The sequence below is a fragment of the Phocoena sinus genome, chromosome 12, assembly GCF_008692025.1.
Source record: "Phocoena sinus isolate mPhoSin1 chromosome 12, mPhoSin1.pri, whole genome shotgun sequence".
Taxonomy (NCBI): Eukaryota; Metazoa; Chordata; class Mammalia; order Artiodactyla; family Phocoenidae; genus Phocoena; species Phocoena sinus.
Window position 1 is genome coordinate 79,170,698 of NC_045774.1, and position 144,179 is coordinate 79,314,876.

General features: G+C 40.5%; 1 protein-coding gene across 5 annotated transcripts; it reads left to right on the plus strand.

Moving 5' to 3' along the window:
- Positions 1 to 1,812: 1,812 nt before the first annotated feature.
- Positions 1,813 to 115,879, plus strand: COL12A1 (collagen type XII alpha 1 chain). 5 transcript variants are annotated; one of them, XM_032650698.1, is made up of 66 exons: positions 1,860 to 2,211; positions 5,405 to 5,512; positions 12,651 to 12,767; positions 14,584 to 14,727; positions 15,159 to 15,218; positions 17,145 to 17,408; positions 17,583 to 17,747; positions 18,387 to 18,560; positions 20,313 to 20,603; positions 21,013 to 21,615; positions 22,779 to 23,051; positions 26,088 to 26,360; positions 27,986 to 28,258; positions 36,811 to 37,083; positions 42,047 to 42,313; positions 42,779 to 42,971; positions 43,562 to 43,683; positions 45,466 to 45,615; positions 45,697 to 45,816; positions 45,915 to 46,079; positions 46,654 to 46,800; positions 49,040 to 49,179; positions 49,694 to 49,823; positions 51,515 to 51,657; positions 51,970 to 52,099; positions 53,932 to 54,068; positions 55,162 to 55,291; positions 57,848 to 57,987; positions 58,241 to 58,373; positions 58,473 to 58,499; positions 59,197 to 59,339; positions 61,685 to 61,814; positions 62,428 to 62,567; positions 63,006 to 63,135; positions 64,345 to 64,487; positions 65,592 to 65,721; positions 66,357 to 66,499; positions 68,183 to 68,312; positions 70,076 to 70,195; positions 71,301 to 71,447; positions 72,674 to 72,790; positions 72,941 to 73,087; positions 73,619 to 73,693; positions 78,153 to 78,292; positions 80,183 to 80,306; positions 80,477 to 80,620; positions 82,374 to 82,538; positions 84,768 to 84,806; positions 84,904 to 85,042; positions 88,242 to 88,384; positions 88,692 to 88,801; positions 92,875 to 93,024; positions 94,440 to 94,517; positions 95,798 to 95,884; positions 97,405 to 97,458; positions 98,475 to 98,570; positions 99,771 to 99,824; positions 100,190 to 100,243; positions 104,625 to 104,678; positions 106,001 to 106,072; positions 109,479 to 109,514; positions 109,623 to 109,689; positions 110,209 to 110,397; positions 111,343 to 111,411; positions 112,398 to 112,568; positions 114,817 to 115,879. In XM_032650698.1, the coding sequence occupies exons 2-66, from the start codon at positions 5,440 to 5,442 to the stop codon at positions 114,990 to 114,992; spliced, it is 9,363 nt and encodes a 3,120-aa protein (XP_032506589.1). In that variant the 5' UTR covers positions 1,860 to 2,211; positions 5,405 to 5,439; the 3' UTR covers positions 114,993 to 115,879. The 5 variants fall into 5 exon arrangements, with proteins under 5 accessions (XP_032506590.1, XP_032506589.1, XP_032506592.1 ...); XM_032650701.1 differs by having other exon boundaries at positions 113,600 to 115,877; XM_032650699.1 differs by having other exon boundaries at positions 1,813 to 5,512; positions 114,817 to 115,877.
- Positions 115,880 to 144,179: the final 28,300 nt, after the last annotated feature.

Consider the following 144,179-nt stretch of genomic DNA (forward strand, 5'->3'; position numbering starts at 1 on the left):
ACACACACACACGCCCACCTGGGCGAAATGCAAACTCCAGCCAGCTTGGGCTGACGTGCAAGCAGTTTTCCTTTTCTAGACGGGAGTGTGGATTTCCCTGGGGAGTCCGTATTTCCCAGGGGAGTCCGTGGCGGTTCCAGGCCGCGGCGCAGCACTGCTGGGTGCCCGGTAGGCGGCTGCCGGGACTTGTTTGCTCCACGCTCTGTCCCCGAGGCTGCCACCCGCCTACGTGCGTCTGTGAGAGGGGAGTGGAGTGAGATTGCAGGTGAAGGGCTGCTACCCCGGTGATCACCGCACGCTGGGGTGCGCCCGTCGTGTTATTCACGCCCGGGGCGTCGGGGGGTGAGTTTGAAGGGGAAAAGGCCTCTGCACCGTGCGTGTGTGGGCTCTTTGTGTGAGCTCCCAGCTAGACTTCGAGTGGGCCGTGTGTACTCGGGGAATGTGCAGAGGTGGCGATTCCCATTTTCCTCCATTCTCTCCCTCCAGTCTTCTCCCAGGCTTCCTTCGGCTTTCGCTGGAGCAGCCTGTGCGTGGGGCGGAGTGCAGGGGACCGTCGGCCCTGCAAGTTCTTGTCATCATTCTAAAGGCAAGTTCGTAGGCTATCGCGCCTGGTGAAGGGAAGGCCAGGTTAGCAGATGTCAGACCAAATAGGGAAAAGAAGTTTACACTGGCCACACGACCTCCTCCTGTGTTGCGGGCGGTGAATTCCAGGGAGGCCGCTCCTGCGTTCCCCTCCGGCCCCCTCCTCCATCCCCAGCAGCTTAAACTTGTGGGAGTAACCCCTGGGCTCCAAGAGGCCCAAAGGTGCTGGACTTGTGCTGAGCGCACAGACGTGTGTAAAGCGGTTTTCTGATGCCACAGTGTAGGATCCCCGCGCTTCCTCCGGTGCGTCAAGTACGATTTGGCAACCCTCAGGGCCAGGCTCCGCTCTCCGGGCCAAGAGGTGGAGCAGAGCGAGGAGGGGCGGCAAGACCTCGAGAAGGTGCTGGCAGAACGTCAGCCCCGCGTTTGGCCTCCAGCTCCCAGCAGTGCGGGGCGGGGGTGGGGGAAACTGACTCCCCTTAGTTGCCCTGACCCCGGGGCGTTTGAAGGGCAGAGCTTTCCTTCCGAAGCCTCGACTCGCGACCAAGTTTTGCTCTGGCCCAAGTGAGAAATTTCTACGGTGGATGTAACTCCTGAGCGGCTTCTAATTTTGAGGATCCCTAGGTTTCCTAGCGTTCCTTGCCCTCTCTCTTGGCTCCAGTTAAGCTTCCCAGCTCCGTCCCGAAGCCCCGGGGGAGAAAGACAGGACTGGGAAAGCCATCCCCTCTCTGAGCCCCTCGCAGGCGACCATCCGGGTTTCCAATCGCCGGAGATTGAAAAAGACAGAAGGCGTGCCGCGTGCGCAGACAGTTAGTTAATGGAAACCCTGTAAATCGGTTTTAAGTGCACCCAGGACGGAAGGGGAGGAAGGTGTAGGTGGTGATGATGGGGGATGGGGCTATGATGGGGTGGGGTGAGCCGCATCCTCGCAGTTCTGAAAACGAGAGCCGCTTACTTCCCTCCCATCGTTCTTAATTTAGAAAAATAAATTTATTAAAATCGCACGGATAGGGAAACCCGAGCTCCCCAGCCCGCCCCAAGCGGAGGAGTGAGCGGATTCCCTTGGCAGTGAACCCGGCTGCGGCTGTCCCCCTCCCCGCTTCCTCCTCCCCCTTCCCTGCCCCCCTCCCTCCTCCCCGGCGGGGCACTGCTACTACGGCGATCGCCACCTCACGCAGAAGGAATGCTCGAAGTATGCACACGTTCCCAAAAGTAGACCTCCTTCACCGCCGGAGGAGCATACATCACCCCGTGGCAGCCGTCCACCTTCTCAGGCGTTTCGTAACCGAGTAAACTGAGAGCTGGGAACAGCCCTCTATTAAGTAGCCCGCGGCGCGGAGCCTCTTCCCACTCGACGAAGGCGAGCCGCCCCAGACGCGTCCGCGCGCCGGCAGCTGCGGTCCCGGGCCGTCTCCGCCTGCCCTGCGGCGCCCGCCTCTCCGCCCGGGATCCTCCTTCTCTTACAAGTTCGCCCCGGTGGCCCTGCCGCTGCCCACCTCCGGGCAGCGGCCAGGTGCGCCCGGAGCGCAGCGCCGATTGCCGGGGCGCGCGGGGGCCACACCGAGGGCCGGCTTCTACGACGCCGGGAAGCCGCTATCGCCGCCGCTATCTCGGTCACCACCGCCTCAGGTCGGTCCGGCTTCCGGCCCCGTCACCTCGTCCCTTCCAAAGAAAACTAGGGAAACTTGCTTCTAGCCTCTCCCTTGCTCGGTTCTAAGCCACTAAGGAGCCCGAGCGGGGACCGTTTGGACTTGTGCCTGAGATCTGCCGGGTATTCTGAGCTTTTTGTGATTCGTCTGAGTCATTGAGGGGGAAAGAATTGTAGGTTTTCTGAAGAGCTGATGCAGGGAGGCTGTGCGCGCGTAAAGCACCCCGTTCGATGTGCCAGAGTGTGGAGGGATTTCGTCTATAGATGCTTCGTTGAAATTGACGCAGGGCGCGCCGGTCCCGGGGCCGCCAGTCCCTCAGGGCCTCGCGGCTGCCGCGGTGCCGCACGCCCGCAGGGAAGGTGTTTTAGCGATGCACGGCGCGGAATTCTTTGGAGGGCCGGCGGAGGGCTCTGCCCCTCGTCGAGGCTGCGTCGGTGTGTGTGGCATCCAGAGACAGACTCCCGGGCGAGTGATCTGGCTCCTTTCTCTGCTTTTCAAAGCATCCCACATGGTGGGTCAGCTCAGCTCTCGGGGGACTCAGCTTTGGCCGACTTTATCTAGCTGCTGGAGACAGCTCCCTCCCCCGACCTCTCCCCCTCAGTGCATAAGTGGACGCCCTACTCAGGGTCGTGGAACCCCTGGGGGAGTTTCCATCCCATATCCAAAGAGGGTAGGGATCAGAGAGTTATTTACGGAGCGGAGACTGTAGCCAGGCAGCAGAAGAGGTACAGCAAAGGAGGCACCCGTAGGGTCCTTACGGGGCTTTCTGGGACCCCTTTCCCCCCAACTCACCCCGGATTATGTGGCCTTCTGAAGTGTGCTGGAACGCTGGGGAGGCACGGGGCAAGAAAGGAAATGAGCGCTAAACTCGGTCCTTGGGTAACGAATGTCAAGGTTGCTGTGGGTGATGCGCAGGGGATCTGGAGGCACCCCGCGGGGTAGGGGTGAGGGTGTCATTTCCTTTTTTAACTTGACAAGGGAGTTAAAGGAATTGGCCTTTTCCAGCGGAGAAGGGGGAGGGGACGAGTTGGCAAGAGGAGATGAATCCCGTAAGTCTCCTACCGCTTTCCCCACCCCCGCAATTGACTTGTATTCATACATGAGGGTGAAGTGAGGGAATCCTCGCTGCCACGTAGGGGCGGCCGCTTTCAGATTTTATGTCTGAGAGTGCTCAGTGAAGTGCTGCTAAACATTCATATAAATATTTTGGCTAAAAGGAGATAAAACTTTTTTTTTTTTTTAACATATGGGTGGAATGCCTGGCAGGCTGGCCGAACTGATTCTATGTTCAGATAACCCCGAGGCATGATTCCTTGTGCCGCTGAGTCAGGTAGCCGATAGGTGGCGCTCTAGACCCAGGCAATAGCCCTTCCACTACTCAGGTTTTTGTAGCTAGTGAAGAGGTTTAAAAAAAAAAAAAAAAAAGCAGCACACGGTTTTTCGCTGGGTCGACTGTTAGCCTTTAACTTTTCTCGAGCATGACTGCCAACTGAGTTGGAAATTATTATAGCAAAGTTAAGGCCAGATGACGGGACAATGGGCCAGTCTCACCTCTTGCTTTTCACTGATGTAGAAAAGGGTTAGAAATGTCAAACAGTTGTTAATTAGGAAGAAAGAAATTGCTAGAGTTCTTGGATCCCCAGAGCAGCGACAAAAGTTTGGCTTCATAAAAATGAGCTCTGGGCAATTTGGCACACCAGTTCATCAGACATTTAAAATGCAATTTACACTCAGGTCCAGGAAAGCTGCCCTAATACATTGTGCCAATAATTTGGAAAGACGCGGTTGGAGGTTGTCAGTTTCTTTTCTCAAAGAGGGCTCGACCTGTGGCTCATTTTTGGATTCCCAAGCATGACTTCTTTTTTCACTAGGCCTGGTGTGTTGTCTTACAATCATTTATGTACCTCAGAATCAATTCTCTTTTTATGTTTTGCTTCTGGAAGGCCCCCCCGCCCCCACTTTTAAGTTCGTTGCTAGTAGCTTTTGTCTCTGAATTGGACCTTAGAATATTTTGGAAGATTTCCTTCTACTGACGTGGGTTAGGCACCTACTGTGTGCTGGGAACCACAAAAGACGAATAAGACTATTTGTCTTTAAAGAATTAATAACCTAGTTACAGAATCGGGAAAAATCAGTGTAGAATGTATTCTCCTCCTGAGCGTTTAAGCCTGTAATCTTCTGGAATAAATGAACAGTTAAATGAGAAGATTAATTATTACTGAGAGTTTTATTAAAAAATGTCCTGGGAGGGGCTTCCCTGGTGGCACAGTGGTTGAGAGTCCGCCTGCCGATGCAGGGGACACGGGTTCGTGCCCCGGTCCGGGAAGATCCCACATGCCGCGGAGCGGCTGGGCCCGTGAGCCGTGGCCGCTGAGCCTGCGCGTCCGGAGCCTGTGCTCCGCAACGGGAGAGGCCACAACAGTGAGAGGCCCGCGTACCGCAAAAAAAAAAAAAAAAAAAAAAAAAAAAAAAAAGTCCTGGGAAAACAGGAAAGAGTGCTTTGTCTCTTCTATTGCCTTTCCCTTTTTACGATGTATTTTAGAGTTGTTTTTTTCCCCTCATCTTGAGTAAAAGATTTATCAGCTGTGAAGATAACATAGCTAGCAGGGGGTCAGGTTTCTCTTGGTCTGCACATATTTCTGTATAATCCATGTCAGACCTTCAAGAGCTGCGTATTTGTAGGCAGAACAAAATGAAGAAAAAAGAGAGTAAAAGAGGTTTATTATACTTTTCCAAATTACCCCGAGACCACTAAAGTACCGTTACCTAAAGAGTTCAGCAGCTAGGAAAAAACGGCTGGTCAAATAAAACCCCCAGCTGGAAGAGGCATTTGGTTGAGTCAGGGAAAAGATGACCTCTGAATTAGCCATCACCCAGGGGGACGGAGTTATGTGGGGCGTGGTAAGGCCTTCACCCCGGATGTTAAAAAGGGCCAGCCTCCAGGAAAACAGGACCCTCTTTAAACTTGAACTCCCTCTTAGTGCCCGTGGTTAAACTGCTACAGATGAACTTGACTTACACTGCTTCACAATAGGCCCATTATATGCTGGTCTGGGCCTTAGGTTATTGAGGCAGATCTGGTCGGGTCCTGGCCCGGGTCCAGGCTTCAGTTCTAACCTGGCGCCCGGCCTGCCCGGACCCGGTTCTGACGCCGTCACTGCTTCCTCCCGCAGATCCCTTCATGCGGCTTTGAGCCCCGAGGCCGAGCATGCGGACCAGGCTTCCCCCAGTGCTCGCCGCCCTGGGCGCGGCCCTGCTCCTGTCTTCCATTGAGGCAGAAGGTAAAAGGCTCTTCCCTCCTTCTCCCCCGTGACCATGCAGAACTCTAGAAAGGAAAGAAGCAGATCTTTCTTGTCTCTGTTGCTTGCTGTGTTTCTCCCTGCGCTTCGTGTGTTCTCCCGGAGTTTCTCTCCTTCGGAGAAACGCCCCCTTCTCTGAGGTCTGTCCATTTCCCAGCTCTCAGGTCTCGCTCTTTCGTATTCTGCTTAAGCCGTCCCGTACAGTGCTGTGTGCCCTCCTTGCTCTGGTCTCTGCGGTGTGCTGTCCACACTGCCACCGACACGGCCGCCTTCCGAGAGGACCAGCCGTCCGGGAGGGGGCGACGGCTGCACCCAGCTCTGCGGGACGAACACCTCCGGGGGGGGGGGGTACCCAGGAGCCCCGGAGCGCGGGCGCGCTCGCTTGTGCGCGTGGCTGGTTAGCACCTGGCTCGGGACTGCGACCTCGGTGACAGCACACAATAAAAGACTCCAACAGAGCCGGCTCTGCGCGTCTGTGTGTTTTGTGGGGAGTTCAGTCGGCTAGGCGGGCGGTGCAGGCAAATGAGGTAGCAGCCCAACCGCCCAGGGGACTGGCGGGCCAGCAGAGATCCGGGACGCGGGGTGTGTTCTCGCGGCCCGAGGTCGCCGCTGTCTCTGTTTGGTTCGCTGGGCTACGAGACCCGTGGCCCAAGCCCAGGCCCAGCCCCACGCGAACAGGTTGGGTCTGGGCCAAGGTTCTCAAGCTAGGAAGCTAGCGGGCGCCTGGCAAGCCGGGCACCACCTACCCCTCCCTCCTTCCCTCAGCTTCAGACCTGAGTGCGGAGTCGGTCAGAGGTTCGGAGATGGGTCTCAGGGCCTCAGGGTCTGCAAAACGGCTCAGTACGCTCCAGCCTTGGAAAACGAAGGACTTCTGCTAGAGTTTTAACCTTGTTTTAGGCTTGCTGCGGTGTGCACTTGATGCCTTCCTTTCTCAGCATTCGCGGAACAAGCCCTTTCTGTATATTGACCCAAGAGGGGCTTCTGTGTCCTCTCAGTTATCGTTGGAGACCTGATAAACTAGATTTATTGTTCTGCAAGGTAAATGGGGTAATACCATAAAAGGCATCTTAAGAAATGTATACTTTTTCCAATGCAGAAATGCCCCCGATGAAATTAAGGGAGGAGAGCAATACTTCTGTGTGGGTCAGTGTGGAAGGGGGGTAGGGCGGGGGGCTTGTGTTTCTTAGAGGCTGTGGGGAAGGAGAGCTGTTTTATGACCACACTGAGATTTTCAAAAACTTTCTATTGTGTTTGATTCTCGAGTTTGAGACTGCAGGTACAAAAGACCAAGATTGGGCAAAGCAGAGAGTCTTCAAAATGTACGGCTTGTTCAGAAAAGTGAGGGAAACTTGCTGGCTCTTCTTATCTGATTAATATATGAATGTAGAGGCTTTTCAGAGTGGCCTCTGTGAAGTAATATTCAGATGAGATGGCCTTTAATGTTCCTTTCTATGTCGTTGTTAGGAAGGAATTTCACTTGAGGAACTTCTGGAAGCCCTACTAAAGATATTTTTAGATAATTCACTAAAGTGGCATATTTATTGCTCATTAAGAAAATAGTTATTTGAAAATCAGAAAGGGTTGAGAAGTCTTAGGACAAGAATTGAGTTGGAAATGATGTAAATGGAAAAAAATCAGTTCTGAATTGGATAATGGCTGGTTAGCAAAGTGCAGTTGAAAAGAACATTTTACTGTCTACATTACTGATTGTTTCCGTATTTCTCATAATTTATCTTTTAGATTTGTATTTATTTCCACATTATACAGCTCTTTCTTTTGCTTTCTTAAGCTGTTTCTCTTCTTGTCTCTCACCCACTTAGTCCAGCATTTAATAATGATCCTTTTGTAAGATCTGTTATTTGGAGAGGGCCTTATTCTAGTTTGGCACTGTCAAATAGAAATACATTGCAAGCCACAGATGCAAGCCACATATGTAACTTAAAATCTTCTGGTTATGACATTAAAAAAGGAAAAAGAAGAAGGAGAAATTAATCTTTATAACATATTTCACTCAACCTAATATATCCATAATATTACCATTTTAACATGTAATCAATATAAAAATTATTAGTAAGATATTTTGCATTCTTTGTAGCTAAGTCTGAAATTGGGTATGTATGTTATGCTTGCAGCGCATTTCATCTGGACTGGCCACATTTCAAGCGCTTGATAGCCACGTGTGGTTTGTGGCTCCAGTACTGGACAGCAAACCTCGGGTGTTAATTGCTAAGTGGCCCCAGGAGCCTGGGAAGGGCTAACAAAGTTTGTGGCCAAGGCCTTTCTGGGGACAATGGGCTGCAAACAGAATTTCTCTGAAGTATTTCTGATGGCACATTTCACAAATTCAACTGGCAGCCCTGCTTCTTGATATGTTATTTTGATCTTAGTTCAAAAGTAGCCATTGTGGAGGGTGGGAGGGAGATGCAAGAGGGAGGAGATATGGGGAAATATGTACATGTATAGCTGATTCACTTTGTCATACAGCAGAAACTAACACACCATTGTAAAGCAATTATACTCCAATAAAGATGTTTTTTAAAAAAAGGGTACATTAAAAAAAAAAAAGTAGCCATTGCTACTTTTCTTTCCCTTTTGCAACTCATACTTGTACTCTTGTATTCATACTATTTTCCAGTCAGTTTCTACTTACTTTTTTTTATATGTTGAAAGCTCAATACCTTTAATTAAAAGGTTTTGGCGTTCACTTTTTGCATTGCTCCCTTTTTATAGGGGTACCACCTTTGTCATGTTGTTTTCTTCTACCTACTTACACAAGGAACTTTATTTTTCATAATACAGTATTTGTTCCATAGAAATAAGAGTGAAAGTGATTTTTTTTGCTTTTAATATTTGTAATTTTTAGCTACAGCATAGACTTTATTAACCTTATAACCTGGCCAGTGCTCTGTAAGATCTAGAATGTGTAACTTATTTTTGGTTCCTGTATCATATAGTATGTAAATTGCCATTTAGAAAATTTAACGCTTTGCATTTAAAGATTAATGGCCAGTGTTCCCTGAGAATTAGACACCTTTCTAGTTAATCTAGAATTTGAGATGGACATATGTTTTGTAAAAAATAGAGTTGTAATTTTAGTAAGTCTGATTTGTAGTTCATAATATATAATGAACGACTGGATATTTTTAATTCATGAGTGAGTTGAAGTCTTAAGCTTTAATTATCTTACGTCTAGGTTAAGAGGCTAATTAATGTATATTTCTATAATCCTGTGTCTAACTTATGTTCTAACAGAAATTTCAAACTCGACAGGAACTTATAGATCATCTATTCTAATCCTCTCATTTTCCAAATGAGAAAATGAGGACCAGAGAAGCTGAATAACTCAGTCAACTAACCTGATTGCCTAGGGACAAGGCATAGACAAGACCCAGGTCTTCTAGTCCCGGTTTCGTGCTAGTTTGTCCACACTGTGCTGCTTTCTTGCTTGAAAACGGGTTGACCCAGTCAGTCTCATGAAAGGATGCATTTTGTAACCTGTACAGAATAATTTATCACTTGTCTAAAAATATTAACTTTTCAACTGCTTATTTTTGGTATCTTATAAACACAGACGAAATGAGTATCTGTATCATGGCAGAGATCATTAAATTTATACTAGCTTTGGATGGAAAATTTAAACTAATGCGTACTGAATATAGTAAAACCACACTTTGTGCACTTCTCAAGGTTTCTGCCATTAAGGTAGTACCCTTCTCAGTGTTGCCATCGCAAAGATTAGACTAAAGGTCTTACTAGTTCATCAAGATGATATTTTAGTAGTGTGTTCTCAGTTTTCCTTTACCTTTAATACATTTTATACACTTGCCAAACCTTACTAGACTAATCTCCTCCCACCTGTCCGTCCATCTATCCATCCATCCATCCATCCATCCACCTCTGGGTAAACTTTTATGTCTTCCTCTTGGGTGCCATAATTAAAAGCAATGTTTTGTAAAAAAATTATATATCAAGGTAGATACTTTGGTTTCAAAATTGCTTGAACAAGTTGTAAAGTTAATATACCAAATTCTATCTGTATCTGAATTGGAGATGTCTGAATAGCACATATTGGTTGTTGACCAGGCATCAAATAAAGGTTTTTTATAGAGTAGAGAAATACTTATGTATATTTTAATAGGCAAATACGTATCAATATTGGTTTCTAAAGTTAATCTTTCACTCAAATATTTCTTATTTTTTACATTTAAGCAAGTATGGTAGGAAGCTGTATGCTCTGGAGTCAGACTATGGGATCAAAGTTTTCCTGCCTATTAGCTGTGTTAACCCTTGCGAATTTCACTGACTCACCGTTAATCAGGGATAATTAGGCCACTCTTCTGGGTGATCATGAGAAAAGAAGGAGACAATATAGAAAGTGACTAGCTCTCTGCCTGTCACAGAAGAGACACTCAGCAAATGCTAGCTATAATTATTCCTAAAAAGTCCTAAATCCTGCCAATTTATCTAAGGAAGATATCAGCAGAATGCAGCTTTCATAGCATAGCTTTTTGATAACAAAAAGCATTATTCATAAATATGAACTTAAACTGCTAGTGTTATGAATACTTAAAATTTTAGTTTCTTCACTGTCAGTATTCAGTTTTATGAATATATATGATTGCTATCTTATTTATTTATAATTTTACTTCTATTTGTCTTTGTTCAGATTCTTCTTCTACACAGCTATGACTCTTTACAATCATAATCCCTATGTAGATAGTTCATCCTAGAAATATTCTGGCATCTGCATAGACGCTGCTTGTAACAATGCAAGGGCGGTTGTGAATTATTTTTATATAAAATAAAAGATTTTCAAAGTTAATGAAGATACATTTCGCATTGATTCAAGTTGACAGGGGTCCACACTCACACCTGCTTTATTATCTCTTTTCATGAGACAAACAAGCAAAATATATAAACAGAATGGCAAGCCTAAAAGGTTTTACAAGAGATAAAAGTGGCAAGAAGAAAAGTGGAAAGGGCTCTCTGTTGTACACAAGCTGGTCGACCATTCTTTCCTACTTTTGATCCCCAAGTACCACATCTGAGTTTCTATAAACACCTTAAAATCCTCTGAAATGTTAAAGACTTTTCCCAACAGTCAATTTTTCAGTTTTTCTGGAATCCTGGTCATTTGGAAATCAACAAGGTGGGCGGCTGCTGCCCCTCAGCAGCTTTAACCTAATGTCTGCTGCTTCAGGTCAATTTCCTTGCAAGGTTGGTGGTACTGTTTTTCCATGTACTGATTTTTTTTAAAAGCATGCTCAGGCCAGTTGCGTCTGCCTTTGCATTAAATTTGTCCTGAGCCATTGCTACTGGAACAATATTTTATAATGATATTCTTAATACCTATTGTCCTATTAACATCTGTTGCATGCTTGTTATACTAAGTGATGACTGCCAGTAAACCTCGCAAAACGGTTACAGACGGCAGAATGTTGAGTAATTAAACTATGCATGTAGATTAATAGTCTAATCTCACTGCCTGTGTATGGATAGTAAGAAAATAACATTCATTCCATTACTAGCGTATCCAATAAGAATAAAAAGCCATCTCCTACAGTTGGAAGCAGCAGTTCATTAAAGCAAACGTTTGCTTAATTTGTATAATTTCCATTAAAATGTGCTATTAATATTACATAAATACCTAACCCCAGTTCAATTCTATGACTCGTGTCTCAAAGCTACTGCTATAGTTCAATTGACCTTTAGGAAAACCTAAAAGGAGACTGTAATCTCTCAAAAGAGAGACAAAAATTCTGACTCACCAGGAATACTTTCAATCTGAAACACTTTAAGAAGAGTATGGCGGAAAGTCATCTTATTGTGTGGACCTGCTTCAAGAGTAATACTTTTTAATGCATCGACCATGCACTGACAGTGAGTCAGTACAATGCTGCATGATGAGGCATGAACACTGCAGAGAGAATATCATTATAAAATATTTCTGGAATGTCTTTGTGTAACGACTATTGTACATGGAGGCTTTCGTTCATTGTGGGAAACTAAAAACAAGTCAACATTTCATTGACACATGCATGATGCTGTACAGTTTTGTATGTAAACTATTGCTTTCTGTACTTTTCGATTATTCCTGTCATTGACTTCTCCAAGATTTATGCGCAGTCGTGTCTTCAGATGGCTGATCCTTCCTCACTATTTTCTTTAAGTTCTGTAAATAAATGTCCATAAATATATATTGATGTTGTCTTTTCATAATTAACCATTGTTTTGTAAAGGACCATACTGGCATTTTAATTTAAAATGCCACTTCTAGTATGGAGTATACCTGCTGCAAAGGAAAATAACAGTGTTGGTTTACACCTTGCAAACGTACCGCAAATTGGTGTAAACAGGCAGAATGTTTGTTAGTTTTATAAACATCTGTATATCACTCTTTATATACTTATAACTGATTGACACCCCTTATTACTATTTTTGAACATTGGTCTATATGAATACAAATATACATTTAAATGTATATTTCCTCGTGAGACATAACAGTGCTAAATTTCCCATGATTCCTCCTTTTTATTAAAATACATTTTTCATCTCTGCCACAGATTGAGAATTATCAAACAAAAATTAATAACAAGGCAATGATGCAGAGAATGAACCAAAATATCATCGATCCTTTTCCACATCATGGAAAAAATGTATTATGTCAGTGTTCTCACTTAACCTCTGTGGTCGTAAGCAGGTCGTGATTTGGCATGCTTATTCAAAGTGCACTCAGCATGTATCGAAAGTTCCTTAATTGTTATGTGAATTGTTTGCACACGTGGTTATTATATGTGATTTCATTGTACCTGTATGTACTTGTATCCAAATATGTTTCTATTACGCTTGATTTTGCTGGCCATTCTTGGATGACCGAGCAACTCAAGAATCCAAAGTGTTTTGTGCTGTCTTCCGTAATATGTATACTCTCTGATGTTTTGTCACATCTTGTCAGCTTTTAATTTTATTCTCGTCCAACAAGATATCTTTTATATTTGTTGGAAACAAATTTATGCAAAGACAATTTTAGTAAGCTTTGCTCAATACAATTCTTTATTAATTAAATTGACCGTTTTGTGACATTGGAAAATGTAACTGATATCAACTCTCTCTCTTGCAGTTGACCCACCTTCAGACTTGAATTTTAAAATTATAGATGAAAATACTGTTCATATGTCATGGGCAAGACCACCTGATCCGATTGTGGGTTTCAAAATAACAGTGGACTCCACAACGGGTAAGTTTTGTGATGATGGGATTTTAGGACAGAGACATCAAAGGGGATATAATCTGATCTTTTCCCCTCCTTCCATTTCATTATGAGGAAGCCAGGATTTAGAAAACCTGAGGGGTTCACCTAATGTCGCCAAGATATTTGGTGGACTCAGATCTCCAGATTTCCAGCCCAGGACCCGTTATTATATTTTTATAGTGTTAGCTTTATTGACTTGGTTTGCTGTGCTAAGCTGTTGTTACTAAAAATAGACTCCCCCCCATCAGAATATTGCTGGTAATCTTTGCTTTTATCAAATAGAATGATCATTTCTTGACATTTTTCTTGAATCACTTAATCTGTCCAACACTTCAAGTGACAAGTGATGAAGTGAGTTGTTACACCTTGCCCAGCGTCCTGCACACTTCAGTACTCAGGACACAGATTCTGGGATGGTGGTGAGCTGCCATGATGGAAGACAACGATTTACTAGATAGATTCTGTAGATCCTAAGGCTAAGCGTCTTTGAAAGAAGAAAACTTGTTTTGCTTGTTCTCAAAAGTTTTCTTTAGTATTCGTGATGTCGCCCAGGTGTGGAGAATCCATCTCTGTTGATTAACTTTTATTTCTAACGTGGAATGGGAAAATAACCAGTTTTACTAGCACTGGCCAAGTGGTAGGAAGAGGTCTGTTTTGGCTGACAGAAGCGGTAGATGATGTCAACATGACTTAGCACCAGAGATGTGTTTACATACTTGTGGCCTTTAAAAAATACCACTGATTTTGAATGCTGGTTTATCAGGAAATTGGGAAGCTGTATTTTTCTCCCACATGATCCGAGAACTTAAAAAGCGATCAAGAATTTACTTTTTATTCCTTGAATATTTTCTTCCCAAATATATTTGCCGTTAACTATTTCATTTATTCCAAAGCAGAAAAACAGTTGAAAAGAGTTCATGTGGTTTCCAGATGTTGGCGATGACTGACTCCTATACCTTAAAAACCTAGCAGAGCCCTGGTGTCTTGTTTTCCCATGGGGGCCCTGGTGGGTTCTGCAATGCGCCACATGTAAACCTGGAGCATTTCTCAGGGTTCTTTTACATTCGTTACCTTTTTCGATTATTTATGTTTTGATGAAAATTTAATATGTTTAAGAATTTTAAAAGTCACTTAGTCCCTAAGAACTACTGTGTTTCCTGATTGAATTGAACCTTGTCATAATCTAGAAGGAAGTACATAATTGTCAGTATATAAGGAAACGCTCAGTACACTGTGCCTTGAAATGTTTGATGCCTAGTTAAGTCAATTCAGAGGACCATGGTTACCCATTAGTGTATGCTCCCATCCCCCGCTGGAGTACGGAGGATGCACTTCTGTAGAAGAGGATGCTGTTTCCCAGTAGATGTTCCTTTTAACCTATGGGGTTTGTTGTCTTTGAGTTGATTTTCAGCCCTTCTTTTTCTTTCAGTGCTCTCCTCCAATGCATCATTTAAAATTAAATTATTTTCTGCTTTATCTCTAACTTATAAAAAAATTTGTTGTCTACCATTAATATTCAAAAATAATGAGAGATTTTTGTTTGATATTCTGGTGTCTCTTTAATCTAGAGGAATACTTGAGTCCACAAACAAATATGGGATATGACTGTAACACGTAAAGGCAATGCCAGTCCATTTACTGAATTTCTAGAATTCAAAATGTTTGTTTTGGAAGGCAGTAAAGAATAATGTTTGGGTATTCTAAAAAAATGTGTATTTTGAATTTGCAGATTTTGAGTATGCGTTATGTTATATGTGAAAACAGTTTTGTTGCATTGATGTTTTTCTTTCTATATTTTCAGACGGACCCACTAAAGAATTTACCCTTGCAGCTAGTACCACTGAAACTTTATTAACAGAGCTTATACCTGAAATAGAGTATGTGGTGACAATCACTTCATATGATGAAGTAGAAGAAAGTGTACCAGTTATAGGCCAACTAACAAGTAAGCACACATATAAAGTACTTTTATACCTTATATTTTGCAGAAGATTTCTCCAACTTTCAAATTTAAGTTGTTGTTATGCAGAGTTGATTTATATCCATATTAACTATTCTTTCGGTGATCCTAGATGTTAGTAGCTGTGAATAATTCATTCCTGATTTATAATCCTGGTCTCTGGAAACAGCGGGAATATTATGAATGAAAACTGTTAAAAACGTTAGGCTTTGCCAGACAACAATGTTAATATCCATTTTGAAATATATCTAAAATCTCCCTAAAAAATAATGTATTTGCAAGGGAATGCTTATTTGGCTGTATCCTCTGACCAGCCGGGAACGGACCATACATTTGAAAGACAACGTACTTATTTTCTTCTTAGGAAGTAATTGTATGGGTCCGTTTCTTTTTGTAATAATCAAGTTTTGATTCAGTTCAAACAGGTGGCCCGATAAAGCCAGGGGAGAAGAAACCTGGAAAAACAGAGATACAAAGTAAGCATTTCCCTTAATATTTCTGCTTGGCTTTGCAAAAGTTATAAATGTAATCTGAAGGAGATGTTCCAACTAGGTCCATAGTTTGATCTCACTCCTATATTAATTTCTGTAAGCTTTATCTACAAGAACTATGGGCAACGTAATAGTAATGTATGACTAAGTGGTTATAACACCTACGTTCTGACTTTCTAACCTTTCATTCTATGTACTAAATATTCTTTTTACTGGGAGTGTTTTAAATGTGTGTGTGTCCAAGTTCCCCTGCAGGATTTTGGCAGTAGGTGAAAAACAAAGCTCATCACTGGACTTAACTCCTTTCTCAAAGACAAACTATAGAAATAGGTGGTAGCTCAGGGATGCCTGAGAGCTATAAGGCTGGACCACAAGGGAGATGCCCTCACAGTGTTTTCAGCAATTCCATTGCCATGAAAATGTATTTCTATGTCTCTGTATATGTTATGCTTGTTTCTAGGGTGTTTACATGGGCTTAGTTGGTGCAGTTGTAACCGTTTCCGGAGTCTCTGTAAGACGTCTCTGATAAGTTGATGCATTTGTAATCAAATGAAAGCAATTTTAGTGTCTGGTTTTGTGGCTTCTAGCCCCTTTTGGTCTTACACTCCTCTGTGTGACTTGCTGGGTTGGAGCCCTGAAGGGTTTCTTGGACTTCTAATTTTGCCACCTTGTAAATTGGATTTATGACTCAGGATAACAATAAAAAGATTGTGAACATGAAGTTCCCTTTATCCTGAATTTTTCCTGCCAGGTCACTGTTTATAATTCTTTTTCATGTCTGCTCATCTGAAGCGAAGTTTATAGTATGCAGTTACAATGCAAATATTTTCCCTGAATCATCAATATTTATTCTAAATCAAAGCATCATTCTAAATACTGACTTTCAGTAGGCTTAAATTGGCCCATTAAATAGTAGGCAAAAATTATTTAGGCATGCAACTTGTATTGGCTTGCAAATTTCCCAGGACCTTTCCTCCTCTTCCTAGCCAAATACTTCTCTTATTATCTACCAACTGACTGCAGGGACAAAAATATCTTCAGAAAATTCACTCAGCTTTGCCTTATGAAGACAGATTTTCATAAAAACCAACCTGTTCCCCCCTCCCCACCTGACCACAGAGAGAGGGGAAAATATGTTTGGTTATAAAGGCCAATTGTTGCATTTTTAGTGATTTAAGGGTACTGCATATATTTCTACTTTTGAATGAAAATGTTTCCTCCCCGTTTTGTTTAGTACAAGAAGGTTTTAGTTGTCCATTTAAAATACATTGATAATTAGGACAAGATATCATGGCGATTTTGCATCACATTTATGCTTGTTGGTACTTCTGTTAAGACTCCATTAACCCTCTAGACTAACGAGCTGCAAACGTTAGACAATTATATTGTAAAATGCAGGAGAATTGTTAAAAAAGATGCGCGCTTTTCTTCAACCCTACCGCATTTGCTTAAATGGTACAGCAATTGTTTTGTATTTATTGATCTCAGAATACCGAGAATGAAAACACTTTGCTTACATTTCTTTCGTATGTCTCCTAGATATTTTATATAGTTTTTACTTGGAGAAAAGAGTGAGGATATGGTTATAAAAATAGACAAATCAATAGCAACGGTACTTGGGTCACAGGCTCTCGGAGAATGGGTCATATATGTATCTAGTCTTGCACAGTGTCTTATACAACAGTTTAAAGACATATAGTTGCAGAAATGCATACTGAAAACGCTTCTATGTGTGCCAATAAAGTTTTACATTCTTTTGTGCATGTCAGTTGTGGGTAAAGAACAATGTGAAAAGTTCTAATGAACAAAATGACTTTAGGAGCCAACCTTTTTGCCACGTTAGTTTGTATTCCTTAATGCTAGATAGATTTATTAGTGTGTCATTTAAAAAATATATCACATGTATTTCAGAATGCTCTGTCAGTGCCTGGACTGATTTAGTGTTCCTTGTGGATGGCTCATGGAGTGTGGGAAGAAATAATTTCAAGTACATTTTAGACTTCATTGCTGCTCTTGTATCTGCTTTTGACGTTGGGGAAGAGAAGACAAGGGTTGGAGTTGTTCAGTACAGCTCTGACACCAGGACGGAATTTAACTTAAATCAGTACTACCAACGGGATGAGCTGCTTGCTGCAATTAAAAAAATCCCATACAAAGGTGGCAACACGATGACAGGTACGTTTTTACAAATTGTGGTATTGTTTAAGGTAAATGAAGTATCTGTTTGGGAAAGAAAGGATGCATTGCCCAAATTATCATATGTTAAATAATATTGAAATTAATCGCATAGCTTTTGATTTTGGTAAACTTGTGTCACGTGGAACTGAACATATTTCTTTTTCATTTCAGGGGAAGCCATTGATTACTTAATTAAAAATACTTTCACGGAATCTGCTGGATCAAGAGTTGGCTTTCCCAAAGTGGCAATTATTATTACAGATGGCAAATCCCAGGACGAAGTGGAAATTCCAGCAAGAGAGCTTCGAAGTATTGGGGTTGAAGTGTTCTCTTTGGGTAGGTCAAGTTTGGTTAAGTATTTTCGTTTTAGAACTACTTTAATACTTAATGGCCAGGAAGATGAAGGGTTGATTCCTCAAGGAACGATTCTTTCTCAAGGAAGGAAAGCAGTTTTTACTGCATTTGATAGTATAGTGTTAATCCAAATCATTTTTGAGTAAAAGTTCTGCTTATCTGTTTCTCTCACGTAACTCCTTTAGCATATGCATTAAGTAAGGCGGTATTCACATTCTTGGTCAACACTCTGCTTTTCAAAGAATGCTGGGCCAATGATTCTAATAAAGATCCTCCTCCTCTTATCATTAAGTGTTTTTTTATGTTTCCTCTCTTATGTAACTCTTGAAGAATTCAGAGGGTTCCAGCTCATTCAGGACTCTGGAAGTAAAAAGTATTATCTTTACAGATGGCAGGGACAAATGATGGCATGGTTGGCATGAGAGCCCACTCTGCTTTACCAACCAGTCTTTTGCCTCTTTGGCCATGTTACGTGAAATGGGAAAATGCTTTTGTCATTTCAACAGTGGCATATTCATTAGGACGCAAAACAATTCCAGTTTATGACTGAATAGGACTTGAAAAATGTCTTTACTTCCCACACTTCCCTTCCCATATCCTTGTCCTTTTTTTTTTTTTAAGGCATTAAAGCCGCAGATGCAAAAGAACTCAAACAAATCGCCTCCACACCTTCCCTAAATCACGTTTTCAACGTGGCCAACTTTGACGCGATTGTGGATATTCAGAACGAGATCATCTCCCAGGTGTGCTCAGGTGTGGACGACCAGCTTGGGGAATTGGTCAGTGGAGAAGAAGGTGAGTGAATTGTTGGGCGTTCCCATGTGTCCCCCTCTTCCATTACTTGAGAGCAGTTACGGCTTCACAGGCAGGGGGACATTTAGTTGAGCATTCTGGTTCTATTAAATGGCGGAGGAAAAGAGTTTCCATCAGCATACTCTGCAGAGTGTTTTCAGGGCTCTTAAGAATATTTCAAAGATCCGTCAGTTTGATCCTCCCACATTTGGAACATGCTTCCATTTTATCAGTCATTGATTTTAAGTACATGGGAGAGAGAAAAGACATTTCATAAGCATCCTTTGGAGTATTAAAAAGTCACAGTTTCCATAATTGTTCGCCTCTTAGCCTAAGAATTCACAACTGATTAAAGATAAGTTCTAAAGAGCTACATCTTCAATCGTATAAACTCTTTAATCTACAAACCCCAAGTATTTTGGCAATGTTATTATTATTTCATGGGCTCTGAATCTCTTTCTTTGTTTTACCGCCTAATGTCTGATTGTTTGCTCTGCTTTATTACAAAATCCACCCCCGCCCATCTTTCCCCTGCTCAACCTCTCTTTACTCAGTCTTTTAAAACATTCACGTGTCTCACCTTCACTAGGGTGTGTGTGCGAGGTTAGGCCAAAGTTTGGTTCTGCCCCCGTTTGAACTCTCCCTGGAAGGGGTGTGGGCTGCATTGCAGTCTGTTTTGGGGCCTCTTCTCTCTGTTGCTGGCAATCGCCTGAGACTTCCGCTCCCCAGCACTGTCTCCGCATCAATCCAGAGCTTGGCCTAAACTTCCAGTTGGCACATCCATTGCTTTCCTCCCACTGCTTCTCACTTCTTTAGGCGTCATTTTTATGGACTACATCTGATTGCCTTTTTGAGAAGACAGTGAGTAACCTTGTACATATTTTATCATTCACTGTTGCGGCCTGGCTTATAAAAACTTAGAACTATATCTTCTGGGAAACTGATTCCACTGGCAAATCTAAAACCTGCAAGATTTGGTCTGAAATAGCTTAAAATACTTTGTTATCTGCTAAGTGTTGGATTGGCTGAAAAGTTCGTTTGGAACATCTTAACGGAAGATCCCGAACGAACTTTTTGGCCAGCCCAATACACGACTATGTTCTACACTGAGTAAGGAGAGAACATTTTTAGATGATCAGTATTTGCTTGTCAATATGCATGTTGTAAACCATTGTTTCACCCCTGTTTGGTGGCATTATGAACATAGCTGAACTTTTTTTCTTATCTTGAATAAGTGGAAATACAATTGCTTAAGATGATAAGAACCTGTCATTTAAGAACTGCTGAATTCTTTATCTTTCTTGGCATATTACAAAGTATCTTAAATATTACATTATTATGCCTATATTACTATTAAGAGAGAAAAACTTTCTAAAGCATTGAGTAAGTCATTGATTTAACAAATATTCATCAAGTGCTTCCTTTGGTACCTGAATAAAGGCAATGAGTGTAATACCAAAACCAGAATGGAAAGTCTTGGTCCCAGAGGATGAATTAGGCATCAGATGTCCTATTATTAATTTCTCCAAGGACTTCTTTTTCCCTAAACTTCTCATCTCCCTGATTAAAATTCAGGCACTGAGTCTCTTTCGGTTTGATGGGTACAGGTGGAAGTGGGGGACTGGGATTGGGGAACTTTTCCTGATGCATTCATGATTAATTCGAATAAGGAAAACTGAGGTGCAAACATGAAGACCTCATTAACAGGGTTGCATCTCACTGTTTTTAATCACGCTTCTGCTCATTATTTTGTAGTTGTTGAACCTCCTTCAAATTTGATTGCCACGGAAGTCTCATCAAAATACGTTAAGCTAAGTTGGAATCCATCTCCTAGCCCAGTGACTGGCTATAAAGTTCTCCTTACACCCATGACCGCAGGAAGCCGACAGCATGCTCTGAGTGTGGGTCCTCAGACGACCACACTCAATGTTCGTGACCTCTCAGCAGACACAGAATACCAGATCAGCGTCTCTGCCATGAAGGGACTGACATCCAGTGAACCGGTTTCAATAATGGAGAAGACTCAGCCAATGAAAATTCAAGTGGGTGAGTTAATGGGTGTATCACTGAGTTTGGAATACCTGAAGGTCCATTTGCTAGTATGCTGGTTCAGGTTTACTTTTAAACAAAATGTTTGCAATAGTTTTCTTTTAAAGAAGGCTGCTTACTAAGAAAACCGGATACCGTAGGCCTTCCATATCTGAGGTTCCGTATCCACAGATGCAACCGCTGTGTGGTCTGACGTTGGTTGAATCTGCAGATGCGGAATCCGTGGATCTGGAGGGCTTACTTCCCTGTGCCATTTTATAGAATGGACATGAGCATGCCTGGAGTTTGGTGTGGGGAAGGAGGTCCTGGAACCAATCCCCCAAGGATACAGAGGGACAGCTGTATCTATATTTTATTGATTAATTTGTATTTGTTGAACTTTAATGGGCTTTCTTTCTTTTCACAGAATGCTCACGTGGTGTGGATATAAAAGCCGATATTGTGTTTTTGGTTGATGGTTCCTATAGCATTGGGATTGCAAACTTCGTTAAAGTTAGAGCCTTTTTGGAAGTTCTCGTCAAAAGTTTTGAGATTTCACCAAATAGGGTACAGATAAGTCTTGTCCAGTACAGCCGGGATCCGCATACTGAGTTCACATTGAAAAAATTCACCAAAGTTGAAGATATAATCGAAGCAATAAACACCTTCCCCTACAGAGGAGGATCTACCAACACTGGGAAAGCAATGACTTACGTTAGAGAGAAAATATTTGTGCCGAGCAAGGGTTCAAGAAGCGACGTCCCAAAGGTCATGATTCTTATCACGGATGGAAAATCTTCCGACGCTTTCAGAGACCCAGCTATAAAACTAAGGAATTCAGATGTTGAAATCTTTGCAGTTGGTGTGAAGGATGCTGTTCGCTCAGAATTAGAAGCCATTGCCTCTCCTCCTGCTGAGACCCATGTGTTCACAGTGGAAGATTTTGATGCTTTTCAGAGGATATCTTTTGAACTCACACAGTCTATCTGTCTTAGAATTGAGCAAGAATTGGCAGCTATAAAGAAAAAAGGTCAGTAGGCTTTGTAAAGTAAAAGTTATCCCTTCGTGAACACAGCATTTGTGCTTCTAAAATTGTGGATAATATGCTTTGTCAATTATTTTTATCTATAGGAAAAGGTAACCTTCCTATGTTATTGAAAACTACTGAACTTAACTCATTTAGCTCTGAGATATGACTTTCTCCTGGGTGTGGGTCAGGTATTTATTGGTGACAAAGCTGTTTATCCTAAGAGTCATGAGCTGTTTTTGATCTTAGATCCTCAGTCAGGGCGGGGAACCAGCTTTATCAAACCCATTTGTCGCATCCAGTTGAATAACCACGAATTGAGTGTCTACCATGTGTTAGGTGCTGAGCTAGTTGCTTTGAATCAAAGGTGACTGGAACATAGTCCTAGATCTTTGAATCCTCCTCATGCATTCTCTTTCCTGGACCATTTTTTGGGCATCCTTCCTCACATCTGGAATTCCCTATCCTTTTTTCTTCATTTGTCCAAATTCTGTTTTTCAACATTCGATTAAAAGTCCCATCTCTTTCATCAAGCTTCTTAATTGTTCTAGGGCTATAACACTTATCACTTATAGTCATTTGGCATTCAAATATACTACTTTCTTTTGTTAATTACTTTACACTCTCTTGTCTCTCCAATTTGATTGTATGTCCCCTAAGGACAGTGGGTGTGCCTTAAACATTGTGCCTTCCTATGATTTAGTTTAATAAGTATTCTTTTGTTAGGAAAAAATTTTAAATTATTACTTTGAAATATCTGTCTACCACCAAAGGTTAATATCTGATTGCCCAGGATGAATGGGAACATTTTGATGGTTCATTTTAGGTCTGTTACTGTTTTAAATATTCCAATTGTGGGCAGGACCATTCCATTAGTGCTTTGTCTTAGGGAGCTCAAAACTCTAATTCAGTTTTAACTGGTTATTTAAACACATAACTTAGTGTTATGAATGGTCAAGACAAATGATTAGGACCTCTTTGTGGGGCTGTGAGTGAGAGGCTTTCTCTCAGTGGTCTTGTGTACAACGTTTACTCAGTGCATTGGTCTCAATGACCACTCTCCCAAACGAATGTAAGCCATTTGAAAAAGTGTGTAGTCGTTAGGTCCATTTTTGGTTTATAGATTAAAAAATTTTAACTATGTCCTTTTTTTCTTCCCTTAACAGCTTATGTGCCTCCAAAGGATCTTGGTTTTTCTGAGGTGACTTCCTACAGTTTGAAAACCAGTTGGTCTCCTTCTGGAGAAAATGTTTTTTCATACCACATCACCTACAAGGAGGCTACTGGGGATGGTGAGGTGACAGTGGTGGAGCCAGCCTCGAGCACCAGTGTCGTTCTCAGCAACTTGAAGCCAGAGACCCTGTACCTGGTCAACGTGACCGCGGAATACGAGGATGGCTTCAGTACACCCTTAGCTGGAGAGGAGACCACCGCAGAAGGTGTGAGAGGGTTCTCCACTGTTTTCCCCAAACTAACGGTTTATTGTAGAACAAAGTTACCATTTGAAATAACCATCTGCTCTATAGTCCAACACTGTGAATGCCCTCGTAAGATTCAGTACCTTTAAAACACAGCTACTCATAAATCTTTATTTATTTATTTATTTTTGGCCGTGTTGGGTCTTCGTTTCTGTGCCAGGGCTTTCTCTAGCTGCGGCGAGCAGGGGCCACTCTTCATCGCGGTGCACGGGCCTCTCACTGTCGCGGCCTCTCGTTGTGGAGAGCATAGGCTCCAGACGCGCAGTCTCAGTAGTTGTGGCTCACGGGCCTAGTTGCTCCGTGGCATGTGGGATCTTCCCAGACCTGGGCTCAAACCCGTGTCCCCTGCATTGGCAGGCAGATTCTCAACCACTGCACTGCCAGGGAAGCCCTCATAAATCTTTTTGAAAAGAGAAAAACTCTTAAGTAAAAGACCCTAGATTTATTGTGATGAATTTGAGGTTGAGACATAGAGAACTGTTAATAATTATGGAACTAACTCTGGAAATACTGCTTATCTAGCATTTTCTGTCCCATGTACCAACAGTGTCGTGTTCAGATACTTCTGAAACTACCAAACTTCTGATGGCGAATATATATTACCAAATTTTTTTCTTTTTTAAAATTGTGGTAAAATATACATGTATATACATAAAACATAAACGTGACCGTTTTAACCATTTCAAGTGTACATTTCAGTGACAATTAGTACATTCAATGGTTGTGCTAACATCACCACATTCATCTCCAGAACTTTTTCATCTTGCAAAACTGAAACTCTCTACCTGTTAAACAATAACTCTCCATTCCTGCTACCCTCTGTCCCCCCGACCATGGCAACTTTCTGCTTTCTGTTTCTATGGATTTGATGACTCTAGGTTTCCATGTGAGTGGAATCATACAGTATTTGTCCTTTGGTGACTGGTTTATTTCCCTTAGCCTAGGGTCCTCAGGGTTCATCCGTGTTTGTAGCACGCGTCAGAATGTTCTTTCTTCTATGGCTGAATGATATTCCGTTGTATGTATATACCAACATCGGTGGACACTTGGGTTGCTTCCACCCCTTAGTTATTGTGGACAATGCTGCTAAGAACATGGGTGTACAAAGTTTACCAGATATTTTAAGCAATATTTGTTTAGATGTGTCCACCTTACTAGATAGATTTGAATACTTTCTGATACATTTCTCTACATTTGACATTTAAAGGATTCCAGTGAACCTGGTTAGCAGGCCAGCACCAGACAATTACTCTTGATATATACAGTGAATATTACAAGAGATATCAGTCATTCTTCTCCATTTTTATTCGATACAGAAGAGGCTGAAACAGCAGCGTGAGGAATTTTAGTTACAAAGAAGTACTGGCTCACAGGGAGGGTATATGTTGGTCTACCTGCTGATAAAAGCTAGAGAATCTTTTCTCCGAAAAAATTTTCAAATAAGATTGATTTTTCTTTTGTGTATGGTTTAGGTATATTTCTGCCCGAAGGCTAGTAGATAAACTAAATGGCCTAAGATGTCTTCTTGTCTTATGATTTTTGTGCTAGTATAACCTAGCAGTCCACACTTAGATATTTATGACTTTCTGATGATTTCTCTGTAATGCCCACACTGCGGCTTCATGAGCCTGGCCCTCTTTCTTCAGCACTTTGGGATGGGGATGGAACTATGCCTCAAGAAGAAATTGAAGTCTAAAGGGTTTTTGAATAGAGCCAACTGTATTCGTTTACACTCTAGTTTTTGGTCATTGGGCTACTACAATAGAATTTGATAATACCTTTCCAATTCTGCTGCCTGTACTGAAATCTGAGATTTAGATTTTCTTTTGTCAATGAGGAAGTGTCTGATTCAACACCTTTATTAGACTAGCACTTATTGAGCTTCTGCCATGTGTCAGGTACTGATAATTGATGTGATAATTGTTTCCAAACAATGATAATTGTTTCCATGGCTTGTCTCATTTAACTGCCTCAGTAACCCTACAGATAGTCACATTTTTACTGTTGAGTGATCTGAGACTCAAAATTATACATTAATTAAATTTCAGAGCCAGTATTCAAATCCATCAGTTTTGTTTTGACTAATTTAGTCTTTTTCCTTGCCATATTAAATGAATCATTGATGTAAGTCTGCCACCTGCCATTTCTTTCTTTTCTTGAGATATACAACTCCTTTTTCCCTGGAGTGGTCTATGGATGTGTTGGACATTTAGATAAACTTCTAATTGTATGTGAGGTGCATGCAGATATATTGCACTGTGGTTTTACCCCAGTAGATTTAGTTCATCTCTCTTGACTGTGTTGTCCATATGAACAATTTGCTTCTTAAACAAAAAGGCCATTAAACCACAAAATCAAATGATGTTCTTACATGGGCTTAGCGAAAATTTCATTTAAGACTGAGTGCGTGGATGTTACTTACATTGTAGTTTAACCTCGGGATTTAGATTCAACTAGCATTCATTAGGTGCCTACAATGTATCTGGTGTAACACATGTATGATTTAATTATTCTCAAGGCAAATGACTGTGCAGATAAAAAAATGAATTGTGGTACTGATTGGATAAGAGAGTTTGTTCAAGTGGGTAAATGTGGTAGACCTGGGTGTTAGGTATTATCTTCCTACTTTTCTGAGAAAATCTAGTAAGAGTGAAAGCCTTGTTACTTATGTTTGAGGAAACAGATTGTTTTTATTTTTGAATTTTATGTCAACATTAATTTACAATTTAATAGAGTATTTATGATATTAAAAGTTTACTGTTATATACCTCTTTATTTGATTAAAAAGTTGACAGTACTTCTTTTCTTTCTGAGTATTGTAGAGTGTTTGCTCTTTCAGAATCTAGTTAATAGCTGGCTAAATGCATGCAGGAACCAGGAGGTTTGTCAAAAAGCTGCTCATGGATTTGCTGAGAGAAATGCTATAATTTAGTGATCAAAAACTACTGTTTTATTTTTCACATAAAATCAGTCAACTTATTATTTTTTAAATTTCAGTAAAAGGAGCACCTCGAAACCTAAAGGTGACGGATGAGACTACAGATAGCTTTAAAATTACCTGGACTCAGGCTCCGGGGAGAGTCTTAAGGTATCGAATTATCTATAGACCAGTTGCTGGTGGAGAAAGCAAAGAGGTTACCAGCCCAGCCAATCAGAGGAGGAGAACGCTGGAGAACCTGACTCCAGACACAAAATATGAAGTATCTGTAATTCCTGAATATTTCTCAGGATCTGGCTCTCCGTTGACTGGAAATGCAGCCACTGAAGAAGGTAGAGAAAATATGCTCATCATTTGGTAACAACTGAAATCTTAGACTGTAGGAGCAGCTTTGGACAACTATGCAGATGCTATGAGCCATGAGACACTTTGTCTCAATTATCTGAGTATCTTCGACGGTAGTCCTATTAGACTTGTCTTACTCAAATGTTTGACTTACTCATGACAACGTTTATTGGTGTCAAAAGAACCTGAATGCTATGAGATGGTCTAAATATTCTTTTAAAATAATATTATTAAATATTCGAATATAAACTGAAGGATGACTAGGGATTAAAAATCAAACCGTTATGTACCATTGAGAGGGATTACATATCGTTTCTTCAGGAATATTTAAGAATATTAACATGTTTTTATTTAAATGGAATGGTTAGGCTCCTAGGATAGATTCTGATATTAGTTGCAAATTATTAATATTTAATGTGTGGTTTCATTGAGGAAAATTAAGACACTTAATTTTCATTTTATTCCTTATCTTTAAAGTTTTTTAAAAATAATAATAACTACATATGAGCAATAATGAAGTTATTAAGCAACTATTTGTATCAGGTTCTGTGCAAAGAGCTTTTCGTATATTATCTCATTTAATCCCTGCATAGAATCTATGAAGTTGTTACTTTTTTATCCTAGTTCTACAAAAAAAATGGAGGCCAAGGGAACTAAATAATAGCTCAGAGTCATGTTGCTCATATGTGGTGAATCTGAGTTTGTGGACTTTATTGCCCTTGTGCAGACATGTTCTAGCTGGGCCTGCGTCACTACTTCCCTCCTGGTGCAGCCTAGCTAATTAGCCTCTCCTGCAGAGACACTTTCTCTTTCCACCTGCTCTCTTCCTCCTCTCTTCCCTCTGGGAAGTCACTTCTGTTTCACTCTTTCCAGTTGGGGACCTAGGGCTCTTTGTGCCAGGCACCAGAAAAAGACCCAATGATGCTTGACCTTTCTATTTTCTGGAGTTAAAGTGGCTGGAGATGTGTGCCTGGTGGGGAGAGTCATAGACTTGGGTGCCTTGAGACCCTTCAGAGACCACATGGCCACTCTACCAGGAAAGGCATGAAAAGCCAAACATAGTTGCAAAGAGACGGGCAGCCTTTGAGTTTTACCCAAGACTTGACCTCGTTTGGGCTGTTTCCTCTCATATATTTTTTCTAGGGACGGCATTATTTTTATCATTTATCATTTTTATCACATTGGTGCATTTCATGGCCATCACATTTAGACGTTCATAGCATTATGCTAACAAACCTTTTTACTGATAATTTCGTAGCAGAGTTAAACTCTCCATTGTGATACTAATCAGCACGTATACATTTTATAGTGCTTTGTTCCACTTTTAGAGAAAACATTGAAGTCTTTTACATGAAAGATTCTAACATGAAAGATCTTAGCATGTGTAAATACAGAAGAGGAGTTAGATGGCTTTTGCTTTGTTTCTACTGACACATAGGGACCAATTTAGAGATGCTTAAACTCTTCTGGCCAGTCAATAGTTACGATAGCCATAATCTCACCTAGGATATAAATTTGATTTCATATATATATATATATAAAGCAACAAAGTGTATTTTAAGTCATTTTATTAAATAATGAGTTTTGATGTTGTTGTTATTTTTTAATGAAGTTAGAGGGAACCCAAGAGATTTAAGAGTTTCTGACCCTACGACATCAACTATGAAATTATCTTGGACTGGGGCACCAGGAAAAGTGAAACAGTATCTCGTCACATACACCCCCGTGGCAGGAGGCGAGACTCAAGAGGTCACTGTGAAGGGAGACACAGCCAATACTGTCCTGAGAGGATTAAACGAAGGGACACAGTATGCCTTATCTGTGACAGCCTTGTATGCGTCCGGGGCTGGAGATGCCCTTTTTGGAGAAGGGGCAACGCTTGAAGGTAATTACTGTCATATTGTATAGAAATCCCTGAGCTTGCTTGCGATCGCATTTAGGGAGCTTAAAATGTTTTCAGAGAATGAAATCTGGGAGTGTGCGATCCTTTTTCTTAAAAGGAATTTGTATTGAAAAATAAGTAGTCATAAAACTGCCTCTTATTCAGAGACGTAGAATGTAAGCTACTGAAACAATTAAGTTTGGTTGGGGAGAAGTGTATTGGGGAGCTGAGCGCGTGGTAAGGCCGTAGAAATGTGTCTGCAGTGCCATGGACTGGTTAAATGGAGAATAGGTGTGTGACACTTGGGTGGGAAGGGGCCTTGGGAAGCATTTGCGGAGAAAGAGGGTTTGGATTGCCCAAGGTAACGCAGCTGCTGTCATCACCCAGGAGCAGAAACCTTTTTTGGACTCTCGGCCTCTTTTCATACACCATGCATATAAGCATTCACAATAGCTTGAAAAATGTGAGAATCCAAGTTACTGTTTATTTGTTTTCTAAATGATCTCTAAAATTCAGTTCAGAGTTAGAAGTTCAAAGTTAGTGCAGTGCTTAGTAAGAACCATCGAGACCAGAGCTGTTTCCTTGGTTCTCTGGAGTTCATTGTCAGAGGCCTTCATATCTCTTAGGCTCTTTTGAACTACAATGGCAGCTTAGATTTGACTCACCACAACCACAAAGTAAGTCCTGTGTGAGAGAAAATACAAATGTAGCTTAACCGCAATGAGAATGGATTGTAGTGTTAAAAAGAATTATCCGTGGATGGTTACAATGATGACTCAGTTCCATAGCTGGGGGCCTAAATGGGAGATCAGGTATAGCTTTCCTTTTGTTATCACCATCTTTTCTATGACTTATTTAAAATAATTGTAGGAAGAAAATAAATCCGAAGTATCTTTTGTAATGTGAGATTACAGTGATATTAGGCAAAATCTCCATCAAATTTAGTGAATCCAAGAGCTTGGAGGACTGTATATGTTATGATTGACAGGGACGAGGCCTACAAGAGGCAGTTTTGATTGAAACGTCAAGACTTAGTCAAGAAATAAGAACAGATAGACAAAAACATTCTAATCAAAATTCTATCTCTGGACTTCCCTGGTGGTGCAGTGGTTGAGAGTCCGCCTGCCGATGCAGGGGACACGGGTTCGTGCCCCGGTCCGGGAAGATCCCACATGCCGCGGAGCGGCTGGGCCTGTGAGCCATGGCTGCTGAGCCTGCACGTCCGGAGCCTGTGCTCCGCAACGGGAGAGGCCACAACAGTGAGAGGCCTGTGTACAGCAAAAAAAAAAAAAAAAAAAAAAAAAAAAAAATTCTATCTCTAAGAGTCATCAAGAGTTTAAGTCCAATACTCTGTGAGATTTATTATTAGAAGAGGATTTAAACGAAAGATTAAATAGCAGCGCGTGAAGTACTGATTATCAGAAGAGTCCTGGTTTGGCTACCTTGCCATGTGACTTTGAAATAATCCCTTAACCCTGCTGAGCCTCAGTCTACCCATCTATAAAGAGGGGACGACCACTGTTCCCCCTTCCTCCCAGACTTACTGTGGAGATCAAATGGGAGAATGTAAGTGAAACGCTTTGGCAACTCTAAATAAAATACCCCACGTATATGAAATTCATCAAGGGGAAACAACATTCACTTTAGAACTGATATCTAAAAATACAGCTTTTGTAAGTATTTCAAAGATATTGATTGGTTACTCTAAAGTTTTGAAAATAATGAGAGGAATGGAAATTGCCTTAATTACAGAGACATAATCCAAACAACAAAAGCATGTGATCTCCGTATCTGGAGCAGCGTTCAGAATTTCTGAGAAGATTGTCCTTTTCTTTTGACCTTTGAAGTCCTCTTTCTCATGTGCTTTCTACAGGCTTTCAACGTAGATTATTCATAGGATTTTTTAAGGATCAACTTTTGAGCTTTTATTTTTATAGAATAGCTGGAGATTATATTTGCGAACATTTCTCTCTTATAAAGGGTATCTTAGAAATAATGTAATAGTTTTACTTCTGCTTGTACCTTTTAACCTTCTGCAGTTCTTCTGCATTTCTTACTTTAAAAATATATTTATATTCAGTCAAAAGTCTTGATTCTAAAGATTAAGGCATCTTTACTAAGAATAATGTATTACCAATTTTTAGAAAATAAAATGTACATTTTAACTGAACAGCAAACATATACTACTGGGTGATGATTTTTCTAGGCCAGGTGTATAGCTAAACTGTTTATAATTTTATGCCTTCGAGCATGGGGTATAGAAAATCTAACAACTTGTATGCACGTGTGAGTGTGCATACACACGTATCTGATCAGAAATAATCTCGACGGGAGATGCACAGGTAGTAAAATAAATTAAAAAATTACTGTTTCCCATTCCCTGAGAAGGAAGAAAGCTAGATGATTTGCAAGTTCCCTTTAAAAATATAGTTAATTCATAGCTAAATTGTAAGAGTAGATTTTTTTCCATTGACACCAAAGCTCTTTACTGTAGTGAAGGATTAGAGAAATTACCGCCAGCCTGATTTTATTAACATATTTATCTCATTGCACGATGTGTGGTAAACCTGAGGAATATGGGAAAGCATAGTTGTGACTAAGTGAAAATAATAGAAGGCTTTTGCCCCTGGTTATTCTATTTCATGTTATTATATTAACCTAGCCAAATCCACATACCATATACAGGAATAGGATATGATGGTAAATGCAGGGAATGGAAAGCCCAGAAACAGAGCCAGGCCACTGCTTTTGAGGGTTGCTGTTTTTCTAATCTGTTTTTCTCTGGGGAGAGGAGGTGGTTAGAGCAGACCTTGAAGGAATGTTTCTTCCGTCCAGTGGCATGGCTCAGCCAGCAAGGGCATTCTGTGGGTTGAAAACTGTATAGATTGACTGAAGTGCATTCTATTCAATTAAAAAAGAATTAAAAAAAATAATCAGTGTGGTCTACAACCATCCCTAACTTGAATCTGTTTCCTAGTGCTTTCTTGAAATGTCGCCAATGATCAGAAAATTCCCCTGTCCCTGGAAGAGAGATTTATCAGCACTGGCGTTGGGGAAGTTCATGGTTGGCCCCAGTACTGTATGAAACAGAATCACAAAGGCAGAATTTATTACCATTTCAGATCCAAACTTCGGAGGGATCTGAGCCCAAACTGTTAGGTTTGATTAACATTGTTTCTTTCTCCTGTTGTTGTTCAAGTGGGTTTAATGTAATTACTAAAACAATGCTGTACATGTAAACGAACTTTAAGTCTTGAAAGAACTTTTGGTTGTCACTGTTAGTGTTTACAGAGAGGCAAACCTGCCCTTATAAACCTCGAAATGAATAATGCCCATTTTAATTCAGAGATTTACCACAAGTGAATGAAAATTTCAGTTTTGGAATAATACAGTTCTTTTATTTTTGAGTGTGTTTTTTGCCTATGGAAAAGATGATTTTTTCAGAATTTCCTTTGTTTCAGTTGCCATAGCAACTCTCCAGTGTCCTACACATGAATGGCTTCCTATACATCAAATCAAGCTAACTCAGCTGACATTCTGTTACAATGAGGTTTTTAGCACATCACAGGAATTCTTCTGCAAGATGTTGAGTGACATGGGGCCCCTCCAAGACGGACTAAATAAGGCCTCTATGTTATCCTAGATTTACTGCTGTCTCATAATTTGAAAAATCATACATTCTGGGTATAACAACTCTGATGTTTCCAGGGAACTTTAGCACCATCACCAAACAGTCATTCATATTTTCTTTTCTGCAAATCAATGGCTTATCAGAGAAAAATCTATGTTACATCAGAGAGGTGACACTTAACGGAAGAAATCTCACCCGGGCTTTGAGGTTGAAGGTCCATTTAATTGTTTAGGGGTTTTATAAAACTATGTGCTGCTTTAAGTAATTAAGTTAACTGATCAATAGTGAACTTTGTCCTTTGGAATGGTGACTCCAAGTCGTTGGTTGTAAATCAAGTGTGTTTCCACATGAACGTTATCCAGAGCAGGTCTTCTGTATTCTGCTGTGGAAAGTTGGATGACTCTGAGCTGAGCTCTAACGGAAAAGACAAATTGATTCAGAAGAGGGTTTACATTACATTTTCAATTTAACTTTTATTTTTGAAAGTGGTATGTGAAACTCAATGAAAGCCGGCTGGAACAATCTGTAAGGTGAAAATAGAGTTTCATTTCATAATGATTAATATTTCAGTTATCATCATTGGCTAATTTGTGTATAATTATATTTGAATTGGATGACGATTTGCTTTTTAGAAAGCAAATGGAAAAGAGCTAAGGAAATGTAGGAAAGTTACTTAAATGAGGCCTTAGTTCTTTGGCCTCATCTGTGGAAAAAGTAGAATCAACCCCTTGTGGATGTTCAGGTCATGAGAAATGCACCTGTCTAATTACTTGCCTCAGCAGCACAGAGATGCGTACACGCAGGCACCAGAAATGATGACTTTTGAATATATGTGAGTATGTTCTGTAATCAGATCAGAAATACTGAGTATCAAAATTTCAAAAACTGATGAATTTTGTTTGTTTAAATTTATGACAGAAAAGCATTGTTATTCCTTGCATCTATCCTGGTACTATACTGGGCAGAACAGAGTAGAAAGGAGAACTATTGAGAAGGAATCAAAGGAATAGAGATGAAGGAATGCCGTCATTGCAGAAGATGACTTGTTTGAAACGATTGCCGGAAATTCTATTCCCAGAGGTAAAAGTAATATGCAAAGTGCAGGCATATGGTTCAGAACAGCAGAAAACAAGTACCATGAGATTAAATTATTGAAAACAATGTCACTTAGGTAAAAAACATGAACAAACCCAAACATCATAAAACATAGATTTGTAAGTCTTGGGGCAAAGGGAGAAGAGGAACTCAAAACAGGGGAGCCTTTGCTGGTGCAGAAGTGGGTCCACGTTTGGGGAAACGTTGAGACAAAGTCGCAAAAAGTCTCGTGGAGTTGGTTTCTGCTCACTGCCACTGTTTCTATGTCTTCCCCTTTTGAAGAATGGTAACCTTTGCTGGACAGAGGCTATATACTGGTCTTCTTACATCTTTCTTATTCCTCTCTCTTTCCTCTTCCTTCCCAGGTACGCTAAAAAGAGACTCTCGCAAACCCAATCCAAGCCAAATAATCTCTTTCTGTAGCTACTGATGTCCGAAGTTCCATAGTTTGAGGACAAAACCTCCAATTCAATATATTAAACCAAAGCAAATGTCTGGCTAGGTAACCCTTGGGTCAAACCTCATTCACAGGGAAATGTGATCAACGCTTGAAGAAGAAGCATGCGTTGAGAGCCTTTTGACGCAGGATAGAGGGGAGGAGACAGCCGTGAACATCCCACTCATGTTATGGGACGGAAAGGGTGTGACGAGAGGCGTCAGTCGACTTCTCCGGTCTCCGAGGGTCAGCCTTGGGCACGTGCCACTACCTAAAGAGTGACTTGTTGTGTGTGGCCATAGACCCATGCGATATAGACACCATCCCGCCGTCCCACACAGCGTCCCTGTGTCCGCCGATTTTGACCAGCTTTGCTTTAATCACACCTGTCTCTCATTTCAGAGTGAAAGCGAGTGTGAGGGTTCCTTCCCACACTGACCAAACAACTTCCAAATAAAAGCCCCCAAATGAGAAAGGAGTAGAGGATCGTGGAGGAATTAGGATCACAGAGGAGATTGAAAAGATTTTTAGAAAGCATCAGGGCTCAGGCACATCTCCAGATACTCCAATTTAATTGACCTGGGCATGACCGAGCCTTTAGCTCTCTGGGTGATTCTGTGTATCTGATCAGGTCCAGTCCAATTATTGCGTTGCTGAGGGTCCCAGGGCCCCAGGAGGTGATGGCCTGCTCACCAGGTCCCCAGACTAGCTTGGCCATTTGGCAGCCTGCCAGTCATATCACAGGGTGAATTCAACTGCTGCTTTTCTTGTAAGTTAATATTTGGCCAAGCCAAGTTTCCATTTTTTAAAACTTCAAGGGTTATAGGTCTGATAAAATAGACTTGTCACGAGTACATCATATTCTCAAGATTCTTGGGTGTAGTGCAACAGCTGGAAAACCCAACTCCCCTGCTTTTTGGAGCAAAACTGTTTTTCAATGCATTTGACAACAGTATAAACTTAATATTTAGGATTATTTCTATCAAATTGACTGATTGACATAACAAGAAACCCATTGAAGCAGTTTATCTGTTCAATCTTGGCTTCTGATTTGAGGTGTCTTTTTTCTTTCTTTGGGTTCCATATTTCTTTGTCATGAACATGCAGTGTTGCAGTACCAGTGCCTGCCAGTAATGCCTTTATGCGTGAGGCAGAAACTATAATTTTCTGAGGATTTTTTTCTGTGATTGAGAATTTACTTAGTATTCACTTGAATTAGTGTTGTCATGCCATTAACTGGAACTCAGGAACATTTTTCAGCTAATATTTTATTTGAATCTTAAAAAGTGGTTTTACAGATTCTTTCCAGGATGTTGTCAAACCTTGCAAAGGCCTTTACTGCAGTTTTACTAATATTTTGTTCTAGCTTTCCAGGTCTTGAGAGTGTTAACATAGTTGATTAAAATCCATGGGAATACATGTCTCGTGAGCTAGGCTTCTTTTGTTTGTAGCCCAGAAGTATCTTTGTGAATGTATTTTTGCTTCAACCACAGTTCCCTTCCTATTATTTTTCTCACAGTGAAATCACTAGCCTGTGTTTGTGAGATTGATGTCGTGTTGCCATGGAAATAAACAATGTCACAAATTCGGTGCTATAGAAAGTAGGGAGAAAAACAGGCTGAGAAGCATAACCTTTGGGAAAACTAGAAACTAAAATTATTGTTTGTAAATTACTGCAGTGTCAATTTGGAAGATAATTCCCACGTTCTAAGCTAACTTTGTCTTATACTTTTCGGGAATGTTATTAATGCAGCTCGTTAGCTCACTTAATCTCAGAATCACTTTCAAGTACTTTCAAGTATTATTTCACCACAGTTGTTGCTAACTGCAACTTAGGAAATTTAAGTGAAGAGGCACGTATGAAAAAAGGATGTAGTGTATATCAAGCAGAGGAAACATGCTGCAGATTTAAAACTTAGAGACCAGTAGTTGGGCTATCGATGATCAAAACAAAGTAAAAAGCAGAAAAACAAACCCAGCAACCACGTCAAACCCAACCCAACCCAACCCAACCAAAGAAACACTTTGTTTATGTTCCTGTAGATAGAGAAGATGTAAAGATGTGTGACCATTTAAGTAGCAAATACAATTAAAGAAGACCTTCAAATGAAGATTAACCTCAAGTACTGGGGGAAATAAGTCAGTATGTTCTTGAAAATAAATACTCCAGGTTGCAGTGAAATATGTAACTAATTTCCCTCCAGAGATGAGATGTCCTGTCAGCAGTTGAAGTTATTTATAATGGAGTTAGAATTTTCCATTTCATCTTGGGGTCTGGTAGGATGCCCAGCTCCCATTTTATTTATTTTTCCCTCTGTAATCTACCATATATGATAGGTTTATTGTCCACTAAGATTTCTTTTTCATTTACTGTTATCTTTATGTACTGAAATTTAGATAATTATGAGTATTTTAAAGATATTCATTTTTACTCTGATTCAAGTGAAATAACAGTCTTCAACATTCTTGTAGCAGCATTATATATCATTTTCTTGAATACACAACAATTACTGGTAAAATGTATGCTGTAGAAGCAGATAGTTTTATATTTATGTCATACTGTGGCATAAACCCTAGTAAAGGTAGCCAATATAAAGTGACCTGTATATTTATCGTACATTTAAATTATGGAAAGTTAGGGTTTTATTGGTAGACATCTGTGTCTCCTATTAAGTCAAGGTTGCTGTATTTTTCCGTTTGGGTTGTACTTCTTTTTTTAAATGAGAGAGCCAAAATTTAGCAGCAAGCATTTTCGATCGGCTAGAACAAGTGGTGTGTTTTATTTTGATGACTAATTGCTTTTAGATTTTCCAGAAGAATTGGTGGTTTTTAGTTTCCTTAGGGTTAAGCTGTAATTGAAATTTTGCATTTCTGTCCTTTTAGCTTTGTGAATAGAGTTTCCCCCCCCCAAAAAAAATTGTTGGAATTAAGATTTGCAAGTGATATGAGATTGTTGGAGTTACTGGAAGTGGTATGTTGAAACTGAGCTTATTTAAATAAGATAAGAGGAAAAAATGATGGTGAAGAAATAAAGATCTTTGTGCACAATAAGAACTGAACTGTAAAATTTGGGGATTTAGATGCTTTTTTTTTCCTTTAGAATTGTTTTTTAGGCACATACTTCTTCATATTTCGATGCCATTCTTGTCCTGAAGGACATTCCAATCTGATTGGACATATGGGGGCCAGGGTGATAGGCAGGAATCAGGTATAATTCCAAAGTTTAATCCCATCTTCTGTTCCACTGACAGAATAGGACAGACAGCTTAGAAGGAAGAAATGGGCAACTTTAGACAAATTGACTCCAGCAAATCAGGATGTCTACTAGGATGAAGGAGTATTTACATGTATAGTAGACATTAAAAAATGATCCCCCTTTCATTTCTATTCTAGAGCGTGGTTCACCTCAGAATTTGATTACTAAAGATATCACCGACACATCGATTGGCGCTTACTGGACGTCTGCTCCAGGAATGGTTCGCGGTTACAGGGTCTCTTGGAAATCGATGTATGATGATATTGAGGCTGGAGAGAAGAGTCTTCCTGGAGATGCAATTCATACTATCATAGAAAATCTGCAGCCAGAGACCAAATACAGAGTTTCAGTATTTGCAACTTACAGTAGCGGAGAAGGAGAACCTTTGAGAGGAGAAGCCACAACTGAATGTAGGTAACAGTCCGAGGGGGTTTGAGTGTGTTGGTGCTACCTAATAGCTATCAGCTCATCATAACCACTTGCATTTTTTCCTTATATGACAAATGGGGACTCAAAAATTAGGACCTTTAATGAATGTGGTTTAAATTCAGGCTTGTTTTGTATCTAAAATTATATCAAAGTCTGAAATATTGAATCCCTTCCAACTACCTACACAGTTGACCCTTGAACAATGTGAGGGTTAATCTGACTACAGTTTATAGTCAGCTCTGCTTATCTCAGCTTCCTCTGCATCTCAGGAAAAAGCCAACCTCAGATCATGTAGTCCTGTAGCATTTGCTAGTGAAAAAAATCTGTGTATAAGTGGACCCTCGAAGTTCAAACCTTCATTGTTCAAAGGTGAACTGTGTTTGTCTCTCTCTCAGTCTCTCTCTCTCTTTTTTTTTTTCTGGTGGAAAGATCAACTAGATAAGAAGCTCGGCTAGTATAAAGATCAGAAGCTATGGAGACAAAGAAAATTCAGGCATATTTATAACTATATTACCTTGGCCAAGTTCTGGAACCTTCTTTGAGCCTCAGTTTCCTAATGTGTAGGATGCAGCCTCAGATTGTCTTGAGGATTAAATGAAATAACAGTGGGCAAAGCACCAAGCATAGTGCCTAGCTACCTCGAGAAGGTTGATGAATGACGTGGTTATTGAGACTATGATTGTCTCAATATGATACAATATGATACATCCAAGACTAATCCTAGGTTATTTTTACTATGTTTGCGGAGGCTAAGTCAAGTCTACTCAGGTTTCTGGAGGCTAAAATTTACCTTAATCTCATTAATATTCTTTCTTGTGAAAAATTTTGAATCACCCTCTCATCATTTATTATCAGGTGGCTAGTGAGAGGCATGTCGGTATTTCTCAATTGTCCTTCCTAAAAAGTAATTTGTTAAGGATGGGCATTTCTAAGTATTTATAGGAGAAAAGTTTATTCCTATTGCTTGGGAGGATTTTAGGAAAAGGGGAAAGATTGGGGCACTCTTGCATTTCCTTTTATTAGAAAGAATTGGAGGAAAGGGGTGGTTTTTCTGCCAAAGGAGGAGAGAGGGAAACACCATGAGCAATTTCAATGAAGTCCTGTATCTGGATTTTAGGTTGTCCTTAAATGAAAATCTTTTGGTCTGAGTTCTCTGAGGAATTCATCTTTTTTTTTTTTTTTAAATCACTGGCAAACTCAGTTGGATATGTCTAAGCTTAAATCTGTGTCAAAATTAACCGGATTAAAAAAAATCAAACTCCTGATAGGAGATTTAAATACAAGAAAGGGCACATTTCTCGGATAGTCACATGATTGGTTTCCATGGTAGTGATTGAAATCTTGTGTCTGAATATATTGGCTGATATAGTTTAAGAAGCTGGCCCAAATTCATCTCTATTTCTGGTAAATATTCACTTGTAAAGAGAAGCCATGTTGTAAACTTAGGCCACATATGACACATCTAGCTAAATTTATTTGTAGGAGTGAAGATACAATTCACGTGGCTGAGAAATTATCAAAATTTATATACTAAGAGGGAAACTTTCCCCCAAGATTCTCCTCCATCATTTCTTCTTGTGAAAAGATTGAATCCTCAGATATTTATTTGGGATTTAAAATCTCCCCAAGGATATGTTTTCGTCCAAAGCAAGTATGTTAGCAGAAATCCTAGATAAATTTTCATCTCTAAGAAGCTGAGCATCTAAGAAATTTTCACTATTTCTTGGCTAGTTGATTGATTTAGAGGTGAGTGAACAGAAAAGCCTCTTTCTAACTATGAGCATACTAGGCAGCAATGAAAGTACATTTTCTAGAGGGTATGCCAGCTGCTCAAACAGCTAGGCAAGTAAGATGGAAGACAGGAGCCTTTCTTTGTTCTACTACCATTTTGTTGTTGTGTTTTGCTTTGCTCTCTTTGTGGAAAGCGAGGTAGTTTAGAAAGTACTTTGAGAGATCTGAGTCAGGTGTCGCATATTCAGGTGGTGGATGAGTCCTAAATGGTGCGGATAACTGGGTCGAGTCACTGGGTCATGCTCTTAGAGTTTCTTATAAACTTCCAAGCAGACATTTTGGAAATATTTTCAGGAAACATTTTCTGTTTTCACCTGACACTCAGAGGCATGGTATGCAGACTGTTGATACAATGAAAACCATGAATTGTGGCTAGAAGGCCAGCAGATGGGACGCTTTCTACCGGCCCTCCAATTATGGCAGCTGGTTTAGCAGAGGTACAGTGGGTGTTGGAAAGCATCTTGTGCGAGTTACTAAAACATGAAAAGAACTTAGAGTGGGAGTATTAACAGCTTTTTATGGCATGTGGCATACCTATGAATGGAGTGAAAAATCTTGCTTTTTCCTTATGGGAAGCCAACAAGGATTTTTTTTCCCTCCTTAAAATCCAAAGTTTCCCATTAAAGCTAAGATGAGGTATGTTGGACTTTATTTAGCTTCAATTCCTCTATTTTAAAGAATCAATTAAAAATCAGGAATACAATTGAGATCCTTGAAGCATTTCAAGGTATGAAGTACAATATTTGACTGTTATTAACATATTTAAATTTGGGAATATTTTAAAGTTTGGGATCCCACTCTTTTGGGGACATAGGTTTCTTTTTAGATCAATACTCGTAAGATTTAAATGTCCATTTTTCTCAATTCTGAGTTGTATGAATTGTATGAAATTGGTTTGAGAAATTTGTGTAAGGGAGAGATGTCCTTTTCCACTGAACAAAACTTGAAGAGGTGGAAACAAGAGGTCAGAAAACATATTTTAGCAGAACTCTTTCTATAAAAGTGTTAGACACACATTGATTTATTCAACATTTGTAACAAATAGATTGTTCTGTGTACTATTCTTTCCCATACTCTTTCCAAAATCCTATGTAAGGTCTTTACATTTTTTGTTTGAAAATATATATTTTTTTCTTTTAATAGTTCACTTACCTGGAGAATAGTAATAAAGAATTGAGGATTAACTAAATAAATTTTAATATTTCCAGAGAGTAATGGAATTGGCTGAGAATTCTCTTACTTTCTTTCTTTTTTTTTTTTTTAACATCTTTATTGGGGTCTAATTGCTTTACAATGGTGTGTTAGTTTCTGCTTTATAACAAAGTGAATCAGTTATACATATACGCGTGTTCCCATATGTCTTCCCTCTTGCGTCTCCCTCCCTCCCACCCTCCCTCTCTTACTTTCTTTAAACCCTAAAATTAAAAAATTGCAACCAATATACTCTTAGTTGAAATTATACTTGCATCTTTCAGAAAACTAATTTATAACCATATATTGAATTTCTTTATCTATTTTGTCATTCTTACCTTTGCCCTCTGTACATAGCATATCTTTTGCTCATATGGCTGCTGTCAAGATTTTCTTTTTATACTGATTTTAAGTAATTTGCTTATGATGTGCCTTGGTGTAGTCTTTTCATGTTTCTTGTGCTTCAGGTTCATGGAGATTGTTGGATCTGTGGGTTTATAATTTTATAAAATTTGAAAATATTCAGACCATTATTTCTTCAAATATTTTATTTATTGCCCCCCACTTTCTTCAGATACTCTGGTTCTACAGGTACTCGTCTGCTTGAAGTTATCACAGAGCTCACTGCTGTGCTGTTCAGTTTGTCAATCTTTTCTCTTTTCTTGTGTTTCATTTTATTTTTATTTATTTATTTTTTTAAAAAATTATTTAATTTATTTATTTGGTTGCACCAGGTCTTAGGTGCAGCACGGGGGCTCCTTAGATGTGGCACATGAACCCTTAGTTGCGGCATGCATGTGGGATCTAGTTTCCTGACCAGGGATCAAAGCCAGGCCCCCTGCATTGGGAGCGCCGAGTCTTATCCACTGCACCACCAGGGAGGTCCCTTGTGTTTCATTTTAGATAGTTCCACCAGGGAGGTCCCTTGTGTTTCATTTTAGATAGTTTCTATTATCATGTCATCAAGTTTGCTAATTTTTTTCCTGCAATTTCTAATCTGCTCTTAATACCACCCTGTGCATGTTTCCTCTTAGACATTGTATTTTTCACCTCTAGAAGTTTGGTTTGAGTCTTTCTTATTTATTCTATGTGTTTACTTAACTTGCTTAACATTTCTTCTACCATCATTAGCATATGGAATATAGTTATAATAGCTGTTTTAAGGTCCCTTTTGAATAATTCTGTCATATGCATTATTTGTAGTGCCGTTTCTTTTTTTTTAATTTTGCGGTATACGGGCCTCTCACTGCTATGGCCTCTCCTGTTGCGGAGCACAGGCTCCGGACGCGCAGGCTCAGCGGCCATGGCTCACGGGCCCAGCCGCTCCGCGGTGTGTGGGATCTTCCCGGACCGGGGCACGAACCCATGTCCCCTGCATCGGCAGGCGGACTCTCAACCACTGCGCACCAGGGAAGCCCCCCCTGAGATATTTTTATGTGTCAGTTTCCTGTTCCTTTGTGCTGATAGTCTTACATGTACACGGCAGTCACAAAGGATGGTGTTAACTGCGGTCGCTATGGCTAGTCATTTATGAATTGTTCTTTCTTCTGAAAAGATTCAAGGAATATTTCTGACCCTGTGTTCATGATTTTTAGTATTCTGCACACTGTAATTTCTACCGGAATTCTTTACAGATGGAAATATAATAAAAATTCTAAAAGCTCATCTCTAGAAATGGGTGTTTTCTTTACTAAAGTCTCTGGAATGCAAATATGAAATCCTTGCAATATGAATTCCCATTTCTTAGTTATTAGCCAGTTGAAGAGAAAACATCTCACTGTGACCTCACTGGGATTAGGCTCACAAGCCATCTTCAACTTAGGAGAGCTCACAATGCTAAGTAAAGGAATAGTGTACGTATTTAAGAAACCACACATAGCGTTTTGTCACGTAAATGGGGAGGTGGACATAAACATTTTCTTTCAGCACAGTATACATTGTAATCTTCCTTTCATCTCACAGTGTCCGATGATTCGAAAACCTTGAAAGTGGATGAAGAAACAGAAAACACAATGAGAGTTACCTGGAAACCAGCACCTGGGAAAGTTGTCAACTACCGTGTTGTGTATCGCCCCCGTGTGGGCGGGAGACAGATGGTTGCCAAGGTGTCACCCACTGTCAGCTCAACAACGTTAAAGCGACTTCAGCCCCAGACCACGTATGACATCACAGTTCTCCCAGTTTACAAGACAGGAGAAGGAAAGCTCAGGCAAGGTTCAGGAACAACAGGTATAAAACCATAATAATTTTGGGGGGAAAGTGTGTAATATTTTAAAGGGAGATTTTAATATATCTACTTCATTTGTAAATGTCTAAAATGCAGTCTGTAATAAATTATACTATAATAGTTAGGTAGGATGCCTAATTAGCATATGATTTTTACCAATCTAGTTCCTGGTAAAATGATTCTACATATTAATGGTCTAATGCTAAAATCTAATCTTCTGAATTGGGAGTACTATTTATACTTCCACTTGGGTAACACTCTATTATTCTGATTTTTATTGGGTATTATAGCTTGTGCTTTCTGACTTAATCCTTTTTATAAATGTATATTTTGAAGTATTTTGTTTGTGATGATTGCCGTGTATATCACTTAGATATTTTGAATTCAACTTATTATTGTAGGGGCTATAAAAAAAACCCCAAAGCCTAGGCTTATGGATAATATTTTAACATCTATTATCTTTACAGCTTCTCGATTTAAATCACCCAGAAACCTCAAAACATCTGACCCAACCATGTCAAGCTTCCGGGTGACTTGGGAGCCTGCACCTGGGGAGGTCAAGGGTTACAAGGTCACATTTCACCCCACGGGAGATGACAGAAGACTGGGGGAGTTAGTGGTTGGACCATATGACAACACAGTTGTTTTGGAGGAACTTAGGTAGGAATGAACTCTATTCCGTTTTTGTTAACAGATTGTGCCTTCCACACATGATCACGTATGTGTCTGTTTGCCGGCAGAGTATTTAAAATCAGCCAAAGTCGCTTTCCTCACTCTTGGTGCTGCTGAAGTTGAGGTTAGGGTTCAGAGACTCAAGTTTAGGCCTGAGCAGTTGTACTCTTTTAATGACTTGTTATTAAGTGATCAGGGATGGTGTTTCTTCAGTAACACCCTGCTTTTTAAAAATTAACATCCACATTGCACGATTTCACCAAAAGCAGTTTATCACCAGCCAGCCTTATGGGAAGGTAGGAGTCCCCATGCCTTCCGGAAAGGCCCAGGTGACTGACCCTGAGATGCGAGTGTGCATCGTCTCCCAGGGTGGGCTGCAGGGTCCCCTTGATACCTCAGAGTGTGGGCTTAAACTAGAATGTGACGGGAATTAGTTTCCTTCTTCTGCAGTGTTATGTATTATAAGTTCCTCTGAATGAAAGTTTGTAAGTCAAGTTGAATGTTTATAACAAAGCAAAAAAAAAAATGCTACCACTTGAGGTTATTATGCATACAGACTATATATTTTAACATTTCAGGGCAGGTACCACCTATAAAGTAAATGTTTTTGGAATGTTTGATGGAGGAGAAAGTTCACCACTTGTTGGACAAGAAATGACAACCCTCTCTGACACAACTGTAATGCCAGTTTTATCCTCTGGTAAGAAATTGAGTTACGTTCCCCTAGGAAAAGTCAGTATTTTGCAACTTTTTTTCAAATATGAATTGTTAGGTGACTCATACCATGAAAATTAACTATTAAATTTGACACTAAAATTTATTTCAGTAACATATACTTAAAAAATTCTTCAAAGATACAGCTAAGCACACTTTTGCCGACATTTTTTAAGGCTTTCTTGTCAGTGTTGCATTAGTTACATAGTACCGTATTATTTAAAGTTGAGATTTTACAATGATAATATACATTATCTTTAACCTTTAATATACATTATCTTTAATCTCTTTCTAATAATTAAAATGCAGTTTTATTTTGTTAAAGTCATCGTAAAAATGATTTATCTGGGCTGAGCAAGCAGCACCTTGTTCCGTAAATAGGTGGGCAACTAAGACTTGGGAAGCAAAGTCTCATACTTTTCTGCTCCTGCCACGACTACAGCTTGGATACACATGAAGCTAGTTTTGAACATTCTTCCAGGTGAGGGTGGTGGGTAGAGTTTGCTTCTAAATATTTTAATCATTTGCTAACAAAGAGTAGTCTTGTCAGATCAGGAGCAGACTTGTAAAGCCTTAGGTGCTTGGAATAGTACTTGGGAATCCTAACTCCTGATGGAGCGTCCAACATGCAGTGACGCCTTTGGATTGTGATGGGCATCACTGAATCTTTCTCAGCGAGTTTTTTTTTTGTTGTTGTTGTTTTGTAATATAAAGATCAGATGCTAACATGGCAAGAAGTTGAAAAATTTGTAGCTGGTAACATAAGCTCCTAGAAAAGAAAGCGTTTGAAAACATGGATGTGGATAAAAGAAGTGAAAGGGTCAACTCTTGCTGTTTTGCATTAATGTTCAATTGCTTCTCTTATGATGATGTTAATTAACTGACTTATATTTTTATTTTGTAGCTTGTGCACTGAGGATATTGGGATAATTCTCTCTTTCCAAAGCACCCTAGCTTTGTATCAGTGTTTGTGCGTGTGGTCTCTGTAGCTCTCAATCTGTATACTTGTTTGTATCTTTTTTCTAGATTGTCTTCCTTCTCTCTTGATTTTTTAAATGTGCAGACCTCACCAGCTGTATCTACCTGATTGTTATACATAGTAGATGATTAAGTTAAATAATGAAAAACTAAATAATAGCTATCAGACTTTTAAACACTATATCTTTACTTCAAAAAGTTCTAATTTTAAGAGTTATATGCCTAATCCTTCATAATATATGTAATACTGGGGGCTTTAATTAATTTAAAAGATATTTTTGGCTCACTGAAACTTTTTCTAGCTTACACATTTTAACAGTTCATCTCATACTTGTCTGCTAATGACCGTTGAATATTTAGAAAAATGCAACATCCAATCTAGATCACATTAAAAGTTTTATTAAAATTATTATTGTCTTATCGTTAGGTGGCTCTACATTCCCACTTAGATATTTTACCTTTTGGGTTTGTGAGCTCATTCAAATTTACGATGACGGTTTAATTCTCCGTGTTCTATGATCGCGGCTAGAAATATAGCCAAAGATGAATGAAAGATTTTCCACTGAAATAATTATTGGAGGGATGGACGGTTCCTGAGACTCTTATCTGAGGTTAATAAATCGTATGGCCCTGTTTTCAAAGCCTTCAACTCCAAATTACATCGCTGAGCCACAGAACTGAGGCAGTTAGGCGACACTGAGCCCCCAGGGGGTGGCAGAGGCGTGGCTAGGAAGTAACCCGACAAAGAATGTGCTCCTTACTCTCTGCTGTCTCACGATTGCTGTGTCAGGGATGGAGTGTCTCACCAGGGCTGAAGCAGACATCGTGCTGCTGGTGGATGGGTCGTGGAGCATCGGCCGGGCAAATTTTAGAACCGTGAGGAGCTTCATCTCCCGTATCGTGGAAGTCTTTGAGATTGGCCCCAAAAGAGTACAGATTGGTAGGTGTGACAACATTGAAGGCATTTAGACGTCTCCATCATGCTCTTTTATACATGCTAATGCCAATGGTGTCCTTTTAGCCCTTGCTCAGTATAGCGGGGACCCCAGAACAGAGTGGCAGTTAAATGCTCACAAAGACAAGAAGAGCTTGTTGCAGGCTGTGGCAAACCTACCTTACAAAGGAGGCAATACCCTCACAGGTGAGTCAGGTGCTCCAGCGAGCTGTCAGCTCTCGCTTTCGGTCAAAGCTTGTGGCTGAAAAATGATGTGACTGATTCTCTTTTAACAATCCCACTAGGCATGGCTTTGAATTTCATTCGCCAACAGAGCTTCAAGACCCAAGCTGGCATGAGGCCTCGAGCTCGAAAAATCGGCGTTCTCATCACTGACGGAAAATCACAAGATGATGTTGAGGCACCTTCAAAAAAACTCAAGGATGAGGGCGTGGAACTGTTTGCTGTGGGTGAGCATTGACGAGAATTGCCACGCCCCCAGGGGTGACAAACGTGCCCAGGGTATTTTTGTAGTTAAAGATATTTTCTGAAGCATGAAAAAACGGACAGACGCACTTGCCCTATCACATCATTTATCAAAATAATGTACCAGGAAGTTCATTCATGTTTTTCTTTTCTCCTTGTAATGGGATGAAACTACGTGGCTTCTTGGAAGAGAGTAATGAATCAAAAGGACAAATGTACCATTAATAGGATTCAGGAAAATTCTTGTTTGGTTTTCCACAGCACCATGTTTATTTTTGATATCCATTATTTCACTTTCCAGAAAAAACACTGAAGAGACACTTTTTGGTGGGGAATCAGTGCCAGAAGCATTTAGAAGAAGCTAAACAAAACAGCCTTTAGTTTATATTATTTTTTGTTTCTATTTTATATATGTAATCAGTTTATTATTCAGGAAAATCATATATACATTCTAGTTAACATTGAATATATAAGGGTAGCCCATGAAATATTTGCTTTGTTCCATTAATTTTTTTTCTGAGACATGCTTTTAATTTGCGTATATCCATTTTCCCCAAGGTATTAAGAATGCTGATGAAGTTGAGTTAAAGATGATTGCGACAGATCCCGATGATACCCATGCATACAATGTGGCGGATTTTGAGTCCCTCTCCAGGATCGTGGATGACCTCATCGTCAACTTGTGTAACAGCGTCAAAGGTCCAGGTAAGGTTAGCCCAGGGTTTCTCACCCTCAGCACTATTGGTATTTTGGTCCAGATAATTCTTTTTAGGATGGAGGAAGTGGATTCTTTTGTGCGTTGTGAGATGTTTAGCAGCATCCCTGGACTCTTCCCGCTGGATACTAGTAGCATCCCCTGAGTCATGACAACTAAAAATATCTTCAGAATTTGCCAAATGTCTGCTGGGGAGAATACTGCCTCCAGCTGAGAATCATTGATTTAGTCCCTGATTTTTTTCTGATGGCATCAAACTATACATGACTTCTAGCTTATCTGAGGATACATTTTGTTTATATGTGCCTGCACCACACACACACACACACACACACACACACACACACACACTCACAAGTGAGACTGGGGAAGAAATAGAGATGCTTTCTTTCCTGGTGTATATCTAATCTCTGGTAAAGCATCTTCACTCTACATAACTATTAAATGGTTGTTCCCAGACTTTTATTTCCTAAGGTTTGCTGCCTTTTGTTTTGGATTAGCAACGGAAGAGGGGTCTTATGTATGATTTGCTTTGCCCCAACTACAGATGATCACATTTGATACTTTGCACTTGTAACCTCTAAATATAAAGACAAATTATAATTTTAGAATTTGGACTTTTAGAAAGGATATCATCTCTCTTCACCACTGAAGAAACAGATTTAGAGAAGTTCAGTTACTTACTCAAGGCCAAATGGGTAAAGACATTTTGAGAGGTCCTTGAAAAAAGGTAGCTATTGGTAAGGAGTTAAGATTTAGAAATAAAATTATGGAAGTGAATTTTTAGTGACAAAGAGTGGTGTAAAATGACTACTATCTGTGTAAATCATAGGGCAAAACATGGTAAGCACCAAACTGAAGGTTTTTGGAAAACTAACGATAGAAACTATGGTTCTTATTATATGAGAAAAATTTCTTTTAAATACATGGAGATTCTGGTAAAGATTGTCTTTCACTAATTTATTCTGGTTTTGGAAAGTTGGAATGAGTTTCATAAATAAAGTGGTAGAAATGTTTCACGTGCTTTGGATACCGAGGCTACATTTATTTGAATGTTCCTTCTTGAATTTCTCTCTCCAAAATTTTGCAGATTTTCTTTTTGGATTTTGAACAATAGTCTGCCTTTTCCCAGGAGAAACAGACCAGCCAGGAATCCAGAATTTGTAGGCATCTGGCTCTGGATGAGCTGAGAGAGTTGTGGTTTTATTTAGTTGGAGAGAATTTTGAGTGGGGATGAAAACATCTTTTATCTCTTTTTCTTTCTTTTTTTCTACATCAGCTACATAATAGTTGCATTCATTTAGTTTCCCAGACAGTAAAATTGCTTGATAATTTTGTAGGCTTGATTATGACCCAAGTACAGTAAAGGTTAGGATACTAAGAATGGAAATTCTTTTTCTCAGCTTTGGCTCACAAAGAAAGTCGAAAGAGTTTATAGGAGAATGATTTGCCGTGCTCACAGAGTCACTGCATTAGTTCTCGTATAATCATCGTTTGGAACATCTTTCTAACGGTCCTAATATTTCTATTTTCATTGACATGTGTTCCAAATATTTTTCTGTATCGGTCATTTCACCTGTACTTCTGAACAGAGAGTACAATCACAGGCAGTAGGATATTCCCGAATTTTAGAAGACTTGCTGGTTTCTCCTGTCTTCTAAGTGAGAAAGTGGTAAACTTCTCGTACCACCGAATTAGATCTTGTAAAGGAACTAAACGTGAATAAGACGCCAATTCTGTCTTCACAGAGTATAACTTATAGTTATGGAGATAAGACGTGCATATAAATAGTCAATATGATAATGAGGGCGGTGGACTTGGGTGGTGCCAAGAGCGATAAAGGCAGTGGAGCTGTCAGGACTCACGGTGTCATTTACTGGGATATGTACGAGGTTAGAGACCAGAGCAAGTATCCAAGGCTAAGTCAGAGGTTTTGAGTCTAGGTGACTGATAAACTGCGGTGCTTTCAGGAAGAGGGGGAGCAACTTTTCATGAAAAATCATGAGCTCAGGTTTGAGTTTCCAGAGGCTGAAGAACCCTTTGGCCACCCGTTCAGAGAGGACTTAGGAGTACTGGGCCTTTAAGCTGATTCACCGTAACTTCTTGGTATGTGAAAGAATACACGTAAAAGCCTGAAATATGGAGCGAAACACCATTTCAACCAAATTTAAATGTCGTCGCCTTGCTATGATAATGAAAAAAGTGTATGTACTTCATTTCCTCGTGTAGGTGACTTGGAAGCACCTTCCAACCTAGTTATTTCTGAGCAGACCCATCGTTCTATGAGAGTGAGCTGGACACCTCCTTCTGACAGTGTGGATAGGTATAAGGTGGAATACTACCCAGTTTCTGGAGGGAAACGGCAAGAAGTGAGTAGATAACCCACTCCTTCCTGGTCCTGAGATTGGGTCCTCCTTCTTAGGGCTCTGAGAGGAATGCTGGGGGGATGTAGGGGGCAGAACTGAGTCCAAGATGGCGCTCTCCATTTCTTGCTAGGCAAGCACTTCCATTTGGGCTTAATTAGAGGGAAAGAGCTTTGCTTAATTTCTTGTGGTTTTTTAATTAAGTATTTTTAATTAAGGATTAAGAGGATGCTTAATTTATCCATGAGTTTATATTAGAATCATCGAGTAGGGAGGGAACATTGAAGACCTTCTAGTTTTACCCACTAATTTTACAAATAAGGAAACAACAGCTGGGAGAATAAACTGTATGAATTGTCCAAGATCTCGTTGTCATCTGGTGGTTTCCAAAAACAAAAGACAACGGTCTCCTTAAAATATGATTTCTGAGCTCATTGTAGTTAACCACTTCACAATTATAGGAGAAAAGAGGGAAGTGATTATAACGTAAGTTGTTATTCTCTTTAAAATTTCCCCCTAGTTTTATGTGAGCCGACTGGAAAGCAGTGCAGTACTGAAGGATCTGAAGCCTGAAACTGAGTATGTTGTTAATGTGTATTCCGTGGTAGAAGACGAATACAGTGAACCCCTGAAGGGCACAGACACAACCTGTAAGTCCGATTGAAAAAGAAATCTTATCGTTGTTTTATTTTTTAAGTTAAAGAGATGACAGCCCTTGTGGGATTTTTTTGTGTGTTCTTCTTTAAAAAATTTTTATCGAAATGTAGTTGATTTACAGTGTTGTGTTAGTTTCAGGTGCACAGCAAAGTGATTCAGTTATGCGTATACATTCTTTTTTAGATTCTTTTCCCTCATAGGTTATTACAAGATATTGAGTAGAGCTCCCTGTGCTCTACAGTAGGTCCTTGTTGGTTATCTATTTTATAGAGAGTAGTGTGTATATGTTAACCCCAAACTCCTAATTTCTCTGTCCCCCCTACCCTCTTTGGTAACCATAAGTTTGTTTTCTACGTCTGTGAGTCTATTTGTGTTTCGTAAATAAGTTCATCTGTACCGTGTGGGACTTCTGTCAGCCTTCCAAATCATTCCTTTATTCGATATCCATTCAACACATATTTACTGAATGCGTACTTTGTGCAGGTCCTCAATAAATACTCTGTGGTTTTCTCCTTTTACTGGCTGCTTCTGCCATCATGGGACCTGGCTGGGTAGTCTCCTTTTACTGGCTGCTTCTGCCATCATGGGACCTGGCTGGGTAGCCATCATGGGACCTGGCTGTTGTAGATCCATGAGATATCTTAGAGGGAAGAGTACCTTTAACAGTTATCCACTTCTTAAGGGAGGATACCATGTGGGGAGTGGGACTCAGATTACCTGGAAGAGCAGCTTGCAGGAGTGACCAGCTCAGTTCTTCCTGCTGGCAGTGAGAGCTCCCCCTTTTTTTTTTTTTTTAACTGACTTTTGGACTCTGGCCTTTACTGGAGAAGCTCTAATGGCTTTGGCTTTGAGTAGAGCTTTGGGGAACGATGTTCCTCACTTCTATTCCTGGTAGGGTTTCTGAAGCCATGTGAAAATACTCTTTCCTTCGTGGCTGGGCTCCAGGAAGAGGGGAGGCCTCTTACAAGAGGCAGGAGTGGGCGTCACTGAATCGCCTCTACTCACTGCTCAGTCCCTTAGGTCTTTATCTCTTCTCTTATTTCCCTTTATTTTAGACCATCAGAGGTGGGAAATAATGTATTTCATAATGGGCAGGATTAATCTGCTAATTCCTTAAAACTTTAAACTCAATCTTAGGACAAAAAATAGAAAACTGTGTAGGTGTTAAGTGGAGAGAAGGCAGTAAGCCTTTTACTCTGCCTCATGGGCTAATCTTCTTTCTGAAGAATTCCCTAAGTTCCACTTATTAATAGATGGCACCCTCATTTAAAATGTTTTAAAAAGAAAAATGAAATGAAATATTATGTTGGCTTTTTATGTATGAAATTTTATGGTCGAAGAATGAAAATGGTCAACTTACAGATGTTCCGGAAAAAGAGATTGAAATCTCAGGAAGTTGGTCTCTGTTTTGGCTTCCACATGAACTCGCTAGAATGCCATTTTACACTTAAACTTCTTTGCTCTATGAAATAGTTATCACAGGCAGTCCTAGTATGAGGTGGCGATAAACAATGATATCGGGTTTTTGCGGGGAGAGGAAAGGGTCATATTAACTCTCACTCATTGATTTCTCACAGCAACCTATTTTCTATTTAGCATATACAAATATCAATAAGTAGGAAGCGATTGAAAAATGGGCAGACTGACAAGAGCTAGACTGGTGTCTTCTTTTACATTCCAACAGTGCCGGTGCCCGTGGTCAGCCTGACCATTTACGACATTGGCTCGACCACCATGCACGTGAAGTGGCAGCCAGTGGGGGGCGCCACTGGCTACGCCTTGTCCTACGAACCCATCAACGCCACAGAGCCGACCAAACCCAAAGAGGTGGGAAGCGTTTGCTTCTTTATTGTTGGGTCTTCCTGGGACTTCACGGTTGCAGAGTCCCCATTAAGGGGCAGTTACTCACGAACTCATTTATAACTTTACACCCAAAACAGAAAAACACAAGATTAGATTTGTGACCTGTGACGAATCTTAAAAAAACATCAGCCTGAGAAAGGAAATGCAGGGCAGAGAAATGAAAAATCAAAGTTGTGTGAAAATCTGGCAGTCACAGATTGGTGTAATTGTCCATCCCCTGTTAGTGGAAACGTTTAATTGGAATGTGTTGTCTCCCCTCGGCATGTCCGTCGGCAGATGCGCATGGAACCGACAGTGACCGATGTGCAGCTGAGCGACCTCTTCCCCAATACTGAGTACGCGGTCACGGTCCAGGCCGCCCTTCACGACCTCACCAGCGACCCCTTCACTGCAAGGGAGGTCACCTGTAAGACGTCGCCAGTTCTTCTTCCCTTATTGCTGTGAATACAACACGCTCTTTAGGCTGCTTCTTTCACCCGATCGTGCTAACGATAATTTTGATAATTTGCGTGTCAGTTGTAGGGTTATTACTTATGGCAATCTAATTTGAGAAATTAAGGTTATTTCTGGACTTGTGGCAGCATCTTAAATTGACTGTAAGATTCACATTTATTTTCCCATATTTTGAGATGTATCTTACAGTCAATGGTGTCTTACAATTGCGCTTGGTGAGGTGTCAGTCAGGGAATAGAACATGAAATAACGGTGCATCTTACAATCCATGTTGTTGTAGATCCATGAAATATTGTATATGGCGTTGGTGAGAAGGGAATGTCGGGTGAGTGTAGTTTTGGAGGAGGATACTAGGTTTAAGATCAAGATGTTCTAAGTTCTTGTTGAAGTAGAAACTATGGCACACATGAATAAGTCTGTTTGTGTTAAGTAAATGAACTCAATCCCCAAACATACTGATCATCTACGACACTCCAGTCCTGTGCTTAGGTGTTGGGAATGTACTGATAAAAATGTAGGGCAGCGTGGAGGACCTGGACTCTTTCGTGGTTTGCGCTTCTCTTGTGTGTGTTGTTCAGCCCCTTTTGTGTTTCTGGTTTGCTTCACTAGCACTTAGGTGCTTTTTCTTGAAAAGTGACAGCGATTGCTCTTAGGATCCTGGCCTTACCCAGCCAGTAGTTTTGTTTCATGCTTCTCGAGGTGGGCATGCTGGGATTCTAAGTATGTCTTGGCTTAAATTTGGTGAGTCTCAGACCACATTTCGAAGGAAATTAAGAAGTTGGAAGAAATGTTCAAGGGGGAACGGTGTTGAGACAGAAGCATGATGAGGTAGAAAAGAGAAACCCCGCAAGGTGGAGCAGGATACATCACTGACAACAAATAATCATCTTTCATATGTCGGATCCTGTCTGGAGCTGGTGGTTTGCGGCAGTGGGTCGACGGCAGGTGGAGAGAGCGGGGAGCGGCTGAAAGACGAACGCGGATATGGGTTTGGATGTGGGGCTAGACTGCAGCAGTAGGGGAGGAGAGGGCACAGAGAGGGGCTGAGAGACGAAAACACTGAGGGGATGGAGGTGCAGAAACATGGAAGTGGAGACAGAGGTTCAGGAAGAGAGATTTACAGACTTGAAAGGAGAGACAAAGGAAGTTGGTGAAAGAGGCAGCTCGAGAGAGTGAGATACGTCTCATAGAACAAGAGAAAATCTCTCCATTAGTTATCCTCCTGGTCCTTTGTAAGGTAACGCTTTGTTTGACTTGGTGAAAATTTATGATTTGGATTTTCTTCTCACCGTTTGGGCTCCTGTGGGTTTTCTTGTAAGCTTATTGGTTGCTTAATTTCGTCTCATCTTCATGCTTCACTCTTGTAACCATTTGTTTTTCTATCACGTTCTTCAGGAAGCGTGACTCATTTTGATTTCTATCTTAACCGACTTAAATATCTGACAAAGACACATGAGCTGTACCTATATGGTGAATTATGTTTTATTATAGCTGAGCAGCAAGTAAGAGCTTATTTAAATAGAGTGGGAGAAAGTTAACATATAAATGAGAAGTTAGAGTTGTGATAAAAATTTAAATTTATCCTGTTTTTAAAAAGCCTCCTTAAGAAGAATTCAGCTGTACCTGGTAGAATCAAAGTGCTTTTATCATCATAGCCGATTTGTTTAGTTACTTTGCTGCACACCTTTAAGTTTTCTCCAAACAACTTCTTGAAAGCTTGTGTGGATGCTTTAGAGCTTTTTGGCTGAGAACCACATCTGGCCCCAATTTCTCATGCATTTCCAGTGCCTTTGCCCAGTCCTCGAGATCTGAAACTCAGAGATGTGACTCACAGCACCATGAACGTCTTATGGGAGCCCGCACCTGGAAAAGTGCGTAAATACATTGTTCGCTACAAAACCCCGGAAGAGGATGCCAAAGAGGTAGGTTGAGATTAGAAGGGGTTTAGAAATATTTGTTTAGTCCTAGCAGGTTTAACAGAAGAATCTAAACAAGTATAACGTGTTTTGAATACTTGTCACTTTATGAACATAGTGTTGGAAACGTTATATATTTATAGAGCACTATTTGAATATTGGTAATATATTGGACCGTCTTGCATTTAGTTCGGAAATGTTTTGCTGTGTGATATTAATCCTAAAAACATCATCCCTTTGGAGATAAAGAGTTATAGAGTCTAGATGGCATTTCGCTCTCCTGCAGGTACTTCATATGGCGCTCTGCATTCTACGAATTACTGAAAAATGTCATAATAATGTTTCTCAAAATGAAAGCTAGCAAGGGGATGCAGGAAAGAAGAGGGGGAGTTTGTCAGGGAATGGGAAGATAGGACACTTGAGCAGGACAGAGAGAAAGTAGGAAGATAATGTCAGAGGATTGTCCCTCTGGCTTTGAGCGTTTTTGAGATGATGCTGAGATGGAGAGCTATTTCCATGACAGCCTGCTTCAAAGTGGAAGCAAACCGAGGAGCTTCACCAGCGAATGGGTTTAGAACGTATGTTTGCCTGAAGGGGCATTCATGTGAGAATCTCAGAGGCATTTTTGCAAGCTAGAAGTGGTTTCTCTAAGCACCCAGTTACAGACTGTGCTGGTCATTTGGATTGTACACAAGCTAATTTATAGCTGTGCACACATTCATTTCATTCTGGGTTTCAACGTCAAAAGCAGTGCAATGACCAGTGGGTCTAATCAGCTAATGCACAGGAGAATTTTTCCGAAATGAATCGCGCAGTGATACAAAGGGAGACGGGGAAGTGGGGGAAACGATTAGGTTGTTTGAATTCCTAGGCAGTCATCATTTACCAGACACTAGTGCCAGATACAGCTCAGTACATACATTTTTTCCACTTTGGAAACATTTTAAATGATCTCCAATTCCTGGACCCTTATGCAAATTGGAAAACACTGCTGTTTTTTGTACCACAATTCTGATGCTCTTGTGTTGAGAGATATAGCCAACAACAGAGGGATGTCAAAATTAAACTTTGTAAAAATAGTTCCACTGCTCTATTGTAGGTAGAGGTGGACAGGTCATGGGCCAGCACACCTCTTAAAGACCTCTTCTCACAAACCCGGTACACAGTCAGCGTGTCTGCGGTATATGATGAAGGGGAGTCTCCCCCAGTGACTGCTCAGGAAACCACCCGTGAGTTGTGTTTACGCTTTATTGATAATTGGAAGACAACACTGCATGCATGTGTCACCGAACTTACTGGATTATTTCATTTCTTTAAAAAAAAATTTTTTTTATTGGTGTGTAGTTGATTTGCAATGTTGTGTTAGTTTCAGGTATACAGTAAAGTGATTCAGTTATACACACACACGCACATGTATGTACGTATTCCTTTTCAGATTCTTTTCCCTTATAGGTTATTACAAAATACTGAGTATAGTTCTCTGTGCATTTCTTAATGTTATTTTTGCCAGAATTTAATAATGTTTGGGTTCACAGATTTCTTCCCATCTTCTATCTCTATGTCCATTCCTTTTATGATAATTTCTTTCCTATTATTCTACCAGCCACTGTCACTAATTCATCTTCCAGATACTTAACCAGGGTGTGTGTGTGTGTGTGTGTGTGTGTGTGTGTGTGTGTGTGTGTGTGTGTAAGGGGGTGGGGAGAAAGCATATTGGACGTTTTCTCTGGAAAGCATGCATTAGTTATCAATTTTTTTTGAGATCTTACTATATGTAAAGTGCTATCAGGGCTAACAAAATATAAGCATCTTTGCTCTCAGTAGTATTCCATTGTGAAGATAAAAAGTAACAATACATGGGATCATGTAAGGAAGGTGAGTTACATGGCACTCAGAGGAAGGGGAGATTCCACAGCGGGAAGGTGGAAGAATACAGGGCACCTGCAGGGGCCCCATCTTCCCTGCTCCATTCTGGGCCACCTCAAGGGATGTCGCTTTCTCTCCTATCATGCTGCTTCCATAGTATTTAACCCAATTATTACTGCCTGTTGGTCTTTTCCTGACTATTCTACTTCCCCCTGGCCCCTTCCTCGTGAAGGCACAAACATACTTATTTTGCTCAATTTCGAGTCTCTAGTTTCTCCCTCAGTGCTCAGCACATCATTTCCTAATTAAATGGTGGTTAAGAAATTGAGGTCTAGAGCCAGCAGGGTTCCCAAGAAATATAATGGGAGCCACAGAGGTAACTCAAAATTTTCTAGAAAATAGAAAAGGTAAGGAGAAAAATGAATTTTAATCATGTGTTTTATTCAGCCCAGTGTATCTAAAACGTTAGCATTTCAACATTTATCAGTATACTAATTATTTATATTTCACATTTGTTTTTGGTAGTAATTTTTTTGCAACCCGGTGTGTCTTAATTTACACTTTTCGCACATCTCAATTCAGATGCCACATTTCAAATGCTCAATAGCTACATGTGGCTGGTGGCTCCCATGGTGGACAGCACAGGGAGTCTAGAGAATTTAAATGACTTGCCCAGCCTCGCCCAGGAAGCTAGTGGTGAGGGATCAGTGCTATAGTCCAGAACTTTACTTCCTATCCAGCAACTCCCTCACCAGAGGTTCAGAAGCTTCTCCTTCAGTGCCCAACTGTCTATACATGATCAAGGCATCTTGTCAAATTTCACAGCCTCCTCCTTAACTTCAGACAGTATCCACTTCTGCTCTTTTCTTACCATGTGAAATCTCTTAGCAACTTTAATAACCTTCTTGGCATCAGTTCTTTCCTGGAAGGGTAGTGGCTAGAGATGAAAATTTGTCCATATGAGCAGGCGGACAGATGTTCATAAATACAACAGGAATTTAAAGGGAAGTAAAGGAACAGTAAAGGGCAGAAAAAGTCAGGAAGAAAGCCTAGTCAAAGCCTGTCATTTAATATATACTAAATTAATACTTGTTTTTAATCCTTAGGATTTCCTAAGAACTGTTAGATACATCCAAAGTGCACCCTTAATGGTTGGTTTGTTTTGCAGTTGTGCTTGTGAAAGTGGTATTATCTCAATGGGCCTTTTCATTGTAACTATTAGAAACAAATTTTTGGTGGCTCTGGCTTTTGTGTAGTTGGCTTTGGTTACCAGGAGATAGAGAAATAATTGACAATGAAAGCTCAGAACTGGTGTCAGACGTTCCACATTGCTTGTGCTGCAAACCAGCTGCAGCGCCTGGTCAACAGAAGGGCTCTTAGTTGGGATTTCAGCCATCATCAGCACTGCAGGGCTGGTCCTGTCTCTGAATAGAGTTGATACAGTCAGCTTCACATTGTGTGTAAGGTTAGTGATCTGCAGGAAAAGCTTATGCGTGGATTACTTAGATCATAAGATTTCACGGGCCATGAAGGTCCATGAACTCTCTGATATTATGGGCTAAAGTTTGTGCTTCTGTACTGCTGTGCAAAGGAGTCCAGGGTTTCCCTTAGATTCTCAAAAAGTGGGAGGGACAAAACGATGAAGAACCACTGTGTTAGAACAGTATGACTAAACGGTACCTTTAAAAAAAATCACCATTTTAATAGACGGGAAGTAGTCTGTTATAGCCATAAAATGCTTGCAGTTTTCGGGGCTCTCTCTCATATTTACTTGCAAATGAACTGAATTGGTTAGATACTTGGTTCTAAGCAATGTTGTCAGCCAGTTTTCCCATGTCCGTTAAAACAGAACAAGGCAGTTTTATTATATTAAGTTTGGGGATCACATCGAAAAACAGTCCTGCCTCTTCTCGTGACAGGCACTGTGCCAGCCCCAGCAAACCTACAGATTACTGAAGTAACACCAGAGAGCTTCAGAGGGACTTGGGATCACGGCGCTTCGGATGTGTCTCTCTACAGAATCACCTGGGCACCTTCCGGAAGCACAGATAAGATGGAGGTAGTGTTAACTCTTTTTTGCTCTCTCTCTCTTTTTAGAGATCGCATTTCATTATAGGGACTCTTGTTTGAAATGTGTATTACCTCTGTTGACTGAAAAGCATCCTTCCCTACTAGTGACTTTTGAGCTCATGGCGTGCCTCAAAGCAGGAGGAATATCTGGCTAAATGATGTCAACCAACTGCCATGGAGTGCACGATGTAGCCGGCGACTTAACCTTGTGTGGGTTTGTTGTTTCTTCCTCTTTCCCTAAGACCATCCTAAATGGAGATGAGAATACTTTGGTGTTTGAAAACCTGAACCCGAACACTCTCTATGAAGTTTCCATTACTGCCATTTATCCCGATGAGTCAGAAAGCGATGACCTGACTGGCAGCGAGCGCACAAGTAGGTGTTCAGCCTTCAGTAGGACATTGTTATCTTAAAATGAACAGAATAGAGCTATGCCTATATTCGTAATATTTCCCCATATTCTGTTTTTTGTAGTGCGTTTGATACCCTTAACAACACAAGGTAAGAATTTAATTTGCTGATTGTACGGATGACCAAATAATGAATGAATGAATGAAAAATAACACCAAATCCATTGCAAACAGGCCTTCTGCTTTTAAATTGTACGGTGTTGATTGGGGCCTCTTTTAAACAGCTCTTTCTCAAAAATCTTTGCTCTTTGCTACTATTTGTTGAGGAGTCATTTGAGAGTCAATGACCATCATTTACCATCGGGTCAAATTTAGTTCTAAACCTAGGGGCAAGATGGGAATAAAGACACAGACCTACTAGAGCATGGACTTGAGGATATGGGGAGGGGGAAGGGTAAGCTGGGATGAAGTGAGAGAGTGGCATGGACATATATACACTACCAAACGTAAAACAGATAGCTAGTGAGAAGCAGCCGCATAGCACAGGGAGATCAGCTTGGTGCTTTGTGACCACCTAGAGGGGTGGGATAGGGAGGGTGGGAGGGAGGGAGACGCAAGAGGGAGGAGACATGGGGATATATGTATAGTATAGCTGATTCACTTTGTTATAAAGCAGAAACTAACACACCACGGTAAAGCAATTATACTCCAATAGAGATGTTAAAAAAAAAATTTTAGTTCTAAGCCTAGAAGTATACAGCTCTCTTGATTTCCTTGGGAACAGTGCATATTCGTGGGAGAGGCATTCTCCAGTTTGTTTACTCTGTTTCTCAACAATCCTTTTTCAGCTCCAAAAAGTGGCCCACGGAACCTTCAGGTGTACAATGCAACTTCTAACAGCTTGACTGTTAAGTGGGATCCTGCTAGCGGTCGTGTGCAGAAATACAGAATCACCTATCAGCCTTCAGCAGGGGAAGGCAATGAACAAACGGTAATTCATTTTGAAAAAAAGTGACTTGGATAAATTCTACCCTCTCCGTCTCAAACCCCTCTCACTCCCAGTGTTTAGTTAGTCACACTTACTGTTTTGAGAGTTGCAAGATTTACTGTATCGGATGGAATTTTTTGGCTTCATCCCTGATGGAGCCTCACAGCATCAGGCATGTGCCTCCATGCATTCATGTTTTCCTTAAAAGCTATTAGGCACGGGTCATCCATGAAAATAGCTAGATTTCTGACTCTATTTGTATTTTCATTTCTTACATCTCTAACTTGATCAAGTGTTGAGAGTTTGCTAAACTTCCATTATTCTAATTTTTCTGTTTTTTGCATGTCATAAGGTATCTTCTAGATCTGATGTTTCTACATCTGGGTATCTGTTCAACCTAACTTATACTATTTATCACTTTTATATTTATCCAAATGGAGGTTCCTGAGAAGGACTGTGGGACTACTGTAAACTCGGCTTTCATCTTCTTTTTCTTCCCAGCCTTCCCGTATTTAACAAGAACCCTTGTCCATTTACCTTCTTACTTTAGTTGTCTGTCTTTGAACCTTCTTCAGCTTCGTTTTATGAAATGTGTGATCAGAGCTGCACACATTATCCTGAGTCAGGAAGCAGCATGATTTTTACACAGATAGGGCGATGCTTTCTGATTTATTTCAAATACCTCTTTTGGTGAGGTCTAGCATTCTGTTGACTGTTGGGGGCTGTGATTTTTCCTCATGTTGCCTTAGAGAGAGTGAGTTATTAACTTTTAATTGTCTGACTCTCTGAGCTCCAGCGAATGGGTCATACCTCTTCCCAGTTTAGAGGTGTTAGCAGAGGTAGATGCTGGCAGTGGTTAAAGGTCTCTGAACCTGCGCAGGAAGTGGGTTTAGCTGAACTAATGCTCTTGTGAGCTGCTGTGTTGAGGTTTCCATAGATCTAGACTTAGGTAGTGTGATACATTTGGATTAAGAATTTCTTATAGTTTATCAATAGTAAACTAAATACCAAGTGTCATCAACTGGCTTTTATATAAAATAAGACACATTGGATGGACTGATAATTTAATGGCAGAAACAGAACTTTCATCTGTGCCAGGCCAGATTTAGGCGAAGCTTGTCCTTAGCATTTCTGTTCTTGGTGATACTGGCCATCCAGCTGCTGCCCTGGGTCTCTCTTTCCTGTCTCTCAGCTGTTTGTTATAATTAGAAGGCGTCTCATAAACTTATCCTCTGTACAGTATTAGCTGATAAGTCCTTAAGGTCTGTTATTCTTAAGGATATTTGCATTTTAATGCTAGTCTACGAAACAGTCAAAGCAATGAATCACTGACGCTGGCATGTTTTGGAGAGCTGGATGGGAGAAGCAGGCACACACCATTCTGCTTCCTCCTGAGGCTAGTTCTACTAAGTGGATGCTTTCAGATTTGTTAAGTATCAAATACATTGATACTTTGTTCTCATAACCTCAAATACTAAATTTGTTTGAATTAGCCCCTGTGGTTCAATTTGCCCCTATTGAGGGGGCTTCACTGAGGTTTTCTCTGAAACGCAGACTGCTTGAGTGGATGCGTGCTAAGTGGGAAACATCTGGACCAACCATCCACATGTGGATTCGTGGGCAGCATGCCATTTTCATGCGATTTTAATTAGTATGGCATAAACATCTGAATTTGGTAGACCGTTAACAAATCATACAAATTTCCTTTCAGCAAGATAACTAGATGGCCTTAAGCAATGAATAAAACCCTTCAAACTCTGTAATCAGAGGATATTGAAAAAGCTTCCTACCACAAGGCTGGAATCCTGAGTGTGGCCTGGCAGAGTGTCCCTTCACGTAGTTTACACAGCTCATGCTGTTAGAGGGGCAGTTTTTGAGGGGGAGAAAACCAAAAGCTTTAGATCTTTTGCTGAGTCATTTATATATGTGTCTAAAGCAAATAGCAAACATCTGTAAAAAGGTAAGAATAATACTTAATGGTGCAGAGCCTCTACTATTATGCAATTCTTTGCTATCTTAAAGTTCCTTTGCAGCTCACTTATGATAAATGCCTTTTTGGGGAGGAGATCTGTGAAATGTGTTTTGGATGAAATTTCACAGTGCTGGCGGCTAGCAAGTTGAAATATCTTTGTAAGGTCACCAGTTTAAGGCTTAAAATCCTTTTTGTGATCGAAAGTGCATATTTTACATTTAAAATTATACCCTAAGATACATTTTCAGGTTTCACTCCGGATCTTGGCAAAGGTCTTGGCAAAGGTCTCAAACAGCTCCCCTGTAGAAAGAGCTTTTTCTAACAGATTAGTGAGATGGAGAGAGCAAGGCTCACACTTATCCCTGTTTTACTCAAGACCATGGTAGGAGGACGGCAAAACAGTGTGCTCCTACAGAAGCTGAAGCCCGACACTCCTTACGCAATCACTGTGTCCTCCCTGTATCCAGACGGTGAAGGCGGTCGCATGACAGGAAGGGGCAAGACCAGTAAGTGAACCCAGTCTCCCACGGCTTTTTTTCTTTTTTTGCGGTACGCGGGCCTCTCACTGTCGCGGCCCCTCCCATCGCGGAGCACAGGCTCCGGACGCGCAGGCCCAGCGGCCATGGCTCACGGGCCCAGCCGCTCCGCGGCATGTGGGATCCTCCCGGACCGGGGCACGAACCCGTGTCCCCTGCATCGGCAGGCGGGCTCTCAACCACTGCGCCACCAGGGAAGCCCTCCCACGGCTTTTAAAATAACGTTCACGGGGATGGAATCGCATCTTTCCCTGGAAACCCTGGGGTGACACAGGCTTTTGCTAATCTTTTAAAATGCATGTTAATAATGATTTAATTGTTTTTTAATATCCTTACTTGGAGTCATCTGTCTCTGTTCAAGGAGAAAGACGTTTATTACTTTCTAGGATAAAACAAACAAAAACCGCTCAGGGGCCAAAATCTCTCTGGAGAGATGAGACACGTGTCAGATGATCACAGACATTCTTTCCCTTATTCAGGACTTCAGCAAATATTTGTGGGGTGGGGAGACATCAGTGAACCTGTGTTTTGTGAGCGCTGGGTTGTTAGGACCACACTGTGATGTGCTTTCCGTGCATTTCAGAACCTTTGAATACCGTGAGGAACCTCAGAGTGTACGACCCTTCCACCAGCACTTTGAACGTTCGCTGGGACCACGCAGAGGGCAGTCCTCGCCAGTACAAGCTCTTCTACGCACCCACAGCAGGCGGTCCGGAGGAACTGGTACTTATTTCCCGTAGGGAAAAAAGCACGTTTGTTTTAGCTGTAGCCGAACGATCGATCGCAAAGTGGATCTAAAGAGTTAACCAATTTACCTTAGTGCTGAAGAAGTTCATACTCATACTCATTTGATAGGACTTGACAGAGGGTGGTAGGTTGGTGTCTTGTGCCTGGGTGATCAGGGAGTTTTTGCGGGGGGTTGGGGCTAGGGGAAATAATCATTTCAGGGAGTTCTGAGAGGGAGGCTGGGGTGAGTGTAGGGAAGCCTTCAGAAACTCTGATAACAGTCCGTCTGGGGGCGCATCATTACATCCCAATATTATAGAACTTGCTTCTTGGCTTGGTCTTGAGTTAATATTTTGAGTATTATATTATTCGAAGTGTTATTTCTTTTATAAGTTTTTTCAAATCAGATACTTTACATTTTATTAAAATCTGTAGGTTCCAATCCCTGGCAATACCAATTATGCCATTCTCAGGAGTCTGCAGCCAGATACCTCATACACTGTTACAGTAGTTCCCGCGTATTCTGAAGGTGACGGAGGACGCACATCAGATACTGGAAGGACATGTAAGTAAGAAGGCAGAAAAATGTTGCTTTTTCATGATACGTTTTGCTTTTCCATGTAAAGGCCATATAGGCCCATTGAAGAAAATTTGGAAAATTCATGATAGAGCAAAAACATAAAAATTACCCATAGTTTACCATCCAGACGCCAGCAACTGTTAATATTTTAGTGTATGAAATAAAAAGTTGTAATGGCATTCTTCTTCTGAAATGATAATTTCAGGATTTATAAATGTGTGTGTAATCACCAGGATTCTGTTTCACTCACAGAAGTTCATGAGCTTTGCTTTGTGCCTTATAAATTTGTGTGAGGCAGTGTTTTGTAATTGGCTTTCGTAGTGTCAGTTGTTGAAATCTGTTCGTCACATTACTTGATCGCACATTTCTCTGGTTTGCTGATGAAGTGCTTCCTGGCGCTGAAAATCTGTGTGCTTTCAGTTGCCATTAACATCTTGAGAAACCAGCGTATAGTGGTTTTACAATTCTTTCTAGTACTGCTTAAAGGCTTTGGGGCATACCTATAAATATTTCTTTGGCTTTAAAAATACACTTGCTGATGGCTAAAAGAGAGCAAATACAGATGACTTCTTTTGGCAAAAGATTAGCGGTCTGGAGAGATGATGTTATTGGCTAAACTAGAGTTTGGGGTTAATACATGGATTTAATTTGCATGTTTTCTAAGTCCCTGTTGGGGCAGTTAACTGAGAACTGAGTGTATCTTTTCTCCCTCCTTTTGCCTTTTCTTTTAATCACAGAAGACATTCAGTATCTATTTGTTGAATGAGAAGGAATGAATGGGTGAATGTAGCTGATGGAATTAGATGGCTTCATCGGTGTTGTTAGTTTTCACCTAGAAGGCAGAGCTATAAAATCCTCTTCTCTATCTCTCCATTACCTGTGTTGGAAAACTGAAGCTTCTTGTCCTTTGCCCCTTGTTTTTTTATGGCCAACCCAGTGCTATTATCGTACTTTCACTAGCTTGTTTTTATTGGCAACAACTTTGCTTCCATATAGACCAAGGACATAGTTGGCTAATTTTGACTACATTTGGCTTTGCAGAATTTTCATCTGCTTTTGTGTGTAGATAATTAGAAGTTTAAGGAGGACAGTATTTTATCCTGTTAACAGAGTAGAAGTTTTGGAGAAGTGACAGCAAAAGCTTGACATATATAAACGGATGTAAGAAATACGTGTTGGCTTTTCTTTCCTCAGTGGTGAGAGGGCTGGCAAGAAACGTCCAAGTGTACAATCCAACGCCAAACAGCCTGGACGTTCGCTGGGGCTCGGCGCCGGGGCCGGTGCAGCAGTACCGCGTCGTGTATTCGCCCCTGGCTGGCCAGAGACCCTCGGAATCTGTAAGTCATGCTGTCGTCGTAAAGCTCGACAGAAGAATGCTGTAGATTTTACAGCATTTTACAAAGCCTCCTGCTTTAGTTGCTGGCCCGGAACAATAAGTCAGTTGGTGTGGTACCTACCGGGTCTCCTGGAAACTTCCTTTCCTGATGAGCTTAGGCTCAAGTTTGTGTCCTGTTTGGTTGCCTGTGAGGATGCAAGCCACGGGCCTGCCCATGTGTAATGCTTAAATGATTGCTTTTGATGAACTAAAGTAGGTGTATTAACTATAGGGTTAGTTAGCAAAAATGAATTTTGGAAAAATGCAAATTAGCTATATAAGTTAAAAGCCCCGGAAGTGAATGCAAATCATTGCTAGACCTTGTCAGTATGGGCTTTTGTTGTAACATACACGTCTTTGTTATGAAAATACCTTAAAGTTTGCCTTCATTGGCTCTTAACAAGTTGCCCAATCTATCTTCAATCCATAGTACTATGCAGTTTTCTAAGTAGATTAATAATTTTGAGATCAGAAATGTCTAATTGGACAAGGGATAGAACACCTATGGGAAAGTAAATTTATAGACTAATTTAATTTACAAGTCTTTACCAAAATAAACAATGACAATGGACAAAGGTAAACAAATGAGGAGGGATAGATGTGTTCTGTAAGAATATTGATTTGTATGTCCCTGTGTATGGTAGGACACATTCAGACAGTACTGCCCTTATCCATTGCATGGAGTAGCTCTCTATTTTACTGGTGTGTGTGTGTGTGCGTGTGTGTGTGGTCCCTTTTCTTATGTGTATCTAACATTCGGGATTATTTTGGGTAACTCTCTTGAGCCCTGGATGTTGTATTTGAGAACCTTTATCATGAACACAAATGGGAGATAGTTGAAGTTACTAAGGGTCAAGTATGAACTAACTTTTTTGGAGAGGAAATTTCTGAGGATAAATTGCCCTTAACAGTGTGGCTTGGACAGCTCTCATGAGGTGGCACAGAAGGTGGTTTCTGCTGTGCTGGGCTCAGCCTTTTACTGTAAATATTATGATGCTGACTAATAAAAGACTCGGTAAGCATTTGGGCTGTGGTCAAGCAGAATCTGGTGTGTCCTCCCCTCCAGATCGTGGTGCCGGGAAATACCCGCACGGTGCACTTGGAGCGGCTGATTCCGGACACACCCTATTCCGTGAACATCGTTGCCCTCTACTCGGATGCAGAGGGGACTCCCAGCCCCGCCCAGGGCCGCACGTGTGAGGCGGAAATCCTTTCTCCACCGGGTTCCCTTGTGACTTGGGGCGGGAGGCCTAGGGGGTGGTGGTGGCGAGTGAGGAGTGTGGGGAATCGCCTCTACCTTGTGCAGGTGAGGGGAGCTCTGGGTTGCCCACAGTCACGTTCAGCCTGGAGCCTTGGGCCCATGACTGCCCTCCCAGCTGAGTGACGTCGTTTGGCCGTCTTCTCATCTGGTACCCCAGTTACGGAGGGGTTTCTTCCCTTCTTCTGCCTGCCGTGGGTCTTCTCACCAACGGGGCACTTTGGAAGTGTTAGGGCGCGGCCTCTCTGTTTCATTAAACAGGAGGTGCCTATAGCAGTTAAAATAATCCCTTTCTCTCCCAGCCTGTACTTTCACGTTCAAACCTAGCTCTCTGTCACTGGAAGTTCAGCATGTAATCGTAGCTCTGAATGCAGCACTTTCTACTGGCTATGGTTTCACGTTAGAGCCGTAGATGTGTATTTCATCACAAGGGAGTAAGCGACCCAGAGAGTCGTGAAGGACCGGGGTACGGTTACTCTGCCCTGGGTCCCGTTCTTTCATGCCCCTCCCTCCACCCCGGTGTCCACTATGGTCACAGACAGGAAACTAACTCTGTGGTATTTATTTATTTAGTACCACGAAGTGGACCAAGAAATCTGAGAGTCTTCGGGGAGACAACCAACAGCCTCTCGGTAGCCTGGGACCACGCTGATGGGCCGGTTCAGCAATACAGGATCATTTATTCTCCCACCGTTGGTGACCCAATTGATGAATATGTGAGTCGGTGACTCATTCATTTGAGCATTTTGTCATGTCTTACCTGGTTGGAGGGTGAAAGGAAGCTTTCTTCTTTAGGAAGTGCTGTGATTACAGTTGAGTCTTTCTCTGATGTGATATTGGGGCCACCTGCACGATCAGTATCTTTGGGCTCATTTCTCTTCTAAACACAGGTTGAAAAATTATCTTATCTCATAAAAATGTGTATTTCTAACTATCTAATTGTACCATAGGAACTGAGTTGGTGAAACATGATAGCTATTATTCTGAGCTACCTAACTTATTGTTCGAGTTATGTGACTCTAAATCTTAACTTTTTTTTTTTTTTTTTTTTTTTTGCGTTACGCGGACCTCTCACTGCTGTGGCCTCTCCCGTTGCGGAGCACAGGCTCTGGACGCGCAGGCTCAGCGGCCATGGCTCACGGGCCCAGCCGCTCCATGGCATGTGGGATCTTCCCCGACCGGGGCACGAACCCGTGTCCCCTGCATCGGCAGGCGGACTCTCAACCACTGCACCACCAGGGAAGCCCCAAGCTCCTATTTTTATTAATCAGAAACCCATGTAACTGCCATTTAAGAGTTTCTGATCAAGATGGGGTAAGCGGTATCACCACACTTAGTTTGCCAAAGCAGAGAAGCTCCTGCTTTAGTGTTTATTCAGCCTTGCCATGGATAAATACGCAATTTCCCGTCACTGAAAACATTAAAAATGTAATTTCCCTCCCAATTCACCATTTAGAATTAGGGGACTCTGTGCTGGAATCTATGGTTTAAGTGATCCCTGCTTTTTGTAGAAGCAAAGCATAGAGTTGGAAGAGAGACTGAGAGGTCTGTCTGGTTCATTTGCTCTTCGTGGGGGCAGCTGAATATATTTTCCATTTCCTCTTTTTCCCCTAATTAATATTAGCAAAACTGATACTTTTTTTTAATATAAATTTATTTATTTTATGTTTGGCTGCGCTGGGTCTTCATTGCTGCACGCGGGCTTTCTTTAGTTGCGGCGAGCTGGGACTACTCTTCGTTGCAGTGCACGGGCTTCTCATTGTGGTGATTTCTCGTTGTGGAGTGCAGGCTCAGTAGTTGTGGCTCGCAGGCTGAGTAGTTGTGGCTCACGGGCTTAGTTGCTCCACGGCGTGTGGGATCTTCCCGGACCAGGGCTCGAACCTGTGTCCCCTGCATTGGCAGGCGGATTCTTAACCACTGCACCACCAGGGAAGCCAAAACTGATGCTTTTGAGGACAGAAACTGAGTCCGCTTTTGCTCCCCAGTGGCTGGTACCACACCTGGCCCACGGTGGGCACAGGGTGCACATTTGTGGAAGGAGTCCCACGAAACTGACACACATGGAGGAGTGGGGAAGGAAGGGAGTGCAGTGGTGCTCAGTCACGTGTGTGGAGGTGCTGTACGAGATACTGCCTTTCATCCTCACGGCTTCCATCCTTCCTTCTGAGACGCTGAGCCACAAGACTGGGAGGTGGCTGATGCGGGATTTGAGCTGAGACCTGCCTGACTCTAAAACCATTTCCCTTGCTGCACAGTGGTAGACAGTTTGCCTCGCCCTGAGCATTGTGCAAGAAAAAGAAACGATGAAGAAAACACTACTGTTTATGGGAATGCGTACAAAAGTATTGATCTGGAAGTCCTCTAGCTGATGATAACTCATAATTTAACTTCCCCTGCAGACCACTGTCCCAGGCAGAAGAAACAATGTAATGCTACAGCCCCTGCAATCTGATACCCCATATAAAATTACTGTTATTGCTGTTTATGAAGATGGAGATGGTACCCATTTGACAGGAAATGGAAGAACTGGTAAATGTCTTAAACCTTTTATAATCTTTAAATTTGGTAGTATTTGAGTATATACGTCTCAGACACTCCATTAATACTGCATTAACATTTGTATTAGGTATTGAATTTTGTCAGAATGGTGTGACAACAGAATGTGTTATTAACTTTTTAAAGGTCCACTGAAAGAAGGAAAATGAGACACAAATCTGCATACTTTGCTTTGCTTGAGATAGTTTTATTCTTTGGAAAACCACTGCTTAGTCACCAAATAATGTTTTAGTTTGTGTGGTATCAGTTAAGGCTATAGCTGTTAACTCAGTCAAATAAGTGTTCAGCAAAAAAGACCCCATCACCATAGAATCTTAAGTCATGAAAAAGAAGCAGGATGATTGGTAATCATCTTCTGTCTTTACAAATTCAGCTTTTTTTAAAAAAATTTTTTTTCTATGGTACTAATGGATTACCAGGGTTCAGGCCCCTTTTCTAGCCTGCGTGGGTAGCAGTTCCTTATGGTTTAGATCAAAAGTTCTCTAATTTGGTTGCTGGAATCATCTGAGGACCTTTAAAAAGGCTTACGCCTGGACGCCACCCCGAGAGATACTGATGTTAATGGTCTAGACGTGGTCCAGACCTGCCGAAGTTCTGGTGCGCGGCCAAAGCTGAGAGTCCCTGGCTGAGCGTGAAGGTGGGCTGGGCCATGGGTCCGCTGGGTTCCATTACTGGGAGACATGGGTAAGACACTTTTCCACTTTGTTCAGCAAAAATCCACTTAAGTAACATGATTTCAGGCTCCTTGCTACACTTAGATGCCCAAACTCTTTTTCTACTTGAATGATCTTGACAACATTACAGGATTTGGGAGAGGTAACATTTGAAAACTCCTGAGAAAAAAGCAGGACCAGAGTGTTTCAGCTCAGTCGTTGGAGGCCAGGAATTTGTATATTTATTGACACCTGTTGTCTACAGGACTGAGTCAACACAGACTCCATCTAGCGACTCAAGATGATTTTAATTTAACAGCTTCCCATTTTCACTCTTCCCTTAGGTTTCAGAATATATTTTGGTATTTTTCTGGAGGAAATGCTGTATTTCAGAATTCTGTGCTTAATCAAGAACATACAAAAATCTCTACTAGATCTTTAGTTTTCTAGGAAGGGCCAAAACCACTTCTGGCTTCTCTTGTAAAAAAGGTTTTGAAGTTAAGTCCTTATTTGTGTAATGCTGTGAATAAAAACTCAGTGGCTGACTAACAGGCTACCTCACAGCGTTGATCTAATAGGAGATAGAGTTGGGTAGTACTCTGGAGGTGTGAGGATTTACTCTAGGTTATGTTGGTAGAGGTTATAGTGGTGCTGGGGAAGAACCTCGTTTTGGTCACTAGCTAGCTGTGTGGTCTTGGGCAAATCATATCTTATTTTTGTGATAAGATGGTTGGATTAAACAGTCTGTAAATCCTTTTTTTGGCTCTAGCAATCTGTGATCTATAACATTCAAAAAAATGGTATGAGATCTCTTTTACTTTTTATAATTCTGAATCCAGTTCTAGAAATCACCGGTTCCTGAGTCCATTTGATTTGCTGTTTGAATTTGGAAAACTACTAAGCTATCTGTTGAACATTTCGAGACCTTTTAATTGTTTTCTGGAGCGGGACAATATGGGATATTATTAGTTTGCTCTCATGAGGCTGCACTGTCAACATTCATGGTCAATACTCATAAAGTTCTGTGCTCTCTCCTCGTTTGTCAATAAAAGGTCAGTAACGTGTGCCAATATTTGTTTTCAGTGGGACTACTTCCTCCTCAGAACATACACATCTCAGATGAATGGTATACGAGATTCAGAGTGTCCTGGGATCCTTCACCATCTCCCGTTCTTGGCTATAAAATTGTGTATAAGCCAGTGGGTAAGGAAGCACCTTTATCATCTTAGAAATGCATTGGAGGGTTATTTGTGCATGAGGGTGTTCTTTGTTGCATCCCCCATGATTAGATTCTCCTGATAGCTCAGTTATCACATCAAGTCCTCTCCTACCGGAGGTAACGTTTCTGGAAATAGTATTTAAGCCAATGTTCTAAAGTGTCATTGTTACTATGGGTTTAGATGCAACTCCCATTAATCTGCATGACGAAAGCGTCTGATGTGGTTCATAAAATTGCACAAATTGAAGCTGTGTTCAGACAACCTATATGTTAAAATGATTGTGAAAGAATGAGTACTTAATTAGTATAAACTTGTGTATTTTTCCCATTAGGTCAAGGTATTATTCCATTTGGGGCATGTGCATTTTAGTTTATTCACGACAGGCTTTCTTTTGGCTTCCCACGGACACTTTCACCTAAATGGACATCCCCTCTATTAAATTATTCGCCATCTGTGTTTCCATCTTCTGTCTATATGTTTAGCAAAATGGAAGCAAAGTACTTTTATAGTAAATTTGCTGGGGTATCTTCCATGCACCCAGGAGGGATGTGAGCTAGAAAAAAATAAAGGAGAGAAGGCAAGAGTAAGGATATGTGAGCCTGTGTAAGAAATGGAGAGGGAACTTCAAGGTGGAGGACTTTCAGTAACTAACCACACTGCATGGAACGGGGTGGGAGATAGACGTTCTTAAATCATCTCTACAACAGAAAAATGTTCATTGAGCACCCAGTATGTACAAAGCACTATGCTGCAAACTGGAGCTTAAAGAAGAGGCTTGAGAGTCTAGAGTAGTTGACGGTGTGATGATTTATTCGTTAAAGGAACAGTAATTACACACCTGCTACTCTCATTAGTACACATGCTAGCTACTGTGCTGTGCTTTGAGAATAACAAGGAAAAGGATTCGGTCTCTGCTTCCAGTTTTGTATTCACCATGTAATGCGGCGGGTGTTACGGGGAGCACGTGCATAAGGGCTATGGAATTAATGGTGTTCATACTATCATTTGAGTATAAGTTATTTGATTTTAAGAAAAATATGAGACTAGGGATGACATATGTCTATGTATTTTTGTGATTGTTATTAAAGGTTCCAATGAGCCCATGGAGGTCTTCGTTGGAGAAGTGACATCGTACACGTTACACAATCTCAGCCCCAGCACCACCTATGACGTGAATGTTTACGCGCAGTACGATTCTGGTCTCAGTGTCCCTCTGACGGACCAAGGCACTACCTGTGAGTCACGTAGCTTCTTGCGGTTGTAAGAAAAAGTGTAGTGTAAATGACCAGGTCCTTCTGTTTTAATTTTCTTTCTTTCTTTTTCTTACGCATGCTTCCTTGGCATTGAGTAGGTAACTCTTTTGTGTCCGGCTAAACAAATACTTAACGTCATATAATCAAGGATACAAAATGTATGAGATATGTTTGTTTCATAGAAAATACATTTTGAATTTTAAAAGATAAAAATTATAAAAATTATGATTTTATCCATGTGGGATGCTATGTGGTTTTTCCTGACATTTGATGTTAAACATATATTACCTAAATGTATTGATCTAATGGAAAGTTTTCCCATAAATGCCATGATGACTGATTCAGCTTGCAGATAGATTTTGTTGTCATCAAGTGCTTTAATGGCTCTTTGCGGACTTAGCAGATAGCCTTTCGAAAAGTTTTTTTTATTATTTTTCATGAGGTGTCATTGACATTCATTGCGTTGAGAGGGGCTATAGGCAGACCTCATTTCATTGCTCTTGGCCTTATTGTGCTTGGCGGATGCTGTGTTTTTTTATAAATTGAAGGTTTGCGGCAACCCGGCACGGAGCAAGTCTACTGGTGCCATTTTTCCATCAGTATTTTCTCACTTCATGTCTCTGTGCCACATTTGGTAGTTCTTGCAATATTTCAAACTTTTTCATTGTTATTATGTTTGTTATGGTGATCGGAGATCAGTAATCTTTAATGTTACTATTGCAAAAAGATTACAATTCGTTGGAGGCTCAAATGATGGTTAACAGTTTTTAGCAATAAAGTGTTTTTAATGAAGGTATGAACATTATTTTTTTAGACATAACACTATTGCGCACACAATAAACTACGGTATAGTGTAAACATAACTTTTATGCACTGGGGAATCAAAATATTTGTGTCACTCGCTTTATTGTACCAATATTTGCTTTATTCTGGTGGTCTGAAACTGAACCTGCAGTATCTCAGAGGTACGTCTGAATGTGGATTTTCCTTCCCTTGAAAATCAGTCATAGAAAGGGAGGTCGGTTTTGACAATACCATGTTTTCGTGTTTGTTTCATGTCTGTTTCTTATGAAGAAACAATGTGAGACTTTAGACATTATTTTTGTCAGCCACAGTGGAAGTTTAAAAATTGTGCTGTGATTAAAAGTATGCTTTTTTTGGCCTTTATTTATGAAGTAAATCTATTTCTTTCTGTCCTTCTTTTGTAGTATATTTGAATGTAACAGATCTGAAAACTCACCAGGTCGCGTGGGATACATTCTGTGTTAGATGGTCAGCTCACCGGGCAGCCACTTCCTACAGGCTAAAACTAAGCCCTGCAGACGGTACGTGTGCAAAAAAATGACCTGGAGCACATAGTAGCCACATTTAAAACTTCAGTAAAGGTGTCATTCTATTTATAAAATGATGTATCAAAATGTCTTTAAATATAATTACTGGTGACACTGGCATTTTTCCTCTGCTGTCCTAATCAGGAACAAGAGGACAGGAAATCACAGTGCGTGGATCAGAAACCAGTCACTGTTTCACCGGCCTGTCACCAGACACTGATTATGGCGTCACTGTCTTTGTACAGACACCAAATCTTGAGGGACCAGGTGTCTCTGTCAGAGAACATACTAGTAAGCGTTTGAGTAATCTGGGGAGTCTCTGTAAGGCTTCAGAGTAGGATGCTCTGGGTGTGGGAGACATAAGTGACTCCTGTGTGACACTTCTCCTTACGAGCGGCAATAGTGACATGGTGGCAGGTCCTTGAGGTGGCGTCTGCACCTGGTTCAGCACCTTTACCTGCTGCAGATCCGTGCTGCCCTGTCAGAGTTGGCGTAATTGTAAGGAAAGACCTAAAGGAGGGAGAGCTGGCTCTAGCTGACAGTGAGAAGGTGCACATGGATCCGTATTAGTGACCTCTGCTCATCTGACTGTATCTGAAGGTCTTACGTTCTCCCTTTGCATCTGGGCTTCGCTTCGTGCTGCTGTAGTCAATGTTGAGTGACTACCAATGGTACCAGTTTGGGATAAGCTAGGATTCCCAGTATGTCAGTGCCCATGACACTTGATTTGTTATCGAGGACTGAAATGGCTCTAAAGATTTACTTTCTGAGATATGAAATGTGCACATGTTGCGTTTTTCTAATTATTATTTTTAATTCTAGCTGTAAAACCAACAGAAGCTCCTACAGAGCCGCCTACACCTCCTCCCCCTCCCACGATTCCACCAGCCCGGGAAGGTAAGTACAGCCATTAGGCAGTGCATTCAGCTGATCGGGATTGATAGCCTTCTTACTTATGCAGTTGATATAGAACATTTCTGACCTATTATTCCTGCTAAAGAGTTTTTCAATTAAAGGCAAAGATTACCAGTCATTTGCTCTTCTGCTCCAGGCCCATTTTAGTGTGAATAAAACCAGTCATAGGGCTTCCCTGGTGGCGCAGTGGTTGAGAATCTGCCTGCCGATGCAGGGGACACGGGTTCGAGCCCTGGTCTGGGAAGATCCCACATGCCGTGGAGCAACTAGGCCCGTGAGCCACAACTACTGAGCCTATGCTCTAGAGCCTGTGAGCCACAGCTACTGAGCCTGCGCATCCAGAGCCTGTGCTCCGCAACAAGAGAGGCTGCAACAGTGAGAGGCCCACGCACCGCGATGAAGAGTGGCCCCCGCTCGCCACAACTAGAGAAAGCCCTCGCACAGAAACGAAGACCCAACACAGCCAAAAATAAATTAATAAACAAACCAATGAACCGACATTAAAAAAAAAAAAAAAAACCCAGTGATAAACCACTCTGCCTCTTCAGCTGGAACTCTGTTTCCTCGATTTTGCAGATGAAGGTCTAGGGATGCCTTAAATAATCCATTGTCGCATGGAGGGCATTTCTTACTTGTGGCTGCTGGCATCAACAGGCACTGGGGACCTTTTGGGCTAAATCTGCAGCGTAACCCCTGGGCCTTTGGCTTTGGAATTCCTGGCTTCTGACCTAAGAAGGGCCCTGGATTACACAAAGCTAAAATATTTCCATTCACCAAGGTTGGAGACATAATTGTCCCTTGTAGTAAACTGGTAAAAAGACATAGACTGAGCTATTAAGATTGGTCTCTCAGTAATTTGGGGCAATGCTCAGGGCTTCATCAAATTAAGTTTTAGCTAATTAACTACTGGTTTATTCTTTTCCCACATTCTGTTTCCAACATTTAATTGAAAGTATTTTTCTTTTCTCTTAGAAGGCACTAGAATGTTATGCTTATTAAGCCTATTAAAGAAGTAAAATTAAAAATTAAATGTGTATTATTATAGGATAAAATAGTAGTGTGTTTCTTTAGACTGTTGAAAGGAATTCAGTAAATATTTTTGGCTTAAAGACATGTTAAGCAAGACGAAAAGACAACCCTCAGAATGGGAGAAAATATTTGCAAACGAAGCAACTGACAAAGGATTAATCTCCAAAATATACAAGCAGCTCATGCAGCTCAATATCAAAAAAAACAAACAACCCAATCCAAAAATGGGCAGAAGACCTAAATAGACATTTCTCCAAAGAAGACATGCAGATGGCCAAGAGGCACATGAAAAGATGCTCAACATCACTAATTATTAGAGAAATGCAAAACAAAACTACAACGAGGTATCACTTCACACTGGTCAGAATGGCCATCATCCAAAAATCTACAAACAGTAAATGCTGGAGAGGGTGTGGAGAAAAGGGATCCCTCTTGCACTGTCGGTGGGAATGTAAATTGATACAGCCACTATGGAGACCAGTATGGAAGTTCCTTAAAAAACTACAAATAGAACTACCATATGACCCAGCAATGCCACTCCTGGGCATATACCCAGAGAAAACCATAATTCAAAAAGAGACATGTACCACAATGTTCATTACAGCTATTTACAGTACTGTTTACAATAGCCAGGACATGGAAGTAACCTAAATGTCCATCAACAGAGGAATGGATAAAGAAGATGTGGTACGTATATACAATGGAATGTTACTCAGCCATAAAAAGGAAATTGTGCCATTTGCAGAGGCATGGATGGACCTAGAGACTGTCATACAGAGTGAAGTAAGTCATAAAGAGAAAAACAAATATCATATATTAAATATGATATTTATGGATATATGGATATATGGATATATGTGGAATCTAGAAAAATAGTACAGATGAACCTATTTACAAAGCAGAAATTGAGACACGGACGTAGAGAACAAACGTGTGGACACCAAGGTGGGGAAAGGGGGTGGGATAAATTGGGAGATTGGGATTTAACATATATACACGACTATGTATACAATAGATAACTAATTGAGAACCTACTGTATAGCACAGGGGGAAAAAAAAGAAGGTACAATCTGTTTGTAGGGCATATATTAAGTTCACCTTAAAAATGCATTCCACTATACAGTAGGTGCAGACAAATACTGTTTGATTCCACTTAAATGAAGTACCTAGAACAGTCAAATTCGTAGAGTCAGAAAGTACATTGGTAGATGCCAGGGGCAGGAGGGCAATGGGGGGGTGGCGAGGGGGAATGGGGAGTTAGTGTTCAGTGGGGACAGAGTTTCAGTTGAGGAAGGTAAAAAATTAGGGAGATGGATGATGGTGAGAGTTTCACAGCAATGTGAAGGTATTTAGTGCCACTGAACTGTATAGTTAAATGTGGTTAAAATAGTATGTTTTATATTATGTGGCTTTTACCACGATAAAAAAACATTTTAAAAAATGGATCATAAACCCACATATAATAATTAATCTATAAACCTTTGTGACCTGAAATTAGGCCAAGATTTCTTCAACATCACACCAAAAATGTGAGCAAAGAAATAATTGATAAATTGTACTTCATCAAAATTAAGAACTTCTCTTTGAACAACATTGTTAAGAGAATGAGAAGACAAGTCGTAGGTTAGGAGAAAATATTTACAAATCACATAATCTGCTAAAATACTTATATCCATATTACATAAATAATTCTCAAATCACTAATAAAAATACCAACAACCCCATTTTAATAAGTGAGGAAAAAATTTGAAAAGACATTTTACCAAAGAAGATATGTGAATACTCAGTATCAGTCATTAGAGACATGCAAGCCAAAACCACAATGAGACACCACTACGCCTATTAGAATGTCTAAAATTAAAATGACCACGTGTTGGCAAAGACGTAGAGTACCTAGAACCGTCATACGCCGCTGGTGGGAATGTAAAATGTAGAACTACACTGGAAACAGCTTGGCGGTTTCTTAAAGTTGAACATAAACCTACGGTACCGCTCAGTCATTTCACTACAAGGTGCTAAACCGAGAGAAATGAAAGCATATGTTCCCATGAAGACTTCTACGGGAATATTCATAGCAGTTTTATTTGTAAGAAAAAAAAAAAACCAGGTAATTGGAAAAAAACAGGAAATGACCCAAATGTTCATCAAAAAGTGAAATAATAAGCAATAATGGAATAAATGGAATTCTTCTCGGCAAGAGAAAGGAACAAGCTATTGTTAAACGCAACAGCATAGATGAATCTCCAAATGGTGATGCTGGGTGCAAGATGCCTGAGGAAAGAAAAAAGATACTGTCTGATTCCATTTATATAAAATTCTGGAAAACACAAATTAATCTATCATGTCAAAAGGAGATCAGTGATTTTCTGGGTATGGGAAGGGGTGTGGAGAGGACTGACGGGGAGAGACTATTATAAAAGGACACCAGTGAACTTTTGGGGGGGATGGATATGTTTGTTACCTTTTTGGTGGTAATGACTTACTTCTCTGGTGTATTCGTATTCCACAACATATAAGATTGTGAATTTTGAAAAAAAAAAAAAAGACACGTTAAGGTTTTTTTCTTCATAGGCTTTATTTTTTAGAGCAGTTTTAGGTTCACAGCAAATTTGAGCTGAAAGGACACAGAAGTCCCGACATGCCCTGCCCCCTCACATGTACAGCCTCCCTCCACTCTCAACATTCCCCCTGCCAACGCGGAGTGGGACGTTTGATACATCTTGTGAACGTATATTGGCACACCTTTATCACCCAAAGTCCATATTTACATTAGGGTTTATTCTTGGTGTTATGCATTCTACACGGTAAGTTTTTATCACTAAAATGTTAAATTTTTATTTTCAGAATTTTTAGCTTTCAAGTCTGAAGATTCTAATTAAAGGTGTTTCTTTATTTTATTCCATCCCTTCCCTCCCTCCATATGATTCTAGTGGCCTAATTTAAAATGAAAAGACACCTTATCTACACCAAGTCTTTGATAATTATATACAAAAATCTCCAAACCCACTGAGGGCTCTTCTTAAGTTCTCAGCATGGTTGTTTTTTCACTTGATTTCCTCCTTAGTTATTGTTTGAAGCTCCTTGAAGAATCCCATGAGGAGGGAGCATATGTTTGCAGAATGACCAGATGGAGTAATTCCAGAGCAGCAATTGAGGGCCAGTTAGACTAGCGCTTTTCAGACTTCTCTGTGCGCGTGAATCATCTGGCACCTTGCTACTGTTGATTCGGTTGCGGGACGTTTGGGGTGGGCCCCAGGACTCTGCATTTCCATCAGGCTCCCAGGCGATGCCGTTGCTGCTGAACCACACTTGGAGGAGTAGCAGGGTGTTAGATTACGTTTCTCAGTTGTGTGACTTCACTTAAATGAAAGAATTCATGAGATTTGGGGCTTCCTCTGTGTTTTTCCCCCAGTGTGCAAAGGGGCCAAGGCAGATATTGTATTCTTGACTGACGCCTCCTGGAGTATCGGGGATGATAATTTTAACAAAGTTGTAAAATTCATCTTCAATACTGTGGGAGCCTTTGATGAAATCAGTCCTGCTGGAATTCAGGTGGGTGTCGTTTCAAAGGTTATTCATCTGTAATGTCTTGCTATTTCCTTTAAACTTTTAAGTAGAAAGACTTTTCAGTATAAACTCCATTTTGACTTTGTTATTTTCCTTTTCTTTACACATAGACTTTTGGGAAGGACTTGGGTGCAAATGATAAATAAATAGAAAGATAAATATTCCTCTAGGTATTCTCTTGGCTAGATGATATTCCTGTTGCAGAATTTAGGGGAGTCTAGCTCTAACTTCCTGCTTAAATCTTTTGACAATGATACACTTTCCTGAAAGGTCATTTTATGTTCTGGAAGTTAAATGCATTGTGATTGTTGTACCCCTTAAGTCAGGAGATTCAGTGATGGATAATGACTGGAGGGGCTGTGTGGAACCCTACTGCCCTCTCTATCATGACATTGCAGATATGACCTGAACCAGAAGAAGAAAGGCCATTGTTAACTCAAAGGGAAATTAATTTGTTTTCCTACAATGATAACTACCAATTATCTTGCTTTGGAATCACTCCAAATTTATTGCTTTTACTGGAGTGGGAACTTAGAAAAATTAATCCTTCCATGACACACCTCAAAGAATAATTCCTCGCTTAGCTCTGACCCACCAGTAAAGCTGCGAATCTCCTCCACTCCCAACATACCCCTGGACTCAGGGCCAGTGGCTCTGTTACTTACTACCTGGATTCTGCAACCTCGAAGACCCACTTCAATTCTACCCTTTCTGGAGAGGCTTCCTTGATAGTTTTAGGCATTTCAGACTCCTGAAGGGTTTTGTCTATGTTGCGGTTACGGCACGTATCTCTTTATATTGTCAATATTTGTGTGATTCTCTTCTGTCTAAATCATTGACTCCCTTAAGGCAAGAGACTGTATTGTGTTGTTATTTTTCTGAATCCTCTTTCCCTTCCCATTTCTCTTGGTGAAGTTTCTTCTTTATTCAGGCAGGTACATCTTACAGATGTTATGAAAATAAGAGATTTTTGACATAAATCACAAATAATTTCATCAACAAATCATGTCTTCTTTTATGCAATAATGCTTTGTGGAATATGTTAAATTTCAAATCCCCCAATAATTCTGTAGATGTTATTCCAACCCAAGAAGAGTAAAATGCCAGGCTAGTTACAGTCTTAATTTAAAGTGTGAGCCAGTAAGCCTTTTTTGAAATCCTTTTAGAAATTAAGATTTCTGATAAAAAATAAGAAAAAAAGCTACCATATTTTATTAACTTCTCTGTGCCAGCTACTTTGTATACATGATTCTCATTCCTTAAACTGGCCATAGAAGTAAGTATAATTATCTCCATTTTACTGATAAAAAACAAAGGCCCAGAGATGTTGGGAACCAACCCAATGTCACAAAGCTATTAGCTGGCAGTGCTAGGATTTGAGCCCATTGAATCCTGGCTATAAAGCTTTTATTCTTTCCACTAAATCACACTGTCACTGAATGGGTGATGAGTGCTGATTATTATCACTCATGTGCCATTTTTCTATTACAATGAAGAATAGATGTGGTCAGTGAGAAGGGTCAGTTGTCCGAGAAGCCATTGCTTAGCCAGTATTTGAGCTCAAGATGGTATGTTCTCATTTCTGATCTTGGAATCTCATTGCTCTCCAGCTTTACCCATCCCTTCTTACATCCTAGAGAATAAATACAATGCATGTACATTATTCATTTCAACTACCGACACTTTCATTGAAGATCAGAACTCAGAGAATTTAGTGAGACAACAGTAGTCAGTGTTTTAGCTATAAAGAGCATACCATATTCTGTCAGGTCTAATAGACTTCTTTTTCCCATTATGCAGCTAGAAGAATCACTTGACAATTGAAACATCAAAAGAGGTGACTTACCCTCACCACCAAACCGCCTCTCCTTTCAGGTCTCATTTGTGCAGTACAGCGACGAGGTCAAGTCTGAGTTTAAGCTGAACACGTACAACGACAAGGCCCTGGCCCTGGGGGCCCTCCAGAATATCCGGTACAGAGGAGGAAACACAAGGACAGGTACAGTTCATCAGCGTGTACATAGACCTTTACTCTCCAAAGCCTTTGGAGTGATAGGCGGAGTGTAAGTCTAACATAGAAGTCTAACGCTTCTCAGTTGGGCGTGGCTAAGGGCACTTGGAGAGCTTCCACTGAGCTGACACTAAAATGTTCCATGCCACATTCTATAGGCAAAGCTCTCACGTTTATCAAGGAGAAGGTCTTGACCTGGGAGAGTGGTATGAGGAAGAATGTCCCCAAGGTGCTGGTCGTGGTCACCGACGGTCGGTCACAGGACGAGGTCAAGAAGGCGGCTTTGGTCATCCAACAGTCAGGTAAGCACAAGCATACATTAAAAAAAAAAATTTTATTAGAGTCTAGTTGATTTACAATGTTGCGTTAGTTTCAGGTGTACAGCAAAGTGATTCAGTTATACATATACATATATCCACTCTTTTCAGATTCTTTCCCCATATAGGCCATTACTGAGTATTGAGTAGAGTTCCCTGTGCTATACAGCAGGTTCTTATTAGTTATCTGTTTTATATATAGTAATGTGTATGTGTCAATCCCAATCTCCCAGTTTGTCCCCCACCTCCTTACCCCCTGGTAACCGTAAGTTTGTTTTCCACGTCGCACAAGCATAAGTTTGATGCCTAGTGATGGCACTCATTATTTTCACAGTTTCAAACGTCCAGGAATGATTGCAAAAGACCAAAATTACTGATTTTACTTTAGTTTCTGTTTTACTCTGTATTCCGTACCCTTCTAATGTTAGTTTACATTTCATCACGGAATGGTTTGATAACTGCTCAGAAATGACATGGTGTATTCTTTGTATAAGACGTGCCTCAGGGTCAGTCCCCCATAGTGGCTGGAGGCCTACACAACAGCAGTAATGGGATGATCCTCGAGCAGGCTTCCTGCCATAGCATAAATGAGTCTTGGTGCTGGTTCAGTCCTATGCAAGGAGAGACATAGGTTTAGCACGTCCTGGCAGATGCCGATCCCAAACAGATTGCTGGAAGGTTCACTGCAAAGGAGCAGAGAGACCTCAAGGAGATATTGCTGGTGTAGATCTTGTCAATCAAACACGCTGAAAGCCTCCTTGTCACACTGCCCTTTGGATTAGTTATTCAGGATGATTAGAGATGAAACTAAGTCTTTATAGTTGCGTGAACACCCCCAATCCTTCAGGCAGCGTCCAAGGTGGACGTATTTTAGAGAGAATTCTATGCTATGCATGATTTATTGTGGTGTAAATTGTAAAGTCCTTTGTTACATGGAATTTGTCATCTGCACATACATGGGTCTTTGGCTAAAAGTGAGTCATGACTAGTGCTAAGTCATACTGTTTCTTCTTACAACAGAGATTGTTCTATGCACTGATCTTTTTATAAATTGTTGCTGTTACGTTATGCACTTTGAGCAGATTCCTGTATATTTTAGGCTCCTTTGTGATTTAACTTTGGGGTTATGAATATTTGCTTCTCAAGTTACCTTATTTATATCTAATTATGTAACTAATTCTACTGTTGAATTAAGCTTTTGGAGTGAAAACTTTGTTTATTTGTATTAGCCTAAGTAAGTGAAAATCTATTGCCAGTGGGACTTGTAGATTCCATTTTGAAAGTGGTCAAAGTGCTGACTTTGAGCCTGAGTTTATTGAGTAAATCAGTTTCAGGAATTCAGAGTTTAAAATGAGCCCATTGTTGGTTTCTGAGGCACATGAGCTTGAAATGTTAATGTTGCCTAAGACAGCTGCAGAATTAATGGGTATATTAGGACTGTGGATGTGTGGAAGGAAATGAGTACCACATTAAGTCATTCTGCTATTAAAATGTTCACCTTTTAATTGTTAAGACTTTATTTTAGGAAATCCAATTAATTGAATTTTATAAGCCAGAAAATAGGAAGACCTGGAAAAACTACATGTTCATTAAAGAGAGTTTATGTCAACTAAAAGAACTTGTTGCATTAGCTGAGAAAATATGGCATCGTTTCTGATAAGACTTTGTTTTGAATTGTTTAAACCATAAAGGATGGAAAAAAGGATGTGTAATTCTCTCTATAAACACTGCTCTGCAGGGTTCAGTGTCTTTGTAGTTGGCGTGGCTGATGTCGACTACAACGAACTTGCCAACATAGCCAGCAAACCTAGCGAGCGGCACGTGTTCATTGTGGATGACTTTGAATCTTTTGAGAAGATAGAGGACAACCTCATCACATTTGTCTGTGAAACTGCCACTTCAAGTAAGTCATGACCCACATGGATCCATAGTCTCAGTTGTTTTGAAAAAGTAACTACTGAGCGGACCAGGGGTCCCCAACCCCTGGGCCGCGGACTGGTACTGGTCCACAGCCTGTTAGGAACCGGACCGCACAGCAGGAGGTGAGCGGCGGGTGAGTGAGCGAAACTTCATCTGTATTTACAGCCGCTCCCCATTGCTTTCATCACCACCTGAACCGCCACCGCCCGCCGTCCGTGGAAAAATTGTCTTTCACAAAACCGATCCCTGGTACCAAAAAGGTTGGGGACCGCTGGGGTAGACCATTCCCTATCCTATATGAGATCAAGTCCGTGCATAAATAGATCCTGGGAAACCACTTGAGAACCTGATGAATCACTGTTCCTATTGAGATCACGCTAACTGTGTGCTTGTCAGAGGTCCATTTTTAGCCTTGAAGATGTAATGTTCCTTGTATGGAAATAAAGTGTTTGAATATATCCTTTTCCCACCATCCCAATGCCTGTGACATTTGAGAAAACTAATCTTCAACTTAGAAATGCATTTACAGAAGCATTCCGTGGGATGAAGGTTTTTCCCTGTTAGTAATCAATTGGTATTTGTCCCGTCAACATCCGTGTTTCAGGAGAGCCACGAGAAAACTGACTTGTGTGAGTGTGCACTGTAGAAATTCACTTGGTCCCCACTTGTTTACTTGGGTGTAGATTTTTCACATTATACCGAGACCTCAAGCTCAACTCTTAAAATACAGTGAAGGACAAAAGATTGATTATTGAAGTTGGTTTGTTCCTCTTCTCCATCCATGAACTCTGATTCTTGGGGTCTTAGATTATGGAGACAGTTGCGTGGCTGGTCTAGACCCCTGATCCCAGGCAGGGCTGTGCTTTTTAAGTGTTATGTTTTCCCCTATGCAACATTATATTGAGATCTCAGAACTCGGGTTAGAGGCGGCAGTAGTAAACAAACGTCAGTGGTTTACCGTAAAACTTACGCTGAAGCTCAGAATGGAATCACACTAGTGCAAGTGAGCAGGGAGCACCAGCTGCCCCCTCCATTCCACGAGGTCCCGGATGCAGCCCTGTGCTGCCCCAGCTCCAGGGCCCAGGGTGAGACCCGCTGCACACCTGCCGCTGTGAAGTTTGGTGGCCGGTGTGAGCCTCTATGGCTTGGCAGAGAAGACTGGGTGGCGACAAACTCCTCCTGCCCTTGCACAAATCTGAAGTTTCCTGGGAGAAAAGTTTTTTTTTTTTAGATTTCTATTTTTTTTTCACAACTCACACACACACTGTATTTTATGTTTACAAGAGATAAATCAACTGACACCAAGCATCGTAAATGGATGACCACAACAGAAGCAACAATGATTGCAATTACCAAACACGAAACACACTCACACTGTGTCATGATATTGACATTCAGTCCAGGAATCCTCCACTGTAACAGCTCCTTCACTTTGCAGTGGAAATTGATTTGTATATTTTTCGCCTCTGAGTCCTTGTGGAATTTTTTTTTTATTCAAACAGAAAGTCGCAAAACTTATAATCATCCTCATCAGTAAAAGTTCTTTAATCTATTGAAAAACATCTATAAATTTCCCCCCTCTAATTCAATCTTACCATTCTTTTTTTTTTTTTTTTAATTTATTTCTAGCTGCGGTGGGTCTTTGTTACCGTGTGCAGGCTTTCTCTAGTTGCGGCGAGCCGGGGCCACTCCTCGTTGCGGTGCGCGGCTTCTCATTGCGGTGGCTTCTCTTGTTGCGGAGCACGGGCTCTAGGGCGCATGGGCTTCGGTAGTTGTAGCACGCGAGCTCAGTAGCTGTGGCTTGCAGGCTGCAGAGCGCAGGCTCAGCAGTTGTGGCGCATGGGCCCAGTTGCTCCGCGGCATGTGGGATCCTCCCGGACCAGGGCTCGAACCTGTGTCCCCCGCATTGGCAGGCAGATTCTTAACCACTGCCCCACCAGGGAAGCCCCAATCTTACCATTCTTAAGAACATTGTAAAATTCCAGCTGGACTGGAGAACGTCCAGAAAACATGGTCACACCGGTCAGTAGTATAATTTCACGTACACGTGGAAAGTCTACACAAAATAACTCAGAAAACGTTAGATTGATATGTTTTGTAAATGAATGAACAGGTTTGTTACTTGATGTATGTATGCAGGTGCTTTCTGTGCGTGTATAATGTTTGTATACCTTGTTGGTGAATCGTACTTAAAGAACACTGTACTTTGCAGGTTGTCCTCTCATTTATTTGGATGGCTACACCTCACCAGGTAAGCGTTCATACTCGGGCTAATTTATTTCAGGATTTCAAGCAATAGGATAATTAAAATGACCTCATTTCAATATATTTTTTTTTCTGATGTAAAGGTTTTAAGATGCTTGAAGCATACAACCTGACAGAAAAGAATTTTGCTTTTGTGCAAGGAGTCTCTTTGGAGTCAGGGTCTTTTCCCAGCTACTCATCTTACAGGCTTCAGAAGAACGCCTTTGTGAATCAGCCTACAGCGTGAGTGTGACAACAGGAGTTCCCTTTCTTACCACGGGCCAGATGCTTTCTTGAGGCTTGGAATCTTTGCTGATGTCTTCGAACCCTGGTATTTTAGAATTGAGTCCTATGGATGACCTGGTTTAGTTTCCTTAAGTACAGTTGGGTTAACTGCATTCCATTGGGTCACACGGGAGACTAGGACTCAAGCTTGCTACTCTGAGACCCAAGAATCTCATCCTGTGTCTGCCATATGATGGATTACTGATCCTTTTGAATTTAAGTCTAGGATTATAGTTACGCTTCTAAGAGAGGTCGTTTAAACAGGGAGGCAACTTCTTTTGAACATTTCTCCCTTGCTGCAGAGGGGCTGCATGGAATCAATGCAGAATGAGAAGAGGAATTCTCCCCAGTGTTTCCGACTCCACAAGATGAAAGACTGCAGTGGCCTTGCTTGTCCATGATCTGTGATCTGACAAGCAGCAGTTAGATTTTTAAAATTATTTTATTTCATATATTTTTTGTGGTATGCAGGCCTCTCACTGTTGTGGCCTCTTCCGTTGTGGAGCACAGGCTCCGGACGCGCAGGCTCAGTGGCCATGGCTTACGGGCCCAGCTGCTCCGCGGCATGTGGGATCTTCCCGGACCAGGGCACGAACCCATGTCCCCTGCATCGGCAGGCAGACCCTCAACCACTGCGCCACCAGGGAAGCCCTTGACAGATCTCTTTTTTAAAAGGCTGAGCAAAAGAAGCTAAGCACAAAATAGTATATTCCATGGTTCCTACTATATAGAATTCAAAATCAGGCAAACTAACCTATGGTGTTAGAAGTTAGGATAGTATAGTTACCATTTGCAGGGAATGGGGGAAACTGGACAAGGGTACATAGGAAGCTACTAGGCTACTACAACAGGTTATGTCCTATTTCTTAATCTGAATGCTGGTTAGATGGTTTGTTTGGTTTTTTTTGCGTTACACGGGCCTCTCACTGTTGTGGCCTCTTCTGTTGCGGAGCACAGGCTCCGGACGCTCAGGCTCAGCGGCCATGGCTCACGGACCCAGCTGCTCCGCGACATGTGGGATCTTCCCGGACCGGGGCACAAACCCGTGTCCTCTGCATCGGCAGGCGGACTTTCACCCACTGCGCCACCAGGGAAGCCCAACAGTTAGTTTTTATTGGCTGGTGCTCTGGCAATCTGTTGGGTAGCTCTAGACGTTGGTTATTTTACTTGATGAAAGTTTGTACCTGGGTCCAATAACCAAAATATGTACTTTTTATTTATTAGAATGAAAACACTTGAATGTCAAAAAATATGTGTTTGGCATCTTATGGAGGGAAAAGAACAAGAAGAAATAAAGTTTTCCAACACTTAGGACAGGGTCAGACAATGATGCCTGAAATTTGAAATGCTCTGAGAAAGCTGATGGAAAATTCAGAGTAAAACCAAAGCTCATTTCTTTTAAGGAAGCACAGATTTTATTGTTGTAGTGTGACCACACTGTGAGTTCCTAACTCTTTTATGGTTAACCACACTGGTTCGCAGTTTTAGGTTTACCAATGAACCTAAGTACCCAGCATGTAATTCTGTCACCTCAAGATGTGATTCCTACATTTTAACTTATGACAGACCACTGTCCTCTTAAGATTCAGAACTTGTGGCTGAAAGAGGCATAAATGCAATTAAATAATTTTTTTCCTAATCACTCATTAACTAAAAAAGGAGAAAAATGGGCTAGGTGAGAAATGAATTAATATGGAGAAATTATTTTTAATGTGGAATGTTATGAAGATGGTCAGTTTATGGACGTACAAAAGGCATCGTGTCAGCTTGCCCAGAACATATGCTTTAAGAAGTAGGGCATTACAGAGTATTGAGTAGAGTTCCCTGTGCTATACATATGGGAAAAGAATCTAAAAAAGAGTGGATATGTGTATGTATAACTGATTCACTGTGCTGTACAGCAGAAAGTAGCACAACATTGTAAATCAACTGTACTCCAATAAAAATTAAAAAAAAAAAGTAGGCCAGCGTTATATTCCAGAAGTACTAGCAGTGTGGTACTAGGACACAAAACCTCAAGAGACAGTCTATGCCCTCTGTCAAAATCCATGGAGGAGTTGCTTCTCTTCTGTCCAAGAGCTGATTTTTTTTTAAAAACATCTTTATTGGAGTATAATTGCTTTACAGTGGTGTGTTAGTTTCTGCTGTATAATAAAGTGAATCCGCTATACATATACATATATCCCCATATCCCCTCCCTCTTGCATCTCCCTCCCACCCTCCCTATCCCACCCCTCTAGGTGGTCACAAAGCACCGAGCTGATCTCCCTGTGCTATGTGGCTGCTTCCCACTAGCTATCTATTTTACATTTGGTAGTGTATATATGTCCCTGCCACTCTCTCACTCCCAGCTTACCCTTCCCCCTCCCCGTGTCCTCTAGTCCATTCCAAGAGCTGATTATTAAGCCCCTTTTCCTACCTTCAGGAAGATAGTGCTATTAAAAGGTCTCAGACAAAAAACCATTAATTCTGCTTCAGAGATTCCCCCAGAACAATGACTGACTCAACCCTAGAAGGACACATGGGGCCACATTTTACGTCTAACAGCCTTAGAGCCAAGAAACATTTCCTTTTAATTGAATCACAATGTACGTGGCCATAAAATCTATTATTGGTTTTGTTTCGGGGAACAAGTGACCTTCTGGAGATTATTTGATTTACTTGATTTTAAGGGAGTACTAGGGAAGTGTAAAAACTGTTAGATACAGGGAGGGCGCAATTAAAGCCTTAAGCCATCTTGCTTATGATCTCATACTCCTGATGTTGGAAATTAAATATATTTAGTAAGATTTACTCTCTTTAAATTACATCCCTAGATACAAGTTTTATCACCCTAAAATCATTATATAGTTTTATAATTATCTATGTGCTTAGAAGAAATGATTTATTACCAGTAGGGTGAAAGACCACTTGGCAATTTCCCAGACTTTTGTGACTTTATCCGATTATAAATCATCTATTACTGCTTACATAATGGGTCTTTAGTGTTTGCTATTTTGAGGTCATTCTTAAATTTTTCCCCTTCTAATATGTAACCAGATTATTACAAATGGCTTCTAATACTACTCATGATGAGATTCTAGCCCAAAGATTTAAAATATCCTCTATTTCTGGTGAGAAATCCTTATTAATTAATTAATTTTGTTTCATCCAACAGAGATCTACATCCCAATGGCCTCCCCACTTCATATACGATTATATTACTATTCAGACTTCTCCCAGAAACTCCCAATGACCCTTTCGCAATTTGGCAGATCACAGACAGAGACTACAAACCACAAGTTGGGGTGATTGCAGATCGTAAGGATTATAATTTATCTTATTTTAAGGCACATGCATGCATATTTTTGATTATGTTTTTCCTTTTCTCTTTCTTTAAGAACCTTCTGGATATATATATATATATATATATATATATATATATTTACTTGATTATGCTTTTATGTTTAAAGTTCTAAAAATATATCAGTAAATATTTGAATTACATTTTATCTTAACTGAAGTTATTAATTTTTTTAGAGAATTCTCCAACAAGAATTATTTGTTAATACTTTCAATATAGAGTGTCCATGCATTTGATTTAATAACAATTATGTGTTGATTACAGCTTCTAGCAAGACATTATCATTCTTTAACAAGGATACAAGGGGTGAGGTACAAACTATTACATTTGACACAGAGGAAGTGAAGACATTATTCTATGGAAGTTTTCATAAGGTAAAAACGTAAGATTATAGAAAAATAAATATTTATAGAAAAAGTTATTTGTAGAAAAACGTATATGACTTAAAATTTAAACTAATTTAATTTATTATTTATTAAAATGTCATGTTAAACTGGTGGAAACATAGCCATGTCTTTTAAAAACAATACCTTATTTCAAGGAATTTGATTAATTCAGAGAAGGAAATTTAAAACGATAATTCTACTAACCATGAGATAACTACTATTAATATTTCAATGTGTTTTCACATTGAAACACATTTCACAATGTGTTTCAATGCTAATGTCTTTTCAGAATATGAGTCGTGTAGTATATACAATATTGTATGCCCATTTTAATACCTACCATTTTACTTTGAACCTTTATGTCGTTTTGTTTCAAAAGCTTAATTTTTGTGGATTGTATTTAATTGATCAAATTATTTACTCTTTTATAGAGAATAGTAAGCTGCTTCTGCCTGCTTGTTTATTGAAAAGTTACAAACATGCCAGTCCAAAAGTTATCATTAACTATCAAAATAATTAAGACAACTGTTTACTAAATTAACTTCTGCATGAACACATTTACAACGTCTCTAAAAAAATCTTATTAAAAGTTCTAAGATAAATTCTTAGGGGATTATCTATTCTTGATGATCTTAATTTTTTAAATCTCAACATTGAGGATAAATAGAAACTTGCTGTCAGGAAAATTAACTTACAGATAAGAGTGCTGAAGTTGGCAGCGTTAGAAATGAAAAGCACCGTCTAGGTTAGGAGTGGATTTTTTTTTTTTTTTTTTTTTTTTTTTTTTTTTTTTTTTTTTGCGGAACGCGGGTCTCTCACTGTTGTGGCCTCTCCCGTTGCGGAGCACAGGCTCCGGACACGCAGGCTCAGCGGCCATGGCTCACGGGCCCAGCCGCTCCGCGGCACGTGGGATCTTCCCGGACCGGGGCACGAACCCGTGTCCCCTGCATCGGCAGGCGGACTCTCAACCACTGCGCCACCAGGGAAGCCCAGGAGTGGACTTTTTAATGGAATTTCTTCATCCACTGGCTCAAGTTAACAGGAGGAAGACTACTTGTCGTACAAGTAGTCTAAAATTTCCCCAGTGTAGTGCTCAGAAAGTTAGTCCCCATACACAGAAGACAAATATTTCTAGTTCAATGTGATTCTCAAGTGAAAATTGAAGAACGACCCTGTACTTGGGTAGATTTAGCTGAATTTCTTGCTGATTCTCTTCCTGAGAATCTTGGCTTCTTTCCAGAATGTTCTTTGTATTCATGAATCAGATTCTTGGTGAGGATGACAAGGGACTCTCTTCATGGGGCTTGGAGAGGCCTCAGCATGCGCATTAGTGAGAAGCAAAAAGCAATGATGGAAAATCAGAGATCTCTGAGAATAAAGCCATATTTGCTTAACAGTTTACAGACTTTCCTGGTAAGGTCCAGCAAAATAAATGCCTCATTGGGAAAGCAGATTCTAGACAAATATTACTGGCTTCAACTTCTCCTTGTCCGATAATAGATGTTGAATCTGGCAAAGTTCTTAGGAACTTTTTTTTGGCTCATTGATACACCTATTAATCTTACACTTGAATAACTCGCCCAAAAAGACTATTTTATTTTTCTTCCATACCCACTGAAGATATTAGAAATTCAGCCCTCTATTAACCAATGGATAACCATTTAGGAGCAATTATTAATAATGTAACTATTACTAATTTCCAACTTTCATTGAATGCTTCATTTTACTGAGCAAAATAAGGCAGTATTTTGAAGAGGTCAAGAGTGACAGTCATTAATTATTGCAAATCAAGATAATTATTTTTTGACATTCCCTTCTTAATTTGGCTTCATAGAGAGAAGTATTTGTATTCTTAGGTTTTACATAATGCCTCTTTCCTGTTCTCACAAGCATTCTTTTCTCCTCAAATTCTCTACCTTCTTTTTTTCTAATGTCTTTCTTTGTTTTTAGTTCCTCCTCTACTTTTTCATTATACTGTTTTCCCTCCTTCATTCCCCCACACCGTTCTTCTGACCTACTCTCATTTATCCTATCTATTCAAGTACCAAGTGCGATCACTATTGGCTACTTACATTCCACTGATCCAAGGATTCGAACACTCTTCTCTCATTTTCCATGTAATTCAGGAACTGAAGTTCTTCAGTCCTTGAGATAAGAACGAGTAGTTCTCTGATAGCAGCAAATTAGTGAGAATAACATACAGGGGGCTCTTGGGAGAGATGGGGATAGCTTAAGTAAGGAATGGCAGACAACTACTGCTTCTGGAGAATTCTCTTGAAGCGTTTTCTATGTCTCCATCCTGTTGTAACAGACGACATAGATTCAAGAGAGAGATTTCTAATGAGACAAAGAAGTGGAATAGATGACAAATAAGGTTTTAGGGAATGGGAGACCTTGGGAAGGGTGATGAGTTTACAAGGGTGTTCCTATTTCTTTCTACTGGTCTGTGTCCAACAATGCTTCCCAGTTGGGAAAGAGTCCCTAAATACTTGGGACAATGGTCTCCAGACAAAAGCCGCTCTGAAATGTAATTATGCATGTGTTTAAAATGCAATGAAACACACTGAAGAGATTGTAGCAAAATATATTTTTAGCATGTGTTTCTTTCTGGTTAGCATTGAATGACAAGTGTATTTGGAATAACTTTGTTTCAAAAATTGAAAGTTTTGATTTTGAAATAATTTTTCTGGATACTATGATTTTTCAAATAGTTTGTGAATGTTTGCTTCTGAGATTGTTCGTATAAGAGCCAACAAATAAGTTTTAGTTCTTATTAGGTAATAAATATCTTGGGAATGTTTGTATGGTGTTCTTCTTGAGTTCAGTATTAGATGATTGCCCTGGGGGTATTTAAAATTATTTTTAGTAAGCCAGATATCACTTTTATATAAAAGCAATATATAATTCATACTTACCACTTATAGATGCACTAAATTAGTGTTTTGGTGGTGATTCTATGTGGAAAAAAATATTTACTGCTTAAAAAAATCCCGAGAGATTGTCTTATGCTTATTTACTCAAAGCATTTAAGGGAATTTCTGTTCCTTAACTTGGAGCCAAACTTTTCAAAGTAATCATCATGGGCTTACTTGAGTATTTGGGCTGTGATAAGTGGAAACTCTGAGTATAACTATAAAGTCAAAGATTACCCGCAGCCATTCTTTACATGACTGAAATACAGATGTTTTCTTAATTATCTGTACTAATAGATTTTTTGAGATTCTGAGTGTCTTCAATATCAGATAAAAAAATAAATCAACAAGATTATTTTCTTATAAGGAAACTGAATCTTGAATCTATTGATTTCCAGAGCTGAATCTCTATAAAAGACACGTGCTAGCTCTTTCCTATGTTAGGTATCTACATGGTGTGTAAGATCTTTTTGGCAGGGATTAGGGACTAACAAATTAAAAATGGAATTTAGCAAAATCAGTGGAAGACATTCGAGGCTCCTTTGTCCTGAGTATAATAATATATTAATGATTTATTAACTTGTATTTGAATAGCTCATTTAAAAAAATTTATTCTTAAATACTTACTATAAAATATTGGCTCTGTTCCCTGTGCTGTACAATATATCCTTGTAGCTTATTTTATACATAATAGTTTATACCCCTTAGTCCCCTACCCCTATTTTGCTGTATCCCTATCCTGCCCCTCCGCTTGCCTCTCCCCACTGGTAACCACTAGTTTGTTCTCTACATCTGTTGAGTCTGCTTCTTTTCTGAATAGCTCTTTATAGTTTACAGGAGCATCTGATCTACTACAGTATCTCTGGCCATCTCAGGAAGAGTACAGAGTGGGGAAAATAAGAAATTATGCAAGTGTATAATAGCTGAAGGAAACTGAGACCCAGAAAGCTTAAGTGGTTCATTTAATTTGATGCTGTTAATAAATGACATTGACACGGCAACCTGGTGCTTGGATTCTTAGTCCAAGCCTCTTGACTTGGGACGAGAATAGCTTTAAGAACACATTTTTTAAAAACTGTGATCTGAAATATGTAGGAGCCAGGTTGTTCTGGGTAGAAATTTTGTAATGGAAACAAATGATCTTTTTAGGTTCATATCGTAGTGACCTCCAAAAGCGTTAAGATTTACATTGACTGCTATGAAATTATAGAGAAGGACATCAGGGAAGCTGGAAATATCACAACTGATGGTTATGAAATTCTTGGAAAACTACTTAAAGGGGAGAGGAAATCAGCCACAGTAAGTGACACATTTTTATTTTTCTTGGTACCTTGTATTAAGATTGAAATGACATTTTTAAAAGTAATCAGGGAAGTTTTCTTCCTCGGTGAGTTTTAAATTGTTTTATTTCTTGGTTAGATTGAAACGCTGGAAAAGTTACACTGAGAAAATATGCTACTGACAGAACATGATAATGGGCTTTACTGCTAGAAACAAATTAAGTTGTCAAGGCACCAGAGAACATCGTGTAGTTGACCTGGAACTGAATCAAACTGGAGAGTACAACACAAATAGTTTCCAGGATAATCAGTGAAATCTAAACCAATTCAGTTTTTGTTCTTCAAAGGTAGTAACTATTAATAAAAATGTGCGCACTCAGGACACTACGCATCTGTGGACACTGGCTGTGACCGTCACAGACTTGCTGTCCCCTCACTGGGGGGTCACATCCGCCTCAGAAGGAAGATGAGTGTAGTCGGTCAGCCACCCCTCACTCACACGTGTCACTGGCTCAAGTTGGAGGCGGGGGCTTGCCAACCCTTTTACAATGCTACTTAGTAGTAACATTTTAAGCCTAAGGTTTTCACTGTACCAGGCTAATTAAGTTCATATTAAATGTTGACCAATAATAACATTGTTCTAAAAGCAAGACTAATAGCCTTGGCTTCTGTTATTTTTAAAATTGCATTTGCTGAATGTAGCTTTCTTCCACGGATAGGATTTCCTTCTTCTTGATTCAAAAGTGAAATGTTTATTCCACAATGTAGAACCAAAGAGTGCAAATTGAATATAATTGTGATTAAAGTCATTATTGAATATTGGATTTGATATTTAAATAGAACAATTCCATTAGGTTTATAAAAGAATGGCTGCAGCGAAACAATCTTTATCAAAAGAGCTCTATTTTTTTAAATGTAGAAAGATAGAAAATATATACTATGTTGAAATAGTTAAGCTGAAGGTAATCATAAAATTATCAGTTAGCCCCTAGGTAAGAACTTATGAAAAGAAGGGCATCAATTTTAGAATAAGTGAGGAATATTTTTTTTTAATGTTACTTTTCTGCAAGGGTGAACTTTTAAAAGTTGATTTAAATGTGTGTAGTCTTCAAATTCAGAATTAAGTACATTCTTAATTTTTCAGTAAATAAAGAAATTAATGTTTTCTTAAAAAAACCCAAAACTCAATCAAACATTTCATTTTAGCCAAGGAAGTGGATCAGAAGTGGGACTATCACGTACGCATTTTGCTTTACTATCGCTTTCTCTCGGGCATAGGTTTTTCTGTTCTTATGAAGTAAGGATCACATTGCTTTCATTGCCTGTTCCCTCAAGAGCGTCTCTGTGAGAAGTTGGCAGAGGTTAAAATGTGGAAACATTAATATGAAATGTTTTCACGCATCTTTAGCTCATGTTGCTGTTGGTTGTTTGCAGTTCCAAATCCAGAATTTTGATATTGTCTGCAGTCCAGTGTGGACCAGTAGAGACAGATGCTGTGATATTCCTTCCAGGGTAAGTAAAACAGAATGGAATTCTGTGGCGGTGTTAAGAGTCCCCGAGGAATAAGGGATGTGGGCGTGGATGGCTTGGGAGAGCAAGTAGCCCTCTGCAGCTGCATCTCCAGGATGGAGCCGGGGACACGCAAGGCTCAGGCTGGGGACCCCTCCCTCAAAATCAAGAATGTAGAGAACCACATATGGAAATCCTCCCTGCCAGCCAAGGTGGTTATGCATAGTCAGAAAAGTCCAGCTGAATCAGTGCGTCTGATAAACCCACTTATTGCAGAGTCCTTCCTATTGCTTGTAAAATACCAGCATTTTACAGGATAAGCCGTCACCTCTCTGGATATCTAAGTAGAAATAACCATATTTCTTTTCAAGATGATGGCTTTTACCCATAGTATCTGTGTAGGTTGTAATAATTACAAAGGTGAATGCTGATGATGGATTTGAAGCTTTAGGCAACAGTGAGCTGCACGTACCCACGGGATGAGTATGCGTTATTTATTCAACAGATACTTACTGAGCACCTGTTGTAAGCCAGGCACTATCCTATGTGCCGGGGTTACAGCAGTGAAAGGGAATATTCTAGTGAAAGGCAGGGGGAGAGGAGGAATGAACAAGTAGGTATACAGTACGTTATAGAGTGAAAAGTCCTTGCGTGAAAACACGCCAGGGTACAGGGAGAGATAGCCAGGTGAGTACTCTCAGCCGTCGGTGATAAGGGGAGATTTAAGCAGAGACCTGAGTGAAGTGAGAGGACAAACAATGTGGATAATGGAGATAGAGACTTCCAGCCAGAGGGGACTGTAAGTGCAAAGGCCCTAAGGCGGCAAGGTGCCCTAAACATCTGAGAAGCAAGAAGTGGATGAGGGAGCGCTGGGGCAGAGTGAAGGGCAGTGGGAGGGGCAAGGTGGTGTGCTGCTGCTTGTAAGCCCCTGTAGGCCTGGAAAGGATTTTAGATTTTGTTCTGAAGGAAATGGGCCTCCATATCTGAGATACTCAGCCTTTCTCTAACGCCAGACTAGAGAAAATTGGATTAAATAGCCAATGGTCTCGATGATAGTTTTGTAAACGTATTTTTGTTGTGGGAGGTTTCCTAAAGCAAAACATAAAATAAAGACATTAGGATCAAAGCAAGATTCAACATAAGACTGTTTGTAATCATAGCTAAAAATTATTTCTTCAAGTTGGGAAACAGATTCCCTTGTGTATATAAGATTAGTGAGCATGGGGGATGGGAAGCTGTTTTTACCATCAATTCATAGATAAATATTCTTTTCAAACTTTCAGAGAGATGAAGCAAAATGCCCCAGTCTTCCAAATGCTTGCACGTGTACGCAGGACAGCATTGGACCTCCAGGACCACCAGGCCCTGCGGTAAGGAAACAAATAGCTCCTCTAGTTTTTCCTGGTAAATCTTGGGCATGATCACCCTTTGGCCGGTATGTCACGCGTAAGAAGCTCCCAGCCACTGGTGTGTTCTAGGGCAGAACAAGCTGCATTGTACACCATTCTTGTAGCATCTTTTGAGATCTGAAGTGGAGTAGATCAAGAAGAAAATTTGAACACATCTGAACACATTTCTCTAGCCACACAAGAATGAATGATATCGGCTAGCATTCAAGAGCTTTTCTCTTAAAGATGTGAATTTGGGTTTCTCTCTGTGATCACTTGAGTTTGAAAATTCCTTTGTTTCCTGAGGCTTCTCGTACGTATGTTATGGAGCCATGGTTGAGAGGCTGGCCCAACCACAACTTGTTTAGAACCTAGCATATGTGTACGTTATTAGCAAACATATCAGAGAATAACATAGAGGATAATATACATATGTGATGATATCATAAACTCTGGGTGAAAGTGTTGGTGTTAGGAAGAACTTGAGTGGGAAGACTGGCCAGGTCTATTCATGGGTGGAGGGGAGACCAAGAAAATGCAATGCAAAACCTTGAAGAGTACACTCATGTGTCTCATTAATCAATGTGGACTCCCCGATTTAGTCAATCTAACATCTGACCTGGGCTGGTTTTTCAGAATGGAAGTGATACCTTTAAGCTCTATGGAACTCTTTTAAGAAAATGGTTAATTAACATACGAACGGTTCAGAGAGCCTCAGAACACCAGATTTTACTATACATGGGTCATAGCAAATAATGTAAATTGATTTTAAGTTAATTACAAACTAGCTCCGCATATACGGAATCAAAATGTCTCTGGAATTACCAGTGGTCCTGATGATTTTGTAAACATATTTTTGTGATGTGAGTTTTCCTAAAGCAAAACATAAAGATATTAAAGAGCAAAGCAAGATTCAACATAAGACTATTTGCAATTAACAGTGACTTACCTGATTTATATTTGTAATCATAAAATTATATGCTGGATGTGACTCAGATGTTCTTGAGAAGTAGGGATTTTTTTCCCTCTAATTGTATGATAACGTTGTTGGATCTCACTATCATGTTTACTTCGTCTTTGTTCAGTGGTCTCTGAATTCCTGTTTGTTCTGAGATGTTGAGAGTTCTTCTTTTTGCATATTATTGTCCCTGAAGAATGCATCCATATAATTCCAAAACAGATTTTTCTCCTTAAAAATACTTAACTATAGTATTTAAGTAATGCTTGTTTTTTTCCCAGTAAACCTCAAATTCTCAAATAAACTTCAAAATTTGCTAACAATTAAGAAAAGTTCAGAACGTAAAAATGAGATCCTTAGAATGTACAAAGTTTCAAAATTCTCTTTCCCCACACATTTGTAGGATATAAAGTATTTACTTCCATATTTTATAAATAACTGTATTGTCTGGAGAATGCACTGCTTCTCGAAGCAATTTTTATATATCAACTTCTTCCTACTTCCCTGTGTTCACTCTAAAATGTACTCTTACTATGTATTTTAGGGAGGACCTGGTGCTAAAGGTCCCAGAGGTGAAAGAGGTATCAGTGGGGCAATTGTAAGTATATCTTAGAGTGCATTTTTATTTTCACCTGCATGTTAAAGTCTGGTTATTCAAATTTCTACAACTTGAGCAAATTGATTCAAGTTTAGTGTGCCTTAGGCAATAATTATCTCTGTCTTTTCTCTGGGTGTCAAAATGATGGATTAGGCTAGCCAGATAAAGAATGTACCGGGCATCTCACTGATGTAGGAATCGCACATGGGAAATCTGCAGAGGTACCTAAGGGCTCTGCTGTCACATGGGGAAGCAGAGGGGGTGACCTGGCCATCAGTTGGAAGACCCCACAGGGAGCAGGGTCCTGCTGGGGACGGTTCACCTGTCTCAGAGAAATAGCTGAGCAGCCACATGTGTGTTCATGGCAGGTCACCAGCCCCTTCTACCGGTTCCATACTGGTCTCCATAAGACAACTGAAGCTTCTTAGGGGAATATATTATGAAGATGATGTGTAGTTTTTGTCATACTATCACTAATGATAAGCTAACCCAGTTAGGAAAGTGAGGCTGGGGTGCTGACTGATCCAGGTCCGTCTGACTCCAAGTTTGTGCCTTTTCCACCTAGACACACTGCAAAGAAGCTCCAGCATAGCGTGAACGTATCTGCTCTTTCCTTGCTTGACTTCTACATACGTTAGTCCCGGAAATAAGCCCAAGTCTAAGAGAAATCAGGGCGAGCTTAAAAGAAATCAAATCCAGTGAATTTTGAGCTTTGATCTCTGAATGAATCTAGGACTATAAATATATGAATATATTATATTCAATGTATTTCTTTTAGAAACCTACTTTTAATAGGAATTTTGGAAATACAAGTGCTCTTGTGAATTTATTGGACTTTCCAGTTGTTCTTTTAATGAGTAGCAAAGGGAAGAAAGGAATGGCATTACATGTTTTTATAGATGGACAGATTTGTACAATGTTTGCAAAGATTATATGATTGGTGTCTTAGAGTTATGAAGACAGGCACTGGCAGGGCATTCCATGACTTTGTGCTTGTTTCTCTCCCGTGTATTTAGGGCCCCCCTGGTCCTCGTGGAGATACAGGTCCTCCCGGTCCCCAGGGTCCGCCAGGCCCCCAGGGACCCAACGGCCTCTCTATTCCAGGAGAACAGGTAAGCACAAAGCTTTCTGTATGGAATGAGGGTGGTGGATTAACGTTGAGTTTAACTGGAACATTTTTTTATTCTATTTCGCCAAACTCAAATGTTTTCTCAGAGAACTCAACAAATTTTGGTCATTGAGATGACTTCCTATGACTGTAATTTCAGATATGTGAATACTGTATGTAATAATACGTAACTGTGTAGGAAAAATTGTTGCTAATTATTTGACCTTTAAAAACATTTTTTACTAAGTAATGTAAATATCCTTCAACATCCTGAAAGCTTTGATAATGCTTTGAGTCTGTGGCAGCCCCGGGGTCCTTTTCTAATGTTTATGACTTCAAGGCAAGCTTGCTTTATTTATCTACATCATTACTTCTATAAAAATTTTTAATAAAATGTTTACCTTTTGTTCCAAATGCTAATCTGAACTTACAAAGAGGTGTTTTATCTTTAAAGGCTCATATTTTATTTAACTACTTTTCCCCATACTTTAAAACATACAGTAAATGAATAAGAATACAGATAATTTCATAGTTTTAAGTTTAGTTCTAAACTCCTTTTTAAAGATGCCATAATAGAAGACACATACATCCTTTTGGCATTTAGAGGAAAAACAATCTGTATCAGATATCACTAGAAATGAAACATTTGAAGGGCTAGACCTTTTACACTCAAAAGGGTTAAATGCATCTACTTTCAGCTTCTTATGTCCAAAAGGGAGATTTAGGGGCTTTTACCTTTTCTTATTATTGCTACTAAATGAAGTTTATCAGCTTTAATTAATTCAGATTTGCCTGTGTAACAAGTGTCTTCTAGCATGTAGTTATAAAGACCAAAATTATGTTATAGTGTTTCATTGAATATCTATTAAAATGAGCGCCAAATTAAATATATTAAATAAAAAACAGTTTTCCCTTCAACTTCTATTTCTATGAAAATCCCTATGTTAAATTAGGTTCTTTCAAAGGAGACATATTCTCCCATGATTATATAAAATTATCCCATAACATGATAAGTGGAAATTATAACAGCATTTGTAGTTTAAAAAGTGAACATCGGTCCCCCAAATAATTGGTTCACCTCCCATCACAAATATGCTTCACTGGATTTATGAAGTGACAGAGATTTCAGGAATGGCTCACGTCTTTCCTTTTCACTTAATTTCTGTAAAACACCTGAGACCTGTTTTCCCGCTGCTTGCTCCAGGGTCGCCAGGGCATGAAGGGCGATGCTGGAGAGCCGGGACTTCCAGGTCGGACGGTGAGTTGTTCTTCACGCTGCCTCTTCTTTGCTGGTCAAGTGTTATTTGCGTAGCTGCCCTTGTGGTGCCTCAAAAGGTGAGCCAAGGTTAAGCAGTAAAGCAGAAGTCTGGCCGTGTGCTGCACGTCGTTTCCATTCCGTTGCCTGGTTTTAGTCTTCAAGCTTGTGCTGTTCAGTCAGGTCTGGGCTTGATGACTGAGCGAGCATCTTCCTCTTGGGCTGGCACTGGGCTTGCTTCTGAGTGTCTGTTTCCTTTCAGAGCCCCCTGCATTTTTTCCCCAAACATCTTAGAGAATAACACAAATCCCTTTTCTCACACAAGAAGTTAATCACAGTGTTTCACTTGTTTGTTTCCTTTTGTGTAGGGAACCCCGGGATTACCTGGCCCACCAGGACCAATGGGCCCTCCAGGAGACAGAGTAAGTTTTCTTGGGCAGGCTGTAAAGATGTTGGAAATGATATCACATTGTTGCCTATTAATTAAGAACCCCCCATAGTTCAATTTGCATGGCTGGAAATGCGGAGTTCACACATCTCACGGGAGGCAGAAAAGCTAATACCAGCGGACCAGCCTATACCAGGTCAATCTCAAGGTCTATGAAACAAAATGGTGGGACTTCAAATGAGTTGTCAGAATTTTAATTTTGGAAAAATTTTTTCCTTTATCATATTTGGAAAAACAAGTCCCTAAAAGGAATTTTGGTTCATTGGAGAGAGATTCAAGAATCCTAGCAAATTGCTTTGAATCCTAAAATTAAAATCTTTGTTATGAGGCATCTCTTACGTAACTCTAAGAACAGTCTTGATTTCCGTGGCACTTTCTATGCAGTCAGGGACATCTTTTCTACACCTTTAGAACTCAGATACCCCCTGTAGGCCTCTGTGATGGAAAGCCGACTGGAACCTAGTAGGGATTTTGCTCATTTGTGGCAGATTTCAGTTTTGCTCTTGACTTATGATGAAATCAGTGCAGGAGACCCAATTTTTTCTAGGACAAGTAAATGAGAAGCACAGTGAACATGGCTTCTGTGCTCTAATCCAATGTTATAGAAAATTTGCTTTCATAGGAGGCAACGAATGCTTTAATAAACTATTTTAGAGTTGCTCGGAACCAAGGCACTAATGACTTTTCAGCACCTTCTGGTCCAGACAACAGTCTGAGAGTTGGGTGGATTCTGACTTATCAAGTTAAAACACAGGACTAGCAGCAGGGTCTCAGAGGGCCAGGGCTATAATAGCTGTCACTAAAGGCATTGATTTGTTACCCTTAACACCTCCCCGACATCATGGGGCAGGAGAGTTGGGTCAGTCAGATGGAGCAAAGATTTTGCCCAGATAATTCCAGATTTGGATGATTTGCCAGTGAAAGTTATTTGCTCCAATGCCTACTCTTGAGTTTATGAGAGAGTGAGGTCAAAGAGAAAACTGTATTCTCTGGGAGTCTGGGACCCAGTGGTACTTCTATATACATATTCTTCTGACTCTTTTGAGCCTGGCACTTCAGGTTTTTGGAATTCTTATTTTACAATAAAGGACAATAGTGAGATTGCAAAGGTGACAAGTCAGTCTATTCAGTTAGTCAACAAAACCAAAAATACCGCAATCAGGAAGTAATGATGCATATAGTTCAATATCCTGTGATAAACCATAATGGGAAAGAATATGAAAGAGAATGTGTGTGTGTGTGTGTGTGTGTGTGTGTGTGTGTGTGTGTGTGTATAACTGAGTCACTGTGCTATACAGCAGAAATTAAACACAATGTTGTAAACCAATGATAGTCCAATAAAAAAAAAAAAAAATGATGGGCCGCCTCTCTTGCTGCCGCTGCTACTGAAGCCCTGTTGGGCCCATCATGCAGTGCGGGCTTTGTGCAGACTCGCTGGGTGGCCAGTGCCATCCCATCAACACGTTCCTCCTGAACTGGCAGTCAGGCAGCCACCGCTGCCATCGCTGTGTCCCTGAAAAGTGAGGGAGTGGAAAGGACTGCGTTCTTCTAGCTCTAACCTGTGAACCCAGTCCTGGTGACGCCACCCAGGACTCCCGTGTTGAGGCTGAGGAAAGTCTTCAGGAAATCATTTGTCTTTTTCCATCACCTACCACTTAGTTTCCTACTGCTAGTGTTGAGAGTAGAAGGCACAGCTGAGGGAACATAAACAGTTTTGGAAAGTTAGACTTTGGGTGCAGGCATCTCCGCTGAAAACTAAAAGAAAGAAAGAAAGTTGAATGCTGTGGTAGAAGAGAAGAGAAGACAGCTCAGGAGAGCAAGCCCAAGGACCATGGTGAGGAAGACATGTTACCAAGGTGGAGGTGGTAGGAACAGCAGGCATGGGTTGCCTTCAGCACAGATGATTTTCAAGTGAGGCACAGCTCTGGGGACTGTCCGAAAGTAGCAAGAGAGCCACAGGTGCAGGCATGACACGCAGTATATCTGTGAAAGCAGCCATAGGTCCTCTCAGCCACCCTCCCATGGAGGGAAGCAGCAATAACTGCTACAGTTTTGAAAACGGAGAATAAAAAAAAAAATTACACTACAAAGTGCTACAGATGGCTCAGTGGTAGCCCTTCTGAGGCCATCAGAATAAAATCTGCTTCACCCCAACTTAGATACGTATTTCTTCTAAAAGAAGATGGTTGGTTACACCAAAGTGTCCATCCATGGATGGATGGATTAAAAAATGTGATATATATATATCATGTATATAATGGAATATTACTCTGTCTTAAAGAAGAGGGAAATCCCGTCATTTGCAACGACATGGATGAACCTTGAACTTGGAGGACATGCCAGCTGAAATAAGCCAAGCACAGAAGGATAAATACTGCATGATCTCTCTCAATGTATGGAATCCTTAAAAGGTTGAGCTCATGGAAACAGAGTACAGCGGTGGTTGCCAGGGGCCGGGGAAGAGGGAGAAATGGGGAGATATTAGACAAAGGATACAAAGTTTCATGGAGATTGACATATATACACTATTGATACTATGTATAAAATAGATAACTAATGAGAACTTACTGTATAGCACAGGGAACTCTACTCAGTACTCTGCAGTGACCTAAATGGGAAGGAAATCCAAAAACGAGGGGATATATGTATGCGTGTAGCGGTTACACTTTGCTGTACAGTAGAACCTAACACAACATTGTAAAGCAACTACACCCCAATGAAAAATTTTTAAAAAAGGATACAAAGTTTCAGTTATGCAAGATAAGTTCTGGAGATCTAATGTACAGTGTGACGACTATAGTTAATACCATACTGTGTATTTGAAATTTGCTAATAGAGTATATCTTAAATATTCTCCTACCTAAGAAAATGATAACTATGTGAGGTGATACATGTGTTAATTATCTTGATTGCGGTAATCACTTCACAACGTATACACATATCAAAACACCACATGTACGCCATAAATACATACAATTTTTATTTGTCAATTATACCCCAATAAAGCTAGAAAAAAAAGAGAAAATGGTTGATCAGGAAGTTCTTAGGATGACTGAAGGAGGATTATTCAGAGATATGATACTTACCTAAAAAAAGTGAAAAAAAAGTGTATCTTGTACAGCAGCTGGAGGAAACTTAGATGGTAGAAATGCCATTTGAACTGTCCAAGCAATACTCCGAGCATTTCTGCTTCTTAAGTGGCTCTCGGAAGCAGTGTTGATGTTACATGAGATGAACTTGTAGTCTGCATTTTGTTAAGCAGGCCTAGATCTTCCAGAAAACAGTCTGAAATGTTTATAAGTTTCTGGAAAAAAAAAATTTTTTTTGCAGGGGGTGGAATATTTCTAACACAATTTTAAAGAAATAATTTAAACTTCCTATTTTGTAAAATCAATGGGAGTGTGGATACTTAATGGAGGTATTGATCCAAATGTTCTTGATTTGTGCTAGAATCCAAGAATATGCATAAAATTAACACATATTCTCAAAGGAGACAAAAATCTCCTTTGACAGAGGAATGCAGCAACACAAAAAACGACCTGACTCAGAAATCCTTGGCTGGATTTCAGAGGTCTGTACTTGGGATGAATGCTAACTGGGCAGCGAGTGACTCATTCCAGGCAGAGGTCACTTGGCACCACGCAAGCTGCTCAGAGATGCCTGGTGCTTCTGTACAGATCTCTTCTCCCAGTGCGACCCTAACTGGGTCTGGCCTTTCTGTGAGATGAGGAGAGATGGACCGATAAAAAAATTGAGTGAGGATTGAGGATTTCCTTTCTTTTGAGTGGAGGAGTTAAGATAGTTTTGCCTCTTTCTTGGAGGGGAGGAGAGAAATCCCTGAGGAGTGAAGCATCAGTGGCCCTGCCCTGGCTGTCTGGTGTTGCTTAGGAAACAAGGAAGGGGGTTTTCTAACCAGGTGGTTGGCCCCTCCTGCATCTTCTGTGATGCAACACTCCCTTCATCTTACTTTGATCCTTCCTGGGCCAGTTAGTCGACATTGACTTTTTGGTAGAAAGGGCTAGTCTTCCTTTAGACTTCTTTACACTCTTATAAAAGTAAACCTGAGTATCTTCATAAAAGGAATCTGCTTTCTTCGGAGAAGACTGGATTGATTCTTAAAATGATTTCTATTTATATTTATAACTATATAAATGACTGAGTATAGAAATGAATTATTCAATAAAAAGCATAACTTCAATGGAAAACCTTTTTTGGCATATTTGTCTTTATATTGAAAGGTTACCTGCAGTTGGGTTAAATCCCTCACCTGTCACTCTTATCAACCTGTCTAGTGTCTTTCCATTTTACTTGGTCATTATTTCACTAATCTATAATTAATTTCATTTTTACAATAGGGCTTTACTGGAAAAGATGGAGCAATGGGACCTAGGGGCCCCCCTGGGCCACTGGTAAGAATGGAATAGGTGACACTCTTATCTCCCCACCCTAAACCCCTAGCCCCACTTGCTAGGGAAGAGCCTGGTAACCTGACCTTTGAGGCATGTTCCATCTGTGCCGGGGGGCACACCGTCGAGGGAGCTACTTGGTTTTATTCTGCTAAATCAAAATGGGCTAGAGAAAACAGAGGTGTTAAAATAGAGAGTCTTTCTGTTTAATCAAGTTATATTTGAAAAACAACAACAACAAAAATATCCCTAACCAACCAGTTCCTTCCATGCCCACATTAAGTGGTAGGTTTTATGACCTTACTGGTTACTTCCTGTTCTAGAATTTTAAGAGTCCGTAGCCTATGATATTTGAATTTTAAGGACATTAATTACCGAACAGCTTTAAGTCATTCAGAGGAAGTAAGTTTTACCCGAGTAGGTTTTCTAATTAAGATCTGTGGGGAAAATACTGAAGCCAATGATTTTGAAAGAAGCATCTGTATACCTGCATCCAGGTGAGATCACAATTACATTGTTTGAGGTGATGGATGCTCTCCATGGCTTCTGGCTGTATATGAGGACTGGAGAGCATATGTTAAAATAATTTTATTATTTATGTTTAATATAGATGTTCTCAAGTAGAGTTGAAATGTGTAATAAACTTTGATTTGAAGTATTTACTACAGATATTAAAATTTACATAATTGATGAATAAAGGATTGTTTTACCAAAATCTGATGATTCTATTTTAAGGATATTTTAGCTTTAGACATAATGTATTGATTAGCGATATTATAAATATTTTACTAAAAATGTTGCTAAAATGTCTTAAAGCTGTGCTGAAAGGAACGGGGAGAAATTCTTACGGTTTTGATGGGATAGAGGGTGCTGATATGATAGAAGAGGAGGCACCCTTTATTTGAATGCACCAAAGAAAAAGTGAGTTTCTAGGCTGAGATGCAACTCCCAGGAGACAAGGGGAAACTCCACCACGTGGTGCCCAGTTACCTTCTCAGTATTTTCCCCAGCCAGAGTTCACTCCTGCCTTTTGATGAGTTTTCTGGTTTGGTAATAGAAACAAACTAATAGGAATTGCTTTCTGCAAATTCACTTAGCAGTCAGTTTACTAGGATCACAGTCCGTGAATAGTGAAACTGATTAAACATAGTCCATAAAGATTGAATGGGAATTTTCAAGATTTTTTTCCTCCATGTTATCTTAAAATTTGATTTTGCTCTTCCTTAGTATGTGATTATGTGCTAAAAGCTTTTAAAACCAGCCATGCTTTGTTAGTTTACTTTAGATGAAATTCTTCTTTGATGGTAAGCTTCCCTGTGTTGTAGGGAAGCCCAGGCTCTCCAGGAGTCACAGGACCGAGTGGGAAACCAGGAAAACCCGGAGACCACGGCAGACCAGTAAGTGGACGGCTTGCATACCTAGTCATTCCACTGTGGCCATGAATGAGGAGACTGCAAGGCTGTGACATATTTATGTTATCTCTGCTGTAATGTGTGTGAAGCATTTGCTGAAGCTATGCTAAATCCATGGATTTAACTTGGTACTAGTTCTAAAAATTTTCTCTCTAAGCTATAACATTCTGGGATGAAAATTGTGGTCATAGGGTTTCTTTAAAAGGAGAATGGGATTATAAGCCAAGACACATATTTCTGCACTGAATAAACACTCAGAGCTGGGTCAGCAAAATCATTCTTTTTGTTTAGGAGCGGTATGCAGCTTAAGATAGAAAAATACATGATGGTGCATGGTGCCTCCATGGGTGCTCTGCAGAAGTTAACCCTTTGTCAGTATCCTGTAGCCACACTGCTGGCTCTTTTCTCTTGTGCTGAGGTTGCTAGAACATTAGTCCCAGAATTAAAAGGATTTATCTCACCCACCATTATACTTTTTTATTTGTTTATTTTTTGCGGTACGCGGGCCTCTCGCTGTCGTGGCCTCTCCCGTTGCGGAGCACAGGCTCCGGACGCGCAGGCTCAGCGGCCATGGCCCACGGGCCCAGCCGCTCTGCGGCATGTGGGATCTTCCCGGCCTGGGGCACGAACCCATGTCCCCTGCATCGGCAGGTGGACTCTCAACCACTGCGCCACCAGGGAAGCCCCATTATACTTTTTTATACTGCCCTGCTCCAATTTACATCCAGTTTAATTATCTTTTCATTAGATGTTTTGATTAAAATAATAGTTGAGATGGTATCATGCATATCTTCTATTTGCAAATCAGCATCTCCAAAACTGAATTCATAGCTTCTAAAATACCCAGAAGTATTTGTAATGACTGTTGGGCTCCATATTCTTCGTTACAAGCTCTTCCTTATTTGTATGTATGAGGAATAAATTTATTTTAAGCAGTTTTTTTTTGTCTGAATAGAATTCTGAAATATAAAAATTTATCTCAAAGATCAACAAGTCCAATTATTAGTAATGACACATCTATCAGGGCTGTTCTCTGAACAGAACTTCTCTCTTCTGAAGTATTGTCCAAAGTTATATAAACCCAAGCTTAAAAATTTTTTTAATGTCAAACTAACTTAGAATCTTCATGTGGTATGGCCTGCCTTCTATGTTTACATAAAATTAAGCAAGCAGCATAAAGATGAAAGGACTCCTGGTGTACTTCTTACTCTGTGTGTACTCTAGCATATGACTTTATTAGTTTCTTTTCCTCAATGAATCATGACAGAAACTTCACAAGAGCCCTTAAAAGTACATGGAACTTGTTAACCCTTTCAGAATTCTATTTCATTTTACTATGACTGAAAGAGAGTCTACCGTAAGAATATCACTGATGTAATTGATGGCTGAAGTTAGAAACCTGAAAGAAACTTCTACTTCCTTTACTTGAAATGAGAGCTCTAGATACTGGCAACAAAGATGAGTTCTAAATCATACATCCTAGAACAATCTCAGAGTGGCAGTAAATTAAAAAAGAACACATGGGAACAAAGTAGCAGTAAGTGTAAAAAATAATTTCCTGAAATTTACAAAAGGCTCCAAACTAAATAATGTTTCCATAAGAGTCCAGTACTTTTAGCAAAGGGCAAACTCCAGTTTTTCTTATGACTATAATTTGGTAACATTTATTTGGACCTTATCTACCCCCTTTCCCCCCTTTATCTTCCTCATCCTTCTAAGGTAGCAAATTACCTCTCCTTTTCTTCTCTCTTCTATCTTACCTTTAGTTTCTAAAACCAAAACTAGCAGACGGGAGTATAAAGGTCTTAGGAGAGAGCTTAGCTCAGTCACTGTTAGCTTATGTCATTAGCTCTTGGAACCAGTGGTGTCTTCTTGCTAACTTGTAACACCTGATGTTGTGTCGTGGATGTTTCCAGGAACTGCTGATGGAACATTTTTATTCATTTACTCAACACGCATTTGTTTGGTGCCTAAATGTGCCCATCCGTGTTCTAAGGTCTGGGGATATAAACGTAAACAAGACAAAGTCCTTGCCCTCATGGAGATTCTAGTGGAGGATATAGACCCCAAAATGTAAATAAACAATACGGTTTCTGGTGATGATGGGTAGTGATAACAAAGAAAAGAAACACAGAGTAAGGGGTTAGGGGGTAATTGTGGTGGTGGAAGGGGGCTATTTCAGATACAGCAGTCAGGGAGTCTGTCTGAGGAGGTGGAATGAAGCAAGGGAGCAGGCAGTGGGAACAGCATTCCAGGAAGTGGGAACAGCATGAACAAAGGCCGAGGGAGGACGAAGGTGGCACGTGGAAGGAACAGCAGAGAGGCCCGGGCACCGGAAGTAAAGGGAGTGAGGGGAGAGGGATGAAAGATGAGGTCAGCTAGCTGGGCACAGGTAAGCACGTGGACCACCCAGCCCATGGTGAGGATCTCTTATCTTATTCTTAGTGTGATGGGAAGCCCTTGGAGCCAAAGGGTGACATGCGCCAATTTTCTTTTTAAAAATATCAGTCTGGCTTCTCTGTGGAGAACAGACTCAAAAGGGGCCAAATGGGTTGCAGGAGGACCAGTTAGGAGGATATTGGAGCCGTTCAGGCAAGAGTCCTGGAGACGGTAAGAGGCAGTTTGGTTTGGGATGTTATCTGACCATCAGATTTGTCAATGGTTTGGGCGTTCCTTTCAGCTGGCAGCCTGGAGATATACTGAAAGACGAAAACTTCTTGCACTAGAAGGAAGACTTTTTCCAAGATCCTCTCATGGCCAGTGAGAGGCCTGACAGAATAGGGACAAATGTTCTGTGGTTGCGTTTGGATGTGGGAACCACCACTTGGATTGAGCCCTTTAATAAGGGAGGCACATGGTTCCTTTCATGCCCAGTGCACAAAAAATCACTGGAAGAAGTTACAGATACATATTTAGTTAGGGAATTGACAGAAAGCTCTTACTAGAACAGGTTCTTATGGGTTCTAACTGAGCCAAGATTTACCTCATGCGCAACCTGAAGTAACCACCTGAGCTCCCCAGCCATGGGGATGTAAAGGAAAGTAGAATGGTAGCAAGGGCAATTTTACATGTGTTTCAGTTCCAGACCTATATTGTGAATGGCATCATAAAATGTATGCACAGTACCTAACTTCTAAATTGGTGATCATAAAATTCACATCTCAGCACTATACTGGAGGACACGTGCTTCTGAGAGAGGGAGAGACAGGGAGACAGATTAGATTCCTTTTAACAGACAAACAAAATGTGAGTAACATGGATGTAAGTGTGATGTGTCATTGTGCCAATTTGTTAGAAAGCAGACCTTGCCCTCTTTCATCATCCCGTCCATTCATGAGTCATTTTAGACCATGTTTGTCAGTTTCTAATATCTGAAATTCCTATATTTCAGGGTCCATCGGGATTGAAAGGAGAGAAAGGTGATAGAGTATGTATTTCTTAAAATTTGACTACAAATTTATATCGTGTGTTAAACATTGGACTCTGAAACTATGGAAATAATATGCTGATCCTACTTATTGATTTAATTAACTAGGGAGACATTGCTTCCCAGAACATGATGCGAGCAGTTGCAAGACAAGTCTGTGAACAACTGATAAGTGGTAACATTTCTTTTCCTTTTAATGTATGAGTGTGTGTGTTGTTTTTAGTTAATTGCAGGAAAATGCAATTTGTGTCGTAAACTTTCGAAGATAGATGTTTCTATTTCGTTTTCGTGAGCTCTTATTTTTATACATTGTCAGTTTTGTATCCTGTTAGATAAAGCCAATGATATTTTAATGACTATCATTAAGATAAAACAATAAACCAAGGTAAAATAATAGCCTGCTATCCTTACATTCAGTCTGATACAAAATTGTATTTTTTTTTTTTTTTTTTTTTTTTGTGGTACGCGGGCCTCTCACCGTTGTGGCCTCTCCCGTTGCGGAGCACAGGCTCCGGACGCGCAGGCTCAGCGGCCATGGCTCACGGGCCCAGCCGCTCCGCGGCACGTGGGATCTTCCCAGACCGGGGCACGAACCCGTGTCCCCTGCATCGGCAGGCAGACTCTCAACCACTGCGCCACCAGGGAAGCCCCCTTATTGGGTTTCTTACTAATAAGTCTTATTTATTTTTTTTAGGTCAGATGAGCAGATTCAATCAGATGCTGAATCAGATTCCAAACGACTACCACTCTAGTCGCAACCAACCAGGCCCGCCGGGTCCTCCAGGGCCCCCTGGCAGCGCGGGAGCCAGAGGGGAACCAGGGCCTGGGGGGCGGCCAGGCTTCCCGGGCACACCAGGGATGCAGGGACCCCCGGGTGAACGAGGTAGGCATTCCTGACTGCTGCATAGGGATAAAGGTAGGAATCTGCAAGTGTAGGAGCTGGGTCCGGTTGAAAAGCATGTAGAAGACTGGACGTAGCAAACTACACTGGTCTTGTTTGGACAGCCCCAGAAGAGCCGTGCATCCATGAACCTGTCTTTCTCTTTAGGCAGCCGCAGACTGTAGAGATCCCTGTCTTAGAAAACAGGAAGATTTTGTCATGAGAGCTCAGTAAAGACAACGCTATTTTCTGATTGTTGCTGTCGTTAATGGGAAAAACTGTATCCTGGCAAACTGAATCAGGCATAAAATCTTATTGTTTTGACTGGCAAGAGCTGGGCAGCAACTGAATGCAAGCAGCCCTAAGATTTTGGATCTAAGTTCTTCTGGTTCCTTTATTCAGGGCCTGGAAACTGGTCTTATGTGTTTATGTGGCTTTAATTTCATGGTAGATAAGTATAACTGAAGGAAAAGAAGAAAAACAGGATTATGTGATTCCAGATGTTTCAGGATGCTGGGTACTCTTGTCAAAGTGATGGCTAACATTCTGTGGAAAACGTAGATATGTCTATAATTCTGATTATTTAGATGCAGTACTGATAGGGCTACTAAAGATAAGATACCTTTAAGACGTCTTCAGTGAGTTGTAACTATTTATTCAAGATTTCTGTTCTTAATTACAGCTTCTAAAATAATATATTAGATGTGTTTGTTTTCTTCAAGTAATTTTTCCCCTGACTTGTAGCCAGATCTGTTTCTTGGCCATGAATCTGGAATTACACAAATGTCTAGAAAGAATTTGGCTTAAAGCGTGGACTTCTGTGAAAAATTGGGTTCTGCTTTCACTACGGGAAATGAATTACTTGAATCAAGTACTGTCAGTTCCGATGAAGGCTACATATTTCCGGATCATTTTCCCTCTGTGTTTTCCCATTTTGTGCTTGCTTAGGTTTGCCGGGAGAGAAAGGTGAAAGGGGTATTGGATCTCCAGGACCTCGAGGGCTGCCTGGCCCCTCAGGTAGGTTTGCTAATAGATCAAACAAGTGAACATATCATTACCGAGAGAGCATACGACCCCACGAGATGCACAAACTCATCCTGTTAGCTTCAGGCATACTGACCATCACGGAAGATATTTTAGCAAGAAGTTCCACTTGTATAACCTCCTCATTTTTATGTTCTCTTTGTTCAAAAATGTTTCAGTGCGTTCTATTTAAGCGTTTACTCTAACTTTAATATATGAGGGTTTGAGTTTTAGTGACACAGAGGGCTGTTGTTTTCTCTTTATGGGATTCCTGTTTATTTTGTTTGGCCTCATAGCCTTTAAGGATGCTGTCATTTCCTGTTCCTTCTGGTATTCTTTAAGAGGTCGCTAGTAGACTGAGGAAATATACTCTCATTAGAAATCCTGACACGTTACAAGATTTCATTCACAGTTTCTTTATTGATGTTTTGGAAGGAAATAATAGTTGTTCTGTGCATTTTGTTTACTAGATTGAAAATGAATTTTTTTCTTCGTTATAAGGTCCGTGAGACCCTTGCAACCATGGTCAGTCCTGGAGGTTAAATCTTTACATTTATGTTAACCATGAGTAAGTGTCACTTGATCCAGAAATAGCACTGCTTCACATAGTCTGGAGGTGGAGCAGGCAACCCGAATGTCTGCCTTGGCTACCACAGCCATTTCCTGCAGCGAGTCTTACCTCTAAGACAGTGGGAGCAAACCAGAGAACTCACTGATATCTTTAGTTTGGCTCAATTCTTGCTAAGTCAGTTTTCTTTGAATAAAATCATTAACATAGTTGGATTTTTGGCATTAATTCTTGAATCACTGGTAAGAAAATTCTACACTGGGTCATACTGGTGATTCCTTAAGGAAATATTTTCTTACCATACACTAGTGAATCGTCTAGTCTTGAAGTAGTGGAGGTGCCAAAGTATTGTTGACTGCCTCAGGAGATATGTTTGACAAGAGGGGAAATATTTCTTTTAAACCCATAATAGGTCCACAAGGAGAATCCAGAACGGGTCCACCAGGGTCCACAGGTTCAAGAGGTCCTCCAGGTCCCCCTGGTCGTCCTGGAAACTCAGGTATCCGAGGCCCCCCAGGTCCTCCTGGATACTGTGACTCTTCCCAGTGTGCCAGCATCCCATACAATGGACAAGGCTATCCAGGTATGTTGTTGCCATTATAGGGACCCAAACTCACCTGAATTAAAAAACCTTTATGGAAATGAAGTTCCCTAGGACGGAAGGAAAGTTGATTTGAGGATTTCTTGAAGATGTCAACTCTTTCAGTTGTATGTTTTGTTATCCTCTCTCAAAAGAATTAATGTTAATTTTATAACATTATTTCACTGTTAGGAGTTGAATAATTATCTTCTCCTCCTTTCTATACTTCTGCACTTACCAGATCACATCATAAACCTCTCTTTATTTCTCTTGGGAGTTCAAAGAATGCTACCAATTGACTGTTTTTTTTTTGTTTGTTTGTTTTGTTTTTTAACCCTAAAGGCTGGGAAGAGGGATTTGTTGAATACAGGAATATATCTAAAAAACTGTTTTGAGACTCTAATGTGTAGGCAGACTATTTGATAACATGGTGCAGACAACTGAAAATATTTCACTATTTCACATTGTCCATGGAATTAATATTTATAAACTCTGGGACTTAATGTTTTTAGAGTCAGTCCTGAAATTCTAGTACTCGACAATTACAGGAGGCAGGAGTCTCTTAAGCCTGACTTTGGGGACTGTTGGGATGAAGGAGATATGCTGATCTGAAAATAAATATATTAATGCTGTGGGCAGCGGGCAGCGGTGATCTTTTCATCAGCACACCCTCGAGCATCTTGCAAGTTTTAAAAATGATCCTGCTGTTTGATATGGTTGGCTACTAGCAAGTAGTGCATGAGTAGTTGAATATCTAAATATCTATATATCTATATATTTACGTGCATCCTTACCTATGACCAGAAGTAATCATGAATTGTAAATTTCTCAAGCAACCCACTCCCACAATTACAATTTCCCTCTTTATGAAAGAAATTTAAATTACCTCTGCCTTCTGGTATGTGTGAATAACTTGAAATATATGGATATATACATATCTACTTTAACCATTACATACTTAGATGAATGTGTATAGATGTTTTTTTTGCATAGTAATTCAACTTTTAAAAACTATCATCTTTGACCTGTTTCAGGTTCCGGCTAACACATTTTCTAAGTCGCCAGCGCTGCTTACAGTTTGAATACATGAAAATCCTGTTTCTGAGATGTTTGCGCACGTGCTTATTAGGAAATGAGTCTGTATGGAAATCTCACCACCGATATGGTTAATGAACTGGGTGGACATCATAACGGAGGGTGGAGACTCTTTATACTAACTTGAATGAGACAAAAGCAGTGGTGTTAGTTTATAAGCCTGATGCATTTCAGTAATAATGTAGAAAAATATTATTTAAAAGAAAACGTTCACACACACAGCTCACGAGGAGCCTCAGCTTTGAAAGAGGCGCATAATAAAACTACTAACCGCAGAGATGATGCCATTTTGAGAAAAACAATTAACCTGGTTAAAGAGAAATACCTTATGTAAATAATAAACTAATGATGGCTTGTAAATGATTTGTATGTGATCCTGTCCACTAAAATCACTTAACAGTCCTGTACAATCAGCTTCTGCCTGCTGCTTGCTCTCTGCCGGAATAACACCAAATAGAATCTCATCTCTCGCTTGTTAGCGATGTGTCTGATTCAGGGCATGTGTCTTACTATGATTACCTTTTGTACGTGTACTTTCATTTGGATTTTGTGATCGCAATTTTCAAACCAAAGTTTGAGAGTCACTTCTTCTCTTCCTGTTTCGCTGTAGTCACTGGAGGTCCTCACCCACCAGCTGTAACTCAGGCCGTGGGAGAGACAGCCACAGAACATGTCATGTACTGTATATTACCTGGTGATAGTTGATTTTCACCTCCAGAGTTCAGTTTCTAGGAGCCAATGTCACTTCCCCATACCTCCTCATCTTTCCAAATGGTTCTCTGAACTGAGGGGTTTGAAGTCATGAACGGTTGCTTGGGGATTTGCAGTATCCTACCTAGGTTGGTTTACAGTTCTCCTTGGCCCAGTCTCTGACCCTTCCCAGGTATTTGTGCAATGATTGTACTTACTGCTGGATCTTTGAAGGTTAAAAACAAGTGCCGTTTCATTATTGATCACCAAATTCTCTCTGCAAATGGAAGCAATCAGAACATTGTAATTTATCTATTTATAGTTATGAGATTAAGACTGGAGTGCCATCCCCTCGGGTGATGATTTAGCTTTTGCTGTGTGTGTGTGTGTGTGTGTGTGTGTGTGTGTGTGCGCGCGCGTGTGCGCCTTCCAAATCATGCCATAACTGTAATGTTGAATCGGACAGAGCCCTACGTGCCCGAGGGCGGGGCCTACCTGCCTGAGCGCGAGCCCTTCATCGTGCCGGTGGAGCCCGAGCGGACGGCGGACGAGTACGAGGACTATGGCGCCGACGAGCCCGCCGAGGAGCGTCCTCCCCATGAGCGCTGGCGGCGCGCCCTGCTCCGCGGCCCCCGGCAGTGAAGCTGACACCGCGCGCGCGCGCGCGCAGCACGGCCAGGCTGGGGGGAGGTGTTGGGATTCTCATTTACAGGTCAGACGGAGCAGTGCATGTGTTATCTGTCACGTTTCTTCCGGCGTTGCTTCATCCGAGAGTACCCTTTCTGGCTGTAGAGAACCTTGTTCCTGCAGGAAGCCTAGCTCGCTGCACGCAGTCTGTAGAAGTCTTTGCCTTTGCTCTTGAAGCGCTTGCGAAATACTTTGTTCACAAAAGTTGCAGGGAGAGAACGAACGCGCCTTGTGCCTTTAGGTAGCACAGCGGGAAGCCTCAGTGAAACTCTTAGGTTAAGCAGTTAAGTCCTGGAACCCAGAACGACTGTGTATTTCGAGAGGGCAGTTTATCTTTTCCAATGCTTATTTGCAGTTCAATTACATCCCGATCCAAGCAGTTCCCCTCCTAAAACCAAAAAAGAGGGAAAAGTCAACTCTGTTGCAAATATTTATCTTCCTCTTCTATCTTCTGTTATACATTAGGGCATAGTATGCTCTTAGACATCTCCTTTAACAACCACAAACCTTAAGCCATGTAGCTGAAATTATTGTATCAACTGGATACAGTTCCATATTGCCTTAAACCTCCTTGTTTTAGACACGCTAACATTCATACCAAATTGCAGATTATTCTGCAGAGATGGAATTGCATGTTTGTGTTGTACATTTAGTATGAACTTTCTTTTTTCCCAGAACATAATGTTTCTTAGTTATCAAAAGCAGTTGGAAAATGTTTGCAAGACTATGAACATAGAATTGCTGCTTTTATATTTTAACTGCAGATTGTGAATTTCACTGCCTTATATTATTTATTTCTGAAACAAAAGAGGCATTTTTCAATAAAACTACTGAAAATTTGACGTGGTATGTTTTTTCTTTAATGGCCTTTTGGACTGTCCAGGCGGTTGTTAAAACAAACAAGTTCATATCCTTGGATACAGTTACAAATCTTGCTAATATTATTGAATTATGCTAAATAACTTTAGATTTTTAATGATGTGGTGAAGTCATAGAAAGAGGGTAGTGAGAGAGCCTTAAAAAGCCCAGCAGATTCCAAAGGCTTTATTAGGAATGTAGAGGAAGTGTGGGTTGGTGGAAAAACAACTAAGTATCCTAGGAGACCCCAAACAACCAAACAACCTTTAACAAGCCACAAGATTTCATATGCATTCAGTCACTTTCCTATACCATACTTTACCCAATAGCATGTTTAACTGCAAAGAGGATAATCCTTAATGGAAATGTTTACATTTAGTGATACCTTCTTTATTTTTACTTTTATGAACACAATAACATCATTTTAAATATCAAAGAAAACAATAAATGTTTGTTTGAAAGAACTGACATCTATTGAAGAGAGAAATACTGAAAGAACATTTTCCACAGAGCAAAACATCTTGAGTTAAATGCTCCCTGGAGACCGCGATCAAGAGGGTCCCCAAGAAAAAGAGGAAATTCTCTTCCAAGGAGGAGCCTCTCAGCAGTGGACCTGAAGAGGCTGCTGTCAGCAAGAACAGCAGCTCCAAGAAAAAGAAAAAGCTCCGAAAGCTATCCCAGGAAAGTTAGAATGGACATTTCCCTAGTAGGGCATAACTTACTGAGATATTTCCCAGCCCATCCCCTATAGCCCAATAAAAATAAAAACAAATTCACGAGTCAAAAAAAAAAAAAAAAAAAAAGGACTAGATAATAGGGCTTCCCTGGTGACGCAGTGGTTGAGAGTCCGCCTGCCGATGCAGGGGACACGGGTTCGTGCCCCGGTCCGGGAAGATCCCACGTGCCGTGGGGCGGCTGGGCCCATGAGCCATGGCCGCTGAGCCTGCGCGTCCGGAGCCTGTGCTCCGCAACGGGGGAGGCCACGGCAGTGAGAGGCCCACGTACCGAAAAAAAAAAAGGACTAGATAATAAATGTATTGTGATCAAGAGGTTTCGAGCAGATTGCCAAACTCATAGCATTCAGCTGTAATTTCTGATACGTACATTCTAAAGCTGAAGGAGACCACTGAGATCATCCCAGTCTAATTCTTTGCTTTCTGTTAGGAAGAAACAGACTCAGCTAATCAGTCATCAAAGCAAGACTAGGACTCTAGGCCTTGTGCTTCTCACCTGGTTTTATCATCAGATACTCTCCTCTCCCTTCCTGGGAGCCCTTAGTTTCTGGGCAGGAGCTTTCATCTTTCAAGGTTCTATGAATATATCTTCATTAATGTCTTTTTTTTTTTTTTTTTTTTTTTTTTTTTTGCGGTACGCGGGCCACCAGGGAAGCCCTATCTTCATTAATTTCTGATTCATTTGGGTTTCTGATACTCCTTGATGATGAGCCTCTGTATCGGGAGCCTGAAGATGGGTTCAGTTCCTTGTCACTGACCCAGCTGGGTCCCAGGGCCACATGGATTTGAGGCGCAAAGTAATTCCACCTTCCCTCACCAGCTGGATGTGGGTTCAATTCTTGATGTTGGCGATGCAGATTTGCTACTTTCTAGTCTGTGCTGGGAGAGGGGGGAGGGACCAAGGCAGTCCTAAGTACAAATTAATAAATAACTGAGATATATGTTGGGATTTTTACTTTCATACTATATTTCCTCCTTGACGAAGTTAAAATTATTTCTGTAATCCCTGAGTGCATACTGACAAGTGATAGGGAGAAGATGGCCAGATAGTCTGGGTTTAAAAACCAGTGGTAACCCACACCCTCCAAATCAAACCTGTAGGTGCTGGCTTATTTATTCACACTTCCTTTGAGGGAATGCAGAACAACTTGAAACATTTTCTAGTTCTTTAAATCTGGAAGTATTATGAGAAATTCATTATAACTTTTATTTGAAGTAAGGCTTTTATTTTTAAGAAATTAGAAATAACGGTGGGAAGAGGTGGTAGCTTCTAATGAGGTCTACAGTGGGAAAGTTTGCAAACTTTAAAAAGAGCGCTTACACAGATCCTAGCTGCTGAGTATTTTTTTTTATAGAATATTTGTACAATGGGATTAGCAATTTAGCAAGTTGAATAGGTGGCTGCATGTATATTTTCTCATATTTGTGAGTATCTGTTTTTGAGTCTGTAAAGAGTTATGCTGCCTATTCACTTGGTCAAACTTACATTTTATTTTTTCTACAAATCACATCAATGTAATTGTTCCTAAGTATTTATTATTATATCCATTGCACTGTATTTGGCACATAAGATTATTCATCGTTTGGTTTTAGCCATAATTACTCTATAATAAGAGGAGACGTGACTGTACTATCTTCATGGGGTCTGAGTGCCTTATAAAGGGCAGCCAATTGTACAAAGAACAGCGGTGGTAAATCTTTTATTTTCAGAGGCAATCTTTTAGATACACATTAATATTGATCCCTAATTCACCTTATACTTGTGGTTAGAAAATGAATTGACATGTGAATGTCTAAGTGAACATTCATTAACTTTTTCATCTCAAAATGAGGCTGCTGGAGGCTATTGGGAAAAATCACATGGGTTTGCTTTCAGGAAATGACCTGTGTGCTGGTCACTCATGGATTTTGTCTCCAACTCATCTCTTGCCTGCTTCCATATCAGTGTATCCAACTGTATATCCTTCCTTGAAGTCCCGCAGATATTTCAGGATAAACACATGTGATATGTATTAGGATTAGATTCATCTGTGACTAACAGAAAGTCACAAAATAACAGTGGTTTAAACAAGCAGAAATTTATTTTTCGTGTTTACGAAGTCAAAGCCCAGGCCCCTTCTGTTTTTCTGCTCTGCTTTTTTGTGGCTTCTGTGGCCAAGTTACACTTCTAGACCAAGATGGTTAGTAGACCTCTAGCTATTATGTCCATATTCCCCTGCAGGAAAGAGGAAGGAGTGAAGAAAAACTCACCCCTCCTTTTAAGGATGCTTCCTGGAAGTTGCAAGCACAGCTTACAACACCAAACTTATATTACATGCCAATTGCCAGAGCGTTGTCACGTGGCTACATGCAGCTATCGGTGTGAAATGCTGTCATTATTTTGGGTGGCCATGTACCAAACTAAAATCAGCTACCTGTAACGATATGAGGGGAAATGAATACTGGGCGTCAACTCGAGACTTTAGTCTTTGACACAATGCCCCAATCCGAACATATCTCCTCATAAATCTGATTTTCCTCCATCGTCCCCACCAACCACAAGTTCCTGAGGCTAGAAATTTGAGAGTCATTATAAGCTCACTCTTCTTTCACTTCTCACATCCAATTCATCAAGTCTAGCTGACTGAGCTCCTACATACATATCTTAATCACCCTGTTGTTACTACTTGATTTTAGACCCTCGGGATTTCTTATCAGGAGTATAATCACAGTCACTTTTTGTGTGTGTGTGTGTTTGATTCATTGACAGTTTATTTATACAAATCAACCATTTACCCAATTTCCTTTTAAATGAAACGGGGAGTCGCTGTGCAGACCCAAAGTAATGCTTAGATAATGTCATACAGATGATTCCTGCTCCCCTTCTCTGGATTATGACTATTAAGAAGAGCTCAAGGGCTTCCCTGGTGGTGCAGTGGTTGGGAGTCCGCCTGCCGATGCAGGGGACACGGGTTCGTGCCCCGGTCCGGGAAGATCCCACGTGCCGTGGGGCGGCTGGGCCCATGAGCCATGGCCGCTGAGCCTGCGCGTCCGGAGCCTGTACTCCACAACGGGAGAGGCCACAACAGCGAGAGGCCCGTGTACCGCAAAAAAAAAAAAAAAAAAAAAAAGAAGAGCTCAAGTTAGTAAAGAGAGAAGAAATTTACCTTCATTTTTCCTACATTTTGACACAAAAACCTTATACGTTGCTACAAGATAAAGGACTTTGGTTCTGTTACATTTATAGTCACATCCAGTTCCAAACAAAAGAAGTTGTTTGGGGGCACAAACTAGTGTTTAAGAAGGAGATACTGAGCATCTAACAAGTTCGAGGCAGTTTCTAGCCACAAATCACAGTCTCTCAAGTGGTCCTTTTTCGTATAGCCTTGGAGCCCTCAAAGAAGTCTTTCACACATGCCGGTGTGATTTACCTAAAATGCAAACCTGACCATGTCACGTCTTCTGCTCAGCATTCTTCAAGAAGTTTACAGATTTCTCTACAAATCTTGACTCTGCCAACTCCCTATTCCTCCTTTATCATCAGCCTTTCCACTGGAACATCTGGAATTCCCATTCCATTCTCAACACACTCCCCCAAAACCTTAGCCTCTTCAGTGAGCAATCCCAGCACCTCCTGGCTTGACCCTGAAGCCACCACAGAGATGGTTGATACCTCCCAGAGTTGGTGGGTGGGGATGTGTCCTCCTGACTCCTCAGCACTGTTTCCAGACCAACAATCCTTCCTTCTGAAAAACACCTTCATCATTTGAGGCTCATATTCAACTCCCCATAACTGTCGTCTGTTTACTTCATGGTCACTCCACCCCATTCAGTAGGGGCTTGTACAGGGCCATCAGTGCTTTTATCCACCCCAATATCTTCTGGGTGTCTTAAGCATCCATGTTGGATGACAAATACATAATTATCTCAGTTACCTTCTTCTCTTCAAAACCATTTTCTTTTACTTAATCTCAGCTACTCAGTCTCTTGAAGGTCTTGGACTTGTATCAAACTGCCACTACTTTGAAATCACTGTCTTTTTTTGTTTTTTAATTAGTTAATTAATTAATTTATATTTGGCCACGTTGGGTCCTCGTTGCTGCGCGTGGGCTTTCTCTAGTTGTGGCGAGTGGGGGCTACTCTTCGTTGCAGTGCGAGGGCTTCTCATTGCGGTGGCTTCTCTTACTGCGGAGCACGGGCTCTAGGCGCATGGGCTTCAGTAGTTGTAGCACACGGGCTCAGTAGTTGTGGCTTGCGGGTTCTAGAGCACAGGCTCAGTAGTTTTGGCGCGTGGGCTTAGTTGCTCTGCGGCATGTGGGATCTTCCCAGACCAGGGCTCAAACCGTGTCCACTGCATTGGCAGGTGGCCTCCTAACCACCGCGCCACCAGGGAAGTCCTGTAATCGCTGATTTAGACAGACCAATCTTCTTGGGTTTCCAGCTCACCTACTCAAGTACCCCCACTGCAGCTCTTTCAGCTTCGTCATGACACTCAATGTGATGAAGCTTCTGTGATCTTCCTATCCATCACCTCCTGCTTATCTTCACTCCTTTCCTTATCCACCTTGGATTTCATGTCTTGGTAACATACCCAGTTTAATGAACCACCTGAACTCCAAGGAGTACAAAGCTAGTTTTTATTTTTATTTAGTCACTGCCTTCAGTTATGCTCTGTTGGATAATCTTTTTCTGTCCCTTTGAATACCTCAGACAGAGCCCATTGCGTTTACTCCAGTCCAATCCAGTGCAGTTTAATCCACTTGAAAATGTTAATCTCAAACCTAATTTAGTATTCCTTTTCCCTTCTACCTTAAAGTCAAAATTTAGGACGTGGACTGTAGAGATGGTATGTCAGCTCTTTCACTCCAGCTTCTTCAGAATTCAGCTAGGGGATGAGGGCTAGAGAAAAAGGAGGTTAAGGTTTTCTCCACTTAATGTGTGCTACTAGAATCCTCTCCTGAATGTCAATGCTCACTGCGTGATATGTACCCAAGTACTACTTCTCTCGTTTGGGTACCTGTGTGTGTTCTTCAGAGGAGCCTTCAGGGGCCCTGTCCACTACCCAGTTATGTCCAGAATGACCTCTCCCAACCCCCAGTCAGCTTTTGTCCCCATGGAATACCTCACAGCTACTTGCTACTCAGGTCCTCTCCCCGAACCTAAAGTCCTTTTAGGGGGGATTCCAGTAAGATGTCCCAAGTCTGGTGACTTTCTAAGTGCCCATTTGACCACAGGAGACTGAAGCATCCTTGTCAAGCCAAATGAAAAATGAAAGTCTGCTCCCACAAGTGCAACCTCTCTTCGCCTTGCTGCCTCCCATTCATTCTCCCCCATTCAAGCACGTAGGCATGTAAGTTAGGTCAGCAAGTCTACCGTGTAATACATATCCATGCATGGAATAATTTGCTCTTCTTGAAGACACCGTTCAATCTCTGTAAATGGTTTTCCTTAGAGCTTCTCTCATGTGGCTCACTGGGTGAAGGTTTGAAGCGCTTTTTTTTTTTTTTTTAACATCTTTATTGGAGTATAATTGCTTTACAATGGTGTGTTAGTTTCTGCTTTATAACAAAGTGAATCAGCTATACATATACATATATCCCCATATCTCCACCCTCCCTATCCCACCCCTCTAGGTGGTCACAAAGCACGGAGCTGATTTCCCTATGAAGCACTCTTTCTATAATAGAAAGTAAAAACCACAGCTCTCTACCCTACACCAATGATCACCTGCTTCCAAGAATTCTTCTTGATTCTTTCTTTTGCAAATATAGGCTGCTTTGGTGTGAAGGAGTCAGTTTGGATGGCAGAGCCAGTTCTACCAATTCTTGGACATTCCAATGGAATGTGCTTTATGGCTCTCTTTAGAATGTGCGTGGTACTTAATGGTTTTCTTTTATCTTTATGGCCATTTGTCAACTTCTGAGTCAAAAGGAAAAGCCCCATTTAATAGCTCAATTATCCAGATGAGCCAAACTCCCTTGCTCCTTTATTCTTCTCTCACACCTATGTATTAAAACCCTAACTCCAGATTAGCCCAACTGTTTGTAATATCCATGACTATACCCAGGGTACTTCGCACAGTAGGGGAAAATCAACCATTGGGGCAGAGGGTTAAGTCTATAAATCCATTATGATCAACCTCAGTGATCAACACCGTAATTTGACTAGCCATATTCTCAACTCTTTACAAAAATTTCCAAACTCCAAACCTATACCTCATCCTGATCACGAGATTTCTCGTTACTTCTCATAGAAGTTATTTCGTATTGAAATGAGAAGCCAAACTGGAACCTCACCTTTCTATCACCAGGGCTACAAAACCACCTGCATCTGGACCCACCCTTTCCTCCTGTGTCAACAAAAGGAGCATCTCTACTTCTTGAATTCTGAACGCTTTTTTATTCCTTCCACAAATATTGGACTAAGCACCTACTCAGTGGTAGGTGCTGTTAGAAGTGGTGCTAGGATTCTACAACGAACATAGGAAGACATAGACAAAGTCCTTTCCTTCATGGGGCTTACATTTTTGGAGTGAGAACAGACACTAATAAGTAAGCAGGTAGAGCATATATAGTCAGAGGGTGTTAGGTACTATGAAGGAAGATATAGCAGGCCTAAAGGATAGACAGTGCTGGGTATGCGTTCTAGTGTAGGTAGGGTGGTAGGAAATGCCTGTTTGAACAGACACGTGAATGAAGGGTGACTGAAAGCATAAGCTGGAATCTGGCCGATAATTGTATAATCGGATGCTTTTGTAATTATGTAGATTACCAGCCATATCCCTAGAGCCGTAGTTCTTGACTTTTGCCTACACACCTGGGGAACTTAAAAAAAAATCCTCATGTCTGAATCCCACCCTCATAAATTCTGGTTAATTGGGTTAGGGTGAGGTCTGATGATAAGGATTTTTTAAAGTTCCCAGGTAATTAAAGAGTACAGCTAAGGAGTCAAGCTATGACCTAGAGATTCTCATTCAGCATGTTGGAGACGGAGGTTCAAGAATCTGTGTAATTTAAGTATATTCTTCAGGTTGAGTCACGTGATCAGCAAGGATGGGAAATTTTACACCCTCTCTCTTTGGCTTTGGATATTATTTTTATGCCCGAACTGTATTTTAGTCTTTTCTTCTGATCCTTGAGGCATGTATCTCCAACTGCCTTGGTATGTCTCTAGTTGGATGTTTTAGAGGCATTTCGAACTTAATATGAACAAAGTGGAATCCCTCACCCTCCTTTCCACACCATCTTCTTTCTACAAGTTTCTTGCCTTGGTGAGTGGTTCCACCACCCTCCCAACTGCTTCATCCAGAACCCGGGAATTGACACGATTTCTCTTTCTCTCACCTCCTACGTCATATCCATCACTAAATCCTTTGGCTTCTGTTTTCTAAGCATCTTTCAATTGGTCACCTCCCTGTATCCCTACTGCCATTCTCTCCCTCTAGGCCCCAGCGTCTCGTCTGGATTCCTCCAAAGCCTTCCATCTGATCTTTTCCCAACCACTCTTACCTCTCTCCAATCCATTTTTCTCACAGCTTAGCAGCCAAAATGATTGTGAAGAATGCAAATCTGGTCATACATGGCATTTCCTAAATTTTTGGATGGTATCAAATTCAGAAACCTCATCAAGACTCAGGTGTCATCAAGGATCTGGGCTCTTCCTACTTTTGCCATCGTGATACCTCACTTATCTCAATTGATTTTCCCCAACCACACTGGAATTCCTGCTCTACCCCTTCTTAATCCTGAGCCTTCCTGGGTGCTATTTCCTTTATCTGGAACATGCTCTCTTCATTTGGTCACGTCCTGTTCATCCTTTAATTTGATGCTCAAATAATCACTTCCTTTGGGACACCCGTTTGTCACTTTCAAAGTTCAAGATCCCTGCAGCGTGCATGAATACCACTTATGTTCCCTTTGATAACTTCTATCATACCAGCAATTTCTTACCCAATTTGCCTTCCCCACTGTGTAGCAAGTTTATATAAGGGCAGGGATCATATTTCTTTTGTTTACTTCCATGCTTCCAGCAGCCACCAGAGTACTGGTGTTTAGGGGGTGTTTAATAAATATTTGTCATTCAGTGGAAAAAACTCTCTTCCTTGATACACAAAATTTTATTTGAAACATCAAAATACTGTATGAAGATTGAATAATGCACATGTAATTGAAATTCTTCATGCCCACTCTGTTGCAGAGCAGGGGAGGATACCACCGTTTTTTAAAAACAGTATTTATTTATTTATTTCCCTCCGTAAGAGCCACTAGTGACAGGAAGCCTTGTTTATTCTTTACCCTGGGCTATTATACAATTGTGCTTCTTTTCATGGTGCTGTTTTACCGTTGGAGGAGATCATCGAGAGAACATGACTGCCTGTTGACCCTCCAGCTAGATCTGGGCAACTGGAGGCTTCTCACCCCTCTCCTCTAACTGTGGGGTATACGTTCCACCCACCGTTCTTACATTAGGAGCTGTTTTCAAGGATGCAGGCTTGAGGGAGTGATGTGGTCTTGAACCAGCTGGACTGAATATACGTCTGCACCCAGTTAAGGCCTCCATATAAACTCATGACTCTGGTAGGTGGATGTGGAGATCTTCTGGTCTTGGGGCTGCCCAAGACAAGCCCCCTAAGTTAAGTCCCCTTGCTTATTAAACCTGCTGCCTACCAATCCGGAGTGCTCTGCCTCTTTCTTTGGTCTCTCCTTGCCCTCTGTGTACAGGGGCTGGTGTCAGCTTTCACCCAGGAAGCTCCTGAGCTTTCGAACCTACACCTATACCTTTGAATTCAAGGCAACGTGAGCAATGAAGGGAAGATAATTGGCTAGATTATAGGAAACATTTCATGTTCTTTTCTTTTTCAGGGTTCATAACTGGAAAATAAGATAAAGAGGTTGCTCCCAAATCCCGTTGAATTATTAATGAAAAAAAGCCTAAGGTGTTCAAGAAATGACACAGAGAAGATCTGCCTTATTCCATTAGAAAGAACTATTTTGCCCAAGCCATGCCCCCAAGAGTCAGCATATGACAGGATGGTTAGACAATGGAAGTTGTTATAAAATTAATTTGTTTGTTATAACAATTAATTTGTTATAAAATTAATTGTTGAGAGAGGTCCTGGTGAGAAGTGTTGTCAATCACTGGAACTTTTTTTTTTTTCGGTACGCAGGCATCTCACTGTTGTGGCCTCTCCTGTTGCGGAGCACAGGCTCCGGATGCACAGGCTGAGTGGCCATGGCTCACGGGCCCAGCCGCTCCGCGGCATGTGGGATCTTCCCAGACCGGGGCATGAACCCGTGTCCCCTGCACTGGCAGGCGGACTCTCAACTACTGCGCCACCAGGGAAACCCCACTGGAGCTTTTGATTGTAGTTCAAGTTACCCGAAATGGGATAAGCCAAGTGTGTCAAATGGGAAATACCTTTAATCAGAATATCCCCCACGGTTGCCAAATCAAAGCAGATGTGAGATATTTATCAGTTTAAATTTCTGCTTTTTAGATCCCTCAAAGCAAATGCCACTGGAATACATTGTTTAAGGTCAATTTATTCAAGTTGAACTACGCTAACAGACAATTTACATATTTTTTTCTTCTATATATACCTTTTAACTTTAGATTTTCTTATAATAATATATATATATATCTTTCTTGACCTCTCAGTTTCTTAGTTTCTCATTTAGCAATATTAATTTCAGAACAGAATGCAAAATGTAATTAATGCAAAGACATTAAGTTAGATATTAGGAGAACTTCTAATGAAGTTATAAAATATTTTTCATAGATATTTTAAAGACATGAAATAAAACTCACATGTAAGTTATCTTGTGCCTGACATGGTGCTAAGTGCCTTTACTTAGCTATTCTTATAGGTATTATTATCTTCATTGTACAGATTAGAAAAAAATTTCAAAAAATTAAACTATTATTGAAGCTCATACAGTTAAGAGAGGTTTTCAGTCTGTGCCTTTCTCCTACACTCTGCTGTCCTTACTGTTTACCTGTGGTGATGAAGGCGTAATCCTGTGTATAAATCATGATGGCGTTAAGAGTGCGAACTTTGCTCTCAGATAAACCTGGGTTTGAACACTGACTCAGGTGCTTTCTGTGTTATGAAGAATTTTCTTAACCTCTTTGATTCCAAAGTTCTGAATAGCTGGGCCTCATACCTACCTCTAGAGTTGTGGGAACATTCATGCCAATATTTGTGGTACTTTTGACCATATTAAAAAATTAAGCTGGATACAAATCCCGTGAAGAGGCATTAGAAACGTCTCCAGTAGCTATTCCAGCTTATGCTAGGGTTTTTCCCGTTCACTTTCCAGCTGAAGCTTTCTTACTTTCTCTTCAGTTTTCATTCCATCACTTTAAGTTCTAACATCTGTTTCTCCTTTTACATTTTGATAGCGGATCATCCTTAGCTTCTTCCCTCTTATCAATAGAATCAGAGAAGATAATGATGTAATGCCGAGTGCTGGTCCCTGAATAGATGCTCCCTCTCCACTTTAGCCATCCAGTAGATCCAGTAAATTTGTCTTGCCATGTGACTGGATTTCTCAGTGCTTCTTGGGGATTATGATGAAGACTTTGCACAAGGTTTTAGTAAGGATCTTATACCACAGGAATTTAACATTCCTTGTCTTGACTTAACCAGATGGAAGAATGTGGAGGAGGAAAGTGGAAAGGATGTATGAAACAGGAACATTCTGGGAGTATGTAAACCTTTATCAGAATTTGTTAATGAGAATAGCTTCATAATTTTTGAAGGCATTAGTATTATGTCTTTCTTAAATAACATTGTGTTCTTAGGTTGTGGAGTAGGGTTACATTTTTAAGAACAAAATACCAAGAGAAAGCAGCCCATCTGGGGGCTGGCAGTACAGTAGGGGAAAAAGAAAGGCTCTGGAGCCAGGAAAACCTGGATGTAAGTCTTGACTTTGCCACTTACTAGCTGCTTTGGGAAAGTAACGCAACTTCTCTGAGCTTTACTTTTCTGATCTATAAAATGGGTATAATATCTCTTTTGCAACGTTGTATTAGAGGTAATTAGAGTTAATACATGTATAAACACTTGATATATAGTAATCGATTTTTAATTTAGTGGAAATTTCTAAATGAGTAGAATTGGGTGTTTTTCTATATTTGATATAGGGATTCTTTCCATGTTGATGTTCTGTGATTCATTATAATGAGTAGGATACGAGCAAGCTGTTATGAGCGAGAAAGTGCCAGAGAAAAAATGTAGCTTTCCTCAAAAACATTCTACGTCTAAGTTATGGCTGATTGGAAATTCCTCCTGAGTCCTCAAGTTAACTGGCTGTTTAACAGGATTATATCTGTCATGGCATATTTTTTAGCAGAGATCTATCTAGAATTTAGAGGACTCTTAGTGAAGCTAATAACCAGCTTTAGAATTGATGTAAGGATTAGATGCTGTCATGTTAGTAAAATGTGTTCAAGAAATGATAGGTATTGTTACTAGCGGAAATATCTTACGAGACCTATGAATCAGGTAATGGCACCAAGATGTTAATTACATGTACGATCCAAACTGGATGCAATCCAATTTTTACTATGACTTTATCTTGGGTATCTTGAGAGCTTCCTCAAATTGGGCTAGCCAATAAGATAATTACTGACTGAATTATTCCTTGGATTTCTAGCATATCCATTCTGCAAATATTCTGACCTGCAGGTGAATAAAAAATATATATCTAGAAAATCACTTCAACAAATTTAGAGCTCAATAATCTATTTATGAACAAAATGAAAGAGTCTGGGCCATTTCCTCAACCACTCTACCCTTTCAGAATTGAATAAAAATAATAGCACATGTCAACCAGGAGTCAAAACACCCTTTGATATACTGTGGTATGTGGTTTGGTAAGGGGAGGTGGGGACTCCGCCGCCTTGGGACGCAAGAACCTCAAATGGATTTTGTTTGGGGTTTTGATTTTGTAGGCAGGCAGCCATAACCACTCAGTACTTTCCATGTGAAATCCAAAGACTCTTCCTGGAACTTGTGGGTGGGGAGAAACTTCCTAAAAAATCTACCTCAAATTCTCATTAGATCTTTGGTCACTAGTGCACTGAAAGTGGACATTCATATGCTGAGTCTTCAGTGAAATCCTATTAAAGAGATTATTAAAATCGAATGTGATACTATGAGAAGAGTAGTAGAAGATAAGGGAAAAACTGAGCCATGTTGGCAGGGTATGTGAGGGGTGTGGAGGATTTCCTAGGAGGGAGTCTTCTTGGAGACGCTTATGGCTGAGCTAAGTCAACAATGAGAAGAAGACTTCCCTTTTATCATTGTCAAGGATGGTGCTAATCTGAATCTCTTTGGTAAAAATGTTGCCTCATTATTGCCACAACATACTTGAAAACAAATATAGAAAGATTATATTCTACAAAGACTAAGCTAGTTTTTACTGTGAAAAAAGGGTAGACCCTTGTTTTATTTCTGATTTTTAGGCGGTAGTCAACATTTAAGTTGATTCATTAACATTATTAATAATAGCAGACATTTGTTAAGCTCTTTATCATGTGTCACCAAGATGACAAACATACAATATGCATTAAATGGGTTAATACATGGAAAGCACTTAGATCAGTTCCTGACACATAGTAAGTGCTCAAAAGCATTTTTAGCAATTATTATTGATCACAAATCTACTGTTATATACAATCTATTATAAAATGAATATGGGGCCAGAAGTTTGAAGAGATTTACTAATTTACTCAAGGTCACAGACCTAGTAAGTAACAAATTTGGTATTGGAATTCAGGAAACTCTAACTCAGAGCCCAAGCTCTGAATTATTATAATAGTTTATTAAAATTATTCTCCAACAATCTTTAAGTTTCACATCAAGTAATAGTAAGGAGAACATGAATTAATCCACATGGCTTTAGTCAAGACTATTGCTAGTCATTTTTTTTAAGGTCTATAAGTGTTGTACATTGTAATGAACAAGAATTTATTCATTAGTGAGATTCAAAATCTCTGAAGATAAAGCAGATAAGCATTTACAGGGGATACAGATGTACCAGGAGCCTGATAATACTGGTAAAAAAAAGTCTCACTAGGCATAAGAAATGAATTTGTGTCAGTTTAAGGAATCATCTGGTGGGGGAGGAGACAGGTCAACTTGGGAGTCAATAAAGGCAAGTGGCAGCCCCCGGGAAACCTAAGAAGCAAACCTGGTAGTCCTTAAATTATATTGGGGATTTATATGGATTTTGTGTTCTACCATTAGATCTGCATAAAACAATGTGCCAATCAGTTACATTTACAAACTCCAGCAAAATAGTAGCCCTTGGTTTTTTTTTTTTTTTTTTTTTTATGCGTTACGCGGGCCTCTCACTGTTGTGGCCTCTCCCGTTGCGGAGGACAGGCTCCGGACGCGCAGGCTCAGCGGCCATGGCTCACGGGCCCAGCCGCTCCGCGGCATGTGGGATCCTCCCAGACCGGGGCACGAACCCGTGTCCCCTGCATCGGCAGGCGGACTCTCAACCACTGCGCCACCAGGGAAGCCCCTCGTAGCCCTTGGTTTTGATTTGCTTATTTATTTGCTCTCTCCTCTTTCTACCAATTGTTTTTGTTTTCCTCTATTCTCTATAAGGACAGTTCAACATCCACAAATCAATCAACATGATACACCAAATTAATAAAATGAAGGATTAAAATTATATTATAACCTCAATAGATGCAGAAAAAGCATTTGACAAAATTCAACATCCACTTATGATAAAAATTCTCAATGAAGTGGGTATAGAGGGGACATACCTCAACATAATAAAGACCATCAGTGACAAACCCATAGCTTACATCATACTCAATGGTGAAAAGCCTAAAGCATTTCCTCTAAAATCAGGAGCAAGACAAAGATGCTCACTCTCACCACTTTTATTCAACATAATATTGAAAGTCCTAGCTGAACAATCTGACAATAAAAAGAGATAAAAACATCCAAATTGAAAAGGAAGAAGTAAAACTGTCACTGTTTGCAGGTGACATAATATTATATATAGAAAACCCTAAAGACTTCTCCGAAAAACTATTAGAATAAATGAATTCAGTAAAGTTGTAGGATACTTAGTTAATAAAAGCAACCTGTTGCATTTCTACACACTAATAATGAACTATCAGAAAGAGAAATTAAGAAAACATTTACATTTACCTGAAAAAGGTTAAAATGCCTAGAAATAAATTTAACCAAGGAGGTGAGAGACTACTCTGAAAACTATGACACTGATGAAAGAAATTGAAGATAGCACAAAGAAATGGAAAGAAATATAGTGCTCATGGATTGTAATAATTAATATTGTTACAATGTCCGTACTACTCAAAGCAATCTACTTATTTAATGCAATCACTATCAAAATATCAATGGCATTATTTATAGAACCAGAACAAACAATTAAAAAATTTGTATGGAAACACATAAGACTCTGAATAGTCAAAATGTTCTAAGAAAGAAGAACAAAGCTGGAGATATCATGTTCCCTGGTTTCAAATTATACTACAAACGATACTAATCAAAACTGTATGGTACTGGCACAAAACCAGACACATAGATCATTGGAACAGAATAGAGAGCCTAGAAATAAACCCATGCTTATCTGGTCAATTGATTTATGATAAAGGAGGCAAAAATGTAGAGTGGGGAAAAGATAGTCTCTTCAATAAATGGTGTTGGGGAAACCAGACAACTACATGCAAAGAATGAAACTGGACCACTTTCTTACACCATATACAAAAAATAAACTCAAAATTGTTTAAAGACTTAAACGTATGGTCTGATACCAGAAAACTCCCAGAAGAAAACATAAGCCATACACTCTTTGACATCAGTCTCAGCAATATTTTTTGGGTCTGTCTCCTCAGGCAAAGGCAACAAAATCTAAAACAAATGGGATTACCTCAAACCAAAAAGCTTTTGCACAACAAAAGAAACCATCAACAAAACAAAAGGGAAACCAACTGAATGGGAGAAAATATTTGCAAATGATATATCTGATAAGGGGTTAATATTCAAACTATATACAGACTTCACACATCTCAATATTAAAAAAATCTTATTAAAAAATGAGCAGAGGACCTGAAAAGACATTTCTCAAAAGCAGGCATATAGATGGCCAACAGACACATGAAACAATGCTCTTCATCATGAATCGTCAGGGGAATGCATGTCAAAACCACAACGATATATCACCTCATCTCTGTCAGAATGGCTATTATTAAAAAGGCAAAAATTTACAAGCGTTGGCAAGGATGTGGAGAAATGGGAGCCTCTGTGCACTGATAGTGGGGATATAAATTTGTACAGCCACTATAGAAAATGTTATGGACTTTCCTCAAAAAGTTAAAAAAAACTCCCATATGATCCAACAATTCCACTTCTGGGTATTTATCCTAAGAAATGAAAACACTCATTTGAAAAGATATATGAACCTCTGTGTTCATTGCAGCATTACTTACAATAGCCAAGATATGGAATATGGAAACAACCTAAGTGTCCATCATTAGATGAATGGATAAAAAGATTACATATATCTTGTATATATATAATTATATATATTCCATATATATATAATGGAATATTACTTAGCCATAAAAAAGAATGAAATCTTGCCATTTGCAACAACATGGATGGACCTACTGGGTATTACGCTAAGTGAAATAAATCAGACAGAGAAAGATAAATACTGTATAATTTCACTTATATGTAAATCTAAAAATCAAAACAAATAAACAAACAAAACAAAACGGAAACAGAGTCATAGATATAGAGAAAAAACTGCTGGTTGCCAGAGGGGAGGATGGTAGCCAGTTGGGTGAAATAGGTGAAGGGGATTTAGAGGTACAAACTTCCAGTTATGAAATAAATCATGGATGTAATGAACAACAAAGGGAACATAGTCAATAATATTATAATAACTCTGGTGTGGTGACAGATGGTTACTGGACTTAACATGGTGATCCACTTGTAACATATATAAATGTTGAATTACTATGTTATACACCTGAAACTAATATAATTTTGTATTCAGTTATATTTCAAAAAGAGATGCACAATTAAAAAAAATTAAAAATAAGAAAAAGGAGGTCCACCATCTGGGTCAGGTAAAGGCACAGAGACATCCCAGAATTCTAAAATGGGACAGTAAAAGTTGGGTTAGAACTGAGTAGAAGTCAGAAATTCAGGGAATTCAATGTTAAAGACATCTTTCTTTTGAAGATCTTATCAGTCTCCATGGTGTTTGGCTTGCTCCTTTCTTGTCTGACTTTGATCATTGCTTATAATCAAGTCCATTGTGTGTGTGTATGTGGTGGAGTGTGCGGTGGACAACACTTTAAGATATTTGTGGTCTATATTCCAGGGCAAATGAATTTTGGAAAAAGGTTTGATTAGGGGAAAGGGGAGGAACCTATGAAGACACCAGATGTCATGTAAAGATGTCTGGTGAATGGAATTTGAAAGGCTAAGAAAAGGAAGAACAAGAAGCCTGCCTCGTTAAGATCACAGCTCAAACTAGAGCTCTCCTTTGGTTGTCACAGTTTGTAGACATGAATTCTACACTTAAAGGTCCCACACCATACAGGTCAGACTGGCCAAGAAGGTCTTTGTCCCACTTTTATGTGGACGCTTGGGGCCAATAGCTGTACCAGATATACGTGTGTGTGACAAGCCCAGTCTGGACCAAATCATGGAAAGCCAGGGGGAAACTTCTTCTGTCTGGGATGTTGGGAATACTTCCAGGAGAAAATTGGGCTATCAAAATATAATCTAGATAACTTCATTATGAATGCTCTCCACCTGCGTGGCCCAAGGACTCTAGGTTAGTGATTCTCAATTATTGTGGGAAACATTTTCCCTGGGGAGGGGTAAGGATGATATCAGAATCTGAAGGATGAGAGTATGTGTGTATCTGAAGATGTATGTTCACTATGCTTATTCGGTGAGTAACACAAATTGCAGACAATGAAGTTCCATAGTCCTTTTGGTTGGTGGAAATACGTAGAAAATAAAATGAGAAAGCACTGTTAGAGACATGGAATAGAAAGTGTTGATAGCATTGTAGACCAGTGGGATATATGGGAACAAGGGACATTTATCTTTGATGAGATGCAAGGGCACTTTCCGTTTTTGGAGCAGTGGAGCTAGGGCTGCATTTGACTCAGTGACTGTGAGTGTTGAGGGAGTGTTAGTTCACCAGTTGTGATGTTTTATCTTGATCAGATGTTCAGACCTCTCTCCAGCTTTTTCCATGGAGCCTCTCATGAGAAACAGCATTGAAAATTCTCCTGTGATCTACGTAGACTCTCCTAGGGAGGCTCATATGCATTCCAGACAGCTCGTGGCCTGGTAACATGAGTTTTCTGATGCTGGACGATTGGTTGACCAGGAAACAAGAGTCTTGTAGTTTTTAGGAGTATTTGAGGTCATAGGTTTTTTTTATATGTAAGATTACACAAGGATGAAATGTCAATTAAGTATTAAGCAGACTCTTTCAAATGGGAATGATTCATATCTCTAGCGGTATGAATGATACCTTGAAAAATAGAATCATCATTTCACAAATATGGCCTAAATAAAGTGTGCTGGTTATTGGTTATTTTCCTCACCCTCTAGCCCTAACCTCTAAATCTATCCTGCACCATTGGCCTGTGGAAGCTGACTCCTTGGGAAGAAATCACTTGGGATCTTCTCCTGTCTGGCTTTGGGTGGGGCTCGGGCAACAGGAAGCCCCAGCAGGAGGCGAGAGGGAGAAGGGGGCAAGTCTTTGCTGTCCCATCTCTGTCGGTAGCCATGTCCCACCACGCTCTGCCTGTCGCTGAGTGTCTTTTTCTCCTCACCCTCAGCTTCCACTGAACTCTGACAACAACAGCATAGATGTTTCTACCTGCATGCCTCCAGCACTGGGAATGGTAATGCCTTCCCATTAGCAAGTTCCTGTTGCTAGTTTCTGAATGCTTTACCGTTCTTAGTTTATGTTCTGAACTTGCTCACACCTATGTAAATCATCTTTTTGCTAAAGCCTTATAGCATTTGCACCCTTTGGGAGAAATTTCTTTCCTTCTGTAACTCTGACTGATACACAAGGGGTCAAGACTCCAGAGAAGAACACTGGATTGGAATTAGAAGTAGACTGGCCACTAATTGGTTCAGGGATCTCTGGAGAAAATGCTTTAGCTTTTCTGAACCTCTGTTTCACCTCATGCAGAAAGGGCAAGACATTACCCTCTGACTCCAAACCATACATGGCGTACGTGATTGAAAAAGAAAGTGGCAGTTTGGATTGGATGACAAGCCTTGTCATTTTTAGATAGTGGAAGCAGATACAAGTACAAGCAGGGTGAACTGGAAACTATCTCAGGCACTGTAAAGAAATGTTTATCTTTGTAAGAGAAAAATACTAAGAAAATTCTCAAGCCACACATAGTCTCAGGCTGGATTTCCTCTAGATAAGGAAAACTGATGCAAGGGCACAGGAAGCTGGGCAGAAGTGGATTATAAGGACTTCCTGTGGGAGAAGGCAGCTGTTTCCTTGATTCCCAAATGCTGTAGTTAAGGAGGATTAAGTTAGTGTGGAGATACAGGTGGGTTGCCCTCATTGCCTAACAGCACGCGTGCGGAGCTGCAGCCTGCAGATGTGGGCATCCCCTGGACTCTAGTTTTAGATCCTTCTAGGTGCCCTTCTAGGGCCAGTGTCTTCGTTCATTCAGTTCCTAGACTTTGTCACGTTCTGCTTGCCACTCCCAATGAGGTTTTTTTTTTTTTTTTTAACATACTTTTCCATTTCCAGGTCTTAGAAAGCACAAAATTGGAGGGTTTAAATTTATATTTTATTGAAAAACCACATAAATTTTAAATAAAACCAGAGTTATTCATTCAGCTTACAGAGTTCCTCTCTCCTAGAGGGTCCTAATGTGCTGTTGAGCTGTAGCAGAAGGTGAGCTACTGAAATGTTGAATGTGGGGATGAGTAAGAGATTACGGAGGAAAAGTAAGCAGAGGAAAACAAATGATGAAATTGATGGAGAGAAGAAATATATTTGTAAAGAGACAGAGAGCGAGAGGGACCGAGAGCTAAATTTTGTTCAAAAAATGAGCACCTGAAGAGGAGTGGCTTCATTGTGTTCGCTCCTTGACTAAATGTAAGAGAAAAGAAAACGACCTCAGTGATATTCTGAGGAGTTTTCATTGAATATTTAATTTGGAAGTAATTTTTCCAGAAGAAATGTTGAAGGTGATGACTTACAAAAATACTATAATCATATGATATCGGAATGAATGGTTTTTTGAAAAGGCTCAAGGATAGCTGTCTAACGTAATTTAATACATTTTGAAAATAAGAACAAATGGAATAACAGCCACCCCTTGATTTTGCTCATTGTTTTTCACTCATCATAAGAAAGGAAAGGTCCATTGAAATGAGCATAGACGTTCTTGTTAAAAGCGAGAGCAATCATTTAATTGATGTCTGTGATGGGAATAGCTTTTCTAGGTGTAAGAATCGGCTTCTGAAGCCAAGGAACACTCCCTACTACACGAATGCTATATGGATACCTTTTGGAAGTTCTTCCAGCTTTTATCAGTTTTGTTTGATTTTATCTGGGGTATTTTTTACCCAGCCAGCGTCCTTTGCACATTAAGGTTCCAAGGAATCCTTATTCCAAGAGCAGCTTGAATCAATCCAGCTTTGGCACATCAGAGCAAGACCTAAATGTCTCATTCTATTAGTATGTCATCTTTTTGGCATGTACACTGTCGTTATTCACGGCACTTAATTCTGTGGTCATCTTCTTTTTCCTTGTTGCCTTATACATAGCTCATGTTTCTCAGATCCAAAAACACCAAGAAATTATCTTGGGAAAAGCAATAGAAGGCCTAAGTTTTAGTGTAGAAGCCATCAAAACCTGGGGCTGTAGGGAAGAAAAGTATACGGGAGAAACACCAAAGAGGAGACTGGTGACCAATTCTCTAAATTCTGATGAATATCATTAAGATATTCCCGCTTGATATTTATCACAGATTATAAGAAACTCCTAGTGACTCTTTATCTCCATAAAACACTAGAATACATAGCTCTATGAAATTGTAGACTATAATATCCAGTTATTCTGGTACTATAGCTTTTATAGAAATGACACACCATAGTCATGAGAGTTGATCTGAAATTAACTTCTTGAATCCCCAAGGCCCTTGGAAGCTTAAATTATTGTTTCCAAAGACCTTTTAAATGATGGGCTTTAATTATGATTTTCAAATGACTTTTTACTTAAAAATTTTTGTTGACACCCTTAAGTCCTTCAGCATTTCAGCTGTGAGCAAAGGTAGCCAGCAATAGTGGCTGTACATATAATACACAATAGAGTCCAATCCATACCGTTAAGGTGAAAGTCAAATTGCACCTATCATATATATGATGGTGAGTATTTCTTTTGAGCTTTCATCGGTGTTATTCTTGTTTCCATTAGAATTCTAATGATTTATCAATTCAAAGTGGATTACCAAAAACAGAGTTTAGGCTTCCCTAGAAAAGACCAAAAGTAAAACTTTAGACTGAAACATAGGCTCATTTTGTAGGTGGCAAGAGGTACCAATGAGGCACTACATTTGGGATTTTACTATTTTCTCAGACAAGAACATTGCAATATAACTAAGCAATTTTTGTTTCCTAGAGGAAAGACACTTCTGTCAGATGAAGTCACTTTTAAAAAGGTGTGAAGGAGCGTGGAGGGGGAAGGGAGACCGGGTGGGCACAGGGATATGTCGGGAGAGGGAAATGGGAACCAGATGGTGGAGAAAGGGCCTTGCAATCAAGCTGAGAAGGCTAACTTTTATCTTGAGGATGAGTGTGGAGGTGATGGAGAGACGGGGAGGGAGATATTCACTCCGAGTGTGACATGATCAGAAGTGCCTGGATTTGTTTAATTTATTTAATCCAGGCTTTCCCCTGGCATGGCTGGGTCTCAGTGTCACTCTGGAATTCTCCCCTCCAGTCACTGGCTGAGAAACAGAGAGGCAGCCGTGAGCCAGAGCGGGGAGAACCAGACCCGGGGCACCATGTTACTTAAGAGGTCCTTTCTTTGGTAGTGTATATATGTCCATGCCACTCTCTCATATATATACTACCAAACGTAAAATAGATAGCTAGTGGGAAGCAGCCACATGGCACAGGGAGATCAGCTCGGTGCTTTGTGACCACCTAGAAGGGTGGGATAGGGAGGGTGGGAGGGAGGGAGACGCAAGAGGGAGGTGATATGGGAACATATGTATATGTATAACTGATTCACTTTGTTATAAAGCAGAAATTAACACACCATTGTAAAGCAATTATACTCCAATAAGGATGTTATAAAAAAAGAAAAAAGAGTTCCTTTCCTGCCTAGGGTACGACTACTTTGCTTAATTCCGAGGGAAACAGAACTTGCTTATAAAATTACTGTTAGATGACCTGTCAACATATTTGTTTGCATAGAGTCAGGGAACCAGAAGAGCAATAACTCCTCATCATGCATCTGTTTTGTGTCCTTTGCTGCGCTGAAGACACATTTGAATTTCCTAGCCAATTCTGACTGAATGGAAACTCAAATCCTACAGATATGGACAGAGGTATTATATCGTTATTAAGGGACTTTTCTTCACTCATTTCTCATTTTTCATTAGGACTATGCAGATGTGGACTTAAGGACTCTCTCAAGCAGGCAGCTATGTTCACTGTTCAAATGGGCAGATTATTCTTCTAAACCAGGCTTACTCTCAAGGAAGGAGAAAAGAGCAAAGAGATTCAGTTCCTGCCCAAGGCACAGTGTGTTCTCATTCAAGAATGCATCAAGATTTCCAAACTGGAGGGCTGTCCCCGTGACTGATATTTTTAGATTATACTGAAAAAATCAGAGAAGTTATCTGGAAAACAGTCAAACAAAACAGCTTCTCAATCTACACTAATGGAAACCCACATTATAGACATGTGTTATTATTAAACACATAGTAGGCAATCAAATATTTTTAAAATAAATACTGAGCAAATATTCTCCGGGAAATTGAATGACTTATAGATGTATGATATTCCAGTGTAAGGCTAAACTACTTGGACACGTCTCCCTCTGTGGAAATTTCGCAGCTTTGGCCGGGTTTTGTTTTGTTTTGCCTGCTTCTGTTTGCTTGGCATCGAAGATTTGAAATCTGAGCCTTTCCAAGTGCAATTTGTTCATTTTGAGCCCTCTAATTCAACAGAGCACACTTAAAACATGTTTTATATTGTTAATTAATTTATTCAGAGGCACTGTGTCTGCCTTTTTTGGTAAACTGAAGAAGTAAGATACCTTCTGGTCTTCACAAATGTTTAGTTTATAGCAAAGGATCATTTCTTAGACAGCATGAAAGTGACGTCATTTGGAGCACAGCTCAAATAGTAGCCCACTAGCTATCTACTCCTTTATCTCAGTACATTTCCAGTGTTCTCAAACGTGGCACAATTTATGCATTTCCTCCTGTCTGCCTCTAAATATATTCAGGTTTTCCCCTTCAGGAAAATCATGTTAGGGTTAGGGTTAGGGTTAGATGGTCGGGGTTAAGGTTACACACTGAATCTCGTTCTGTCCTTTGTCAGAGAAACTTCTGGAAAGACGAGTCTCTGCCTTTTGCTTCCACCTCCTCACTATTCACTTAAACCATCATTCTGTGAACTATTCAACTATGACTAACATCCCCTCCCCGACTCTGCTCCAGTAGCCCTCACAGTGTTACTAACGATTGCTGGATACAAAGCCTTTTTTCTTTTTATACTGTTTTTTGATGTTTGCTGAATAGAACACTTCTGCGTCCTCCCCCCTTTATGACTCTCTTCCCTGTTTCCCACGAAATTCGTGCCTTCTAGTTCCCTGAAGGGCTGCTCTCTCCCTTGCCTGATGGGTCCACTTTGTTTCCCGTAGATGTGGGTACTTTGTTTCCCGTAGATGTGGGTACTTTTTTTCCCGTAGATGTGGGTACTTTGTTTCCCGTAGATGTGGGTACCTGCAGGGTTTTCTTGCCTGCCCCGCTTCTATTCTTCTTTCTTCTGGTCCTAGCTCTCAGTTTTCCTTCAGAGAATCAACCTCCCCGGCATCCGCAGCCCACGTGGTCCCAGAGGGGCTGGCCCAGCTCCTTGGTTCCAGGGCCAGGCACCTGGACCTGGCCTCTACAGTCAGCATATTCTAACCAGGTCCTTAGCGCCTCCCCTACCACAGGGACTGATCGAGGGGTGGCTGTGTGACCCGAATCGAGCCAGTCCGTGGCAGGCTGGAACATTTGCTAGAACCATTGGGAAGGAAAGCTTCTTGTCTCCGGCAACGCTGACCTGTTAATATAGAAGTCTAGACCTGCAGGTGACAATCTTACTCCTGCCAGAGGAAGTGAGGAGAGAGGGAGGCAGGACAGGACGGTGTAGCCTGAGTCAGATGAAGGGGCCTCCATGCCGCAGGCAGGGCCGAAGCAGACGAGCTTGTCCTCAGGGCTGCCGTGGCCTGGGGAGAGGTCTTTGCGCCCAAGGGGTGAGGTTTGAGTGCTTGCTACCTTTATTTATACATAACTGAGTTAATTGCACGTACAAATAATTTACGTTGTAATAATTTTAACAACGGATTCACAAAGTTCCTGAAGATTTAACCACTGACTCCAACACGCCAGTGCCTCTGGTTTGAACATCCATGGGTGTTTCTTGGCTGAATTAATTATTACTAGGATGGCTGCCAAAAGGTTAAGTTTTTATAATTTAGCTCTTCCTTCCACACTTATTAGTTGGCCTTCTAACCGTAAAGAACAGCTTCTTTCTTTATCAGTATGAACTCATCCATACCTATTTTTATTCAATAAATTATAATCCATTAATATCATAATTGTCCACAGTTGGGCAGGTAGGAGGCCCTTTAAACTGGCATCTTTTACCTTCTGACACACCCTCATGATTCTTTTAGGACTTTCGGGATTTTTAGTTCCGGTGCAGGAAGGTTGCTCTCTGCATGCTTCCATATTGTCTACATCCCCTGTGTAGGTAACTATTGTCCTACTGCCATTGCTGCCCGCAGCATGGATGCCTTCTCATTTCACTTGGGTCCCTGAGCTTACTTTGCAGACTCTCTCTGTCTGCTTGGGCTGCTGGCCCGGTGCCCACGCGTAGACGCCCTCCTCACCCCACTTTGGCTCTGGGATCTACCCCACCCTGCCTTGCCCTTTGTGGACCCGGTCACTAGGTATTTTATGCTTTGACATGTTGCTCAACTCAACTTCGCTGCTCTTTTGTTGAGGAATTTTGCGTCAGGGGTTGGCAAACTTTGTAAACGGTCGTATAGTAAACATCGTTGCCTTTCGGACCACATATTTTCTGTTGCATCTGCAACTGTTCAACTCTGCCATAGCAAATGAATGGATGTGGCTGTGTTCCAATAAAGCTTTATTTACAGCCTGCCCGCCCACAGACTGCAGTTTGCTGACCCTTGGTCTGTGTTCATGAGAGTTCATAGTTTTGTTCATGGTTTTCTTGTCGTGTCTCTGTCTATTTTGGTATCAGGGCGAGGCTGGCTTCACAATATGAATTGAGAAGTGTTCCCTCCTCTTATGTTCTGGAAGAGATTTTGTCAAATTGTTATTACTTGTTCCTTAGATGTTTAGTAGAATTCACTATGAAACCCTCCGGGCCTGGAATTCTCCATCAGCCCACTCTCTTTCATAAACTGGGCCCTAGAGACTAGGAGTCCATCTCACAACAAGCAGGAGGGATGCTTGGAGAGACCTTGGGAGCGAATCCTTCTCTGACCAACAATTTTCTTTTTTTAAACCAAAGTAATTGACTACTGAAAGAGAACTTTTCTCTGAAATTCCTAGATGGAAGTTTGATCCATTTTGCATAAGAAATGAGCCAAGTTTTATTTTTCTAAATTGAAAAAAAATATAGAAATGGAGAGTAAAGAATCTATTATCTATCTATCTATCATCTATCTATCTATCCATCTATCTATTATCTATCTATCTAAATGTTGCAAACCCAACAAGCAGACAAAATATAAGATATTCTGGCATACTTTTCATTATAGAGGTATTAATGGTTGTGACACTCTTAGGTTAACATCTGAACTTACCATATGTTAAAATCTTATAGTGACATATCATCTTATGGTCATGAATCCTGGATGTCAGCTGAAATTACTCTTGAGATATTCCAATGAGAGGGAAGGGAGTCCAAGCCCTTCATACAATTCTGATAATTTGCCAATAACATACACTGAAAAATGAACTTTCCTGGACACATGGAATGATTATTGGCTCAAGTGGAGACCATCACAATTCCTACAGGTAGCTTTGACCTTTGACCTGCTGGAAACAAGTAATGTTTAAAATATGTGCATGTGGCCTGTAATAAACTTAAGAACATTCATCTTCCTTACTTTCTGTCTCTTCCCAGTTAATTTTCTCTCTATGTCAGGTGCTGTAATGAAAGCAGCTAAGGAAATGTGGTTACAGCTTGATACTGTATTGATACAGATACTGATACTGTGGATATGTATGCTTGTAGTATATTTTGGTTCTACAAATGGAATAGGAGAAGCCAAGTCTAAAGTTAACGATCTTTTTGTTCTTGCAGTGAAGGAACCCCTGTCCTCTGACCGAACTGCCTAAGGCATGTTTGTGCCATTCAGTTTGTGCTCTGAATGAGATGTTTCTGTTACGTGGACTACGCCAAAATATACTGTGTTCTTCTTAGTTTTAAACTGTCAGCAGCCTGGCCTGCTACAGGCGTTGAGTGGAAAGACAGATGCTGTCCTGGGTATCTTCCTTTTGTCGCTTCAGTCACTCTTTCTCATTCTCCACCCTGCTCTATGGCAAGCAGGCTGACCTTTGGGGATTACATCAGTAATGTCTCTTGCTCTCTGGTTATGAGCTGGATTTGGCCCATGGGGAGGCACCCCTTCCTGTGGGTTCTCAACTTGCTGATTTTTTGCCTCAGCTGAGGGTCACAGCTCTTCTAAGATGGTCTTCTCCACACAGCTCTCTTGGTAACTTGCCTCCCCTTCCCTCTTGAGCCACAGGAGTGGTAACTAGAATGACTGCTCCTGAGGCCCTTGGGGTTTCCCTATACCCTACCCACACCTCTGTCAACAATCCTTTCTTAAAGTTTTCATATTTTCTTTATTTGAGCATACCATCTGTTTCTTGTTGGTATCTAGACTGACTACAGCAAACCTCTTCAATCTTTTAATCTCTCTGATAACATGCCATAATACTTTTTAGCTTGTCTTCCATAGATTGAAATTAATTCATCGGAAAATCCCTGTGGGCAATAAAAAACTGGACGGTCAACCTTGTATTTCCAGTAGGCACCTAGTTTTGTGTATCTGCAAAGTTAAGTGAATACAAGCTGGTTAAATCTTGTTGCCCTACGATTCTGTTCTGTAAGTTTATGGAGTTCACTTTACCTATGGCTCTATATACCTTAATGTCATGTTTGACCCTCACATTCTAAATAGAATGAGCTCTCCTTAAAGGCTATTCCCCCCAAAACTGAAAGATGAGGTAGAGTTCTCCAAAGTTCTTTGTGTGGGAAAATATAGGTCAGATCTAGGGAAGTTTCTGCAAGGATGGTGCATGTTTTTAAAAACAGGGTCAATATAGCAGTTACAGTGAAACATTTCTCTGCATCTTCCCCGTTGGATGGGAGTCCTTGTCCAACTCACAGGCCTGCTGCATGTTGGTCTGCTCAGAGCTGCATGGTGCTGGCTCTTTCCCCATCCTGTTGTGCTGGTATGTAGGGTAATATCTCTCACCACTGCAAACAGCCTCTAAATGTGTCTGTTGCTGGTTTGTTCCTGGAGTGGATGCAAAGTGAGTGGCACTGCTGTGCAGATCCAAGGTCTGTTGATGCCTCATATTCCCAGTGTCCTATGGGATTATTGCTGTTTCTATTCTTAGAGTGTTTACCTGCTCACTTATCACAGCCCCGTTGCTGTAGGATTTAGGTAATGAAGTCAAAGCTCATTGGCTGATGGTTCATTGTCCTTGAACCACCCTAAGAATGACTGGATCTTTTGGAACACCTATGGTCCTGTCTATGAGGGGACCCCTGGCTGACCTGTTTCACCAGCCCTTAGAACATTCTGAGGGAAACCTCTTTTACTCTGTAGGAGCCTCTGATATTCTATAGGGAGGCAAAGTGGCTTCCCTAATGGCCAAGCCAACTCCTGGCTGCGTACCTTTGTGTAGATCACATACAGTCCCTAACCTCAGCTTCTTCATTTGTAAAACAGAGTGTATAATAATATCTACCTAATGGGATTGTTGTCATAGTGGGATAAAATATGTATATGAAGTGCTTAGCCCAGTGCCTGATACAAAGTAAGCTTTCCAAAAATGTTAGTAACTTTTTTATTATTACGAAAGTGCTTAAAAATTTGAAAATTGTTCCCATTCTTTAGAAAGTAAAACTTTATGAGTATTTGCGTACAAAAATACTCATGTGTCAATGGATATGCTTTCAGAGAATAATTGGATAAATAACTGAGCTGGTTTGAGATACGTTCCTCCTAGGCCCAAA

Coding starts and splice junctions, on each gene's coding strand:
- COL12A1 (XM_032650699.1), top strand. CDS start 5,440: ATGCGGACCAGGCTTCCCCCAGTGCTCGCCGCCCTGGGCGCGGCCCTG. Junction 12,768..14,583: donor AACAGTGGACTCCACAACGG/GTAAGTTTTGTG, acceptor CTATATTTTCAG/ACGGACCCACTAAAGAATTT. Junction 73,088..73,618: donor CTCTGTCAGAGAACATACTA/GTAAGCGTTTGA, acceptor TTTTAATTCTAG/CTGTAAAACCAACAGAAGCT.